The 142,025-nt window shown below is 46.5% G+C and overlaps 3 protein-coding genes across 4 annotated transcripts; 1 reads left to right on the top strand and 2 right to left on the bottom strand.

Annotated features, from left to right (window-relative positions):
* Positions 1 to 31,876: 31,876 nt before the first annotated feature.
* Positions 31,877 to 63,272, top strand: ZDHHC9 (zinc finger DHHC-type containing 9). 2 transcript variants are annotated; one of them, XM_029241396.1, is made up of 11 exons: positions 31,877 to 32,083; positions 32,425 to 32,496; positions 33,689 to 33,990; positions 44,669 to 44,829; positions 50,421 to 50,579; positions 55,403 to 55,540; positions 56,489 to 56,537; positions 57,310 to 57,412; positions 58,842 to 58,945; positions 59,350 to 59,446; positions 61,727 to 63,272. In XM_029241396.1, the coding sequence occupies exons 3-11, from the start codon at positions 33,824 to 33,826 to the stop codon at positions 61,841 to 61,843; spliced, it is 1,095 nt and encodes a 364-aa protein (XP_029097229.1). In that variant the 5' UTR covers positions 31,877 to 32,083; positions 32,425 to 32,496; positions 33,689 to 33,823; the 3' UTR covers positions 61,844 to 63,272. The 2 variants fall into 2 exon arrangements, with proteins under 2 accessions (XP_029097229.1, XP_029097230.1); XM_029241397.1 differs by lacking the exon at positions 32,425 to 32,496 and having other exon boundaries at positions 31,897 to 32,083; positions 61,727 to 62,875.
* An 8,433-nt stretch (positions 63,273 to 71,705) lies between these two features.
* SASH3 (SAM and SH3 domain containing 3) lies at positions 71,706 to 85,876 on the bottom strand. Its single transcript, XM_029240657.1, has 8 exons — positions 85,241 to 85,876; positions 77,774 to 77,869; positions 77,230 to 77,376; positions 75,691 to 75,832; positions 74,317 to 74,465; positions 73,986 to 74,195; positions 73,700 to 73,850; positions 71,706 to 73,168 (listed from the first exon to the last, which is right to left on the bottom strand). Exons 1-8 carry the CDS (start codon positions 85,295 to 85,297, stop codon positions 72,978 to 72,980), a joined length of 1,143 nt encoding a protein of 380 aa, XP_029096490.1. The 5' UTR covers positions 85,298 to 85,876; the 3' UTR covers positions 71,706 to 72,977.
* An 8,649-nt stretch (positions 85,877 to 94,525) lies between these two features.
* XPNPEP2 (X-prolyl aminopeptidase 2) lies at positions 94,526 to 119,808 on the bottom strand. The gene is made up of 21 exons (XM_029240881.1): positions 119,499 to 119,808; positions 117,181 to 117,251; positions 115,895 to 116,005; positions 114,892 to 114,955; positions 113,783 to 113,887; positions 113,453 to 113,539; positions 112,289 to 112,435; positions 108,898 to 108,999; positions 108,142 to 108,223; positions 107,663 to 107,858; positions 106,814 to 106,903; positions 105,565 to 105,674; positions 104,799 to 104,876; positions 103,605 to 103,676; positions 101,561 to 101,621; positions 100,231 to 100,300; positions 99,632 to 99,736; positions 99,153 to 99,212; positions 98,565 to 98,641; positions 95,672 to 95,761; positions 94,526 to 95,383 (listed from the first exon to the last, which is right to left on the bottom strand). Exons 1-21 carry the CDS (start codon positions 119,545 to 119,547, stop codon positions 95,189 to 95,191), a joined length of 2,022 nt encoding a protein of 673 aa, XP_029096714.1. The 5' UTR covers positions 119,548 to 119,808; the 3' UTR covers positions 94,526 to 95,188.
* Between the last annotated feature and the right edge of the window lie 22,217 nt (positions 119,809 to 142,025).

Genomic DNA, 142,025 nt, shown 5'->3' with positions numbered 1-142,025 from the left:
TCAGGGGACCACTTCATTGTTCACAGGGTGGACAGAAACCTGTCTCCAAACATTTTTTGAGCTAGTTTAACTTTCAGCTCTGAGTCTGGTCCCAGTCTTGAAATCACAGAAGGTTAGGGCCTGGAATTTTCTCAGCCATAGGGATGAGGTTCTAGTTCAGACAGGAGGAAAGGGCTTCCTGGAAGGGACCAATAAAGCCTCTGAGGCAGAAACATGAGGAGGCAAGAGCAGAGGGCACTGGGGCTGAACCAGAGGGGCCTGGCATGGGGGGAGGGGGAGGAGCCCACTCCCGATCCAGCATTTCCTTGTGCTCACCCCTGTGTCTCCACTCAGTAGAACAGGGGCTGCCTTAGAGCACCAGCAACTGGTAAATCTGATGGAGGAACTTTCTCCTTGTAGCTTCCAGAACCTGAAGGCAGGACCCAGTAGGAACTTTGACTGGATTCATGAGATCCCAGGATGCCAGGGAGTTACATACCCTTGATTATTGAGATGGCCCTGCCAATGCGCCCAGTTCCTGGAAGGCATGGTCAGGTAGTTTTGAGAAATATTGTATGATATCCCTTATATGCGGAATCTAAAAAGAAATGATACATATGAACTAATTTGCAAAACAGAAACAGACTCACAGACTTAGAGAACGAACTTTCTCTTTCTCTGACTTACTTCACTCAGTATGACAATCTCTAGGTCCATCCATGTTGCTGCAAATGGCATGTTTTCATTCTTTTTTATGGCTGAGTAATATTCCATTGTATATAGGTACCACATCTTCTTTATCCATTCCTCTGTCAATGGACATTTAGGTTGCTTCCATGTCTTGGCTATTGTATAAACAGTGCTGCAATGAACATTGGGGTGCATGTATCTTTTCAAATTATGTTTTTCTCCAGATATATGCCCAGGAGTGGGATTGCAGGGTCATATAGTAGCTCTATCTTTAGTTTTTTAAGGAACCTCCATACTGTTCTCCATAGTTACTGTACCAATTTACATTCCCACCAACAGTGTAGAAGGGTTCCCTTCTCTCCACACCCTCTCCAGCATTTATCGTTTGTGGATTTTTTGATTATGGCCATTCTGACCGGTGTGAGGTGATACCTCATTGTAGTTTTGATTTGCATTTCTCTAATAATTAGCACTGTTGAACATCTTTTCATGTGCCTCTTGGCCATCTGTATGTCTTCTTTGGAGAAATGTCTATTTAGGTCTTCTGCCCGTTCTTTGATTGGGTTGTTTGTTTTGATGATATTAAGCCTCATGAGCTGTTTGTAAGTTTTGGAGACTAACCCCTTGTCAGTCACATCATTTGCAAATATTTTCTCCCAATTTGTGGGTTGTCTTTTTGTTTTATTTATGGTTTCCTTTGCTGTGCAAAAGCTTTTGAGTTTAATTAGGTCCCATTTGTTTAATTTTGTTTTTATTTTCATTATTCTGGGAGACGGATCAAAAAAGATATTGCTGTGATTTATGTCAGAGAGTGCTCTGCCTATGTTTTCCTCTAGGAGTTTTATAGTGTCGGGTCTCACATTTAGGTCTTTAATCTATTTTGATCTTATTTTTGTGTATGGTGTTAAAGAATGATCTTGCCCTTATTTTTTCTTTCTTTTTTCCCTCATTCTCATTTTTAAGCCTAGCTACCTAGAGTTAACCCTTGGGTCATCATAGTTTAGTGGTCAGCCAGTTATTGGTCCAAGATTTTGCTTAAACACTTTAGCCAGTAAGGCTTTCCATCCTTTTTCCTAGGGAATCTATTTATGTGTTGGTACACTCATTCTAAGTTCAGGCAGTTAAAAAATCTCTGATTTTCACTTTCTGCTTATACATGGCCTCAAAGTCAGCCATGAGTGAATAGATAACTGGGGCCATCTCTGGTCTCCCCTGAGCATGTGTGCAGCCCTGTGTGTGTATTGATACATAACCTTCCAGATCCCCTGGAATAAATGAGGGCTTATCAAAGCACCTTATGGTTGGTCTCATTTTCCAGATCTCCTTTTAAAATTTCGGACTGGTCTGTTGCTTGCTCTAACCAGTATCATAGCCTTAGGCAGCTGTGACACTGACCTTCCCTGATTATTTTCCCCTAAGATCATCATTGGGCATGAGGCTTTTCTGTAGAGCTTCAGATTGGGTCAGCCCTTTCAGCTACCATGAGACTGCCAGTTCTCTGGTCCTCAAGGTCACTGCACCTTGGAAGTAGGGACATGGGAGCAGCCCCAAGTCAAAATACTACAGATCCTGCTGTTCTTGCTGCCGTTCAGCAGCTTTTCTTGTACAAACACTTTTCAATGTGTTGTATGCTTTTCGTTCATTTCCAGGGTTCTGAAATGGTTGATTTTGACAATTTGTCCAGTTTTATCATTATTTTGGGGTGAGAGGATTTGGAAAGGTCCTCACTGGGCCATTCTGGAAGTCCCACGATGTCTAGTCATTTTTCTAAACAACTTTTGGAGGTGTAATTCATAAATCATACATTCCACTCATTTAAACTGTACAATTCAATATTTTTAGTATATTCATAAGATTTTTCAATCATCACCACAATCTAATTTTAGAACACACCTAGTAATTTTTGATTGGATACCAAACATTGTGCATTTTACCTTGTTGAGTGCTATATATTTTTGTATTCTTATAAATATTCTTAAATTATGTTTTGGGATACAGTTAAATTACTTGGACACAGGCTGATCCTTTTGGGTCTTGCATTTAGGATTTTTTATGTGGGACCAGAGTAGTGCTTAGTCTGGTGCTAATTATTCCCCACTATGAGGCAAGACCCTTCTGTGTACTCTACCCAATGATCCATGAATCTCAAGCTCTTCAATCTAGCTGGTGAGAATAGGCAACTTTCCTGGTCTTGTTAGAGTGCCAGCCACTGTTACCTCTAATCCTTTTGGATGGTTCTTTCCCCAGCCTTGGGTAGTTTCCTCATACACATGTGCTGGTCCATCTGGTCAGTACTCAGATGGATCCTTGAGGAGGACCCTCTGAAGATTTCTGAAATTCTCTTTCTATGCAGCTTTCTTCTCTCTGGTCCTCTATTCTGACAACTTTAGCCACCATATTGTCTCTAGACTCTCAGCTCCATCTCAACTTTGGGAGTCTGCTGCCATCAACCTGGCTTCCTCCTTCGTGTGCCACAGCCTAGAATCTCTCTCCAGGCAGTAAGATGGAAAAATTGTAAGGCTACCCTCATTTGTTCCCCACCTATCAGAGATCATTGTACTTTGTTATCTGATGTCCAGTGTCTTGACAACCATTTCATATATATTGTCTAGTTTCTTTGGTTGTTTCAGATGGGAGGGTAAATCTGGTATCTGTTAATCTTTCCTGTCTAGAAGCAGAAACAATCATTTGGGGGATTTTCTAGGTATCTTATTACTGATTTCTAATTTAATTACTTTGTTGTTAGAGAATATACACTCTGTAAGATTTTAAGTCTTTTAAATTTATTGACAAATTTTATGGCCCAGCATATAGGCTATCTTGGTTAATGTTCCATGTGTTCTAGAGAAGGGTATGCATTCTGCAGGTGCTGGGTATAGCATTCTAGAAATATAAATCAGTTAGGTCAAATTAGTTGATAATGTTCAAATCTTCCATAGCTTTACTGATTTTTTTGTATACTTGTATCAGTACCCATGGAGGGATATTAAAATCTTTGCCTGTGATTATGGGTTTGTCTATCTTCATAATTCTGTCAATTTTTGCTCATGTATTTTAAAGCTCTGTTAGTAACTTCATTCATATTTTGGATTGTTATGTCTTCTTGATGAATTGACTCTTTTGTCATAATGAAATGACACTCATTATTTCTGATCTCTGGTAATACTCCTTGTCTCGAAGTGCATTGTGCCTTGCCTTATATTAATGGAGGTGTACCATCTTTGTTTTTTTGTTTTTAATAAATTTATTTATTTATTTATTTTTGGCTGCGTTGGGTCTTCGTTGCTGCATTCCGGCTTTCTCTAGTTGTGGTGAGTGAGGGCTACTCTTCGTTGCGGTGCGCAAGCTTCTCATTGCAGTGGCTTCTCTTGTTGCAGAGCATGGGCTCTAGGCGCATGGGCTTCAGTAGTTGTGGCGTGTGGGCTCAGTAGCTGTGGCATGCGGGCTCTAGAGCTCAGGCTCAGTAGATGTGGCGCACGGGCTTAGTTGCCCCACGGCATGTGGAATCTTCCCGGACCAGGACTTGAACCCGTGTCCCCTGCATTGGCAGGCGGATTCTTAACCACTGCACCACCAGGGAAGTCCCCCTTCTTTGTTATACACAGTGTTTGCATGGGGTATTTTTTTCCATCATTTTACTTTCAACCCATCTTCCTTTCTATTTAAAGTATATTTCTTGTAAGTGTCATATAGTTGGGTCATACTTTTTTCAGATACAGTCTGACAATCTTTGCCTTTTAATTGGTATTTATAGTTAATATAATTATTGATATAGTTGACTTTTAGACTAGCATCTTGTTATTTGTTTTCTATTTCTTTTTTCCTCCTTTCTTATCTTCTTTTGGATTGATTAATATATTTTAGTATTCCATTTTACTTGGCTTTAGCTATAACTAGTAATATAATATAATATATATAATATAAATATTTGGCTCTAGCTATAACTCTTTGTATAATTTTTTAGTGGTTCCTGTAGGGATTATAATAGGTATCCTTAATTTATCACAGATTACCTGAATTAAACTTGTACAATTGCACATATTATATAACAATGTTACAACTACATAAGTCTATTTTCACTTCTTCTTGTCCTTTGTGTTACTGTTGTCATATATCTGACTTCTTCCTGTATTATAAACCTCACAATTCATGTTTTTTTTTGCTTTAAACAATTAGTTGGCTTTTAAAGAATTAAGGAAAGAAAAATAGATTTTTTAAGTATTTACTTTACATATTTTCATTTTCAGTAGTCTTTCTTTCTGAATATCTAAATTTCTATCTGGTATTATTTCTTTTCCACTTGAAGAACTCGCTTTAGCATTTCTCACAGTATGGGTCTGTTTCTGATGAATTCTCTCACCTATCTTTAATCTGAAAATGTCTTTAACCTTTCTTTTCCTTCTATTGGACATATCTTGCACCTCTCTTCATATATGTCTGCCCACTTTTTTATTCCAGTTGTTGCTGAGGCATCCAGCTGTGTACAGGTGTAAAATGACAGTAGTTCACCTCATCTGGAGTACTTATTTTTTGCTTTTGGTTCTAGGGTTACTCTGGGGCCACATTTTGGGATGCTTGCTAGAATTCACTTAGCTGTTATGATGCATATGTAATTTGGAAGTGGAAGGGTATTAACTCCCCATAGGACAACTCTCTCCCTTGGAGGTGAGTCTGTGGATAAATTCTTCCCTCTTCTGTTCCTTCCATGGACAATTCTGTTATGTTCCACATGTTTCCTCGCAGGTTCCCTGGTGAGCTCGAACCCCACTTGGCCATGGTGGTGATCAGATTGGTAACCTCATACCCTTGGGTTAGCTTTCCCCTCTTCCCTTTTCCACCCATCCAAGTCCCCCACTCCTATTTCTTGATATCACTTTCCAAAATAAACTATCTGCATTCGAAGTCTTAAGTGAGCTTCTTTCGTGGGGAACTGTGGCTAAAACACTGCTTTTCTAGTATTTGCCTTTCATGTTTTAAATTTCCTCACTGTTTGAAGAGGATCCCATAAATTTTTGTATGACTTACCTTTTCATTATTGTTTATTTCTCCTTTGATCCCTGAGTTATTTGGAAATGTATTATATAATCTTCAAATAAAGATTTTCCTATATTTTTGTTATTGATTCCTAGCTTAATTCTACTGTGGTCAGACAAAATACTCTGTATGATTTCAGTCCTTTGAAATTTAAAAAAAATATTTATTTTCTCTATTATTATTATTTTTTGGCTGCATCGGGTCTTAGTTGTGGCGCGTGGGGTCTTCATCGAGGCGTGTGGGATCTTCTGTTGTGGTGCAGGCTCTTCATTGTGGCACGCAGGCTCTTCGTTTTGGCGCACAGGCTTCTCTCTAGTTGTGGCGTGCGGGTTTTCTCTCTTTAGTTGTGGTGCGCGGGCTCCAGAGCGCGTGGGCTCTGTAGTTTGCTGCATGCGTGCTCTCTCGTTGAGGCGCTCAAGCTTAGTTGCCCCATGGCATGTGGGATCTTAGTTCCCTGACCAGAGATTGAACCGACGTCCTCTAAATTGGAAGGCGAATTCTTTACCACTGGACCACAAGGGAGGTCCCTGAAATTTGTTAAGACTTGCTTTATGGCCCATAGTATGGTCAATTTTGATGAATGTTTCATTTACACTTGAATAGAATACGTATTCTTTAGTTGTTGGGTATAGTGTTTTGTATTTGTCAGGTCAAGTTGGTTGATCATGTTGTTCAACTCTTCTATATGCTTAATGGTTTTTTATCTGCATTTTCTGCCAATTACTGGGGGAGATGTGTGTGAATCTCCCAATTTGATTGTGAATTTTAAAAATTTCTTCTCTTAGTTCTGTCACTTTTTATATATTTTCTGACTGTGTTATTAGGTATATACAAGTTTAAGATTGTTATCATTTCCTGTTGAATCAAATCTTTTGTCATTATGAAAAGACCCTCTGTATTTCTATGATGCCAGTTCCTTTAAAGTCTATTCTGTCTGATAGTCATATAGTTATCCTGATTTACTGCTTGCATGATATGTTGTTTTGCTATTTGTTTATTTTTGACCATTTTGTATCCTGACATTTAAAATGTGTTTCCTGGGACTTCCCTGGTGATCCAGTGTTAGACTCCGTGCTTCCAGGGAGATCAGCTCGGTGCTTTGTGACCACCTAGAGGAGTGGGATAGGGAGGGTGGGAGGGAGATGCAAGAGGGAAGAGATACGGGAACATATGTATACGTATTGCTGATTCACTTTGTTATAAAGCAGAAACTAACACACCATTGTAAAGCAATTATACTCCAGTAAAGATGTTTAAAAAAAAACAACCTGATGCAGCCAAATAAATAAATATTTAAAAAAAAAAGGAAAAAGACTCCGTGCTTCCACTGCAGGGGACATGGATTCGATCCCTTTTAGAGGAACTAATATCCTGCATGCCACGTGGCCAAAAATACATATATAACTAAAAAATAAAAAGTGTAAACTGTGAACATCCAAACATTAAAAAATGTGTTTCTTGCAAATAAAATAAAAATTTTAAAAAATGTGTTTCCTGCAAGCAGCATGTGGTTGATTTTTTCATAGAACTGGACCGTATCTTTAATTGGAATATTAATCCAATTACTATATTTAATGTAATTTTTGACACATTTAAGTTTATGTTTGCCATCCTTCTGTTTGTTTCCTATCTGTCATATCTGTTGTTTCCTTTTTTCCCTTTCTTGTCTACTTTTGGATTTATGAAGTTTGTTTTAAATAAACTTTTAATTTTGGAATAATTTTAGATTTACAGAAAAGTGGCAAAGATAATACAGAAAGTTCCCATATACTCATCACTCAGTTTCAGAGTCCCCTAATGTTATCATTTGTTGAAATAAAAAAATATATATTATTAACTAAACTTCAGATTTTGTTTGAATTTCACTAGTTTTTCTTTTGATGTTCTTCAGGATCCTGCTTCAGGATCCAATCATCACTACCACATTGCATCTAGTTGTCATGTCTTCTTCTTTTTTTTTTTTTTGCTGTACGCGGGCCTCTCACTGTTGTGGCCTCTCCCGTTGTGGAGCACAGGCTCCGGATGCACAGGCTCTGCGGCCATGGCTCACGGGCCCAGCCGCTCTGCGGCATGTGGGATCTTCCCGGACCGGGGCACGAACCCGTGTCCCCTGCATCGGCAGGCGGACTCTCAACCACTGCGCCACTAGGGAAGCCCATGTCATGTCTTCTTATTCTCCTCTGATTTGTGACAGTTTCTCAGTCTTTGTGTTTCATGACCTTAACATTTTTGAGCAGAATTTGTCAGGTATTTAGTAGAATATCCTTCAATTTGGGTTTCTTTGATGTTTTCCTCATGATTAGATTGGGATATTGGGTTTGAGAAAGAATACCACAGAGATAAAGTGCCTTTCTCATCACATCATATCAAAGGGTACATGCTATCAACATGACTTATCACTGGTCATATTAACCTTGACCAAGGTGGTGCCTTCCAGGTTACTCCACAGTAAAGACACTATTTTTTTCCCTTTCCCGTACTCTATTATTTGGAAGTGAGTCACTAAGTATGATGTGTTTTTTATTATTCTATTTTCCATCTTTTAGTTTACTAGTAACACATCCTTTTTCTAACCATTAAATATTTTTCTTCCAGTTTTATTGAGATATAATTGACATATAGCACTGTATAAGTTTAAGGTGTACAGCATAATGGTTTGACTTACATGCATCATGAAAAGATTATCACAATAAATTTAGTGAATATCAATCATCTCATATAGATACAAAATTAAAGAAATAGAAAAAAACCACTTTTTTGTGTGTATGATGAGAACTCTTAGGATTTAATGTCTTAACAACTTTCCTATGTAACATACAGCAGTGCTAATTATATTTACCACATTCTACATCACATCCCTAGTACTTATTTATCTTATAACTGCAAGCTTGTACCTTTTGACTGCCTTCATCCAATTCCTTCTCCCCCCCACTCCTCACCTCTGGTAACAACAAATCTGATCTCTTTTTCTATGAGTTTATGTTTGTTTGTTTTTGAAACATAATTGGCCTACTACACTATGTTAGTTCCTATTATACAACATAGTGATTCGCTATTTCTGTGCATTTCAAAATGATCACCAAGATAACTCCAGTTATGATATGTCACCAAAGATATTACATAGTTATTGACTGTGTTCCCCACACTGTACATTTCATAACCATGACTCACTTATTTTGCAGCTGGAAGATTGTACCTCTTAATTTCCATCACCTATTTCTTTTCTCCTCCCACCCCTCTCCCCTCTGGCAAGTACCTGTTCTCTGTATCTATAACTCTGTTTCTCTTTTGTTATGTTGTTCATGTATTTTGTCTTTTAGATTTAACATATAAGTGAAATCATACAATATTTGTCTGTCTTTCTCTGTCTGACTTATTTCACTTAGCGTAATACCCTTTAGGCCCATCCATATTGTCATAAATGGCAAGATTTCATTCTTTTCTATGGCTGAGTAATATTACATTGTGGGTATATATATACCACATCTTCTTTATCCGTTCATCTATTGATGAACAATTAGCTTGCTTCCATATCTTGGCTATTTTAAATAATCCGCAATGAACATAGGGGTGCATATATCTTTTCTAATTGTTTTTGTTTTCATGTGACAAATACCCAGAAGTGGAATTGCTAGGTTGTATGGTAGTTCTGTTTTTAATTTTTTGAGGAATCTCCAAACTGTCTTCTATAGTGGCTTAACCAATTTACGTTCCCATCAACAGTACAGGAGGGTTCTCTTTTCTCCATGGCCTTGCCAACTTTTGTTATTTGTTGTCTTTGTGATAAAAGCCATTCTGAAAGGTATGAGGTGATAACTCATTGTGGCTTCATTTGCATTTCCCTGATGATTAGTGATGTTGAGCATCTTTTCATATGTCTGCTGGCCATGTGTATGTCTTCTTTGGAAAAATGTCTATTCAGATCCTCTGCCCATTTTTTAATCAGGTTTCTTTTTTTTTTTTTTGATGTTGAGATGTATGAGTTTTTTGTATATTTTGGATATTAACCCCTTTTTGGATATATTGTTTGAAAATATTTTCTCCCATTCAGTAGGTAGCCTTTTCTTCTTGTTGATAGTTTCCTTCACTACGCAAAAGCTTTTTAGTTTGATGTAGTTCCATTTGTTTATTTTTGCTTTTCTTCCCTTGCCTGAGGAGACATATGCAAAAAAATATTGCTAAGACTGATGTCAAAGAGCTTACTGCCTGTTTATTCCTGCAAGTTTTATGGTTTCAGGTCTTACATTTAAGTCTTTAATCCATTTTGAATTTATTTTTTTGTATGATGTGAGAAAGTAGTCCAGTTTGATTCCTTAGCATGTAGTTGCCCAGTTTTCCCAACCAGCTACTGAAGAGGCTGTTTTTTCCCCATTGTATATTCTTCTTCTTTTTTTTTTTTTTTTTTTTTTTGTGGTACGCGGGCCTCTCACTGTTGTGGCCTCTCCCGTTGCGGAGCACAGGCTCCAGACGCGCAGGCTCAGCGGGCCCAGCTGCTCCGCGGCATGTGGGATCCTCCCGGAACGGGGCACGAACCCGTGTCCCCTGCATCGGCAGGCGGACTCTCAACCACTGCGCCACCAGGGGAGCCCCCCCATTGTATATTCTTGCCTCCTATGTTGTAGATTAGTTGCCCATATAAGTGTGGGTTCTTTTCTGGGTGCTCTATTCTGTTCCATTGATCTATGTGTCTGTTTTTGTGCCAGCACCACACTGTTGTTTTTTTTTTCCCTACATGTAGGCCTTTTATTTCTTTTTTTAAAAATTTAATTTAATTTATTTTTTTATACAGCAGGCTCTTATTAGTCATCCATTTTATACACATCAGTGTATACATGTCAATCCCAATCTTCCAATTCATCACACACACCCCACCCACCGCTTTCCCCACTTGGTGTCCATACGTTTTTTCTCTACTTCTGTATCTCTATTTCTGCCCTGCAAACCGGTTCATCTGTACCGTTTTCTAGGTTCCACATATATGCATTAATACACGATATTTGTTTTTCTCTTATTGACTTACTTGACTCTGTATGACAGTCTCTAGATGCATCCACGTCTCTACAAATGACCCAATTTCATTCCTTTTTTATGGCTGAGTAATATTCCATTGTATATATGTACCACATCTTCTTTATCCATTCCTCTGTCGATGGACACTTAGGTTGCTTCCATGTCCTGGCTATTGTAAATAGAGCTGCAATAAACATTGGGGTGCATGTGTCTTTTTGAATTATGGTTTTCTCTGGGTATATGCCCAGGAGTGGGATTGCTGGGTCATATGGTAATTCTATTTTTAGTTTTTTAAGGAACCTCCATACTGTTCTCCATAATGGCTGTATCAATTTACATTCCCACCAACAGTGCAAGAGGGTACCCTTTTCTCCACACTCTTTCTAGCACTTGTTGTTGGTAGATTTTCTGATGATGCCCATTCAAACTGGTGTGAGGTGGTACCTCATTGTAGTCTTGATTTGCATTTCTCTAATAATTAGTGATGTTGAGCAGATTTTCATGTGCTTCTCGGTCATCTGTATTTCTTTGGAGAAATGTCTATTTAGGTCTTCAGCCCATTTTTGGATTGGGTTGTTTGTTTTTTTAATATTGAGCTGCATGAGCTGTTTATATATTTTGAAGATTAATCCTTTGTCCGATGCTTCGTTTGCAAATATTTCTCCCATTCTGAGGGTTGTCTTTTCGTCTTGTTTATGGTTTCCTTTTCTGTGCAAAAGCTTTTAAGTTTCATTAGGTCCCATTTGTTTATTTTTGTTTTTATTTCCATTACTCTAGGAGGTGGATCAAAAAATATCTTGCTGTGATTTATGTCAAAGAGTGTTCTTCCTATGTTTTCCTCTAAGAGTTTTATAGTGCCTGGCCTTACATTTAGGTTTTTAATCCATTTTGAGTTTATTTTTGTGTATGGTGTCCGGGAGTGTTCTAATTTCATTCTTTTACATGTAGCTGTCCAGTTTTCCCAGCACCACTTATAGAAGAGACAGTCTTTTCTCCATTGTATACCCTTGCCTCTTTTGTCATATATTAGTTGACCATAGGTGCGTGGGTTTATCTCTGGGCTTTCTATCCTGTTCCATTGATCTATATTTCTGTTTTTGTGCCAGTACCATATTGTCTTGATTACTGTAGCTTTGTAGTATAGTCTGAAGTCAGGGAGTCTGATTCCTCCAGCTCCGTTTTTTTCCCTCAAGACTGATTTGGCTATTCGGGGTCTTTTGTGTCTCCATACAAATTTTAAGATTTTTTGTTCTAGTTCTGTAAAAAATGCCATTGGTAATTTGATAGGGATTGCATTGAATCTGTAGATTGCTTTGGGTAGTATAGTCATTTTCACAGTATTGATTCTTCCAATCCAAGAACATGGTATATCTCTCCACCTGTTTGTATCATCTTTAATTTCTTTCATCAGTGTCTTATATTTTTCTCCATACAGCTCTTTTGTCTCCCTAGGTAGGTTTATTCCTGGGTATTTTATTCTTTTTGTTGCAGTGGTAAATGGGAGTGTTTCCTTAATTTCTCTTTCAGATTTTTCATCATTAGTGTATAGGAATGCAAGAGATTTCTGTGTATTAATTTTGTATCCTGCAACTTTACCAAATTCATTGATTAGCTTTAGTAGTTTTCTGGAGGCATCTTTAGGATTCTCTATGTATAGTATCATGTCATCTGCAAACAGTGACAGTTTTACTTCTTCTTTTCCAATTTGTATTCCTTTTATTTCTTTTTCTTCTCTGATTCCCATAGCTAGGACTTCCAAAACTATGTTGAATAATAGTGGTGAGAGTGGACATCTTTGTCTTGTTCCTGATCTTAGAGGAAATGCTTTCAGTTTTTCACCATTGAGAATAATGTTTGCTGTGGGTTTGTCATATAAGGCTTTTATTGTGTTGAAGTAGTTTCCCTCTATGCCCTCTATATGACTATTGAGATGATCATATAGTTTTTATCCTTCAGTTGTTAATATGGTGTATCACATTGATTGATTTGTGTATATTGAAGAATCCTTGCATCTCTGGGATAAATCCCACTTGATCATGGTATATGATCCTTTTAGTGTGTTGTTGGATTCTGTTTGCTAGTATTTTGTTGAGGAGTTTTGCATCTATATTCATCAGTGATATTGGTCTGTAATTTTCTTTTTTTGTAGGATCTTTGTCTGGTTTTGGTATCAGGATGATGGTGGCCTCGTAGAATGAGTTTGGGAGTGTTCCTTCCTCTGCAATTTTTTGTAGGAGTTTGAGAAGGATGGGTGTTAGCTCTTCTCTAAATGCTTGATAGAATTCACCTGTGAAGCCATCTGGTCCTGGACTTTTGTTTGTTGGAAGATTTTTAATCACAGTTTCAATTTCGTTGCTTGTGATTGGCCTGTTCATATTTTCTATTTCTTCCTGGATCAGTCTTGGAAGGTGATACCTTTCTAAGAATTTGTCCGTTTCTTCCAGGTTGTCCATTTTATTGGCATAGAGTTGCTTGTAGTAGTCTCTTAGGATGCTTTGTATTTCTGCGGTGTCTGTTGTAACTTCTCCTTTTTCATTTCTAATTTTATTGATTTGAGTCCTCTCCCTCTTTTTCTTGATGAGTCTGGCTAATGGTTTATCAATTTTGTTTATCTTCTCAAAGAACCAGCTTTTAGTTTTGTTGATCTTTGCTATTGTTTTCTTTGTTTCTATTTCATTTATTTCTGCTCTGATCTTGATGATTTCTTTCCTTCTGCTAACTTTGTTCTTCTTTCTCTAGTTCCTTTAGGTGTAACGTTAGATTGCTTATTTGAGATTTTTCTTGTTTCTTGATGTAGGCTTGTATAGCTATAAACTTCCTTCTTAGAACTGCTTTTGCTGCATCCCATAGGTTTTGGATCATTGTGTTTTCATTGTCATTTGTCTCTAGGTATGTTTTGATTTCCTCTGTGATTTCTTCAATGATCTCTTGGTTATTTAGTAACGTGTTGTTAGCCTCCATGTGTTTGTGTTTTTTACGTTTTTTCCCCTTGAAATTGATTTCAAGTCTCATAGCATTGTCATCAGAAAAGATGTTTGATATTATTTTAATTTCCTTAATTTACTGAGGCTTGATTTGTGACCCAAGATATGATCTGTCCTGGAGAATGTTCCGTGCACACTTGAGAAGAAAGTATAATCTGCTGTTTTTGGATGGAATGTCCTATAAATATCAATTAAATCTCTCTGGTCTATTGTGTCATTTAAAGCTTGTGTTTCCTTATTAATTTTCTATTCGGATGATCTGTCCATTGGTGTAAGTGAGGTATTAAAGTCCCCCGCTATTATTGTGTTACTGTCGATTTCCTCTTTTAGAGCTGTTAGCAGTTGTCTTATGTATTGAGGTGCTCCTATCTTGGGTGTATATATATTTATAATTGTTATATCTTCTTCTTGGATTGATCCCTTGATCATTATGTAGTGTCCTTCCTTGTCTCTTGTAACATTTTTTATTTTAAAGTCTATTTTATCTGATATGAGTATTGCTACTCCAGCTTTCTTTTGATTTCCATTTGCATGGGATATCTTTTTCCATCCCCTCACTTGCAGTCTGTATGTGTCCTTAGGTCTGAAGTGGGTCTCTTGTAGACAGCATATATATGGGTCTTGTTTTTGTATCCATCCAGAAAGCCTGTGTCTTTTGGTTGGAGCATTTCATCCATTCACGTTTAAGATAATTATCGATATGTATGTTCCTATTACCATTTTCTTAATTGTTTTGGGTTTGTTTTTGTAGGTCCCTTTCTTCTCTTGTGTTTCCCACATAGAGAAGTTCCTTTAGCATTTGTTGTAGAGCTGGTTTGGTGGTGCTGAATTCTCTTAGCTTTTGCTTGTCTGTAAAGCTTTTGATTTCTCCATTGAATTTGAATGAGATCCTTCTGCATTCTTGACTAAAACCTACCTGCAATTAGTACTTGTATTACTGCTTAATGTAAGGACCTTTCAACACTTTAACTCACTTTATTCCCTTTTGAGTTGTTGTCATGTGCTGTTAACGTCATGAATTTTAATTCATCGTGTTTTTTTTTAACCCACAAGACATTTTTTTAAAAAAAACTTTGAAACAATCTCAAACCTACAGAAAATTTTAAGTACACTACAAAAAAGGTTTTTCCCCGAACCTTTTATGTGTAAGTCACTGACATGATGCTCTATCACTTCAAAATATTTCCATGTGGGGCTTCCCTGGTGGCGCAGTGGTTGAGAGTCCGGCTGCCGATGCAGGGGACACGGGTTCGTGCCCCGGTCCGGGAAGATCCCACATGCTGCGGAGCGGCTGGGCCCGTGAGCCATGGCCGCAGAGCCTGTGCGTCCGGAGCCTGTGCTCCACAACGGGAGAGGCCACAACAGTGAGAGGCCCGCGTACAGAAAGAAAAAAAAAAAAAATTCCATGTGTATTTCCTAGAAAGCAAAGACCATTCTCTTACAAAACTAAATATAACTATCAAATAAGAAAATTAACACTGATACATCACTATTATCCAGTACTCAAATCCCATTCAAGTTTTGCCAATTTTGCCAATAATATCCTTTATAGCCAAAGAATCCAATTCAGAACCAAGCATTGCATTTGGTTGGCATGTCTATTTAGTGTTCTTCAATCTGCAACGGTTCCTCTCTCTTTCCTTGACTTCCATGACCTTGACAGTTGAGGATTATTATTTTGTAAATGTCCCAGTTATTTCATAAAATGTCCCACAACTTGGGTTTATCTCATGTTTCCTCATGATCATATTCAGTTTATAATTTTTTGGCAGGAATATCACTGAAGTGATGCTTTGATCTTTTATTACATCAAGGTGGTATCTTCCAGGCTATATACATATATATCTCCCCAGTTCCTAATCAAACTACTTATTCATTCATTCATTCATTCATTCATTCATATCAGTATGGACTCATGACTTCTTACTTTATTCAATGGGTTTTAATCTAATACTATCATTATTTACTGTGATTTTCAGATTAGCCAGTGGGAGCCCTTTTAGGCTGCCTTCTGTGTCCTTTTGACATTTCCCCATCATTCTCTGAGCACTTCTTTACTTTTAGGGACAAAAATAAGTTTCAAGCTGCTCATTCTTTCTGTGCCCCAGTTATAGAATTAGCTTTTTCTCCAAGAAGCCTGGTTCCTTTTTAACGGAGAATGGTATTTAGAAACCAAGATCTAGGAGCTAGGCCTTTTCATTCTTGTTAGGGTTGCTATGGACTGAATGTGTCCCTACAAAATTCATATGTTAAAGCCCTAATCCCCAATGTGATAGTATTTGGAGATGAGGCCTTTGAGAGATAATTAGGTTTAGATGAGGTCATGAGGATGGGGCCCCCATGGTGAGATCAGTCCCCTTACAAGAAGAGGAAGATACCAGAGCTCTCTCCACCATGTGAGGATACAGTGAGAAGGTGGGAACTAGGAAGAGGTCTGCAAACCAGGAAGAGGCCCATCACTAGAACCCAACCCTGCTGGCCCCCTGATCTCAGATTCATAGCCTTCAGACCTATAAGAAATAAATTTCTGTTGCTTAAGCCACTCAGTCTATGGCATTTTGTTATAGCAACCTGACTAAGATAAGGGTGTTGTTGCTCCCAGGCCCTCTCAGTGGGTTAATAGTGAGAAATATGGTACCTATTTTCTTATTATAATCCTCCTATATGTAATCAATCTTCTGCAGCTATAATTCTCCGTATGTCATTGAATTTCATGAGTATATTAATTATAATTATTTTCAAGCCTGTGTCTGAGAACTCTAATATCTGGATCTTCTGTGGGTCTGTATCTATTGCCTATTTTCTCTTGATTTTTCAGTCTCTTGATTTTTTAACATGCTTCATTATTAGTGATTAAATGTTGGACACAACATAAAAAGTTGAAGAGATAATTTGAGGTGATGGATGGCTGATGCTATCTTACTCCAGAGGGGATTTATTTAGTTTTATTAAAAAAATTTTGTTGTTGGTGAGACTCTATTTTTTAAGGGGACTTTTAGGTTCATAGCGATATTGAGGGGAACATACAGAGATTTCCCATATACTCCTGCTCCCACACATGCACTGCCTCCTGCATTATTAACCTCTCACACCAGAGTGGTCCATTTGTCACAGTTGATGAACCTACATTGACACATCATAATCACTGTTAGTCCATAGTTTACCCTGGGCTTCACTCTTGATGTTGTACACAGGGGATTTATTTTTTCACTCTGGCAAGCAGTCAAGGTAGGGATAGATCATCTTAATCTGATCAGAGATTAACACTGGGCTTCAGTCTTTATGAGTGCTGACCTGTTTCCCATTCCCTTTTACCCTAGGTAATGGCTGTTTGGTGGATTCAGCTGAAATTCTGTGGTGTTTATCAGGGCTCCTCCTCCTTCATGGGCACTCAACTCCATTTTACCACTTTTAGCTCCATGAGACTTCTGAAATCTCTGCTCAGCTTCTCAGACTCCCAGCCACTATTTTCTGCACTGTTTTCTCCTCGGGTTCTTAGCTTCTCAATTCACAGCTTTCAGACTGGCAAATGCCTTAAAAGCAAAAATGCAGCCAGATGTCTGACTCATTTCTCTCTCTCTCTTTCTAGATTCTCTAGAATCTTGGCCTCTCAAGTCCTTGATGCCTTGAGGACCCTTCAATGTGACCAAAATATGTCTTTTCATGTGTTGATCAGCGATTATAGTTGTTCTCAGTGGGATGGTTAGTCTGAAACAAGTTAGTCCACCACTGACAGAAGCAGAAATTGCTTTAGACTCACGAAAGATAACTCTGGCTATTGTGTGGAGAGTTAAGAGGGGGCAAGAATGGAAATAAGGATACCAGGTAGGAGGCTTGATAATATGATGGCTTGGACAAGTGTGAAAATAGAGGCGTATGGAAATGGACATAGGTTGAGAGATAGGGGCGAGAAGTAGAGGGAAATATACGAGACTTATCTCTTCATCTTACAAAGAGGGGGGAAATACCTCTGGTTGGGTTGAACAGGAAACATAAGTTTAAGCATACTATTTAAAGTAAAAAAGATAACCATTAGAGGAAATAATACTAATGTGAAAATTATATTGGAAGGGATGGATGGGAGGTGCGAGTGCTCGAAGTGAGCTTAATCCTCGTCTCTCATCACATTATTTAATAGGTAATGTCAAAGAAGAAAGAGGAGAGGACAAATTTGAAGAATTTTTAGGAGGTAAAATTTTCAGGGCTTGGTGATTGATTTAATTTAGTGAGTAAGGGAGAGGGGGAAGGCAAAGGCAATTTACAGATTTCTAGCTTGAGTGGTTGGATGCATGTGGCATTACAATGGAGATAAAGAAAATAGAGGAGTATCTAGTTCAAGAGAGAAAATGATAAACTCAGTTTTAGTCGTATGTGGTGCATTGTGGTTGAGAATGTATAGTAGGTAAACATACACACGTGGGCAAAAGTTCTTACCACAATAAAATTAAAAAACATAAATTAACAATAAAACCATAGCAAAAAAAATATCTGGCCACTTAGAAATTTTAAATGACTGTCTAAAAACTCTTGGGTTAAAGTGGAAAAGAAACAAATTACAAATTGTTTATAAATACATGATAAAGCAAAAAAAGAGAAGAACCCATGCTACTGTTGTTATAGATAAATATCTTTGCTTTGTAGACCTCTGCTGTAGACTGAATGTTCGTGTCTGCCAAAAATGCATATGTTGAAACCGAACCCCCAAGGTGATGATATTAGGAGATGGGACCTTTGGGAGGTGCTTAGGTCATCAGGGTGGAGCCCTCATGAATAAGATTAGTGCCCTAGGGAATTCCCTGGCGGTCCAGTGGTTAGGACTTGGTGCTTTCGCTGTCATGGCCTGGGTTCCATCCCTGTTTGACTGCTGGTCAGGGAGCTAAGATCCCGCAAGCTGCACGGTGAGACCAAAAAAACCACAAAAGTATTAGTGCCCTTATGAAAGACACCCCAGAAAGCTCCCTTGCCCCTTCCACCATGTGAGAACACAGTGAAAAGACGTCAGCTGTCTAGGAAGCAGTTTCTCACCAGACACCGGATATGCTGCCTCCCTATCTTGGACTTCCCAGCCTCCAGAACTGTGAGAAATAAGTGTTTGTTGTTTATAAGCCCCTCAGTTTATGGTATTTTGTTATAGCAATACCAATGGACCAACAAGACCTCACTGTTAACTACAGTCAGAATTCTGTACACAGAGTGGGCAGATGAGATGAGCCTCATCCCTTCTGTGATGCTAAGTGAGGCCCGTGTTTGCCTGGCAGTGCCATACATTTCATCTTGTCTTGCATTCATTTATAACCCTCAGCAGCAACTCCTCTCCTGATGATAACCTTGATATAAATTAACTTCATACTCTAATAGAGCTTGGGAATGTTGATATGCTCAAACTATGGTATCCCAATGTTTCCATAGTAACTAATGCACACCCGGGGGAAAAGATGGAAAATAAATGAGAGTAGCGTTTTAACAAAATAAGTGAGGGGCAAAGAGGCTTTAGACATGTGATTACTTCTTATTTAGGAATATGAAGATATTCATCTCCTTAATAATGGGGTTATAAAAGTTGTTACAATGAAACATGTCAGCAGCCATTTATATTCCATTTTTATTATAATCATCACCATTGAAAACATTTAAATGGTTTTTTTTGCCCAATAATACTGTAGAAACTGAGTTAAAGGACATAGTTGCTGTTCTCCTGTGAGCCTGCAATCAGGATGGGACAGGTTAGGCCAATGTTCATAGTCCAGCCTGCCAGACAGAGCTTTGCCCCAGTGAATATTGGGAGGAGTAAGGAATCAAAGCAGCTTATTCAATCCTGTGGAATTTGTTTGCTTTGATGCAAGACTTTGCTAGCAACTCAACACTCTCCTGCTTAAAGACTGCCAGTATAGGTTGCTGCTGCTCCTCCTTTCCTATTCCACCAGCTGATTTTTCCCATTCCTCCCTAACATCCTTATTCTTCCTTCCCCAAATGCATTCTATGCACCATCTCTACCAATTTCAAAACAATTTTTTCACTTTGCCTCTTGGCTGGTTCTAATGTTCTCTATGTTTGTATATATGTAGGTAGCTACATACTCCTTATATATATCTCTGATAAACTGATAATTTACTAAAATATAAAACAATCTGTTTTAGTGTTAAACCAGTTGTTAAGGACTGAATTGTGTCCCTCCCCCTCAATTCACATATTGAAGCCTTAACCCCCAACGTGACTGTATTTGGAGATAGAGCTTATAAGGAGGCAATAAAGGTTAAGTGAGGTCATAAGGGTGGGGCCCTAATCTAATAAGACTGGTGTCCTTATAAGAAGAGGAAGAAAGACCAGATCTCTCTCCCTCACCCCCACCTCCATTTCTTTCTCTTTCTGCATGCCAGAGAGGAAAAGGCCACGTAAGGACACAGCAAGAAGACAGCCGTCTGCAAGTCAGGAAGAGAGCTCTCACCAGGAACCTAATCAAGCTGGTACCTTGATCTGGGACTTCTAGCCTCTAGAATTGTGAGAAAATAAATTTCTGTGTTTAAACGACCCAGTCTATGTATTTTGTTTTGGCAGAGCGAGCAGACGACATATCAGAGTTACATGCACAACCAATTAAGCTGTTATCGGATAGGAGCAGACTTTGTAAGAGGGAAGAGATACCTTTTTTATTTTAGAATAACAGAGATCGAATTTCTACAGAGAAATATAATAACTAATGGGATATTATTCAACCCGGAACAGAAACACAGAGAGTAGAAGGGCAAAGGTATACTGAATAGCTCCAGGTAGTTAGATAGCCTGGTTTAGCTGATTCAGCTTAGCCAGCTTCCTTCCGCATTTAGAAGAGAAGTTAAGAAGCACATTCTTTTTTTTTTAACATATTCATATCACCTTTTGAAAATTAGTCTTCAGCTTACCTTCTATGCAAATGAATTCAGAGATTAGAAGCAAGATGTGATGAGAGGTGCCAGTAGGGTGAGGTTCCTTAATGGGAATTAAAGTCAATTTCGTGGAGTTTCCAGGGAAAGATACATCAGACTAGTGACCGTTTACCTTGGATGGCCAGAGATCTGGTAGACATTCTCAAGTTCATATAAAAAAGGAGTATATCTTCATAAGAGAGGCTCAGTTTGGACAAGGGACATTTCTATTTTGTTTTGTTTGTTTTTAACTTGTGACATTCGGTTTTACAGTCACTGGGTAACGTGGAAATTTTCAGGAAATGAAGGTCTCAGTAAAGCATTCTCTCATGCCAAGGGATTTGGTCTCTATCATCATTACATCCAAATTAAAACAAGGCAGAGACTATTTATTCCTGGATAGAATGGTCTTCTTTTGTCACCTATAACACAGAGTGCTAAAAGCTCCTGGTCAATCAATTATATATCATATTAAAATGTAATTAAAATTTTGTCACTGCGTTTTCTCAGACCTCTAAATGTCCTTAAAATTAGTGCTTTAGTGAAGTAGATGGACATTATAGTTTACTATAGACAATTTTCTTCTGTCTATTTCAGCACAATTCAAAGAAAATCACATCAACAAGGAACATATCTTCACAAACATTAATTTCTTTTTAGTTTTTTCTCGGTGTGGGATTCAGTCTAACAGATTGTCTGAATATATATTTAATACTTTAGTTCTGAATATAAGAAATGGGATAATTTTGTATCCATTTGTAGCTGGGTAGAGGTTTGGCTTGAGATCCAAATACTGTAGTTTTGTACAGTACATTGATATAGAAATTAATTAAAATTTCTGTATAGCTAATATATGCACATGGAGCAAAATTCCAAAGCTATAAAAGAGTGTACACTGAAAATTAGCTTTCTCTCCCACCCTTATATCCAAGTTCTCCAGTTTCCACCTCTGAAGGCAAGCACTATTACCAGTCTCTTGTGTTTCCTTCTACAGATCTTCCACAGTGCGTTGATGGTGGAACCAGATCTTTCCCTTCCCTTGCTGGCACTCAGTACCTGGCAGCATGAAAATGCTGCTCTTTGAGGTGAAAACTAATGCTATAAGCAGTAGCAAGGAACAGTGACTGCCCTTGCTCGTTGTCACATCCCTCCTTGGAAACCATATACCCAAAGCAGATCACAAGACATTTGTCTAAACCACTTCTAACTGGACGTAACACTAACACAGATTCATTTATCAGGAATACACAGCAACAGAAACACCTAACAGATCCATACATTAAGTATTTACTTAGTTGTGTATGTGAAAAAGTAGATTCTTTTTCTAGTTGTTGAGCAGGAAGGGGTTCTGTTTTTACGCAGTATGGACTCAGTGAGCAATTGTTCACTCTTTTCCAAGGAGTTGGAGAAGGTTTCATCAGAAAGGTGTTGTGTAAATAACAGAAGGGAGAAACCTTGGCCTCGAAGGTGTGGAAGAGGCATTCCAGCATGTGTTGTGGTCTGGGGGAAATCTTCAATTTGGAGTTTGGGATAAAAGAAAGAAGGGAGTGTTGAATGTTGATTTGTGAAGAGCCGAGGGGATGAATTGGACTGGCAGGAAGAGGCAGTGCAGTGAAAGTGAGGTAATATGGGATGAATGGCCATTTGCGTTTGTGTGTAGTGAAGTTTTGTATAAGGATCTATGGACAGAGGTCAGTCAGCCCCTCTGTGCCTTCCATGTTCCTAGTACTTCCATCAGTCCAGAATTTTTCTCTAACAGAGGCACCAAAGAATGGATTGTAGGATAGTATGGTACTTCTCCTCCATGATGTTCTTCTCAGAGGTTAATTCTATTTACTCAACAGCCATAACTTTCCTTAGTAACTTGTTATGGAGCTATCATCCACACATTTATGTAAAACAGTTTCTCAGTCTGACCACCCTTGACATTCTGGGTCGAATAATTCTTTTGTGAGGCACTGTCTTGTGCATTGTAAGATATTTAGCAACGTCCCAGGCCTCGGCCCACTTGATGTCAGTAGCACTCCACCCCCAGTTGTGACAAACAAAAAACGTCCAGACGTTGCCAATGTCCTCTGGTGCAAAATCGTCCCCAGGTGAACTTACGTAGTTTTTTGTTGTTGTTCTGTAAAAACCCCTTTTAAAAATGAACACTTATAAATGTTTATCAAAGTGATACATTCATGTGGTTAAAAATGAAGTAGTGCCAAAGGGCTTCCTTACAATAAAAAGCAACTATCTCCTGCCCCACTCCTCCCCACCTGTGGTCCCATTCCCTGAGGGTTACCACTTTTAACTATTTCTGGTTTGGGTTTTTCTAATGTTCCTGTAGTATCCATCAACCTGTTTATCCATTCACTCAAACCACATATTTATTGAGCACTGTGTTAGTTTGCTAGGGCTGGCATAACAAAATACCACAGGTTGGGAGGCTTAAACAGCAGAAATTTATTCTCTTACAGTTGTGGAGCCTGGAGGTCCAGGATCAAGGTTCCAGAAAGCTTGGTTTCCTCTGAGGGCCATTTGGGAAGGATCCGTTCCAGGCCTCTCTCCTTGGCTTAAAAATGGCCACCCTCTTGCTGCGTCTTCACGTGATTGTCCCTCTGTGCATGTGCACCCCTGGTGTCTCTTCCTCTTCTTATAAGGATACCAGTCATCCTGGATTATGACCCCTTCCCAACGGCCTCATTTTAATTTAATCACGTCTTTAAAGACCTTATTTCCAAATACCGTTACATTCTGAAGTACTGGAGGTTGAGACTTCAACATCTAAATTTTGGGAGCATGCAATTCAGCCCATAACAAGCACCTACTGTGTGCTAGTCACTGTTCTCAGCACTGGGGATAGAGCAGTGAACAAAACACAAAAATCCGTGCTCTTTTTGAGTTTACATTCCAGTGGGGGAGAGCAACAATAAGCAAGATAAATAATTAAAATATATAGTATGTTAAAAGACAGTAAGTGCTATGGAGAAAAAGCAGAAAAAGGAGATAGGGAGTTCTTGGGGGTGGGGGCCTGCAATTTCAAATAGTGTAGCCAGGGAAAATCTCTCTGAGAAGGGGAGATTCTGAGTAAGGACCTGAAGGAGGTGATAGAGCAATCCATGCAAATATCTGGGGGAAAGAGCATTCTAGGCAGACAGAACAGCTGGTGCAAAATGGTCCTGTGATAGAACATGTCCAGTTTGCTCAAGGAACAGCAAGGAGGCCACTGGGGCTGACGCAGAGTGAGCAAGGGGGAGTAGCAGGAGATGCAGGGCTTGGGAGATGCTGAGGCAGATGACTGGCTGAGGTCTAGTAAGCCATTGTAATGACTTTGGCTTTTGTTCTGAATGAGATGGTGAATTAGAAACACCTTGTTTTTCCTTCCTGTGTTTCTCCTTTACTCTCACACAACTGCCATACTCACAGCACTTCTGACGCCAGTTGTGTATGTGGGTTTCCCTAAAACAGGCAATACTCGGTGCCACCAGCTGGGAGTCCTACACTTTAACTCAATTCTGACACTTTCTACCTGGAGAGAGCATCAGATTGCACAGGTTAAGGGCTCAGTCCCACAAGACTACTGCCTCCCCCCCAACTTCAGACGCCAATGGTGAGTTCAGGTTGTCACCTCTACTTCCGACTGATGGGCTGTAAATCTGAGGTTCCTATGACCCCCTCCTCGGGTTCAATTAATTTGCAGGAGCAGCTCACAGAACTGAGGGAAACACTTACTTATGTTTACCAGTTTATTATAAAAGGATATGATAAAGGATACAGATGAACAGCCAGATGAAGAGATACATAGGACGAGGTCTGGGAGGGTCCTGAGCACAGGAGCTTCTGCCCCCTTGGAGTTGGGGTGCATCACCCTCCCAGTATATGGATGTGTTCACCAACCTGGAAGCTCTGAACCCAGACTCTTGGGAGCTTTATGGAGGCCTCATCACGTAGGCATGATGGATTATTAACTCCATTTCCAGCCCTTCTCCTTTCTCAGGAGAATGGGGGGTGGGACCGAAAGCTCCAAGCTACTAATCATGGCTCTGTCTTTCTGGTGACCAGCCTTCATCCAGGAGCCAGCCAGGAGCCCACCCAGCACTGCCTCATTAGAACAAAAGACACTCCTATCACCCAGGAAATGACAAGGGTTTTAGGAGCTCTTTGCCAGGAACTGGGGGGCAGAGACCAATAAAATTTTTTTCTATAATTTCACAGATGGGAAGCCATTGGGTGGCAAGGTCTGAGTTAACTTTTAAAAGAATCTCTCTAGTTGCTGTGTTAATAATAGATCAAAAGGGGGCAAGCATGGAAGCAGAGAGACCAGTAAGGGGAGTGTTGTAATAATCCATTTTCTCTAAGTGATACGTCCTTCCTTGGTTGACCAGGTCTAGACATGGTCCATCTAGTGACTTCCCGCTCTAGTAAATGGAGATTCAGCTCACTTACACTGCAGCAACCACTTCGCTCTTCCTCCTAATACATCACTCCTTTTAGTTCCTCTATTTAATTCCCTTCCCAACAGACAACCATTTTAATGTGTATCCTTTTGTTTGCGTGTCTTTTTTGGTTATCTTCGTGCCTTTATATAAGACACATAAATCTCTATTTCTTGTTCCATCATCTATAGATCGAATCTCTTGAGTCTATACTTTCTAAAATTAGAATATTAGTGCCTCTACACATCCTTCCACCTCCCCTAACTTCATCTACCTTTCAATTTCTGTACCCTATGCTCCTTCATTGTTTGTTGACATTTACTTTATACTTTGTAATCATAATTAAGTTTCCGGTGATTGTCTCTAGGTTGGATTCCAAAGGTTAAAAACCAAAAAAGATAGTGTTTGTCTTATTACAGTTGTAGAGTTTTCAGTGTAAAGCCAAGAAATGGGCCTTGATTACATTTTCATGTTACAACTTCCATCAATTATTCTATATCACTCCATGTTCTAGTTGTCTTCATTATTGGAAAGTGGCATTTTTGAACAGTTTTGTATTTTCCTTGAATTTTTTTTTAGCCTAGAACAAAACTTTATTTAAAATTTGACTTCCTATGTAGGTCCTTCCTTAACAATTATGATTCGTGATAAGTAGAATTTAATGAGTAAAATTATGGTTTTTAACATGTCAGACTTCAGATTTTTCAAATTCTGAATAGAACTTCCCAAATAAATAGGAGCTGTTTGTTTTCAGTCCCATCGAAAACTACCTTAATGATGAATTGTGTATGAATGTCTTTTTTGAGCTAAAAATGGAAAATAAAGTACCTCCAAATCATTAGGTAAAAATATAGAAGAAAAATGTTGTTGATTTGGGGTAGGAAAGGCCTTCTTAAATAAAAATTGCAAATGTAAAGTAAGAAATTGCAAATATAAAAAAAAACTTTAGCAAACTTGACTAAAACTAAATTTAAAACTTTTACACAAGGGGCTTCCCTGGTGGCGCAGTGGTTGAGGGTCCGCCTGCTGATGCAGGGCATGCGGGTTCGTGCCCCGGTCCGGGAAGATCCCACGTGCTGCGGAGCGGCTGGGCCCGTGAGCCATGGCCGCTGAGCCTGCGCGTCCAGAGCCTGTGTTCCGCAATGGGAGAGGCCACAACAATGAGAGGCCCGCGTAATGCAAAAAAAACAAAACAAAACAAAACAAAACTTTTACACAAGATATCTTAAAGATAAGTGATAAAATAGGAGAAAAAAATGCAATATGTGTCAAAGAACTGATTCAAAATTTACAGCAAACTCCAATAAATCAGCAAAAATGACACCAAAAGGTAAAAAAAATTTTAAATGAGAAACAGATATATATAAGAAATTTTTAAAACAGGAAATAAAAATGGACGAAAGACACATGAAAAGATGCTCTACCTCACCAATACCTGGAGCAATTAAAACGAGATACAATTTCTTAACCATCAGACTAACAAACAGCAAGTGTAACTGCAGAGAGGAAATGCCTCTTGTGTCCGTTGCTGGCAGGTGAATATGCAGCAGGCTTTGTATTTTCCTGGAGTTTTTGATTGCCTTTTTTTTTTTTTGCTGTGGGTTGATTAAACATATGCTGTCTTTATCATATCTCTGCTATTTCCCAGCTTTCTCATTTTGTCTAGTGCTCAGAATAAATTCTATTTGTCTAGAAGCCCACTTCCTGTGTTAATTCTATCCAATTCTTCACATTTTCACATTTGATCCATGGACTTCTTGTACAGATTTTGTTTTTCTTGACGTTTCTTCATTGCCTCTTTTTGGATTATTTCTTGCATTCTGTGCCTTTATTGTATCCTCAGTTTTCCTAGCTCTTAAGCATACCATCTCTTTTGCCAACTTCCCTTTTTCCTGGATGACTCTTTTTATGTTCTGTATGGTGTTTTTCTGGGCTGGTTGGTTCCAGAATCAGCCTTAGTTTTTGTGTGTTCAGTCAATACCGTTTCCTCCAATTTCTGTCTTCCAGACATTTGTGAAATATACTGTCATCTAATGCCCCTCTTCTCTTCTTTGTTATGAGCTTATGCCTTTTTGATCCCTTTACTATAATTCTAATGGTGTCTTAGGAGAGAGTGGATATAAATGCATGTGGTCATTCTGCCATATTGAAAGAGAGGTATACAGCCTTATAATAATTTTTTAAATCTTTCTAAGTCCTAAAATTAATAATACTCCTTGCAACTAATTCAGACATTAAAGAAGTGTATAAAGTAAAACTTAAAAGTTTGTTCATCACTCTCACTCCTCAGAGGTAACCACTGTTCAGTAAATATCTTTCCAGACTTTTAAAATAAAATATACATACATAAAATCATACACTTACACACACAAAATGGTTTTTTAAATTTTATAAAGTTTGGATTTTATAAAAGTTTAGATACTTGGTTTTTAAACTTAGTATATATTGGGCATACTTACATGTCAGCAGATAGATACTTAATTTTTTAATGTAAAATCTTTATTGAAATATATACACATACATACAGGAAGGTGATAGTCTACTCTTTCCTGTGTATACAGTTAAAGAACTTTTTGTTTGCTAACTTTTGCAATGACAAACAATGTTATAGTGAACATCTTTGTACATATATCTTTGAACATATGTGCTAGTGTTTCTCAATAGAAGTACAATTGTTGGGTCAATGGTTATATAATGTAAAAATATTAAGAGATACTACTGAACAGCCTTACTGAAAGATTTTTCCAATTTCCTCTTCTATCAACAGTATTTGAGAGGGTACACCCTTCTGAGGCAAGCTCTCCTTAAAAGGTTGGAGACTCTGCTGTGCGTGGTTGAGAATTGGACTCAATTGCCCTGTTTCATGTTTATCTTTAATGACTTCACATGAGCTGGTCTTTTTTTGGTTAGAATATTTGAAGTTCCTTAGAGCCTGGGATCATGTCATTTACTTCTTTGGTATTTCCCATAGTGCCTAGTACAGGCTGGGCAAACTGTGGGTGCTTGACACATACTTAACTGACCGATAAACCAGTTTATAGTTTCGGGCTACACAATCCCTTGAGGTCAGCTCCTGGAATGAGAAGGCTGGGAAGAGTGGGAGGCTAGGGCTGTGCTGGGTCAGTAGCAGATGCTCTCACTTAGACATCAAGTTTAGACCATAATCTAGGAGCCTAAGCTGTGAGCACCTAGCACAATCCCTGGCTCAGAGGAGGTCCTTAATAAATGGTCTCTATTGATGTTATTATGACTCCTGTTTAGTGAGAGGGTAGTCTTAGGACTAGTGTTGAGGGGTCTGACACAGCATCTAAAATCATTCCTGGTGGAGTCAGAAATCCACAATCTAGAGATGAAATAAAATTCAGAACCAGTGAGAGCAGACAGGCATCAGAGGCAGAAGCAGAGGCTGGGCTTGAGCAATTTAGTTGCATTGTGATAGCACCTTCCCTGTCACCCCAGGCAGTTTTTATTGGACTTTTTGTATGTTTGGCTTTCACACGGTGGCGTCTTTAAGGTGCTTCTCAGTCTCTGACAGGAGCCAACAATCCCAGCACAGTGATGTGAACACAGAAGTTGTGTAATGAAAGAGATGCCGTTGATCTCTCACCTGTTGAAACAAATAATGTGGAGGCCGTATTGAGGATTCACTTGAGGTGATGGTGCTACGTAACAGCCATTCTACTAGACCAAGATTACAGCCCAAGCTTTTCCCAAGCAGCAGTAGGGTTCCCCGGGGATTGAGAAACTAAGTGGCCAGTCAGATAAGGAATAATTTCAGTGACGGATTTAGAGGGTCTGTAAACATGTGGAACATGGATGACAAGGGTTCGACAGAGTGAAGAATGGGTCTCCTTCTTCTTACCTTTCTCCCCCAAGTCAGCAGTGCAGGTCAAGGAGGGAGGTGGGAAACGGCAGTTACCACAGACGTCATTAGAACATACAACATTGATTGTGTTTCTCCTATATGCCAGACATTTAGCACACACACATTACCTCCAATCCCCTTTATCACTCTATGAAGTGGGCATTAGCTGTATTTTACAGATGAGGAAATTGGCTCAGAAAGGAGAAATTACTTGCTGTAGTTTACATAAGCTACTAAGTAGCAGAGCCAGGATTTGAACCTGGGTCCTTCTGGCTGTAAAGCTTTGAAGCTTTCTACTATGCACACCATCCTGTCTCTTCTGCGTCAGTGATAGCAGCCCAGGCCTCAGGGAAACAGCTGTTGCTTAAGAACACTAGTTGGTCATGTGTGGACAGGGTGTCCGTTGTTCTCTCCTTTGTTCATCAATTCATTCTACAAATATATGTTTATTTATAGCCAGAAAGTAAGGAGAGGAGAGCAGGCCAGGTAGGTGAGGTGGGAAGGGACACTTGTGTGGGTAGGAGAGCAACGGGGCATGGAAGGGTTGAGGCTAAAGTAAACAGAGAGAAAAAAAAGGTAAACAAGAGTTGACCGCAGGATGCGGACTAAGTTTTGGGGTCTGTTCTTGGATACAGTACTGAAGGGGTCTCTGGGTGTTTACAGAAGAGATGTCTGAAGCAACACTAACAGGCAAGCTGCAACCCAGTGGCGGCACTCAGGATCTGAGGTTGTTCAGACAGCACTTTACACCTACACACCATGAACACACACTCACACAGGAACCATCAATATGGAGACAGGTGCTTTTAAACAAGCACACCAGAATATATGTGACCACACAGTGGAAGCCTGGACCTTTATTCCATGCTGTTTCGAGCGCTCACCATGTGACTGTAACTCCCCTTCAAAGAGGCCAAAACCGATTTGGACGTATGAAGTCTAGAGATTTGTGGAAGAGCAAACAGAAAAAAGAAAGAGAAAAGAAAAGAAAAAAACGATCTTAGTTTATAGTCACAGTGTAGTTGAGTGTGTGTATTAAGACTTTGGGGATTATATAAAATGATGTAATGACATAGAAGGAATCGGTATGGAATGTTTGTCCATATACATTTTCCTTATTTTTCTTTTAAAGGTGAGCACAAATAATAATAGATTGTAATAAAGCAAGCCTGACCTACACAGCCACTTAATCCCAGAGGGAATGTGACCCAGAGGAGGGAGGGGCAGAGCTCAGGAATGTGTTGCCGTGACACATTGATTCCAGGACGCCCCGGGCTTCATCTGCACCTGAGATATGGACAAAGTATGTTTGGATGCTGTGGAGGTTTCTTTTTGTCCGCTCCCCAGTTAGAAGGATGGCAGCTGGGGTGACTGTGCCACTCCCAAGGGCACCTGGCGTACACAGGCTTGGGAATCCAGGGGCCTGATGGGGCTGAGGGACGTTCCTCTCCCTTCCATACCAAGTGTGTGCAATACCAGCAGCCTCCAGGATTTAAAGGGGAGAACTGGAGGCAATGATACTGATCATAAGGTTCATAAAGACTAAACCGATGATTATAATCAGCATGAGTGCTGGGGAACAATAGAACCTTTATAAAGACATACTTTCCCCTACAAATTAATTATAACACATCTCTCTCATAAGAGAATTACCTAGTGATTTTTTAATCCTTTAAAATTTTTGATTGAAGGGTGCCATGAAAGTGTCAAATGTAACTATCATTAGGTAGCATTTTGCTTCATATCATGTGGGACCCAAATCCTGTAAAAGGAGAAATAGTTCTTGACCATGCACGTGGTCCTTCAACTAACACAAAAAACTGCTTTGGGAAGAGCGTTGGCAGTCTCTTTTGTATTCATTGCAAATACCTTCACCCTACAGAAACTTTATTCAAGCTCAGGAAAATAGCTGACAATCTGGGCACTCTCCCTAACCGTGTGACAGGTAAGGAAAGGCCACCTTTAGCCCTCTCTCTTATTTCCCTTTATATTTGGAAGCCAAGAACCATCCTAGTGGAAACAGACCTAGTGTCTTTTAAAATCTCCTGTACAATATTGATACCCTGGTTCTCAACTGTTTTCCCCACTCCAAGCTTACTCTAAAGGATGCCACTCGCTCAGATCAGTAGCAGTGGCTCATCATGGTAATAACTGCCCTGCTGAGGAAGGCGACAGAAGGAAAGAATCAATGTGGTTGGTGGGTGGAGATTCTGCCTTGGATTCCCGCTCCCCGCTCTCCCCGCCCCGCCCCCCGCCTCATTTTCACAAGCTCTTCAAATCTAATACGAATTTACAAGCATTTTGGGGCAATCTTTACTTCATTATCTACCTGAAAGAATTTACGTCCTGTAAGTAGAGTTTCTCTAAACTCATCACTGTCAATTTTTTTGTTTACGATACTGCAAAATTATTCTATTCTTGGGGACAGTTATTCCTTTCAAGTTCCTTTTTACGTTTGTTTGTTTTGTTCTGAAAGCCTTAGAGCTGCAGGCCAGGGTGACTGGGACAGAGGTGGGGTCCCTACCTAGTGAATAGGACTTGGGAGGCAGAGGACTTGTTTTTACGCCGGTAAAGAGTAAAATCCCGAGTCGCAGTTGATTTCATGCAAACAGGGCTGGAGAGGCCCAGGGAGGACCTAGTTTGGGGTGAGCATCGGGATCTGTGAGCCAGTGTTGCTTCAGCGTCTCACAGTACGTGTGGGGGGAGGCAGGTCCCCTGTCCCTCCTGGTCCCATTGGCACTACCCATCACCCCAGTCTCTTTGGAACTATATTAATAGAAGGCGACACTTCACATTGGCGCTCAGACCCCAAAGGGAGTCTGGCAATGGCTTGGCAGGTGGGCAAGAAGCCGGGAGATGGGTGGGAGAGTGGGGCGGAGGCATCGTCGAGCGGCGTTTGGCTCAGCCAATGGCAGTTCGGGGCAGGGGTGGCAGAGGCGGAGGCACCGAGGCGGATCAGCCAATGGAGGGCGAGCAACTACTGGAACGACCTGGTGACGTGAGGAGCGTTCCATTCGCCCAGTGGTGGGCGGCTGCCACAGCTGGTTTAGGGCCCCGACCATTGGGGCCCCTTGTCAGGAGGAGGCAGCCTCCGGGCTGGGGAGAAGCCGCTGCCACCTCGGGCGGCTGACGCGGTCCCCTGGGACAGTGCACTTCCTGGCCTCGGTTCCCGGCCGAGTTCTGTCTCCGGGGTTCAGGTAACAAGGGGTGGGGGTGGGGGTCTCCGGGGTTCGGCCGCGTGGTCTACCGCTCCCGCGGCTGCTCCGGGACGCGCGGACCCTGGCTCTCCCCTTCTCGGCTAGGCAACTGCCGAGCCCCTGGCCGGGGGTGACTACACGTGGCGGGGCGTGTGTGAGTGTGTACGAGCGTGCGGAGGTGGCGCACGTCCCAACCTGCCCGGGGCGGTGGTCGGCGGCGTGGCCGAGGCAGGGCGGGCCTCCCGAGGCCGCGCCCGCCGCCCGCCTGGGACTCCGGCCTCAGCCCCGTGCCGTTGGGCCGGTCGCTGGTTCTTGACGGATTTTGATCTTTGTTCTCCCAGGCCCGGCTCCCCTTCCTGGTCTCTCTCTCTTCTCTCGCTGGGCCGGTTTATCAGGAGAAGATTGTTTTCCAGGTTAGTTTTACACAAAGGAAGTGTTCTCTGTACCTCTGGTGCCCCCTCCCCTTTCCCAAGCCTTCCACCTTCTCCTTTCCCTGCTCAGTTCCTCGTCTCTCTTGGGACCCTTACCCTCTCCAGCCCAGGAATGATTTCGTGTTGGTTGTTTCTCATCAGTCAGTTGGGCTGCAGGCTTCCGCCTCGTTCTTGCCAGCGCGGGGCATGTGGTATCAGTAAATAGAGGCCACAGCACCCGACCTGAGAGGAGGAGAAGGGTGGCAGTGGCAGAGAAAGGCTGGGCCTGGGGATTCAGGATGCTAAGTGGAGATGGTACTTCTGAAATGTCCCAGAAAGCACCTTTATGACTTTTCTTGACTGCTGCCATCCCCCCCTCCCGCCCCTCTTCCCCCCAGGCATATCAGAACCTCTCCTGCTTAAGTCAGCCTTTCACCTACAGGTCTGTGATGTGGTTTCATTAAGATTCCCACCAATGTTAGGCTAGACCAGCAAGGTTGGTTCATTTCCCGGACTCAGGAAGTTAGGAGGGTTTGATTAGGGGAAATCTGTTTTGAGTAAATACAACCTGGGTTTGTGTACAGAGTGTCCACAACCTCCTAGCTCTGCCAGAGGATGACTTGTTCCCTGGTGTGATTCACATTTGAGTGGCTAATTGAAGAAAGAAGGCGAAGAACTGGAGGAGGGGTGGGAATGGCTCCTTAAGGACAGAAACTCTACTATTATTTTTAGAGTCCTCTTTGTGATGATTATAGAAAAATATGGTATAGTGGAAAGTTCCCTGGACTGAAAGTCAGCAGACCTGTTTTCTTGGCTTAGCTTCATGGCTTTGTGACCCTGGAGAAGTTATCTCCCCTCTTCGGTCTTCACTTTACTCATTTCCAAAACAAAGTAATTGGGCCTATCAACTACAAAATCCCTTCTAGTTCCAAGGTTCTATGATAATCACATCATCAGTATTATATTGGAAGTAAAGGGGTATATTTAAGAAGATATGCTAGCCCCCTTCTCTTTTTGAGAACCTTTAACCTTTTCTTCTTTTAGGGGACAAAAACAGATTGGAAATAAACTCTCCCATTTCTCCACCCCCATCCCTTCAAGCAGTGCTCATCTTTCTGCCTCTGGGAAAGGAAGATTGAACTGCATTTTCTTGTTCCTGTCTCATTTGTGTGTGTGTGTGTGTGCTTTTTCTTAGGGCTGGAAATTGGACTTCTGATGATGTTTGACCCAGCGGCAGCAATAGCAGGCAACGTGATTTCAAAGCTGGGCTCAGCTTTTGTTTCTTCCCTCTTGTAATCACAAAACCCATTTTGGACCAGGAATTCCAATCATGTCTGTGATGGTGGTGAGAAAGAAGGTGACACGGAAATGGGAGAAACTCCCAGGCAGGAACACCTTCTGTTGTGATGGCCGCGTGATGATGGCCCGGCAAAAGGGCATCTTCTATTTGACCCTCTTCCTCATCCTGGGGACGTGTACACTCTTCTTCGCCTTCGAGTGAGTTTCCATTGAGTACAGCTGCCTGATTATGGTTACCTTGGGTCCAGGGGAAGAACCTTCTTTTTGGGGAGTTTGTGGCTAGTCCTTGGATGGCTGTCATTGTCCTCTTGGGCAATGTCTATAGATCATGCCAACTGAATTCATTGCTTTGAGCTTATAGCAGAGTATGTGCCTCCTAAAAACACCAAGACCCTTGATACCAATTTTATAGCACTGATTTGGGGCCACCCCTGGAACACTTGGGAAATAAAAGAGTTTGTCTTTATTACTCACCTCCCCTTTTCAGTGGTCTCCTTAGGTGCTTAGTGACAGACTGCCTCTTCCCTACCCCTCCTGAGCCTAGGGGCACTCCCCGTGGTCATAACTCCACCCCATAATACTCACTTATTCTGTTATTCTGGGTCCTATTTCCTTAGGGCTCAGCTCTCAGTTAGCTGTTAAATTGAAAAGCCAACTGAATTGGGAACCTGCAGATTGGTTCCAGCCTCAACTGTGCCACAATCTAGCTGTGTGTGTGGCACATATGTGCTTATTAAATGTGAGTTGCTCTTTCTTTCACTCAAAATTGCTCAACATAAACAACTCTCTATTCTGTGTGTGCCTGATACCAGCCTTGGAGTTATTTTTTCTGTGATGTAATAGCTAGTACTGGAGCCACTGTTTGAAGTCCGTGTAGGTCACTGCTCAAGGGAAGTGGCCAGTTGGATTCTAGGGTACTGTGGCATGACTCCTGGGAATGCTGAGAATGCTGTACACTCTAGGGCTGGGAGTAATGCTGATCGGTTTGGGATTACAGTATTATGAGGAAGGCCTTGAGGAGCCAAGAGGTGTGTTTGTGGACTGTGAACCACACCTAATAGGAGCCTGCTACAGTTCCTGTGCCCCGGTGACCTGGAAATGGAGCTCGCATGAGGGGGTGTGGCCATGGGACGGAGGACAGGGCTTCTTGGCCAGACTTCGTGGGTAATTAAAATGAGCTCTGGTCTCTTGGGGCTCATTTTTGTCTTTCTTCTATAAGGGCTTCAGGCTTACCCAGTGCATCAAGAGTGATTTTTTTTCGGGCTGCTTTACCGGACTTTTTTTTTTTTTTTTTGCGGTACGCGGGCCTCTCACTGTTGTGGCCTCTCCTGTTGCGGAGCACAGGCTCCGGACGCGCAGGCTTAGCGGCCATGGCTCACGGGCCCAGCTGCTCCGCGGCATGTGGGATCTTCCCGGACCGGGGCACGAACCCGTGTCCCCTGCATCGGCAGGCGGACTCTCAACCACTGCGTCACCAGGGAAGCCCTTTACCGGACTTTTTGATAGTTGCAGCTGGCTTGAGTAACAGCAGAGGAAGGAGGGGGACGTAGTTTATAACAGGGCTAGGAAAGTAAGGTCAGAGGACCTCTTTGTCAAAGGCACTTCTGTTGCTGCTATTGCTGCTGACTTTGTAAAGTATTTGGCAAAGTCAGACAGTTTGATGTTGGCTTCTTAGCTGCTTTCCAGTCTGAGTTTCATGGCAGAGTGTGTGTGTGTGTGTGTGTGTGTGTGTGTGTGTACTTGTGTGTGTGTGTACCTATGTGTGGTACAAGTGAGTGTGTGCAGGTGGGCAGGCATATGCATAACATTAAAAAAAATGTTTCCCCACTCCTCACCCTTCTCCAAGTTTTCTTTGCTTTATTCCTGCCTTGCTTCTTTTTGGAAGTGCAGAGATGAACTCTGCTTTCTGTCATTCTCACTCCTTCCTCTGCTGAATCACTAGCTCTTTTGCCACCCTCCCTGCCCTGCCCAGGGTTAAATTTTTGTGGTTGGAACCATTCAAAACAGAGATGAGATTTGTTTCTAGACCCTGAGTGAGCTGGTAATTCTGGGCCCAGGAAACCTCTGGTTTGACTGGCCAAGGGAACTTGAAATTTGGAGCTACTGGCATTTGACCCTTTTTGTATCTGGGAGCCAGACAGAGTCTGATACGGATCTGTTCCACTTCGGCCCTGAAGGCCTCTGAAGAAAACTGCCTGTGGGATGAAGCTTGTAATTAGCCAAGTTACTGTTTGACAGAGACAGGTTGGGTTTTCTACCAAGATGACTTTTTCCCCCAAGTTATTTCTTGCGCTTTGCCCTCAGATATGAAGGGCGAGGTTGTTTGTAAACTGCCCTGGGTTCCAGCTGTCTGTGGGGTAAATATTTTTGAGGGTAGGGCTTGGGGGAGGGAGTAAGGAGGCCGGAGGGGAGAAGGAAGTAAACGTGTTAGCTGAGCAGTGGAGTGGGGAAGGCTACATCTGACCAAAGGGGAGAGGACCCTGGCAATGAATGCTTTTTTTACTGAGAATGGTAGAATCTGTGTTTGTGAGCGTGCATGCATCTGTCTGTCATATGCAGACACACAGGCACTCTAAGTGGCAGCTGCCTTGAGCCTAACCAATGACAGGCTGTACAGAGGATACCAGCGTGCCTCTGAGGAATGACATTTCTTTCTGGTTGACCTTTTTCTTTGGGGTCTGTAATTTACTACCCACCACGTGGTGGTGGATAGGGTTTGGGGGCAGAATATGGGCTCCTTCGCTAGTATGAGAACTTAGGGAGACCTCAAGAAATCAGCTGGGGGCTTCCCTAGTGGCGCAGTGGTTGAGAGTCCGCCTGCCGATGCAGGGGACACGGGTTCGTGCCCCGGTCCGGGGAAGATCCCACATGCCGCGGAGCGGCTGGGCGCATGAGCCATGGCTGCTGAGCCTGCGCGTCTGGAGCCTGTGCTCCGCAACGGGAGAGGCCACAACAGTGAGAGGCCCGCGTACCGCGCATAAAAAAAAAAAAAAAAAAATCAGCTGATGTAGCCCCCTGCCTTCAGGCAGTTGAGGGTGTCTGAACCACCAGTGACAAAGGGCTGTCTCTTTTCATCTTTAAACTGTCTAGGAGCGTAGACTATATATCCCCTGGCTGCTGCATTTTGGCCTTGAGGAAGAAAGTTCAGATCTTGAGGCACATCTGGACCTGCATTTTAGTAACAGCGTCCTGCTTGCAGCAGGTGCATAGGAACGAGTGCGAGGTGATTTATAACCACCCGTGGCACAGCCCTGGGTCAGCCAGATGGCTTGAGAAATCTGGTCAGGCGTGTGGGCGCCCCTTGATGAAAAACATGCAGTGTTAGTAGTGCCAGTGGACATCTTTTTATTTTTGGATTTTGCCTTTACACGTTTAGATTTCTCAAAGGAGGGACCTGTAATTTTCAGTGGACAGACAGTAGGTTGAATACGTAAAATGAACAAAGGTGGTCCATCCAGGAGCGAGTTAGCTCTGTATTGTTAGAAGTGTTTCCAAAGAAGCTGGGTAGCCATCTCTCAGGGCTGCTGTCACAGAGTGGATTCCTGCCCAGGATGGGAAATTGGGCTAGATTATCACTAGGCCTCTTGCAACTCTGAGAGTCTGAAATTCTATATAACTCTTGTGTCTGTCTGGAAAATTCAAATACACACACAGAAAAGGAGGGGATAGAAGATTACCAGTAGGTAGCTGTATTTTAAATGTAATTGTATCTGTAGTAAAAATGTCTTTGAATTTTGAAGCAGAGTGTAAATTGTACAGTACTTAAAAAAAAAGAATTTCCTTGCAAGTAGAGATTATCATACTAAGTGAAGTAAGTCAGAAAGAGAAAGATGAATACCATATGATATCACTTATATATGGACTCTAAAATGTGACACAAATGAACCTATCTATGAAACAGAAACAGACTCAGGGACGTAGAGAACAGACTTGTGGTTGCCGGCGGGGGTGGGGTGGGGTGGGGAAGGGATGGAGTGGGAGGTTTGGGTGAGCAGATGTAAGCTTTTATATATAGAATGGATAAACAACAAGGTCCTACTGTACAGCACAGAGAACTATATTCAGTATCTTATGATAAACCATAATGGAAAAGAATATAAAAAAAAGAATGTATATATAACTGAACCAGTTTGCTGTACACCAGAAATTAACACAACATTGTAAATCAACTATACTTCAAAAAATACTTTAGTTAAAAAAAAGAAAAAAGAACTTCCTAATGTATTCTTAGGATGAGGTATTTAGGAAGTGTGAGCTTTGAGCACATGAACCGTTCTCAGTCCTTTTTGCCCAAACCCTGTCCAGCTTGTGTGATGAACACATAGCAAACAGCTTGGCCGGGAATGTTAGGACACTATAGCAGAGTGACACTGACAACCTGTGAGCTGTCCAGCTACTGAAAGGCTATTGTGGTATTTAGTCAAATTCAACTTCCTCATAAAGCTGGGGGAAAGGACCAAGTGCACTGTGTTCTGGAAGTGGCTTCCTAGCTGTCTCTTTTAACGTTGTAACCAGATCACTAGTGGGGTCAAGGTCCTGAGACTTCTCTTGTGGCCAGAATGATTGTGTGACTCTTGACCCCTGAAGTAGAAGTAGTTTGCTGCTATGATCAGTGCTTATGCCTCACTGTGCTATATCTAGAGGAAACCGTATCAAGGCACTATCAAACCCTGTTGGGACTGACCCTCCTGGGTGCTCCTGATGTACAGAGGAGTCGTTGAATTGGATGAACTGAAAGAAGTTTTGTAGCACTGCTTAGTAATTGTCCCACTTCTAGCCTATTCATATTCTACCTCTTTTTCAAGTCCCTTCTTGAGTCTTCCTTCCTTCATGAAATTTTTCTAGTAATTTCTGCATTCTCAGGACTAATTGTACATACCAGTCATTTAATATGTAATTATATGACATTTTTTATATTTCTGAATTCTGTGGTGATTACACTTCAAGCTCTTTCAATGTCAGGGACCATCTTCTGTGTCTATGTGGCCCCCACAGTGCACTCTGCCAGGCCTTTCATAGAGTAGGTGATCAATAAATGTTGCTGAATTGATACATTCTGGATGCACTTAAAATGTAACAGTCTTGACTCACAGAATCATAGAGTGATAGAGCCGGAGGGGGCCTTGGAGACTATCCTTATCCTTTTGCAGGTGACAAAACCAAGTCTACAGAAATGGGGTTATTTCATCAAGATCGATCGGCCAGCCAGTGCCTTTATATGACGCTACTTTTTTTTTTTTTTTTTGCGGTACGTGGGCCTCTCACTGTTGTGGCCCCTCCCATCGCGGAGCACAGGCTCCAGACACGCAGGCTCAGCGGCCATGGCTCACGGGCCCAGCCGCTCCGCAGCATGTGGGATCCTCCCGGACCGGGGCACGAACCTGTGTCCCCTGCATCGGCAGGCAGACTCTCAACCACTGCGCCACCAGGGAAGCCCTATATGACACTACTTTTCATCTCATTGTTACCTTTTGAATACGGAATCGTGAAGACGTGCAGATTACTGAAGATGTGCATAGTGCTGGGTGCTGGACACGCATATTCTGAGGTCTTGCTAGCTAGTGTTTGTGTTACCTCAGTGGACTCCAGGTTATTTTGGCCTCCCTAGCCCATGCTCCTAGAAAACGAAGGCATCTTTGTGGAAAACTCACAGCGTTCCAGCATGGCATTCTGGTAGCCTTGCAGGGACAAGGGAGCCCATGTCTAAGTGTGAACTTAGCAAGTAAGCTTTGTGTGTTACAAGAGGTTATCACTGCTGTCGCTGCCCCTAGTCCCTGCTGCCGGGATGAGGACAGCTCGGAGAAAAATTAAGCAGTGTGTGCTCCCTACCATGTTACTCTGTGGGTGATGGTGATGAAAGGGACACCGTGTCCCCATGGACAGGAGGAAGAGAAGAGGCAATCTGATAACAAACTTAGCAGGTTTGAGGAGACACAGGGCTGGGTAGACCAAAGCCAGACTCTGACATGGCAGAATATCTGTGCCTACAGTGACAAGGTCCAGGTTGCTGAATTCCTTAGGTGAGATTAGGAAGAGGAAAAAGTGACTTTATCATGATCTCTAACCAAGAGAGTATTCTCTGCAGAGCTGCTCTATGGAGATTCAGTCTTGTGCTTATCCCGCCCAAGATTCTGTCTGTGACTTGGTCAACCAAAGACAGTTTTAGAAAGGCATAGTTGCCTCTTTGATATCAATCTGTTAACAGTACTTAGCTAAACTCAACTTCCTGATAAAGCATGTCCCCTGAAGAAGGATTGGGTCATGTCTCCTGAACAGTGTGCTTTCCGTTAACAATTCTTTACGGTTCTGTCATTCAGAATTCATCTGTATATTTTCAGCCTCTACTACCTTTTGTGGTAATGAGTTTCACACTGTCAGTCTCCACTGAATGAGTCTCCCATCTTTTGAGAATGAGTCTTAATTGAGTATAGTGATTGTCTATTTTAGGAAAAGTGAGCACAAAGAACAGGGATGTCCCTAGCATGCCTACATCAGTTGAGATATTTATTGAGGGAGAGGAGTCCTAAATCTTCCTCCTCAGAGATGCCAGAGGTGGTATTGTGTTTAAGAACAAAAAAAGGCATCTTATGCCTCTTGCAATAACAAGAGGCTAGTGAGTGGAGGGTAATGAGGGAGATGTGTCTGGAATGGAGCAAGGAGGAGGCAAGAACCCTATGATAGTGATTAGATAAGGCCAGTTCCAGGAGGGCCTCGGAATACTGGCCTGAGGAGTGGGGGGCTTAATATAATAGGCAGCAGGGAATTGTTCTAAGTTCTTGATCAGGAGGATATTATAATTGAAATTTTTTATATTTGTTATAATTGAAATGTGAAATTTATTATTATAACTGAAATTTGGCAACTACTTAGCAGGTTTGCCTGGATAGAGATTTTGGCCTTCCTCAGTGAGAGGATGGCTCATTGCCTCACAATTGAAAAGGTCCCTGTTTGGTTAATTTTCCCCATTGCTCCTGGAGCAAAACAGGGTTATGCATTTTCCTTTGACCTTCACATAGCAGTAAATCTGGAGGGTGATATTAAATTATGTTTTTAGTGTCCAAGGAAACTTTTTCCCTCGTAGCAGACTCTGAGTGTCATCAGAAGAATGTTGAACCAGTCTTATGGGTGGTCGTGCGTGTTCACTGTGCTCTAGAGGTAGGCCATATGTAAAAGGACAGACAGCCATCCATATCAGGGAGCACTTACAGCAAGGCTTATTTCTATTATCTGGGATCAAGGGCCATTATGGGGCTCTAACCCTTGGGCCATTCCTGCCGTTCCAAGCACAGCTCTTCCTTAAAGCCAACCTTAATGGCTGCTATGGGAGCAGTTTCAAGCAGCCATCAGCTTCCCAAGAGAGCTCTTCTCTGACCACTTACAGTCCTTAGAGTCTGACTCACCATGTGAACACTTGATTATTGGTCTTATCTTATTTAGCTGTTTCATATGTTAGTTATGTTTTCCTCAACAAAATTAACTCCCATTTCTCTTGCTCTTCATTTGTTAGACCCATAAATACTTGTTGGCTGATTGATTGCATTGATAAAAGGACAACAACAAAAAACATAGCAAGAAAGCTATTAGGGAGACTTTGAAGCAGAGTATAGAACACTAGTCCACCCTGCCAGTCTGTGAGGCAGCCCTGCCATGGAATCTGTCTGGTTTCTTACCAGCTCCCCTCATGAATCTCTTTTGAGTTTTTTTGTGTGAATTGAAGTCTGTGTCATTATCATTGTCCCTCCAATGAACGCTAGTGTGCTAGGGATGGGGGATGGGACATGACACACCAGCTCAGCCTGGTACTGCTGGTTACTGCTGGTCAGTACCACCATGTGGGAGTCCTGTCGTCTAGTCCAGCTATGGAACCCTGAGGCCAGTCAAGAGGTTGGTAGAGGATGGCTTAAAATGATGATGTCTCTTCAGGTGGCAGAAATGAAGACTTAGTGGGCACATGGTTGCATTTATAAGATTCACAAGGGAGAAAAGCAACTTCTAACCCCCTGGTACTCTGAAGACAAAGGAGAGTTCTGTGTCAAGAAGTGTATGGATATCATTATTCGTATCGATGTAGATGGAAACTACTACGGGGTTTCAAAAACAGCTTATATATGTGGATGACAGATCCGTGTTTCACTAGGACAAATTAGTGATGTTTGAGGGTACTCCTGACTTTTGAGGTCGATACTGGGAATTACCCCCAAATGTTCACATAGCTTATTCCTATACAAGACAGATCTCTAGCTTACTGCAATTATGGGACTGACCTAGGTGGGTATTAAAGACAGACAGATGGGTTGTAGTTCACAGTGGTCTTGGCCGCTGGCTCTCTTATTTCTTCTTATTCGGGGTAGAAAGGCCTGCTGGTCCCACATCTGCCTTGCCAGCCACACCCACTCACTAGTGACAACTGGCTGCCAGTATCCTTGTCTCTGGAGAACAATACAATGGGCCTGCTGTGTACTTGTTGACATACAGAGTGGATTGTTTTAGCAGGTGCAGATGGTAGTCTGTGTGGAGATTACAGAGACCTTTATCCTTAATGGCATAGTGTAATTGAAATCTAAGTTGTTCTTTGTCCGGTCAACAAGCAGGTGTTGAAATGGGACTTAGTTAAGCTTGGGCCTTCTGTGCATGGGGGCGACATTAGTATGTGTGTGGGGGGTGTGTGTGTGGGTGTGGGGGTGTTCTACCTTCTCTGTATCTTTTCCCTCTAATAAAACAGTTTAAACTCCCTTAGGTGGCCAATCAGATGGCTCTGATTTTTCTAAGGGTTTTCGTTGGAGACTATACACCCAGGGCAGTTTGAATCCTGGAGACGTCACTTCTTTGTTTTCAAGAGTGATTTTAGAGATGGGCAGTGATGAGGAAGATGGCTGTTTTCTGTCAGCGTGGTAATTTCATTTGGCTTGTTTGTGAAACGGAGCCTCGTGATTCTCCTGTGTCCTTTTGGGTCCCTGATAAGTGGAGGTGACTTTTCTGAATTCACTTCTTAATTATCTGTACCAGTGAAGGGGAATAGTGGAAAAGAGGGTAATCCACAAGCGAGTGATATGGAAGGACCTTCATTACCCTGAACTCAGTTAGCCAGATCCTACCCTTGGCTTTTAGGAGAAGGAAAAAAATCTTACAAAAGCAAGCTAAGACCAAGGATTTTATTAAAAAACAAACGAGCAGGCAAGCAAACAAAAAGCCACAGAAATCACTTTGCAAGTTCACTCCGTATGTTCACCTTCGTGGCAAACTGCTCAGTACAGTTGGTGTGAACTCCCCATGCAGTCGTGTGTGTGGCACGGAGGCAGGGGAAGGATCTCATGGGGATTGTTCCAGACCTGCAGCGAAGGTACAACCCAGGGTTAAACGTTTACTCTGAGTGGACAGCAGCTTGCTTAATCCCTGTGCAGATGAGATAAGCCTTTTTCCTTAGCTTACTTTCTTCACTCTGCCTCTGGTCCTTGCTCATCCACTTATAGTCTGCCTCCAAGAGAAGATGTCTATGTTGAAGGAGAAAATATGCCTCAGGAGGAGGAGAGTAAAAATAGGTCAGTGGTAACTCTAATTACGTATTCCCATTTATTTGGTTTGATACTCAGTTCAACTCGACAAGTATTTGTTGATAACCTCTTTGTTCTCATACTTGTATTAGGCTCTGGGAGATAGAGAACCGTGATGATAATGTTAATAACTGATATTTACTTAGCGTTTACTATGTGTCAAGGGCAGTTCTAAGCACTTTATTTCTATTCATGCATTTGAACCACACAACCACCTTATGAAATACTGTCACTATCATCCTCATTTCACAGATAAGGAGACTGAAGTTAACTCAGTTACCCAACTAGGAGCTGGTAGAGCCAGAATTCAAACCCAGGCATTCCCACTCCTAAAAGACAAGGTTCTTGCTCTTATGAAGTTCAGTTGGGGGAGATGAGATCAACATAGTGAAAAACAGTGCAGTTTAGGATAGGCCTTTGGAAGAGCCAAGACCTCGCTAAATCCCAGATTCTTCAGCTATTATAGATGCAGTGTGAGAAGTGGATGCTGTAATGCGCCTAAAGAGCTTAGTGCATATGGTGTGTGCTCAATAAATTGTGGCTGTGATGATGACAGTGACGCATTGATGGCTTTGGATCTGAAAGAAGAGTAGAGCTGGGATATCCAGAGAGAAAGAGGAATGGCCTTCCAGGTGAATTATGGAAAGAGGGGAACAAACATGATGTTGAGAAGGGGTGCTAAGGAGATACAATTTTCTTATTCCCTTGCTTATGGTCACTAGTCACCTATTGGCTCAGCTCTTTGAGGAAGGAAGAGGAGTGAGTGGATGTTGCAGAGTCAGTCAGCAGCCCTGAAGCTTTTCACTGGCCTTCAAGCACGCTGGACATACCGTCTGTCTGACACTGGGACTCTGCTTCATGACTGGTCCTCATCTTTTCTTCCCGCTCCTTGAGCTCAGGCCTAACGCCAGATGAGTGGGTATGAAAAGCTCTAGACATTCCCAGAGTGAGAGCAACCTGTGGTGCTTACAGTCCAGGTTCAGTTGGGTCCCTGACCTGAACAGGTATGAGCCTTTGCTGAGGTACAGAGGAAATGTGACCGCCAGCAGGCTGATGGGAGGGACTGGGCTTGAGGGTAACGGAGGTTCCTTAGGCTATCTTCTGTATGTTATAGGTGGCATCGATCAGTGAAGTATTTGTTGAGCGCCTAGTATGTGCAGAACCAAATGTTAGGACTTTTCAGTAATTCGAGAGAAGTAAAAAATATGGTCCCTGCCCTTGAGGTACTGTAATTTTGTTGTGGAGATCAGATTGACATACTGGTAACAATTCCAGGTCAGTATAGGGTAGGAATAACTAGATGTTCAATTGCTTGCTTTCTTCAGATGCCGCTACCTGGCTGTCCAGCTGTCTCCTGCCATCCCTGTGTTTGCTGCCATGCTCTTCCTTTTCTCCATGGCTACACTGTTGAGGACCAGCTTCAGTGATCCTGGAGTGATCCCTCGGGCCCTACCAGATGAAGCAGCTTTCATAGAAATGGAGATAGGTGAGTTTTCTAACCAGCTGGCAAGATATTGTACAGTGGGTGGCTTTGATAAGTAAGGGAATGGAATCATAATTGTAGTTGCAGACTAATAATCACTTCTAGCCTTTTCCCTCTGAGATCCTGAATCTGAGATCATTACCACCCTGTGAAGAATATGAACTTCATTCTTCCCTGTTCTTGGTTGCATTTTGGGAGGGATATCTTGCCAAGGTCCTGCTGCACTGTTCCCAAGAGGATTTTTTAAAAAACTTTTTGGGGGTCGTCAACTCATTTGATTTTTTTTGTATTTATTTAATTAATTTATTTATTTTGGCTGTGTTGGGTCTTCGTTGCTGCTCTCAGGCTTTTCTCTAGTTGTGGTGAGCGGGGGCTACACTTCGTTGTGGTGCACAGGCTTCTCATTGCGGTGGCTTCTCTTGTTGCGGAGCACAGGCTCTAGGCATGTGGGCTTCAGTAGTGTGGCACGTGGGCTCAGTAGTTGTGGCTCACGGGCTCTAGAGTGCATGCTCAGTAGTTGTGGCACGCAGACTTAGTTGCTCCGCGGCATGTAGGATCTTCCCGGACCAGGGCTTGAACCCGTGTCCCCTGCATTGGCAGGCAGATTCTTAACCACTGTACCACCAGGGAAGCCCAATTCATTTGATTTTTTTCAAATTTATTTATTTATTTATTTATTTATATTTTTGGCTGTGTCAGGTCTTAGTTGCAGCACGCGGGATCTTTCGTTGCAGTGCGTGGGCTTCTTTCTAGTTGTGGCTCGTAGGTTTCTCTCTAGTTGTGGCACGCGGGCTTCTCTCTAGTTGTGGCACGCGGGCTTCTCTCTAGTTGTGGCGTGTGGGCTCCAGAGCGTGTGGGCTCTGTAGTGTGGCACACAGGCTCCAGAGCGCATGGGCTCAGTAGTTGCAGCACGTGGGCTTAGTTGCCCCGCAGATGTGGGATCTTAGTTCCCCGACCAGGGATCAAACTTGCGTCCCCTTCATTGGACGGTGGATTCTTGACCACTGGACCACCAGGGAAGTCCCTCATTTGATTTTCTTGATGAAAACTATAAACCTCTTCATAAAAATATTCTTATATGCATCACATACATACAATTTTGGATATAATTTCAGGGATTCATAGATCTTTTGAAGCACATGAGTGGGTTTCTAACCAAGGATTCCTGCTTTAGGGGAACACACAAGATGAGAGGGGACAGGAACCATTGGGAATTATAGGAATGGTAAAGGAAGTAGTTACAGGCTAATCACAGTACAGTCTGCAGCTCAGGGTAGGGCTCTTTGGGACAGAAATGAAGAGCTACACTAACCAGGAGCCAGGGTGCCTTCATGAATTGAAGCAGAACATCCCAGGACTCGAGGAGGGGAGCTCCTGGGAGACTCCTGGGAGCTCACACTCCTGGGAGACTCCTGGAGCTCACACTGGGAAAGAAGGCTCTGATGCCAGTACTAGGAGGGACTGGAGCCCACCAGATCCAACAGTGGTGCCTACCTAAATTGTTCTCAAATCTGGTACCCAAGTAGCTAGAGTCAGCATCCAAGCCACGTAGAGTAGAAGAAAGGGACCCAGTACTTGTAAGACTAAAAGCTGTACCATTGGTGTACCAATCTGTGGTTAGCCTTTAGTTCTTTCAGCTGCTTTGTTGTTGTTGTTTGTTGGGATTTTAATATTTTATTGAATTAAAAAGACAAACACATTGGGGTTCTAATAGGTATTATATTTATATATTATTTTTGAGAGAATTTACACTTGTATAATTATTATGTATAATTATCCCCAAGAAGATAGTACATCTTTCTGTATTTTTAGACTGAATTTTGTGCCCTTTAATAGAATTTTTATAGTTTTTTTAACATAGTTTCTATACTTCTCATATTGAGTTTATTCCTGTTTATATGCATGCTATTGTCAAGGAAATATTTTCTCCCAGTTCTAGTTGGTTTCTTTTTTTCCCCCACAGTTTTATTGAGATATAATTGGCATATGACATTGTGTAAGTTTAAAGTGTACAACGTTTTGATTTGATACTTTTTTAGGTTGCTTTGAAGGCTTCCAGCTTTTGTATTTCTTTTGTTTATTTAGCTGTGTTTATTTAGCTTCTTAGTGGATTTCTTTTTGAAAAATTTCAGCCTATTTTAGTTGCGGTAAGGGGACATAGATTTGTGCACATCTGAGCTCAAACTACTTAGGGGTGGGGAGAAGGTGGGAATTGTGGGAAGGAAACAGAGGCGAGGTGTGTTGGCGCAGCTGGAGTTGGGGGAGACCTGGACTAGTTAGGAGCAAGATAGGAAGGGACAGTTGTGAGCGTAGTCTTTTCTCTCTCTGGGTTAGTCTTTTGTCCTCCTCTTTCCATCACGTATAGAGAAACTGAAGGTCAAGGCAGTGCCTTGGCTTGATCTTGCCTCTCACAGCAGGCTGTTAGCAAGGTTAGCTCTGTTTTGCCAGATTGCTGGGCCCGGGGCCCAGGCTTAAGCTGTCAGGTTGTTACCTCTGCATTTAGCATGTTTCTCTCAATAGTAGAGTGCGTTCTTGAGTTCATACGTATGTTTATGTTAGCAAGTTTTTGTCAACTTACATTCAGCCCTGTACTGGGTATGCTGTGGGTAGGGTCTGGGTGGGGGAGAGAAGAAGACATGTGGTTGGTTCCCTTGCATCATAGCTCACCTCACGGGGTGGGAGAGCCTTGAACTCTCTCCCAGGTGCCCTCATGTAAAGTATATGCAGAGGAATGTTAGGGTGGCATGCTGGTATTTATATCATCCTCTAATGAATAGCTATCCCCATTCTTTAAGACTTGTGTCACACTGTTATTGTTTGATTTCACAGCATCCACCCCACTCCGCTAAAAAAGGAAAAAAGTTCCATATGGCAGATATTTTTAAAATCAAAGTGAATTGAAAAAATATTCTGTTTTTAGAATTATCCTGCACAGCAAGGGTGCAATGAGACAGGCACTCTCATATGCTGCAGATGGGCGGGCATGCAAATTGATGCAATCTGTCTGGGAAGCAGTTTCCCGATAAGTGATATGGGCTTTAAGGGTTCATACCCTTTGAGCCAGTAATTTCACTTCTCTCAGGATTAGCTAAAGGAAATAATCAGAGATTTACACAAATACTTGTAGAAGGATTTTTAATGCATTATTTTTTCTTTTTCCTAGCTATTTTAATGCCAGCAACTTCATATATTACTGCTCAGGCTTCAACATGCTTTTCTTTTTTTCTTTATGTTTTAGAAATTAATTTTAACACATGAACATATTCTTGAGGAAGGGAGGAGGGGGTTGGGATTAGGGTGGAGATCAGAGGGGACTTAAGCTTTGTCTGTAATGTTTTAAGTTTTTGCATGCAGCATCATTTAGATAGCAAAATACCACAGGCAACTTAAATGCCCAATAACATGAATTGGTTAAATAATTACAGTACATGCATATGATAGAAAATTGTATTGCCAATAATGATGTTTTCAGAAAAAAATTAACAACCATGGAAAAATGCTCACTGTATAACGTTAAGTGAAAAATACAGGGTATAAAATTGTATCTAAAATATAATCTCAAATTTAAAAAATCATGAATGTTTATTTATTTGTTAAGAGTAGAAGGAAAGGGACTTCCCTGGTGGCACAGTGGTTAAGAATCCGCCTGCCAATGCAGGGGACACGGGTTCGAGCCCTGGTCCGGGAAGATCCCGCATGCCGTGGAGCAACAAAGCCCGTGCGCCACAACTACTGAAGCCCACGCGACTAGAGCCTGTGCTCTGCAACAAGAGAAGCCACTGCAATGAGAAGCCCACACGCTGCAACGAAGAGTAGCCCCTGCTCGCCGCAACTAGAGAAAGCCTGCGTGTAGCAGCGAAGACCCAATGCAGCCATAAATAAATAAATAAATAAGTTAAAATTTATTTAAAATAAAAAAGAGTAGAAGGAAATATACCAAAATGCATAAATATCCCTGAGTTGAGAGGCCATCAGTGATTTTTTTGTCTTCTATTCGTATTTTCTGTTTTTTCCAAATTTTTTACAATAAGCATGTATTACTCTTATTTTTAAATAATTGTTTTTCTGATTCTAAATATTACCAGTCTTTTTTCATGCATATATTTTACTTTTGCAAGGTAAAATGCTTCTTTTTAGCATACAGTTTCATTTTTCAGTATGTTGTGAATATTTAAAATGTGTACATCGTTTGAAATGGCTGCATAATATTCCATCCCATGCACGTATCATAATGTACTTAACCAACCTCCTATTATGATATTGAGGTTATTTTCAGTCTTTCACTATTAAAAGGGACTTCTGTGACAAATATCCTGTGTTACCATCTTTTGTACATCTCTTTGTAATTTTGATAAGTTCCTAGAAGTAGAATGGCTGGGTCAAAAGTATACACATTTAGGAGCTTCCCTGGTGGTGCAGTGGCTAAGGATCTGCCTGCCAATGCAGGGGACACGGGTTCGAGCCCTGGTCTGGGAAGATCCCACATGCTGCGGAGCAACTAAGCCCATGCGCCACAACCACTGAGCCTGTGCTCTAGAACCCGCGAGCCACAACTGCTGAGCCCATGTGCCACAACTACTGAAACCTGCGCACCTAGCCCATGCTCCGCAACAAGAGAGGCCATCGCAATGAGAAGCCCACACACTGCAATGAAGAGTGGCCTCCACTTGCCGCCACTAGAGAAAGCCCGTGCGCAGCAACGAAGACCCAATTCAGCCAAAAATAGATAAATTAATTATTTTTTTTTAAAAAGTAAGCACATTTAAAATTTTGGTAGTCACTGCCATATTGCTTACTGGTAATGTATAAAAATACCTTCTCCCTATCCTTGCCAACACTGGGTATTTTTATTCTTTTTTTTTAACATCTTTATTGGAGTATAATTGCTTTACAATGATGTTAGTTTCACTAGCACATCTGCTTTATAACAAAGTGAATCAGCTATACATATACATCTATCCCCATATCTCCTCCCTCTTGCGTCTCCCTCCCTCCCACCCTCCCTATCCCACCCCTCTAGGTGGTCACAAAGCACCGAGCTGATCTCCCCGTGTTATGCGGCTGCTTCCCACTAGCTATCTATTTTACATTTGGTAGTGTATATATGTCCATGCCACTGTCTCACTTCGTCCCAGCTTACCCTTCCCCCTCCCTATGTCCTCAAGTCCATTCTCTATGTCTGCATCTTTATTCCTGTCCTGCCCCTAGGTTCTTCTTTTTAATACTTGTTAATATAGAAGGCGGAAATGGTATCTTTATGTTAATTTCTTTGATTATCAGTAAAGTTGTATGTTTTCATTTCATATGTTTTTTAGCCATTTTTATTTCTTCTTTTATGAATGTTTTTCTTTATAATCAGCCAAAAAGCTTGAAGAAACACTTTTTTACATGTACACAAAATAATTGCATGGCACTCAGTGGAATTTGGGGAGGATACTCTGTGATGTTGAGAGTCTAGTCTGGAAATGCCAGCCTGGGGGGGACAGTGGGCCTAGGGAACGTTTGATTACTCCCATTGCTCTTGGAGAGGTGGTAAGGCTTTTGGTCTCAAATAATGGCTAGCAGTGGTGTTAACTGTCTTTACTGATCTACAGAAGCTACCAATGGTGCAGTACCCCAAGGCCAGCGACCACCCCCTCGTATCAAGAATTTCCAGATAAACAACCAGATTGTGAAGCTGAAATACTGTTATACATGCAAGATCTTCCGGCCTCCCCGGGCCTCTCATTGCAGCATCTGTGACAACTGTGTGGGTGAGTAAAACCAAAGAGATGTTGCCTGGGGAAAGGCTGAGTTCAAGAAGAGGGTCAGGGTGATTTTTCTCAGGAAAAATCAGTGGGGGTGGGAAGATAGATTTAGATAGGAAACAAGCTAGATTTTTAGTTAAGAAACTTTAGATGGGAAACAAGCTTCCGAACAATTGCAAATCAACTGTACTTCTGTAGATCAAATCATAATTTAAATATCCTCTAGTTTAAAAAAAACAACCTCTTTGGTAAATAAAGAAATAAACTTTACCTGTTTTTCAAATCTAGATTTTCTTCTACTGGATCTGTTTCAAGTGGAACCCACCTTACGTAGGGGGAGGAGAATCCTAGTCCACTGGAGGGCAGCATCGGGGAAGGAAGGGCTAAATAAGAAGTGGTGTTCCCAGGAGGAAAAAAATTGCTAGCATTTATTGAATTCCTAATATATACTAGGCACTTGCTAAGTGCTTTCCCTTTCTCTCATTTAAGACTCATAAGAACCCCATAAGATAGGTATTATCCTCATTTTACAGATGAAGAAATAGATGAAGCACCTTTGTGTAGGTTCATATAATTAAATTAGTATGAGATGAAGCTGGACAGCTCTGATTCCAAAACCCTCATTTGTTCTTTCTCTGCTTCTGCTGCAAGGGTGGGGGGTGTATGTGTGCATAATACAGAGATCTGTGCTTCTAGCTGCATATATGTGACTTAGTTGTAATCACTGCCTAGTGTATGCTGAGCCCTGGGAAAGATCAAAAACAGGCAGTAAATATGTCTGTTGATAGGCAGATATGTGCAATTCCTTATATTATCAATAGGCATACTTCCAGCATTTTTTATATATGCCATGGAGCATGCCTGAGTACATTGCTTTCCTCTCATTAGCCAATTCTTTTTAGATTAAGGTTGGGAAGATATATCTTACTTTATATGGTAAAAGCTATATGTAGATAGGATTTTTATAAATTGAAACTCATTTTAAATGAGCCAGGAAACTTGATATTTCAAGGAAGTGTGATGCGAAGGTTTTCAAAAAGTATTCCCTCTCCTTATTAATATTCTTAAACATAAAGAACTCATGCAAATTGATTTTTTAAAAAAGAAGCAATAACATTTCAGTAGAAATATGGACAGCAGATAAAACAGGAAATGCAATTACTTAGTTCTCATGAAAAAAAGGTTCATCTCTACTAAAAAGCAAAGAAATAAAAATTAAAACAAGATCTTAAACCTAGAAATTTAGCAAGGAAAACCTGATAACGCTTAGCCCTACACTGGTAGGAGTGTAAATTGGAACAAACTTTTTGGAAGGCAACCTAATAAAATTCATGAAAACCTTAAAACATGTATACCCTTTGGTGCCAGTGACTTGCCTTCTAGGGATCTAACCCAAGAAAATAATTAGAGATGTGGTAAAGATTTAGGTATGGACATATTTACCTCCAGATTATTATAGTAATGAAAAATTGAAAAGAAACTAATTGTCCATCAGTAGATAAATGGTCAAATAAATTGTGGGACATAACATACAGTGGACTTCTATGGGTAAAGCTCATACCAGAAAGCTAAATGAAATAAAATTGAAGATAGGCTACATTTATAGTGTGATCTCAGTTACACATTTAAAAAAATATAAGTATGTATAAAGAATCATGCAAGGAAGTACTCTAGAACGCTTATTGTCTATTATCTATAGGTTGTGGGGTAATAAGGGATTTTGTTTCCTTCATTAGAAAAAAATTATTTTCAAGTTTTCTACAATGAGCATGTATTACTTGTATCAATATTATCAGAAAAAAGTGTGATTTATAATATATTGATGGTAAAAATATTGAATATATCTGTATAAATCTGCATTCTTCAGTGTTTTTTATGTGGCAGGTTTGCTTAAAGTAAGGCTATATCTTCCTTCCCTTTTCTGAAAAGATATAGCCCTTTAACTAGGAGATGCACCTGTTTTTACAGCCTTATTTTTTGACTGGTACACAGCTCACTGCGCTTTAAAAATGATATATTTTATTCTTTGTGCTTTTTTCATTCATTAAAATAATACATGTTGGGCTTCCCTGGTCGCGCAGTGGTTGGGAGTCAGCCTGCCGATGCAGGGGGCACGGGTTCGTGCCCCGGTGCGGGAGGATCCCACATGCCGTGGAGCGGCTGGGCCCGTGAGCCATGGCCGCTGGGCCTGCGCGTCCGGAGCCTGTGCTCCGCAACGGGAGAGGCCACAGCAGTGAGAGGCCCGCGTACCGCAAAAAAAAAAATTAATAATAATAATACATATTCATTGTAGAAAATATGGGAAGTACAGGTATTAATAAAACTTAATCCCAAACTCACTCTCCATTTTGCTGTATTTCCTTCTAGTCTTTCTCTTGTTTGTGAAATTGGATCATACTAGAGTTTTTAGTCCTGCCTTTGTCACTTACCATTATATCCTGAGCCTTTTTCTACATCTTTAATAAATGTTTTTTGAATATATTATTGTAATGACTGCATAATCCATCATATGGCTGTATTCTAGTTTATTTAGGTGGTCTTCTATCAGTAGATATTATTCACGATCCTGTTTTATTCATTGTTATAAAACTGCAATCAAAATTATTAAATTTTTAAAAATTATTAAATTTAAGGATGTGGCGAAATTGGAACCTTCATACATTGCTGGTGGGAATGTAAAATGGTGCAGCTGCTGTGGAGAACATTTTGGCAGTTCTTCAGAAAGTTAACATAGAATTATATGACCCAGCAGTTCCACTCTTGGGTATATACCTGTATTACCCAGTGAGCTCGGGCTGCCAACAAAATACCACAGACTGAGTAGCTTAAATAACAGAAATTTAATTTCTCATAGTGCTGGAGGTTAGAAGTCCAAAATCACAGTGCTGACTGGGTTGATTTCTGGTGAGGCTTGCAGGTGGCCACCTTCTTCCCATGTCCTCACATGGCCTTTTCTCTGTGCTCGCGCACTTCTGGTATCTCTTCCTTTCCTTCTTATAAGGATACCAGTTGTATTGGATTAGGGCCCCACCCTTATGACCTTATTTAACTTTAGTTACCTCCTTAGAGGCCCTGTCTACAAATGCAGTCACACTGGGGTTAGGGCTTCAATGTGTGAATTTTAGGGGGACACAGTTCTGTCCATAACAATACCAAAAAAGAACTGAAAACAGGAACTCAAACGTACTTGTACATCAGTGTTCACATCAGCACTGTTCATGAAAGCCAAAAGATGGAGACAATCTAAGCGGTGGTTTGGGGGTGATGAAAATTTTGGGAAATAGGTAGTTGTGATGGTTGTACAACATTGTGAATAATTAATGCCAGTGAATTTTACACTTAAAATTGGTTAAAATGGCAAATTGTATGTTTTATATATTTTACCACAATAAAAAAATTAATAAAAAAGTATTGAACTTAAATTTCTGTGCACATCTCTATTTCCTTATGAGAAATTATTAAAAATGGATTTATTCTGCCGAAGGGGTGTGAGCATTATTAAGGCTCTTGATACATACGGGCAAATTGCTTTCCAGAAAGGTTCTCTCAATTTGTACTTCCACAAACAGTATATTAGAGTGTACGTTTTACCGTGTTCTCACTAGCACTGAATATTATTTTTTATATTCTTATTTTGATAGGCAGAAAAGTATCTTATTGTTGTATTAGTATTGCGATGAGTTAGTGAATCTGAAAACGTTTAAATATATGTTTATATGGTATTTATTAACTGTTTTGCTTTTTGACTATTTTTGAAGGAGTATTTGTATTTTGTTATTGATTTGTAAGGACTTTTCATAGACTAAGTTACAAAATTCACATACTTTCTCGGGTTTTTTTTTCCTCTTTAATTTTCTTTATAGTATTTTTAACATCTATGAAATATTTTTTAAAGTGTATGGAGTCAAATCTATTTTTCTTTGTCATCTGTGGTTTTTTCCCATTACTTTTATGCTTAGAAAGTCCTTCTCCATACAGGAGACAAATGTTCACCTATTCTTTATGGTTATTTTAAGGTTTCACTTTGTTTTTACATTTAACTCTTTAATTCATCTGAATTAATTTTGGTAAATAGTGTGAGGGAAAAAGATCTAACCTTATTTTCAACCAAGTAACCAATTGTCTCTGAGTTGTTGATGGAATGATACTTCCTTTCTCTACTGGTTTTGAAGCACTACCATTCTCAGACAGTAAATTTTTATATATTCTGTTTCTGAGTGATTTCCATTCCATTGAGCTATGCCACACCATTTCAGGTATGTAGGTTTATAATTTTTTACTAACTGGAGTTTAAGAAAAACCACGCTACTCATTTTTCAAAAGTCCCTTGGCTATTTACACCTATTTATTCTTCCTGTGCTTAGTAGACACACTTACTAAGACTTTTCTTTGGAAAAGCAAGGTCTCTGCTGTTAACTGACAGTGAGACAGATCACTTAACCCCTCAGTGTCTCAGTTTTCTCATCTGTAAAATGGAGAAAAGAATATCTTCTTTTGCCCAACTTCCAGGACGATTGTGGGGATCAAATGAGATGGCTGTGAAAACATTGTGAAAAAGTGAAAAATAAAAGCCAGTGTTTTTTTTTTAAATTTATTTTGGAAGGAAATGGGTTTTTTTGGTTTTATTTATTTATTTGAATTTTATTTTTTTTATACAGCAGGTTCTTATTAGTCATCCATTTTATACACATCAGTGTATACAAACCCAGTGTTTTTTACAGTTGAAATAGGCAGCGATCCTAGGGGTCTTGGACTTAGGTATTAAGTGGATGGCAGGGTTGTGCTTAGTTTTGGAGGTTTTGGCACTGGACTCTCTCTTTCTCCCACAGAGCGCTTCGACCATCACTGCCCCTGGGTGGGGAATTGTGTTGGAAAGAGGAACTACCGCTACTTCTACCTCTTCATCCTTTCTCTGTCCCTCCTCACGATCTATGTCTTTGCCTTCAACATCGTCTACGTGGCCCTCAGTGAGTATACAGGGCAGTGTATGTTGCTGGAGGGGTGGGTGGTGGGAGAAGACTTGAGGACAGCTTAGGGGAGTGGTTCCGTATCCTGGTGGGACTTTACCATTGCGAAGGCACCTTAGGACCAGTTAGAAGTGTGCACTACTATCTGAGCTCCAGACCTCAGCTCACATCAGTTAGGATTTACCGAGTGTGCTGGTCTTCTCAGTGGCCCTCTGCTGGAGACCAGCATCATAATTACTGGTCTGTACCTAGAGTACTGGGCATTTCTGAGGTGATCCCAAAGGTTGGGGATGTATTTTTGCCTGTATGTGTCACCTCTTTTGCCTCATAAGACCTGCCCTTGTGTCAGGTGGTAGAAGGGGTTACACCAGAGAAATGTCTTTTAGTGGCTCATGGTCTACTTTGGGAGATAGAAAATATACACCTGTGTGTGTGTGTGTGTGTGTGTGTGTGTGTGCGTGTGCACATGCACACATACACACACATAAAACAGCCCAAGGACAGATGGGATGCGGAGTTAAAGGAGTGGTCTTAATCAAGGCAGCTTCCTGGGGAGAGATGAGTCCTGAGCTGGGTTTTGAACAGTGAAGAGATATGGATTGATGAAGAGAGAGGATTTTTCTTGGATATTTCTGATTTCTTTCATCTATGAATGAATATCCCGCTCCATGGCCATAGCTGGCGGCTAGGGAAAAGGGAGGGGAGCCAGATGCTTGGCTTGTGGCCGACTCTCTAGTCCAGTGTTGGGTCCTGTATTGAGAAGGTGGACCCTTTAGTCAAGAGAGTACCAGCTTGGAGGTGTGAGTCCCTTGCCTGAATGAGGGCTTATCTCTTGCCGGCTTGTAACAACGGATAGGGAGGGAAGAAAGTGAGTAGGCACTAGGGTATGTGTGTATTTTTTACTAAAGTTACTAATCTTTCTCTCTACTCCTCCTCCCAATTTCACAGAATCCTTGAAAATTGGCTTCCTGGAGACATTGAAAGAAACTCCTGGAACATATCCTCCCCTGGCAGGATGTCCCCGTGAAGCCCTCTTAAACTACTTTTCAGCATGCTTTCTGTCTGCAGTTCTCCACCATCTCATTTTTCAGACATCAGAGAGTGCCAACGTCTAAAATTTTTAAATGTAGCCTTAGTGGTAGCAAGTAGAATGGAGGATGGCCAGGGCTTAAAGGGAGGTCTTTTCTTCAACTTTGTCTCCACTGCCTCCCTCCCAAGTCCTTCTGATCCCAGGCTCAGCCCTGCATTCTCTAGTGGGCTATACTTTGCTCTCAATAGACCTCTTGCATCACTTACTAGAAGTCCCACCTTCCTGTTATAGCTAAGCTGATTTTGTACAGAAGTTACATTTCTGAAAAGGAGATTCAGATGGGATTTCTAGAAATCACATTCTGGTTTCTTTCCCACCAGTTTTTTCATCTATAAAGTTTATTTTTTGATGTGTTTTCCATTGGCAGTGATGGCCAACATTGTTTAGCTTTGGACCCCTCCTAAATGTCCCCTTCGAAGAGCCAATGATGAATAAACAGACAAACACCTAAATAGATTAGATCTGTTAGAGAGCTACTTGTAGTGGATAAACAGGCATCCTTTACCTTTCATGAGGGATATAGCCAGCAAGTTTAGAATTCACCCGTTGTTATGTATGGATATATATTTGTGGTATATGTTCCAAGGGGTAAAGATGGTGTGACTGGTGTCATGAGTATGGGCTGCGGCATCAAGTCCCCTGGTGTGGCTTCTTCAGTATTCCTTAACCAACACCTCACTGTTCTAGAAGTACTCATTTGCTTCTTCACACTCTGGTCCGTCGTGGGACTGACTGGATTCCACACTTTCCTTGTGGCTCTCAACCAGACAACCAATGAAGATGTGAGTCAACTTTTCCTCTCCTCATTACATATTCTTCTACCAAAAGCCTATTCTCTAATTACCTGCTGGAGAACTGAGTCTCCAGGGCCTGGGAGGTTGAGGCAGGCAGAAGCCAGGTGTGGGAGATTGTTAAACCAGGTGTGTAGAAGAAAAAGCAGACTGCTTTGTTTGGAGCTGAATGCCTGTAGGGAATTAGGAAGAAGAGATTGAATATGGTTGGGTGAGCACAAGGTCTTTAGCTGTTCATAGGTCCTTAAAAGCTAACTGGTGCCTCTGGGTTTGGAACGGAGAGGGACAGTTGCATTGAATAAGTCCTTGCTTTTAAAAAGTTACCGATTGGGACTTCCCTGGTGGCGCAGTGGTTAAGAACCCGCCTGCCAATGCAGGGGACACCGGTTCGAGCCCTGGTCTGGGAAGATCCCACATGCTGCGGAGCAACGAAGCCCGTGCGCCACAACAACTGAGCCTGTGCTCTAGAGCCCGTGAGCCACAACTACTGAACCTGCGTGCCTCAGCTACTGAAGCCTGCACGCCTAGAGCCCATGCTCCGCAACAAGAGAAGCCACTGCAATGAGAAGCCCGCGCACCGCAACAGAGTGGCCCCCGCTCGCCGCAACTAGAGAAAGCCCGCGTGCAGCAACGAAGACCCAACGTAGCCTAAAATAAATAAATTAATGAACTAAAAACAAAAAGTTACCGATTAATCCATATTCATTGTAGAAAATCAGGAAGTACAGATGAGCAAAAAATAGCAAATAAGTCCCTGTAATTTTACCTCCTAGGCATCACCATTGTTAATGGTATGATCTATAGTCTTCTAGACTTGTCTAGACTTGTTCTCATGTTTGTTTATGTATTTTTAAATGGAAATAATACATAACGCTCAGGTATCTGCTTTTTTACTCTATTGTGAATAGTTTTCCGTGGCTATGCATGTATTTCTCTTTTTTTTTCTGTTGTGGTAAAAGACACAAAATGCACCATCTTTTTTTTTTTTTTTGGCTGCGCTGAGTCTTCGTTGCTGCACACAGGCTTTCTCTAGTTGCAGTGAACAGGGGCTGCTCTTCGTTGCAGTGCGTGGGCTTCTCATTGCGGTGGCTTCTCTTATTGCGGAGCACGGGCACTAGGCGTGCGGGCTCAGTAGCTGTGGCACAGGGGCTTAGTTGCTTCGTGGCATGTGGGATCTTCCTGGACCAGGGATCGAACCCGTGTCCCCTGCAGTGGCAGGTGGATTCTTAACCACTGGACCACCAGGGAAGTCCTTAAAATGTACCATCTTAAACCATTTTTTAAGTGTACAATTCAGTGGTATTAGTACATTCACATTGCTGTGTAACCATCACCACCATCCATCTCCAGAACTTTTTCATCTCCTGTGCTGCATGTATTTCTTCAACATAATGTTTAAGCCTTGGCTTTTATCTTGCAGATCAAAGGCTCATGGACAGGGAAGAATCGTGTCCAGAATCCCTATAGCCATGGCAATATTGTGAAGAACTGCTGTGAAGTGCTGTGTGGCCCCTTGCCCCCCAGGTACTCAGAGGACTAGAAGATCCTGGAACTCTTGGGACAAGCAGTTTGACCTGATCCTGTCACCTGGTGTGATGCGTTCTTCTGAACATGGCCTCTTCGTGTCAAAAGAGGTCTTCCCAGGGATTGTCCCTTGGTGCCATATCTACATGGACCATAGGCCATGGGCTGGTTGTTTTGAAGGGATGACCTTTCATTCTTATTTTATCTGTTTGTTCCCTCGTTAATGTGGTATTCCCTGGTTTGTGGAAGAAAAAGTGAATGGAAGGTAGGAGATGTGTGCTAGGATCGGGCTAGACTGCCAAAGGGCAGGTTTATATTTTCCAGCACACACAGGAAGATTCAGTGGGGTGGGTGGGTGGAGAGGTGGATGCAAAGTGCTTTGTTAACTCTCCTGTCTCCTTCAGTGTGCTGGATCGAAGGGGTATTTTGCCACTGGAGGAAAGTGGAAGTCGACCTCCCAGTACTCAAGAGGCCAGTACCAGCCTCTTGCCTCAGAGCCCAGTAAGTGTTCCTGACTTTTTAAGGCTTTTAGACTTTAAGACTGAGTTGGGGATAGAGGGTGTAGACTAAATTTACACCTTAGAGATATAATTAGGCAATTTTGTGTCCAATCACTCCAGCTTCCCTGTCTCTGCTTCTGCCCTGACATTGCCTTAAGATCTTTATGCCCTTGACATAGATTGAGATCTAGTCATTTCTTCAACATTCTGTGCCAGCCAATGCGCTAGGTGCTAGGGATACACCAGTGAACAAGTCACATAATGCGTCTGCTCTTATGGAGCTCATTGTCTAGTGGGGACGAGAGAAAACAGGTTATTAGTCCGTGTAGTGAAAAGTGCCTTGATGAGGGAAGCATAAAATGCTATAGGAGCAATGACAGGGGTCGGGGGGTGGGTTGGAGTTAGTGGTGTGGTTACCTTGGTAGAAGGAGGCTTCCTCACTGGAATATGCAGATGTGGAAACTCTCCCAGCTATACTGATCACATATGCTTTAATAAAGTATGTTCCTAAAATTATTAGTTGAACTTTCTTTTTTTTGTAATAGCTCTGTTGAGATATAATTCAGATACCATAGAATACCTGTTTAAAATGTAGGATTCACTGGTTTGTAATATGTTCACAGAACTGTGCTATCATCACAACAATCCATTTTAAAACATTTTCATTGCCCCCCCAAAAAAACCCCTGTACCCATTAGCAGTCACTCTCCCTTTCCCCCCAGTTCCCTCAGCCCCATCCCTAGGGAACTATTAATCTACTTTCTTTTGCTGTAGGCTTCTTCTGTACATTTCATAAAAATAGAATCATATTATATGTGGTCTTTTGTGACTGGCTTCTTTGATTTAGCCTTGTATTTTCAAGGTTCATCTATGTTGTAGCATGTAGCAGTACTTCTTTCCTTTATACGGCTGAATAATATTCTGTTATATAGATAGACTACATTTTATTTATCCATTCATCAATTGATAGACATTTAGGTTGTTTCCACCTTTTGGTTATTATGAATAATGCTGTAATGAACATGTGTATGCAAGTTTTTTTTTTGACACAACTCAATTCAGATTTTTTTTAGCAGATATTCATTTTTAATTATTTATTTATTTTTGGCTGTGTTGGGTCTTCGTTTCTGTGCGAGGGCTTTCTCCAGTTGCGGCAAGCGGGGGCCGCTCTTCATCGCGGTGCACGGGCCTCTCACTATTGTGGCCACTCTTGTTGCGGAGCACAGGCTCCAGATGCGCAGGCTCAGCGGCCATGGCTCACAGGCCCAGCCGCTCCGCGGCATGTGGGATCTTCCCAGACCGGGGCACGAACCCGTGTCCCCTGCATCGGCAGGCAGACTCTCAACCATTGCGCCACCAGGGAAGCCCAACTGGTTTTTTTGTATATTGATTCTGTATCCTGAAACCTTGCTAAACTTATTAGCTCTAATAGATTTTTAGTAGACTTGAACTTTCTTTTAAAATCAAATTCTCCTGGAATTCCCTGGCAGTCCAGTGGTGAGGACTTAGCACTTTCACTGCCATGGGCCGGGGTTCAATCCCTGGTTGGGGGACTAAGATCCCACAAGCCACGCAGCGCGGCCAAAAAAAAGAAATCGAATCCTACTCTTAGAGGAATGCTATTTGTAAGTTAGATAATTGTTCTCTACTTTGCCTTTCTTAAATTTTTAATTTTCTTTTTTGAAGTATAGCAAACTCATGTTTATATATCATTATCATCATTTTGAATATTGTTTTTCTGATGAGTCTGATCTTAAATCATTACAGTATAGGTTAGTGATTCTCAGTTGAATGTGGGGAAGGGTGGTATTTTAGAATCACTCAGGAGGCATTTTCAAACCAGATATACCATCTGAAGATTTTACCACCCCACCCTCTTTGGTTTAGAATCACTGTTCTAGGGAGGTATGTGTTAGGGCCGAAAGAAGATTGAGAACCACCGTGTCAGGCCTTGTTAGACAAGTATGTTATAACATTGTGTTGTGAAGGAGGGAAGGTGGTCTGTGTAATTATTTGTGGTCCCTTTTATTATTATCATGCATAATAATAGAAACATCTGTCCACAACAGACAGTTAAGAATAGAACTCAAATATACTTCAATTGCCTTCTGCTGAGAAGACGACAGTCTAGTCTTGGTTCTGAGTTTGGTGTTGGTGGCGGCGTATCTGTAGCGTCAGTGTGGTTGATGGGTTCAGAGGAAGAGTTCAGTGTCTATGGATTATCTCCATTTGTATTTTGAGGGAGAGCTTTGTATTGAATTTGATATCTTTTCCTTCTCAGGCTCCAACAGACCATCTAAGCTCCGATGAGATGCCGGAGGACACCAGCACTCCTGAAGAGATGCCACCCCCAGAGCCCCCAGAGCCCTCACAGGAGGCCACTGAAGCTGAGAAGTAGCCTATCTATGGAAGAGACTTTTGTTGTGTCTGATTAGGGCTGTGAGAGATTTAATGGGAGAAGATAACCTGAGACAGAGAGCAAGTAAGCTGTTCCTATTACTGTTTTTCTTTGGTCTTTATTCACCCAGTTGTAAACTGGCATTTTCTTGCTGCAAGCTTTTTTAAATTTCTGGACTCCAAGCAGTTGCAGAAGATGTCAGTCACCTCTGGTAACTGGACAAATGGGTCCCTTGGGCCCTGGCACTGGTTTTCCATGGCCTCAGCCACAGAGGCTCCTTGGACTCCCCTCTCTTCCCAGATCCCAGCTCTCCTGCTTGGGGTCACTGGCCCAATTCTGGGGTAAAGGTTCCTGAGACTGACTCAGAGCCTCTCAAGCTGCTGCGCATCACGAGTCCAGGGGCAGTCACAGAGAACTCTGGCCAGGGAATTCTAACTGGATTCTTGAGGCCTTCAGAATGGAGGGGGATGGAGAGTGGGCTTGGAAGATTCTCCTGGCTACAAAGTGCCAACACTGCCAGCAAATCCTTTCAGGAATGGGGTAGGCAGTTTCCACTTGTTGTACTTATTCGTGCAGCTTCTCCTTTGTCCCCTGTCCACTCTCTAACTCCCAAGCCCCACGCTTTTCCAGTGAGATATATGTAAGTAATTGCAGTATAGATAACAATTCACATTTCTCGTAGACTACCCAGAAACTTTTTAATACCTGTGCCGTTCTCAATAAGAACTTATGAGATGCCAACGGCACGGCCCCTCGCACTCTCTGTCTCATCTCTCTTCCTCTCTCATTAGCCCCTTTTAATTTGTTTTCCTTTTGACTCTTGTTCCCGTTGGGAGCAGGAACGGCAGTAATAAAAGTCTGCACTTTGGTGGTTCCTTTTCCTCAGAGGAAGCCCGAGTGCTCACTTAAACACTACCCCCTCAGACTCCCTGTGTGAGGCCTGCAGAGGCTCTGTATGCACAAATGGGGAAACTAAGGCACAGAGAGGCTCTCCTCTCCTCTCCCCCATGTCCCCTCAAAAAAGAAAAAAAAAAAAAGGATAACCAGTACTTCCATTAGGCCTCGGCTGAGTGAGGAGGGAAAGCCCTGCACTGCTGCCCTCCTGGGGGACCCACTCCAAGGCCTTGGCCCACCGCGGGCTTGGTAACCACACCGGGGGCTTCCTCCAGGCCCCGCTCTTCCAGCACTTCCACCGGCAGGGTCCCAGAGCCGCTTCACCCTGGGGGTGGGCTGTGGCCCCCAGTCAGCTCTACTCAGGACCTGCTCTATTTCAGGGAAGAAGATTTATGTATTATATGTGGCTATATTTCCTAGAGCACCTGTGTTTTTCTAAGCCAGGGTCCTGTCTGGATGACTTCCGGGGAGGGGGGGGAGTGTAAACCAGAACTTTTAATCTATTTGAAGGCGATTAAACTGTGTCTAATGCAAACTGCCTGCCTCCTCCTTCCCCCTTCCATTTCAAGAACCACCATGGGGGTGTGAATATCTTTGGGGGGGGGGGTGGGGGGGGGGGTTGAAGGGGGTGCTTGTTACTACACATACTTCCATTTTCCAGGGGGCCCTTGGGTTGGAGAGGTAGCTCCCAAACTCTCCATTGACCTATACTACATTCTGGGTTGAAGTTTACCTTATTCTTGACTATGAAAAGAGGCCTTTCAAGGCCATGAACAGTATTAGAAAGATTGGGAGGGTCAGGGGTTATATTAAATTAAGAGAACAAGTTCTTTAATAGGATATTGTTTTTATGCAGATGGATGCTGTTAATTGCAAATGAGTCTTGGTTATTAAAGCAGGCTCCTCAGGGCCTCCCCTTGGAAATATTTTGTTAGTGATCTTTTACAAGTGATGGTATATATTTCTTTTTAAATGGTCTGTAATCAAGATTCCTTACCAGTTCTTGTCTCGCTCTTCCCAGTTAATCAGAAGTAATGAAATTCGGCCGCTCCTAGCTTTTTCTCTATGTCTTCCTATTTTCTTGTAGCAGGATTTGAGTTTAGCAATCCTTAGAGAGACAGAGAGACAGACTGGGACTCTGACTGACTCAGATTCCGGTCCTATCTGCCTCTACTTTCTCATTCTTTTTCTGGCTCTCTCAGTTTTGTCCTTGTAGTTAGATTTTAGTTAGTTATAAGGCCAAGCCTGGAGAGTTGGGAAGATATTAGGTTTTTCCAGTTAACCTGCCACTCAGATGAACCCATTTTTAGTCAGTTCTCAACCTATCCTGTCTTAGCCCATCTCCTCTCTCCCCCCTCAACTTACCTCAGCCACTCTTCTGTTGACCCTTGTGTGAGTTAGAGAAGCTTTCTTTTTCTGAGGTCAAGGGTCGGAATGGAAACCCCTTATCATTAGTGTGAAATGATCTTTTTTTTAAAAGCTTCTGCTTTTCCCTACTCCCTACCCTTGTTCTTTTCCTATATAAATCTTCTGCATTTAAGACCTTGGCCTGAAGATCTGTCCCGTTCATCCCATGCACCGGCTGGGACTGTTCCTAGTCTGAGTTCTGATCAGAGGGGAGATTGAAGAATTGGTCCCTCCCAGGGGAATAGGCTTTAAATTGTTTGCTCTTTTCAATGGCTGACATTCTTTCCACCTCTCCCCTTCCTCCCCATTCCTTAAGTTTCCTATGCACCCCACTTCCCCAGACCAGGATGGTTGGCACGGATCCAAAACCTCTGGGGGTTGGTGGAATTTGGCTCTTTGAGGCCTCTTTTTTTTCTTTCATGTCCCTTTGGCCCTGGGGCCCTGCTTGCCACAGTGGAGAACACCATCTCCCCCTTTGCTTTTTTCACCAGTGGCAGCAGTGGGTTCTAATTCTACAGCAGCTAAACTCCATTCTTCCTGCCCTGCCCTTCCTGCGTTTACCCTTAAGGCCCCTTTTCCTACTGACCAAATCTCTCTACCTTGTTGGGGGAAAAAGAAGTATTTTGTTTTTAAATCTATTTTCTAACTTAAATGCAATTTAATATGTAAATCTCTGCACTTTTGTGTGAGCCTACAAATGTGTATGTGTGCTGGGTTTTTCACTCTGGTGTTTCGTAATAAAGAAATCCTTCTTTTCGGGGGGAAGCCAATTAATGAAGGAGACTTGAATGGTTTTAGAAATACAGGGATGTCTGTTTCTTTGTGCTTCTGCCTCATTTCTTTACTTGTGCCTAGTGTGCGTGACCGGACCCCTCCCCCACCTTTTGACCCCCTTCTTTTGAGAGGGCCTTCAGCCTAGTGGGGCAGAGAGAGGGACCTGAACTGTGTGTCTGGTACCCCTCTGAGACCACTTGGATTGGCTCAAGTGGTAACCTAGCAACCTAGCCCTCCTCCCTCTCCCCATAGCCTAGCCCTGTTAGTCCTTTTCTTCTAGCTCAGTTCATTTTGTACCCCTTGAGGCTTGGGGCCAGGCTAGGGAAAATCACCAAGGGATCACAGTAAATTTTTTTTTAATGATAATTTGCTCTTGTGCCTTGGTGATACTAAAGAAGACCAGTACTTCCAATAATTCAAAGAGCACTTGTGTCAGTTTTGAGAATACATTCTAGGAATTGCTTGCTGTTCTTGAGCAGTGCGTTTTAGAAACAGTATCAAAGGCTAGAACTGCAAATATCGTTAGTTTTAAAGGATGCAAGCCCAACTCACAAAAAAGGGAGTCATTGTGGATTTCATGTTTTGGATAAATATGAAAGGGGAATGGGAACTAACATATTTTTATAGTTTTAATATCATACACTGAATTTCCAGTAATGCAACAGTTGTGTAAATTGAGTGAAGATGGTACTTTATTTTATTCAGAAGTTTACCAAGAGTTGTGATCTTTGAAAATCATGTCGCCAGTAGCACTGCCATTCATGGATTTTTAAGTTGCCAATACTTAGTCTTCCTCTGTAGCAGCTGCATTCGCAGTGAATCTACATATATAAGTGGAAGCATCTGACTTAATCTTCTAGTATAGTCTTGTGCAGGCATTTGTGTACTGAAATATCTATTATCTGATGATAAATGACGTTCCTTTTATTTCTCCTTTATACTATAGTTAGTGTATTATATTGCTATTCTGGAAATTACGTGTATAAGCAGTTTATATTAACTATGAGATTCATTTCAGGGTGGCAAAGGGTACGCTGCAAAATATTGTATATACCAACGGAGGGCTGGGGCTGATGGGGTTGAGAACTGTTGGACTAGAGTATCTCAAAGGTCCCTTTCTACCTCTAAATATTTGGAAAATTTAGAAAATCAACAAACACCGCCCCATCCCCTTATACCTTTAACGTGCTTTTTAAATTTTAAAAGTAACACATGTTCATCAAATTTAAAAGTAGCACATGTTGAAAATTTTGAAAGTACAGGAAAGTAAGAAGATTGAAAAATCACTCATAAACACATCACCAAATATAATAATCACTGTTAATGTTTTGGTGTATTTCTTTCTGGTCTTTTTTCTGTACATATATATTTTTGAACATAACTGGAATTCAACTATAAATATAGTTTTGTAATCTTGCTTTTTTTACTTAGCGTTTTCCATATCATTAGAAATTATTTGAAAATACTTCTTAATGACTCCATAATACGTGCATAACCTTTTCCCTATTGTCAGACATTTAGGTGTCTCCAATTTTTCATTATTATGAATATTGCTGTGATGAACTTCCTGATATATGGGCATATCTTATTTCCTTAGGATAGATTCCTAGAGGTGGAATTACTGAGTCAAAGGGAGCACTCTTTTAAAGGCTCTTGATAAATATGGCCAAATTGCTTTACAGAAAGGCTGTCCCAGTTTGTCCTACCAGCTTTGTATCAGGCAGCCTCCTTCAACACACCTCATTTAAACATTTGGTAATTTAGTAGCTAGCTGTAAACTGGTATCTTGACACCTTCATTTCTTAATTTCTATTTCTTCCGTTAATAATGAGGTTAAACATTTTCCACACCTCCCCTCTGCTTTATGTTTCTTGCTTTTTGTATTCTGCGAATTGGCCTTCCAAGTCCTTTATCTTTCTTCTGGTATTAGGGGGTTTTCTACTCAATTAATAAATGAAAGCTTAGAGCTCACCCTCCACCATGGGCCAGGAAGTGAAGGGGCCTTGATTTAGAAGTGGTTTTACAACTCTGGAGCATGGCATAGAATTACCTCCCTAAAGTTCCATGTCCCTTCGCTCTCTTCAAGCCCCCCTCCCACTGCCTTTTCTGCCAGCCACTGCCCATCTTCAGCTTCTGACTGTTCCAACTTGGCCAAGTGGGTGATAGTTTTGTGCCCCAAATTAGAGACATGATTGTCATAAAACCTGGCCTCTGTCCATGACATCCCTGAAAGGAAAACACTGATCATGTAGAGTCCACGTTGCTTGTGCTCACTCTTGTTCCCTCTCTCTCTCATCAGAAAATTAAGTACTGTGACTTATCTAAGGTCACATGGACAGTTACTGGTAAAGCAGAGACCAGAATCCAGATGTCCTCACTCCCAGTCCAGAGAGTTTTCTGGCATAACCCCCTGCCCCTCAGTCGAGCAGGTGTAGACAGAGAAAGCAGTTTGAATAATTCCAAGTGTCACTTGAATGAAATGAGCCTTTCCTTCATTTAACATTCAATAAATACTTGTTGAAAACTGACCATGTGCTAGGGTTAACTTTAGGAGAAATGGCATTGCTGACCCCATTCTCTTGTGAGTTGAGAAACAGCAATAATTTTAGGATTTTTTTGCCATTTTGGATGAATTTTACCAATGATCTCTCCCTTTTGGGCATGCAGAGGGCTGACTATATATAGTCAGACTGATATGGGGGTAGTTGTTGGGTTTTTGTTTTAGACTTAAATCTCTTAAATCTCTCTGCAGACCCCTGCACTTAGGTTGAACTGGTGGTGGGGTTTCTTTAGCACAGAAAGTCAGGAAGTTGCCTTGCCGAGTTCCCACAGTCAAATCGCCTGTCCCTTTGTGAGGGCCATTGCCTTGGGCTCTCTCTGACGCTATCCCTGGCAGGTCCCAGAGGCAATGGTATACAAATGCTGTATTGGTAACTGTGAAGTTCTAGGAAAAGGTGAAGCCTACATATCAAGTGCTATAGAATTCCGTTTATTTAGGACCTTCCTGGAGGAGGAATGTTGGCTGGGTCTAGAGGAGAGGCAGTTCCTTCCCACTTGATTGTGTTGTTGGCTGAATAATATAGAATGTGGCCGACGTTGTATGAGAAGCCAAGGTAGCCTCTATTGTGAAGGAGAGGTGGGAGAGCCACTTCTTTTCCCCAGCTGGGAAACCTCATACCTCATCCTGAATTTCCTGACTTGGGAGGGGGGAAGGTGTTGAACCTCACTGAGACTACCGTGATCAGTGCCCATTTTCCCCTTACAAACCTCTTGTAGCTTTTGTTTTAATGCCCTTGGTCTCTAGTGGCCCCACTGAGGCCTCCACTTCTGTGAAAAGCCTGGGCGGGGTTTCTATGAGTGAGAGGCAGACCATGCTGCTTGAGAGTTTGGGCCGGAGCAGGAGAGGGAATTTGTGGAGGCAATAGCCATTTTTGTTGGGGGGAGGGGGGAGCTGATCAGGACCTACCTGGGGAAATAAAGGCAAGGAGTGACAGGCAGGGGCGATGGTTTAGCTAGAATGTGCTGATACCCCCAGCTGCTTCCCCTGATGGGCTGGGGAGGTATCTCTAATCCTGAACTGGAGAGGAGCTGACTGGACTCTATCTACACTTTTTCTTTTTGAATCTGGCCTTTATCCTCTTCTTTCTAGCAGCCCATGGATGTCCAGCGGAATTGCCTAAAATAAGTCTGATACCCAGGGCTGATCATCGTACTGTAGGCTGGGCAGAGCTAGGGCTGTCCCAGGCTCTCAGGTGGGCTTTCTCCCCATCACCGGCCTCTCGGGACACCAGAGCTGGCACCCTCTACCCTGAATCCTAGCACCCTCTGGGAGCTTTGATATAGCATGTCTCTGAGCTACAGCAGTTGGTCTGCAGACAAGCACATGTCAGAGTGGCCTTTGTGCCCATTCTTGAGCTCAGTACCTTGGAGGTTACAAAAAAGTTCAAAAATCCCCAGCATTTATTGTCACTATGTGCCAGAAACTTTATACGCTATCTCATTTATTTCTCTGATAACCCCAAGAGGTAGGTATTATTAGCTCATTATTCTTTTTTGTTTAATTTAATTTTTATTTATTTTAAATTATTTTTAAATTGAGATATAATTAACATATAACATTGTGTAAGTTTAAGGTGTGCAATGTGTTCACTTGTATATTTATATATCACAATATAGATCATTGTTCTTATTTTACAGAAAAGAAATACATGTGTATGTAATTACCTCAAATTCTGTAACTAGCTAGTAAGCGGTGGAGCCAGGATTTGAAGACACTTTAGAATGCCAAAGCCTTTGCTCTGGGTCACTACACTAGCTAGGGGTCCAAGATGAGACTAGCCTTGAAGGGAATGAAATGGAGGTTGCAGGGTGGTGACTTGTTATCATTCACTGAGCGTGAATTTTGTGCTTGACACTGTGCTAAGTATTCTACATGCACTAGTTCATTCAATCTGTGTAACAACCCCATGAGGCTAGTACTATTATCCCCACTGTACTGATGTGGGAAAGTGAGGCTCAGGGAGGTTAAGCGGCTTGTCCAAAGTGACCCAGCTAGTGAGTGACAGGGCCAAGACTTGAACTCAGGTTGGCCAGAGATCCTAACTGCTAGTCTTCACCTTCCTGCTCTAGAGGAGCCTCCACTTACTGGAAAGGCCCAAGGGCACAGGAAGAGCCCCATTGCCCTCTTGGACCAGCCCTCCCCCCACCTTCCAAGGGGAGCTAGAGGCTACGGCTCCCTGGGCCTCTGACATCCGAGGCTGGGGTGGGGGTATAGGGTATCCAGCTGTGAAGACTCAGCCTCATGGACACCAGCCCTTGGTTTGCTGGGCTCAGGGTGCCACTTGGCATTTTCTAGATGTCCGTGGGGCTGGATAGGAGCTTCCAGCAGCCCTGCCTGGATAAGGGGCTGCAGGCTTTGCACTGCAGACCTACAGAGGCACTGCTTTCCTCGCCCTCAGGCCCTGGCCTGTAGTCTACATTTCCTCATTGCCCCTCTTCACTGGCCCCTCCCTAAGTCTGGTGATCATTGGAGCCCTTGCACAACTACCTACTTTCAGCCTGTATTCAGCCTACAGACCAAACTGAAGCCCCGTAGCTCTGAGACACCCCCCCACACACACACCCAGGGCAGGGGAGGATTTTAAAACATCATTTTCTCAGTCATTCCTCTTTTTCTGAAATTTTCCTTTCCCCAGCTTGGAGCTAATAGATAGGTATTACCCAGGGGGTTTAAAAGGTTTAGGAATCTCCTCTGATAGGCTCCCCTTGGTGTATGTGGATTTTAAGCACTTTGGGTCTTATTCACCCCCACTCCCCATCTTTCCAAAAGCCTCCATCAAAAGGCAGCAGGATCATTACTTTGCTGCTACCGTAAATTGGAGGCTTAGGCCTATTTATTTATTTAGTTTCATTGTTTTCAAATTTTAAAATATTTTTCCTTTTTATAGATATAAAAATAATACTTTTGAAATTCAAATAAGACAAGAATGTATTAAGTGAACACTTCTCTTCCTCGCTCCCCTAATCCCACCCACCCCCTCACAAGATCACTGGTAACCGGTTGGTGCAGATTTTTCTGGTCTTTATTCTTGTGTATGTTTCCTTTTCTTAAATAAAAATGGAATCACCCTATAAATAAAGTTTATTACTCACTTTTCCCCCATGATATTGCACAGACTTCTTTTACAAGAACGTTTGTACGTTATTTGTATAATTTTAAAATTTCAATTTAAACAATAAAAAAATCACAAAGATTTTCCCCGTGTCGTTAAATATTTTTCTACAACGTCATGTTTAATGGTACTGTATGAATGAACCATAAGGTATCTAACTAATTCCCCATTTGCGTTGTTTCCAATTTCTTACACAAAGCTGTCGTGAATATCTTTGCCCATATATTTGTGGCCACTCGTGTGGCTCTTTGTAGGGATGGAATCCTGGGAAGGGAATGGCTGGGTCAGAGGGTGTCAGAGGCACATCACAGGAGTGATAGTTTGCCCTCGGGAAGGCTGGCGGGGCTCTGAAAGCTCGTTGGGCTTCCCACTCAACATCTTCAACCTGTCTGAGCTTCAGTTTCCTCCTCTGTAAATTGGGAAGATGATGGTACTACCTCAGTGGGAGGGGGATAGCATGAGGATCACAGGAGAGATACATGCAAAGCGCGTGGAGCCCAGCACACATCGCTGCTTACGAAATGACAGCAACTATTCAGTACCACTAGGGCGGTGAGGCCATTTGGGCTGCCCGAAGCCACTAAGGGTAGTGGGACGAGTGCAGCTGAGAACAAAGCTCACACTCCAGTTTGCCCTCCCTAGTGCAGTTAATGCCGGAGAGCCAAAGGAAGCCAGGAATCTCCAGCCCACCTCCCAGGAGATGGTGTAGCTTCAGTGGGCACACGGTGGGACCCAGGAAGAGATGACCTCAGAGGGAAGGTCCTGCTCACTGCAGATCTCCCTCTCTTGGACAACCCTTGGAGCAGGCCCTTTGTCGCGGGGTGCGGGGGGCAGGGTGGGCAATGAATAGTTCTAGGAAGAGGGGAATAGCTACCCCCCACCCTCAGACCCCAGCAAGCTGGTGGCCACGGGAGCCAGTGCTCTGAGGAGGGCTGGTTAGTGGTCAGCAGGGTCAAGGGCACTGAGCATCTTTGGGGAAGGGACAGACGGCCCTGACAGTGGAGAACATTTTGCTGAGTCCAGCTTTGAAGGAGACTGGTCTGTTCCACCCGCCCGCCCGCCCGCCCAACGCTCTCTCCATAGGAAAGATAACCGGAGACGGTAATTTAGTTCTACCTGTTTATTGCTACCAACCCATCTCCCTTCACCCCCCCTCATATTTACACCCAAACCGCTCCCCCAAGATGGCTTCTACCAGAGTTCCTGGGACTAGGTCCAAAAGTGTCCACTAAACAGGCAGTCCAAGACATGGCGGGCACAGTTGGGCCCCGGGAAAGGGTTACTCTGGGAATTCTGGGCATAGACTTGGTACTGGGGTCAAGTACCAGGATACTTGACTCTCCCTCCCCTTCTGGAGCTCAAGGTCCATCAAAACCTTTAGCAGAGTAAAGGTGGGATAGTGGACTCCCCAGTATCAAGCTTTGTGCTTTCTTTGCTTGTAAGGACCCACATGAGAGGCCAAGTCTTGCTTCTGAGGGGCCGGTCTGCCCTTGGAAGTCAGGTCGGGCCATCTGCCATTGGCCTTGGGGGAAGTGTCATTTAAGGGGGCTGGGAGTGGAAGGGGAGGGCGCTTGTTGTCTGAGGTGTGGGCATTGTTTTAAGCTGGGGGAGTTGCAGCTTGGCTTGAGTTACGTGGGGAAGTATGGAATGGATGAGCAGGAGATGTTTCATTTGGGAGCCCAAGGCCCCTCCAGCCCCCTTAGTAAGCCCCACTGGTGTCCTGGGCCACAGGTAACGGGACAGCAGACGTTTAATATCACAGAGTGTCAGAGTTGGCCCTCAGCAACTATCCGTTCTTATCCTGACCCGCCCTAGACCCAGATTGAGGAAGGCACTCAGTTCAAGTGGCACAGTGATTTAGTGGCTAAACCTGTAAGAGAATTAAGGTGAAGGAAAGTAGGAAAGATACATGTACATGTGGCTTCAAACCTTATTTAGAGAATCTGGATTCACTTGTGATCAATTAGAGTCCTTTTCGATGACCAGGTTCCCTAGGGTATTGAGATTGACCTGAACCACCGACTCGGCCCCCTTTTCAGGAGCAGCACGACAGGGGAAGGTGGTGTGGAGGCAAGGAGGGTTTGGAGGCCTTGGTGGTGAGGGGCATGGGCCCGGTGCCCCCTCAGTGCCCCCCGTGCTCTGGCCGCAGCTGGAAGGGCTGTGCTGTCAAGTAGCTGGTGGAGGGAGGCGGCCCGGCTTCGGCGGCTCGGCTTGTCGTGCACTCCAGCCGCGCCTGTAGGGCTCGGCCGACCTCTGCTGACCTAGGCACCCCTGGGGGAGCGGGGCCAGGCTCGGTGCCAGTCCTCCGGCCCGGGGCCACCGCGGAAGGCTGGGTCCAGCCCCGCGGCCTGGGCTGCTCAGGCCCAGCCTCGGCCCACACTGCCGCCTCAAGGTGCCCCGGCCAGGGAGAGGCCGTGTAGCTGCTCCTCGGCACCCGCCAGCTCTGCTTCGTCGCGCCCGCTCTCTGAGCCCTCGAAGCAGCCCGAGTCACGTGGGATGTCCACCTTGGGCTCCGCCACCGTGTGCGCCACTGGCTCCTGGCCGCTCTCTGCGCCCTCTTCCGCCTCCTCGCTGCCGGCTGCCAGGGGCCAGGGAGGGAGAGGAATGTGGGGGGCTTGGCCCTTAGCTGGGAGGGGCTTCAGAAACCCTGGGGGCCCCATGTGGGTGGAGGGACCCTGGGAAGCCCGCTGGAGGCCGTCTCTTCTTCTGGTCACCCACCACCAAGCACCCCTGCCCTTTCTCGGCCCTTCTGGTGGGAGTGGTTTCCAGGCCAGCTCTCCCGCCCAGGAGCTCAAACTTCTTCAGCACTGAGCTAGTAGCCAGGACACCTGCTCTTGAATCGTGGCTCTGTCATTACCCAACGTGAAGGCCTCGAGTCCATGCCGTATCTTCTCCGGCCCTAAGTCTCCCGTTTGATCCCAAAGGGAGTTGAGCCCGATCATTCCTAAAACCCCTTCTCATCACAAGCTCTGCCCGAGACTGGAATTCAAGTGTGGAAAGTGCCTGCGCACTGCAGAGGGCTGCTGGGGCAGGACCCGGGCAGGCCTCCCCGCCTAACACGCCCAACTCCAGCGCCCACGCCCCCTCTCCCGCTCCTAAGGCCACTCACTGTCGTAGTCCAGCAGCAGCTCAGCAGCCGTGAGCAGCTTGGCCCGATGCTGTGGGTCCATGATATTCAGCTCGTTGAGGTGTGTTTCCCGCAGCTCTTTGAAGTCCTCCAGCGTCTGGTAGCCATTGAGCAGCAGGGTGGACGTGTGCTCCTGTGGGCAGAAGCAGGCCACCAGCGCGGCCGCTTACAAGCCGCCCCCACCTACGACCTGTCTCTCCCCGCAGAGCTGACCTGCCCTGGCCCCCATCCCTTGCTCCTAGACACTAGACTAGGTCCCAGCTCAAACCTCAAGGCCGATGCGCTCCAGCAGCTCATGCAGAGTCTTGGGCTTGGGCCTCTTGCCCTTGCTCTGTCGGCGGCTGGGGCGGGCAGGTCCCACAGCCTCCTCGGGCAGCACATCCACGTAGATGAACTTGAAAGAGCCCAGCCTGCCATTGAGCAGGCCCAGCCACGTGCCCACAGGCGGCTTTTCGATGATCTGGATCACATCTCCCTTCTGTGGGAGGAGAGCAGAGCAGAACAGAGCGGGGGCGAGGTGGCCCCTTGGCCCCCTGTACCCTCTACCTGTATGGGGTACAGCCTGCCAGGCTCAGCAGGGGCCTGGTTGCCAACCTTACCTGCAGTTTCAGTGAGTCGTGGTCATACGGGCTGGGAGTGAAGTCGGTGTGGACTCGTGCCCGGCCACAGAAGGGCCCTGTGTACTGGGGGGCAGGTGGTTCCTCCCCGAAGCTGCCAGAGCCTGGGCTGGGGCTGCAGAGCTCACTGCCTGCAGGAAATGGGGCAGGGAGGAAGGTCACCTTTGTCCCCGGACAGCTGCGGCAGTGCCCAGCAGGTACCTTCCACAGGGTCTGGCTAGAAATCCCAAGGATACATGCTGGGGAAGAAAACTGAGCTCTAGTAAGTCTCACACTGCAGAAGGGATTCTGACCCAACCCCTCTGCCACCCCGAAGGAGCATAGCTTCCCTCCTGGCGTCCCAGGCATGAAAACAGTTGACCATAGAAGGAGGAATGGCTCACAGATCAAAGACTGGGCAAATTGGGAGGGTCTCTAGAGAACAACTGGGCCAACACCCCAATGAACAGATGAGGAAAACTGAGGCCAGACAGGCCAAGTGACCTGCCCAAGGCCTCTCACCTTATAATTGGCAGCACTGGGTCTGTTAAGACTCCAGGCTTCCTGACTCCCACTCCAGTGCTCCTGGAAGCCACCTTCCACCCAGGAAGCCACATCGTGCATCAATATTTTACTTTCTCTACTTAATAAGACTCTGTGTCGAGTTACAACATCACACGGAAGCTCAAGGCTTTCTCTCTGGGAAGGGCAGGATGAGGGCCTAAGTGGCTTTCAATGGGGATAGGGAGGTGTCTTTGGAGCCAGAGAAAGATCAGAGAACTTGGAACTAATCCGAAGGGAGAGAACGACAGTGCCTCTGTAAGTCTGCAGCGCAAAGCCTGCAGCCCCTTGTCCAGGCAGGGCTGCTGGAAGCTCCTGTCCAGTCCCACGGACATCTAGAAGATGCCAAGTGGCACCCTGAGCCCAGAAAACCAAGGGCTGGTGTCCATGAGGCTGAGTCTTCACAACTGGAGACCCTATACCCCCACCCCAGCCTCGGACGTCAGAGGCCCAGGGAGCCGTAGCCTCTAGCTCCCCTTGGAAGGTGGGGGGAGGGCTGGTCCAAGAGGGCAATGGGGTTCTTCCTGTGCCCTTGGGGCCCTCCAGCAAGTAGAGGCTCCTCTAGGGCAGAACTAAGTTCAAGCCTGGGTCACCTTGGGCAAGTCACTTAACCTCCCTGAGCCTCAGTTTTCACATCAATAAAGTGGGGATAATAATAGTACCGGCCCCATGAGATTGTTGTGAAGATTTAACGTGAAGAGGGCTGGGAAAGGTCCCAGCAGGCTGACAGTAAAGGTTCATTTCTCTTTACCATCCCCTCCCAGACCCCGCCCTTTCCTCCAGACTCAGCAGGTGTGCCCCTCCTCCCCTCCTCACCTGTGGATGCCTGGCGGCTGAGTGCTGGGAGCTGCCTCTCCTCTTGCTCAGAAAAGGCCAGCGCCATCTTCTCAGGGCCGGGGCTGTCCAGGCTGCAGTCCGGAGACGTCGGGGAGGCTGAGCCCTCCTCCAGAGTATCTCCCTGGAGGGGAGGAGAGGCAGCAAGCCCTGAGCAGCCCCGGGTGCAGAGGAAATGAGCCTGGGCTCCAGGGAGAACTGGGGCCTGGCTGGAGCCCCAGCTCTGCCTCTTGCGGGCTGCATGGCGCCCTCTGGGCCCTAGTTTCCTCTTCCGTGAAGTGGGACTGACAGTCCTTGCCCTGCCCACGTCATGGAATGAGGCTCAACGGGGGTGCCCGTGTGAATGCACTTTGTCAGCTCGAAGTGCCAACTTACACACAGAAAAGGCCTCAGTGCCAGAACTGAAACTCAGAGCTGTTACTAGGGCGTAGCCAGGCAGACCACGGCGCTGGAGAGTCACTACTTTTGACTGTGCTCCTATGTGCCAGACAGAGGATTTCATTTAATCCTCACTTGAGGATATGTGCTCCATCGTCCCAAGTTTACAGATGAGCAGTAATGGAGGAACGTTCCCGAGGCCACGAAGGAGCCCACAGACAAGTCGGTCTGACACTAGGGCTCCTGGGCCTCCCCACACCTCAGTGCGGTGGTAGCTTTCACAGATGACTCAATGGCAATAAAAGCCCTGAGCTGTAGAAGTGGCCAACTCCTGTATTGTAAATATTCCCCACCGTGGCCGACGGAGAGCTACCACTCTGGTGTCACTGAATGAGTAACATCATCAGCTGTCTCCACCCCCCAAAGGCTGTAGATGCCAGTAACCTCAAGGGCACGGAGGACACTGGAAGGCAGTACAAGAATTAGGAAGTGAGTTTTGAAGACTGACTTTAGTCTTTTTACTTTTAAAATACAGATTTAATTCTAAGTTGGTAGAAGTTAATTTTCAGTAATGGTTGTATCTCACACCTGGCTCACAAAATTCCCGAAAATTTGACCAACTGCTATCCAGAGCTGGCATGAGCCAGTTAGCACACTGCTGCCAGGGCACCTCCTCCAAGAACCAGGAGCAAACCGGACTCGCTGTGTCACTTTAGCAACTTGGACGTGCCTGCCCCACAGCTGTGTGTTCTGCCCTCCCTCCCTGGGCCAAAGCCAGCCTTCTCGATTTTCTTTCATAGGGCCTCTTTGAATCAAGCCTTCCCAATCACAGGGGCTGGTTCCAAGCAAAAGTTTGCGGTGGATGAATTTGCGCTATGTGATCTCATCTCCACAGACCTGCCTGCCCAGGAAGCTTCTGTTACCCAGAACTTCATCCCTCCTCAGACCCCACTACTGCTCCCTCAGGACCATACCTTCCTGCCATGTCCATGGCTGAGGGAGCTCCCTTCCCAAGGTGACCTTCCTGCTTGTATGGGGCCAGGCATCGTTACCTGAGCGTGGCTGTCACAGTGGCCGTGCTCAAACCCTACCAGAGCGGTGCCTGTCCTCCCTGTCCCCCCTCCCGTGGGTCCCAGGCCTCACCATCTCCTCCGACAGGGCCTTCACCATCATCTTGCCCATCTTCCTGTTCATGGTTCGGGAAATCACGGCCCTCCACTTCTTCCCCAGCTTTTTGCTGCTCTTTCCAGCATCCTCTGGGGGCGGAACACCTGAGTCATCTTCTGGAATCTGTGACAATAAATGTGCAGGTCCAGGAACCCTGGTGACCATGTCTGGGTCCACGACTTGGGAGCAGAAGGCGGCTTTTGGGTCCTGGCAGATGCTGGAGGGGTGGGAAGGAGAGCTCCCCATCCCTTCCCTTTTAGCCCCAGACCTGTCCTAGGCCCTATTCGTTTGTATTTAAATTGGCCCTATCCATTTGTATTTAAATTGACAATTAATTTGCAATCGAAAAGAATGCAGGTGAGGTTTTAGGGCCCAGAATTTTGCTGGGTGAGAGATGTGGGCCCATTGTATCTAAAAAGACTTTGCCTCAACAATCCTAAAAGGGTCTTCCCCCCACCTCCCCACCATTACCCCACCCGGGGCCGGCAACCAGATCCCCCAAGGAGGCTCTGAAACTCACATTATCATCCAGATTAAATTCCTTCTCGCTCACCACTGGGGAGCTGGGTTTGGATTTGGCAAAATCTTTGAAGCTGCTGGAGCGCTGAAGCGAGAGCTGGAAGAAGCAGAGGTGTTGCCATCAGTGGCACTAAAAATGGTGGCCGAGTAAGGAGCAAAAAGCTGTCCCCGCTCCCAACACACCGCATGCACCCCAGGGCTGGACAGGGCCACGGGGCTAAGGAGGTGAAGCTACAAGACGTCCTGCTGGCTACCGGGCTTCATCCTGTCCTTTAGCTGTGAGCGGCCCCTAAAGCAGGCCGCAGAGCAAGTTCCTCGCCTCAGGAGCCTCCACCCCGGTCAGGCCTCAGACTAAGCCCGGCTTTCCACCAGTACCTGAAGTCTGGTCCCCAGAACCCTGTGGTGAAAGACTAAATGAGTCTGAGTAAACGCGTATCTCCTACTGGAGACATATCTCAGCACGAACCGCAGCATCACCTTTATTTATATAACAGGGCAAACCCTCCCAAACCCGGCAGCCTGGCCTCCAGACTCTGTCTTCCCCAAGCATGGTTTCCTGTGACGGTGATCGGGCCAACACACTGGGGCCTCCAGGCTGATGCATCTGTGTCCCAAGAAGAGGAAGACAATCCCCCCAGGGGCCAGTAAGACCTGGCATTACGCGTTCTGGAAAGCCACAGGACAGACTGATTCAGAGAAGGTTTCCCCGCAGATCTGAGACACAAATGATTGGGTTGAATATAGTAAAAGAAAGCTGCCATTTTCTCTGTCTTCATCTCTGCTTTTAACTTAACTTAGCCGCTAATGCGACGAGCCGGCTACACTAGACGTGTGCCAGTGTTCACAGACTTGTAGGCCCGACCTATTGTTTGTGCTGTGAATGAAAAATGCTGCCGGCCATATCAGCAAACAAAGGATGCTGCGGCCAGCAAGCCATCGACCACTACCGCTGCCCTGATGGTGAGCCCCGAGGGAACTCAGGATGGAGACAAACGGGCTGCCCTCTGTGAAGCCCCCAGTGGTGCACCCTGAGGAGACACAGGGTGGGAAAGATACTAGCCCTTATCTTTGCATAGCAAAGGAATGATTTCAATAAGCCCCGACTCTTGCATCTTCCCATACACAGAAAAGCGCTAAATTCAACTACTTGGGATATCTGGTTTCCTTGAACTAACAGTAATCTTTTGATGTTCCCACTACCTGGTCTTTGCTGCAAACCCCCTGTATATCCTGGCTTCTCCCTTACCGCTAGGGAGCAGTCCCCCAGAGCTCTGAGAGGCTGCCTCCGGGGCTTGAAGTCCTCAGAAAGTCTGCCGAATAAAGCATAATTCTCACCTTTTAGGTTATGCATTTTTTTTCAGTCGACAGTGCTGACAAGCCTGTTTTCAGGAAATGAGCTTTTCTTAACTGTACGTGCCACGCACATGGCAGAATAGCAGGAGAAACCCGGGCCAGGTGAGGAGGGCCGACTTTAGACACAAGAGGTAGAGGCTGAGCCCAAATCAAGATCAACAGTCAAGACCAGAGATACACACAGGAACCAGAGTTCACAGATGGCCAGACAGATAGAGCGGGTCGGCGGCAGACACCAGAGATAAGGGCTTGAGGAACCGAAGCCCCAAACCCGCTCAAAGCTGAAAGTTTCACATCCTCTTTCCTACAAAAGGGGGGTCCAGTGACAATCCCCCAGGGCAGGGGCAGTGTCACCTGCCCCCTCAGCATACACACAACTGGCCCCAGCTCCTGGGGACTGCAACGGAACACTTCAGTTCTCTTGGTGGGTCTTGACCAAAAGCAGTCAGGGACAGCGGCCACACCTTCCTAGAGGTCACAGCAAGCTAGATGACCAGAAACTAGGTCAGTGGTCAGGCCAGGCAGACACCACCACCATGAAGGCCTCCTGGGTGAGGCACTTGCAGCCTCAGGGAGAAAGCCTCTTCCGCAGGATGCTGGGGAGCTGGGAAAGGGGACTGAGGGGTTACAGGGAGGGGAAAGCACGGCGGTGGGGTGACCGCTCATGTTCCCTGCATCTCCTCCATCCTCCTTCTCTGGTTTTCCCTGCCCGCTATTCTTTCCTCTTTTTCTTCCTTGCTTTCCCCTTCTCTCCTCCACCTTCCATTCATTTCCTCCTCTTGTATGGCTAAGATGCAGCTGCCTGGATAACTTCCTCCTTTTATTGCCTGGAAAAGAGGGAACAGAGAGAGGATGGGCACCAGGCTGGCCTGGGCCCAAGGAGGGCAGGCTGGGGTGCTATTTTTAGGCCGATGGGGCCTATTGTGGCCTCCCCTCCACCCGTCCCAATCCCAGGAGTCGCCCCTGAAGCCCCAGGGACCAGTGATCCTGGAAAGCCAGCAGGAGGGCAGGCGTGGGGCTGGAAGTGGGCTTTGTTGAGGAAGAGTAGACTCACCGCCAGGCTGCCCTCTAATTGCAGTTCTTGCCTTTTTCTGTCATTAAGCTCAGTCGGGGTTGGGGGGTGGCTGGGAAAGTGACTTTTGGCTCCTGAGACCTTGTGTCGGGGCCCCTCTGTCCCAGCTTTAGCTCAAAATGGGAGAAAACCACCTAAAAGGGCCATGTGGGTGGCGCTGGGAAGTGGGCCTGGCAGGCCACTCCTCAGCCCAGGGACGGGGAAAGAACTAGACAAGTTCTTTGGGTGACTAAGGGTGAGGGCCGTTTGCCCTGGGGGGCCTCTTGCCCCGCCCACCTCTAAACTCAGGGGCGGCCTCAAATATCCTGAATGCCTTTCGGTGAACCTGAAGTGACCCCCCCCCCAGCCAGGTGTGAGTGGACATCCTTGGGCCCTTTTGGATTTTCTGCCTGGCCTCCCTTTAGGGTGAGACCTTCCTGGGGGTCCTGGGTGGGAGGTAGTACCGTACACGTCGGCCACTTTTTCATGTCTAAGGGGAGTATAGGGGCCTCTTGGAAAGAACTACTTTTTTGGCGTCACACATTGCTGAGTTCAACTCTGGGATGTGTGGCCTTCGGTGAGTTATTTGACCTCCCCGAACATCAGTCTCTTTACCTGGTGTCGGCTAGTGAGAGTTCACATCTTGCTTCTGCCATTGACCAGCTGTGTAAAGCTGGGTCAATTCCTCAACTTCTCTGGGCTTCCGTTTCCTCATGGGTGAAATGAAGACCGGAGCACACACCTCACTGGGTTGTTGTGCGGATGACAGGGGTGAGCATGGGACGCAGCAGCCCCGCGAGGCACGTTCAGGGAGGCTTACTTAGCCTTTCCAACAGCCCACCTCCAGGCTCTTAGCCCTTGCGTTCCCCACCTGGAACACTCTGCCCTTCTCTGTGTCAACCATAGTTTTTCCCATCCTTCAGAATCCAGTTTAACTGGAAACAACTCAAATGCTCATCAGCTGTAGAGTGGATTTGTGAATTGTGGCCGAGTCCCATGAGGGAAGAGCACATGGCAATGAGCTTCGTGCAACTCTCCCCAACAATACGGTGACTCTCACGGCTACACCGTTGGGCAGAAGGGACCCACCACCAGAGTATATTATATGGTTCCCCGTACAGAAAGTTCAAAACCCAACAAAACTAATCCATGGAAGTCAGAAGAGTGGTGGCCTTTGGGCAGGGGCATGAGGGAAGCTTCTAGAGTGTTGGAAGTGTTCTGTTTGATCTGGGTGCTGCCTACATGGGGATGTTCACTTAATGGAACTCCACTGAGTGCTACATTTATGATTTATGCACTTTTTCTACGGATATTATACTTCAATAAAAAAGGTTTTTCAAATCCTGTTTTAAAGGCACTGCCCCCTGCAGGAAGCCTTCCCTGATCACCCCCTCAGAGCCTCACCCTGCCCCCACTGGCATCTTCTTCCCCTGCTTCCTAAGACCGAGCGCCCTCTGGGCTCTGGGCACAGGCCTGTGCATGTGTGGGAATCCAGTAACGAGGGGTCAAACACCGCCCCTGTGCCCGGTGCCCTGCCAAGCACTTTGTGTGTGTCCGCTCACTTCAGCTTCACTGCAGCCCTGTCTTTACATCGCACTTCCCATCTGGGCACACAGAATCGGAGAAATGAAGCATCCTAGGTGGAGTGGCACAGCTGACAGTGGGAGGAACAGGGCTTTGAACCCATGTTTGTGACTCTGGAAGCCCGTGCTTGTTCCTGTGCTCAGAGCTCAAGAAGTTGCCCCCTAGTATAGAAGTGGATTAAGGGCAATGGCGACTGCAAGCGTTGTTTGGAGGAAGCTACCAGGAGAGCAGGTGGGGGCATGGAGGAAGAAGGGCTCCAGAGGGCTTCGTGGAGAAGGAGGCACATTTGAGCTGGGCTGTAGTAGGGGAGCCAGGATTTCTCCAGGTGGAGTTGAGAAGGGTTTGTCAAGAGTGGGAGTTAGGGATGTTCCAAGCGTGGCGATGGAATGGTGGGTACGCCAGTGCTTGGGGTGGGCAGCAGAGCATAAAAGGTCACAGAAGGCCCTTGCCAGCCATGGCATCAGCCTGTGGGCAATGAGGAGCCACTGGAAATATGAGTTGCATGCTGGTGTGGAGGGGGATGCCAGATGTGTGCTGTAGGAAGGGAGCCTGGGGGAAGTAGTGTGCTGGGATTGGGGAACAGAGGAGCAGGGAGAGACTGGAAGGACGGGACAGCTGCACACTCGAATGGGAGCCTTGATTCCTCTCCATTTCTCCTGGCGAGAGGTCTGGGATGTAGCGAAAAGTAGGGGTGTGATGGGGTAGGACCATCCTTAGGGGAGGTAGGTCCCAGGACAAACCCCTGTCGACTACCTACACTCCAACAGACCAAAGAGAGTGCAGAGAGACACTTGATGGAGGCAAAAGTCTCCAAAAGGCAGCCAAGGGGTATTGCTCCCCCCATCCCGGGCGTCTCCCCAATCCTTCATGATGCATAGCAGGTGACACATCCTGACCCCACCATCCTAGAGGGCCTGTTCCCGACTCTGCTCTGCTGCTTTGAAGGTCACTCATCCCATGGCCATCTGGGCCTGACCTGCAGAGCTCTCCTGCTGATAGGCTGAGTCTTTTATGCTCATCAGACTCTTCCAGTGCTTTTGAGATCAGTAGGGAGACAAGAGAGTAGAGGGAGAAGGGGTCAAGACCCTGGACACCGACAAATCTTGGCTTAGATCCCTGCTCTGCAGTTTACTAGCTGTGTGACCTCGGGTAAGTCACTTCGCCTCCCTGAGCCTCAGGCATAAAATGAAGACAATGCCTGCCCCTACTTCACAAGGTTGTCGTGAAGAGCCAACGGGCTAAGGGATGGGTGGGGTGCACAGCACAGCACCTGGCACCTGCTGAGCCGTTAGGTGTTGTTTTCTCCACTTCAGGGCTGGGACCGAAGCTCGGTCCTTGCAGCGGGTTCCCCACCCCCACCCACGCCTGTAGCGTACACCCTCTCGTGGACACATGTACACATGTGACACAGTGCACTCACACGTATTGTTCCAGGCAATCCACACACCCTCCTGAGGTGGGCAGATCAGGAACTATCTCCCTTTTCCGAGGTGACGAAACTTAGGCCCAAGAAAGGTCAGTGAACTGTCCAGGGTCCTACAGCTGGAACCTGGTAGATTCCAACTCTGCTTTCTTGTCCCCTGCCCAGCACATTCTCCACTTGGTAGGCCCGAAAGGAGGAGAGGGACAGGAAAGGGAGGCCTCTCTTGCCTTTGTGCTTTCCCTCCACCACGTCACCTTGGCCTCTGAGGGAAAGGGACTTGCCCAAGTCACAGTGCTGGAGCCACGCCGCTGCCTCCGGGCCTGGGGAAGATGCTGTCTCCACCTTCTGGAAAGTTGGCTTTTCTAAGGGCACTTCCATGGGATGGGCCTTGGAGAGTGGCTCTGGAGGCTGGCCCAGGCTTTGCAGGGGCGAGGTAGGCTTTGCCTGGATGATGCTGCCCTAGAGGACATGGTCCTCAGAGTGCCCCAATGGCCTTGACTCTCCGGGGAGAGGCCTGTGGGAAATCCCAGAGGCCCAGTCACCAAATACAGAATCTGGATAATGGAAGTGGGGAAAGAAGACGGGACTTCTGGGTGCCAGCACTGCAGTGTTAGCTCTTTCTCAGACTCTTTCCTCCAGCTCAGCTCCCCTGTGGTTTGGGGCCCAGCAGTGTGTAGGGCGGTCTCTGCTTCCCACCCCCATCAGCCGGACAGCAAGGGGAAGTGGACCCACTTGCTGAGGAGTGACAGCCAGTGGTAAGTCTGCCGGGGGCTGGCGCTGTGTGGGGCTTGGACAGGGGTGACAGAGCCTGTGTGAAGAATCATGAATCTCTTTCCCACCCACCCACCTCCACTGCAACCTCAGAGAAGCAGTTGGAGTGGGGAGAGAACAGCTGGAAGTGGCAGCCACCCCAGGACCTGAGATGGGGCAGGATGTACACCCCAGTGCCCTGATGCTCGGCTTCTCAGCTGGTTCAGTCTCCGTCTGGAAGCTACTCCCCTGACAAAGGGGCTCCCCCACGGAGCACCTGAGCTGGGCTCCAGGGGAAACCAGTGGGGCGCAGTGAGGGCCTGGAGGCCCTGGACCTTGGCCCGTGGCTACGCCTGGCCTCTTGGACCTGGTTCAGGCCTGCTTTGGGATGGTCCTAGGCTCCTGCTGGATGTGCGGGGATGTACTTGCTGATTGCCCGGGAGGATCTGACGATCGAGTCAAAAAATTAAGTCTAGAAATCCTCAGATCCAACTAGAGAAACCTAAATGTGGCAGAGCCTTCAAGGAATCTTCTAGTCTGGCCTCAAGACTCCAGGAAGATGAGCACCTCAGCTTCCTGGCCTTTAAAATGCCCCCCGACAGAATTTTTTCCTCCTCAGCCCTCCCTCCTACTCATCGTCTCAGCACCTTCATTTCTCATTCTTCACAAATAATTTCTCTCCACCTGGGAAGAACCTGTATGCCCCCAGCATCCCACTGCAGGTTTGGAGGCCCTTTCCTTAAATCTGGAAATCACGCTGGGCCCCATCTTCAGGTGGGCCCCCTCTCCTTTGGGCCCCGGGATCTACAACAGAGCTGAACCAAGTGAGCAGAGCCTGGGCTCTGGCCAAAGGGCGGGGGCCCTGGGAGCATCATGGCTCCTGGCTGGGCGGCCCAGCAGAGCCCTTTGAGTGAGATGGCTCCCAGTGGCGGGACCGGTGTAGGGAACAGAGAATTAAGTACGGTCTTAGGGTTCAACTTGAGAATTGTATTTTATAATTCTCGAATTCTAGTCTAGGATTCTAGTCCCCAATTTTAAGTCTCTATCTTATCATCGTAGGGTTGAATCCTACAACTTTTAGACTTCTAAGAATGCATTCTGTAACTCCATTTCTCTAGAATTTGGGAAGTCTCTTCTGTACTTCTGTTACTCTAGTTACCTTTGGGCCCACGTCCCATGCCCTTGGGAGTATGGCCCTCACCTACAGACTCAACAGAAGGCCTTCGGCTCTTCCCACTTCCGTGAGTCCCGGAGAGGCTGGGTTGAGAGAGGGAAGGAAGCAGTGAGCGCCCAAAGATGCTCCTCACCTTTTTCTTCTGAGTGGGCTCCTTCTCGCTGGCGTTGGAGGGCTTACGGCGCAACATGGTCCTCTACCCTGGTGATGCTCCGCCCCGGCGCTCGTAGGTATCGAGATGCGGAGGCCTCTTGCTCAGCCTCGCCGGCACCGTCCAGGGGGCACGGCATGGACTGAGCCTCCGGCTGCCACTCTGACTGCTGCACTGGCAGCTTGGGGGTGCAGGCCATGGACACCCGGCGGCAGCAGCATACAGGAAGCCCCGTCACGTGACCAGCTCTTACAGCAATCGCAGCCCCTGCCGGCCCCTAGGGAGGAAGGAAGTCCCAGCTTCAGTCTCCAGAGATTCTGATGCAGACGGCTCTTGGGTTGAACAAGCAGAGAAAAGTCCCTACCCTGCCATCTCATGGCAACCATTGCCAGTCCTTCAGCCAGTCAACCTGACATACGGCCTACTCAAGCCCTTTATCTCACTGACCAGAGTCCCGAAACCGGAAGTGGGACCATCTCTCTGCCTGTGGGGCCAATGCTCCCAGTCACCTTGCATCGCCAAGGTCATCACTGCTATCAGTCCCTCTCCTATCACCCCATAGCCATCACTCCTATCTATAGCCATCAGCCCTGAAGTCATCTCCACTGCTACTGGCACACCTACAGCCACTAGTGCTAGAAAAACCATCCCTACAGCCATCACCCCTATAGTTGTCATCACTGCTGCTATCACTGTCACAACCATCATCCTCTCGGCTGTTATCCTTACGGACATTACAGCCAGTCACTCCCATGACACTCTTACCCCACGACCATCATCCCTACAGCCATCACCCCTACAACCATCACCACACCCCTGCAGCCAACACCTTTCAGCTATCATCCCTGCAGTCATTCCCACTGCCATTAGCACCACTACAGCCATCACTGCTAAAACAACCACCCCTGTAGTCAACACCCTTCGGCCATCTGTCTCTATCTGCCTCACCACTGCCACTATCACCAGTACGGTGATCATCCTCATAGCTATCACCGCTACAGACACTATCACTATAGCCAGTCATGCCCACTGATGCCCTCACCCCTACAACCATAACTCCTAGAGCCATCTCTCCTCCGCCATCACCCTGCAGCAGTCATCTCCACTGTCACCGGCACACCTGCAGCCATTCTCACCAGAGCAGTCACACCTAGAGTCAACATCCCTTGGCCATCACCACTTATATTTATCACCACCACAGCCATCAACGTGAATAAAAAAGCAATTGCAAGCAACTCCACGCCACCAGCAAATGTCCCTTTCAGCAGGCATTTCTCGAATGTCTACATGCTAAGTTTAGAATGTTCGCTTTGTGGGTTATCTGTGGCAGATATTTTAATAACCTTAATTACTTTTTCTTATTACAAAAGCAATTCATGTGCATCATATACAATTTAGAAAACAAGGATAAACAAAAAGAAAATTCAAAAATTCTCCGAAATTATCTTCCATACTATTTGCATGAATATTTTTCTGTTTTTGAGCATTTAACCTCTTTCTCTCTCCGTGTGCGTGTGTGTGTGTGTGTGTGTGTGTGTCTCTCTCTCTCTCTCTCTCTCTGTCTCTGTCTCTCTCTCTGCAGCATGATTTGCACAGAGAGCAGATCAGTGGTTTGGGGGGATGGGGAGGGGAGGGAGAGATCAGGAGGGGCACAAGGACCCTTTTGGGGGTGATGGATAGTTCACAATCTTGGTTGTGGTGACGGTTTCATCGGTGTATACATATGTAAAAACTCAAATCATATACTTTTAAAATGTGCATCTTATTGTAGTTAAATTATACCTAAATAAAGCTGTTTTTAAATTTTTAAAAATTGAAGTCCCATTTCACACACTGCATCTGCTTGTCAAACTGAGCACAGGCTCAAGATTTTCTCCTGCCATGAAATGTTCTTCTACGACGTGATTTGTAATGGCCGCCGAGCAGCCCATTGTACGAATGCATCACGATTATTTCACCAGGCCCCTACAGATGAACTTACGTTGCCTTGATATTTTTACTCTTAATTGTACATCCTTAAAGTAAATATTCGTGTATAGCCACGAATTTTTTCTTAGGATAGATTTCCAGAAGGGGAATCCTTGGGTTAAAAGAAAGGTGTGCATCTTTTTAAGGCTTTCCATTCTGGGACGCTTGTGAAATTTGAGGCTGTTCCCAAGATGTTCTGGCGACTTCCTCGCCCCTACTCTCCAGCCTGCTCTACGCCCTCCCAGCAGCCATCCGTGGGGATGAGCTCAGGAAAGACGAGGTCCTTCTCCCCCAGGCTGAAACCATACTTCTTTGGCTGCGTCCTACTCAGCCTGCCGGGTAGACTCGCGAAAAGACCACGCTCTCCCGTCCCCTCCCCCCACGCCGGGCCTGCGCTTTCCAGACTGAAAGTCCCTCCCCTGCCGCCCCAGGCGCGGGCGCGGGAACGGCTGAGGCTGCGCGGCGTGGTGTCGGGGACCCGGCGGGCCTTGGGTGGCGGGCGCGATCGGGGGCGCCGGGTGGGGGACGCGGCTGCAGGGCTCGGGGCTCCTGGGGGTCCGGCGGCCGGTGCGGCCGGCGAGGGAGACTTCAGGCAGAACCTTCCCGGCCTGCGCCGCGACGGCGCGTCCCGGCCCCGCGCAGGATGTGCCGGCTTCCTGTTTGCTCAGTCCCGGCAGCGAGCCGAGCTCACACACTAACCGCAGAGCCTTCAAAGGCAGCCAGCCACCTAACCCCAGCGCTGGGCGGCCCCGACCGCCTCGCCGAGGCCTGGGAAAAGGCGGCGGGGTGGGGGCGGGGTGAGGGGCACCTCGAGAGAAGTACAGAGAGGCGACCAGCCCCCGGGACAGAAGGGAGCGGGTGTTTTCAGCCTTTCCCTTCTGGCTTCTTTTCAGATCTGTCGCTTCTGGTAAGAAGTCTCCACTCCGGGGGTCCTGGGCTCCCTCATCCGGACTTGCCTTCCCGGAATTTTCTCTCCCAGCAGATTGCCTTGGCCCCAGTTCCGTTAGGTCAGGCCCCAGCTGGCTAATGGGCCCTAAACACTTTTTTAATAGGTTTCCCTTCCAGGCAACACATTTGCATTTTATAGGTTCTGATCCAGGTACATAAAGCCCTCAACTAAAGAAGCGATCCGGGTCAGTAGTTCAGTGAACAAGGCCACCTCAAACTTGATAATGGGCTGGCAAACAGGACATAGGAGCTAGCTCTGGGTCCTTGTGTCAGGTACTCAGAGGAGATGCAAGATAAATAGCTGTCAAGGTCCCTTGCACCCGGGAGCTTACATCCTAGGTGCGGCGGCAAGCTTACATTGCCCAGCACTTGTTCTTTGACAAGCACTGCATCAGGCACTCCTAAAACGTTATTTAATCCCGGCACAGGCTCCCCACCCCACCCAGGTAAGTAGTTTAAATTGGGATTATTATGGCAAAGATGTGTCCAGTATAAACGTGGGGCAGGAGAGCCTTGACTTAACGGCAATATTGCGTGTGTGTGTGTGTGTGTGTGTGTGTGTGTGTGTGTGTGTGTGGTGGGGTAGGGAGGTGTTCCACCAATAGTGAGACTCGTCTGAACCTTCAGAGGGTGGATACCGGGCTTCCAGAGATACAAAGGTCATTGTAGGCATTCACATAGAGCAGCCCCCGACCTGCACCTCCCTGCAAGAGATTCTAATTTGGTAGACGATCATGAGTGGAATATTTGGGCAGATGGGACCCAGACATGTATGAAAGCATCCCTCACTCTGCGAATGGGTACAATCCTGCGTTGAGAGAGTAAGAGTTCGGATAAGCGATATCTACGTTTGGAAAACTTCCTGAATAATTCTTATTCTCACCTCCCCCTGCCACCCACACATATCCAGTCGAAAGTAAGAGCACTAAGTGGCAGGCGGTGGGCTTTACAACAACCCATGGAGCAGGCACTGCTGTCATCCTCATTTTCCAGGGAGGAAGCCGAGAATCAGAGGGGTTCAGCAAACTGTGTGAGACCACACAGCTAGGAAGTGACGGGAGCTGAGTTTTGAGTACAGGCTTGGTCTAGGTTCAGGGCCCGTGCTATTAACCACTAGGCTCAAGTGCCTCTGATGCAGAGTTCCTGAACAAGGACGTGAGAGAATCGACACCCTACGCTGATTGGGGTGCCACAGGGCTACCTTGAAGCAGAGGGGAGTGAAGAGGATGGGGAGAGCATCTGGAAGCAGCATCATATACACAACAGATGGAGAGTTAGGGTTGATCAAGTGGGGGCGATCTGTAGGGGAGCCCTTGTCAGCCTGGGGAGTGCTCAACATCTGTACTATCTGGCTTAGAGGGTTGGCGTTGGGAAGCAAGTTGACTTCAAACAGCTGTCGTGTAGAGGAGGGGGATGTATTCTGGGTGGCCAGGAATGACGGGGAAGAGGTAAATGGAGTTTGGGTTCATTTCAAGGAAGACATTTTTGATATTCAGATGGTACTAGCTCAGCCCTGGTAAATAGTGATCTCTCCGTCTCTAGAAATGTTCAAACAGAGACCACATAGTCCCTTGGAAATACCTGGGCATTTCCAAGGTGAAGTCCATCGTGGTAGCCTGAGCCCTTATCAGACTTCATGGTGGTCATTTTAGGCAGGGAGGGCAAGGAGAGCAGAAGTGCAGGTGGGAGGAGGGCAGAGGAGAGCAAGGGGCCTGGGCAGGAGGCAGCCATTCCCACGCACACAGAGAGTACACACGAGCTGGCAGCTCTGGGAACGCTAGGGAGTCCCCGGCAGCAGGGGCTCATGGGAGGGAAAGACAGTCATCTCTGAATCTCTGAATTCATGATAAGGTCTTGGTTTAAAAACAAATAAAAACAAACAACTGCAGGCAGCTGTGGCAATTAGCATCAGAAGAGGAGGCTGGGCTTTGGTGCTTGATTAAAAACACACTCGGGACTCACCGGAGGGCCTTTCTATGGGAGACTGGGAGGGACTGGAGACAGCTGTCTAGGGCTGTAGGAGAGGAGGAGCAGGATAACATCTCCAATAAATGGAGTCAGGTAGAACTGGATTCAAATTCATCGCCATGCATCACCTACTGACTGCATGACCTTGGGCAAGTGACTTTGGGCAATGAGCTCTAGATAATGACAATGATAATGTGGGCCTTGCTTGGGGGGGGAGGGGGAGGAGTGGTGTGTGTGTGTGTGTGTGTGTGTGTGTGTGTAAGTGTAACCAGCATTACCCAGATGGCACGTATGGAGAGAGTGCTCTTGGCCCGGTGCCCAGTGCATGGAAAGTTTGGTCCCCGGTGGGGGACTCCACTGATGTTCACTCCAGCCTCCAGTCCTGCCTTGGCACCTGCTTCTACATCTCATCTGGGCCCCAGCTGAATCTCTGCTCCGTGACCTGGTGGCCCATATCCTGTGTGTCTCCACCTTATCAGGGGCAGGGTCCCTCAGCCCAAGCTATTCTAGAACACAGGAGGTGTGACAAGCAAGACGGCCTAGGACTACGCAGGACCACTGGGAGGGAAATTAGCATTTCAGCTTCAGGGCCTTGCCGTGGACCACTGGGGCTTTCTCACCCTCCCAGCCTACCTCACTTGAGCTGCTTGCTCAGTTCCTGTTTCACAAAGAAACTAGGAAGTGAGGAGATGGGCCAGCCTTAGGGCAAGGGTTGGCTGGGCAGGGCTGGCGCTGGGGAGTGCCTCCCACTCCCAGCTGAGAGAACCCTGGAGGACAGAGATGGACAGAGAGGAAACAGTTGCTCTTGACTCTTTCATATTCCTATTTTTTGGCACCAAGAGTGCCCACCCACTGAGGAAGTGCCCAGTGAGTTGGTAAAATTCACTGCTGACGTGGTTTAGCTGGTGAAGAGTAGCGAGCCCCGCCCCTTCTGTGGTCCTAGCCCGTGAACAGCTGGAGCAGCTGGTGGGCAAATGAGAGAGAACTGACAGTTATCATTTTTTTTTTTTTGCGGTACGCGGGCCTCTCACTGTTGTGGCCTCTCCCGTTGCGGAGCACAGGCTCCGGATGCGCAGGCTCAGCGGCCATGGCTCATGGGCCCAGCCACTCCGCGGCATGTAGGATCCTCCCGGACCGGGGCACGAACCCGTGTCCCCTGCATCAGCAGGCGGACTCTCAACCACTGCGCCACCAGGGAAGCCCTGAGAGTTATCATTTTGAAAGTGAACCATTTAGACTCTTTGTGTACGTATGCAGGTATGTATGTATGTGTCATCTTACCCACGCTCTTTCCTATTCCAAAAAGGATTAAAAGGGTCAAAAGTGTAGCTCAATCCCATCATCACCACTGCTGTCACAGCTGTGTGACATCAAACTGGTCTCCATGGGCCTCACTTTGCTTATCAGCGCCAGTAAGGGAGTGACAGAGGCGCACGCTGAGAGGCACAGGGGAGCCAGCACAGAGCTGAGTCAGGAATGCTGGGGACTTCATCCCAGCTCCTGGGCAAAGGGCAGTGTCACCTTGGGCAAGTCCCTTCCTTTCTCTGGGCTGCTGTTGCAGTTTCCCCGTCTGGACACTGAAGGGACCAAACCTGGTTTTTGTTTGTTTATTTGGTCCTGGAGCTCCTAGTCAGGACGGCCTATGGCATTTGTGGGGCCCGGTGCAAAATGAAAGTGTGGGAGCCCTTGTTAAAAAAATTCTTAAAGATTTCAAGATGGTGACAGCAGAGCATCACATCAAGAGTGGGGCCTTTCTAAGTACAAGGCCTTGCGCGACTGCACAGGTCAGTCACCCAGGAGGTGGCCCTGCAATTGCTTCCAGTACAACTTTATGGGAAGCCCATCCAGCTGCTTATTTTTTTTAATTGAAGTATAGTTGATTGAAAACATTGCGTCATTTTCAGGTGTACTGGGGCTCTGCTTTGCCTTGTGGCATTTCTGAGGAGCCTTGAGCTCTGGGAAGCATAGCTGGGAAAACAGATTAATTACTTGCTCAAAAGCCTGTCTGGTTTTGACAATTTGTATGTAAAATTTTGGTCCCAAACGTTTTCCTTACCTCCCTCCAAAGGTGGGCAGGTAATAGCATTTTCATCTCTTGTCTGTGCGGCTTCCTGGCTTACAGAGCGCTATCACATCTGGATCTTACGGGCTTCTCACCTCATGAGGAAGGCGGTCCAGGTAGTTTACAGAAGGGATAACTGAACACCAGAGAGGTGCAGTGACTTGAGCAAGGCCACACAGCTGGTACAAGGACCCTAGAATCCTAACGCCTAGGAAAAGGGAGTTTTCCACGTGGCCTGCTCCACAGCGGGAATCAGCAGGCGAGGAGGGGTTTGGTAAGCCCTATTCTCCAGCAGAAAAAGCAAGGACCAGAGCCCAAGGGGACATTTATTTATCTTCGGTTGCTAATGATGTCTCAAGTGCCCTGCACGTGTTAGGAGCCCCGCTGTGTGTGCCCTGAACGTTTCCCTGTCTGATCTGGAGGAAAGCCCTTGAAGCAGGATGCTCCGTGTGCCGGGCATCTGAGGCCCTGGAGGGGAGGCGCTCGGGTGGCTGTGGCCCCCTCTGCAGCCAGGCTTCTGAATCCAAAAATGGTGGATTAGAAGAGGCAGTTAAACTGTGGGGAGGAGATGAGGCGCAGCCCCGGGTCTTGCACTAAAGGGAGGAAAGGGGCATGTGAGCTGCCCTGGGCTGAATGGCCTGCGAGTGGGTCTTGGCCAGGCACCCAGGCCCTCCTGCTGCCCAGGAACCCCAGGATCAAGTGTCAGGGGTCAAAGGTAAAGGCCTGGGTGGGAAGGCTCTGGGGAAGCAGGATCGTGTGGAGAACATGAGCTAAGTCCTACTCACCAGCCATGTGATCCTGGTTGAGTCTGTTTTCTCATCTGTAACATAGTGAAATGCAGATCCCTTGCCCTTTTTTGAGAGAATGGGTCCTGGAGTCATTTGCCTGGTTTGATTCCTGCTTTTTTCATATCCTTGACGAGTGACCTTGAGTGACTTGGTTAATCTCTATGAGCCTCGCTCTGTTCTCTCACTTGTAAAATGGGAACAATAAAAGTACTTTCTCAGAGGTTGTGGGGATGAAATGGGAAAATGCGATAACGTATGGTATGCTTAAAAATTTCAGAGGGTAGATCTCATGTTTAATGTTCTTACCACAATAAAAATAAAAAAATGTAAAGCACAGTGCCTGGAACATAGTAAACACTCAGTGGGTGGTACCTCTGATGATGGTGGTGGTGGCGACGATGGCCACTAATTTTATTATGAGCAGCTGTCTTTGTGGGGTGAGCCTGTGGGGGAACAAATGACTCAGCAAACAGAGGCCCGCTGTTGGGTGTTACAGGCTCTCAGTGAGGATGGCTCAGAGCTGCGGCCTTTGGGTGCAAGTATCGGTGGTGATAACTGTCACAGGTCACCCTCACGCTCGGCAAGCTAGGCCTGGTGGTCCCGTCTGGGGGACTCCTTGGCCTGGTGCCTTCGCCCAGCACTCTGCCCCCAGAGACTTGCTTCTCTCCTCCCCTGACTCTGCTCCACTTCTGCTGGCCCCAACTTTCCGTGACCACCTTTGCCAAGTCCTCCAGCATGGGGCTCCCCTCATCCGGTCCACGAGGCTACCCGTCCTTTAGCACAGGAGGTGGTTGGCTGGGCGTGGCATTCATGCGAATCCACGTACGCGCACGCATGCTCACTTGCACATTCTCAAACACATGTGCTCCCCAACTGAGCTTCTGGGAGCCTCACATCCCCGCCGCCACCGCAACTCCTCCCCTTCCTCTCCCACCACAAAAGCCACAGGTAACAGCAGTCCCCGGCTGCAGAGCAGACAATGCAAAACCCAGAGGCAGGCTTCCTTGCCAGGCTGTTTTAAGCATTCAGCAGGATGTGAGCCCAGGTGGCTAACGGCTGGGCTGGCCAAAGACAGCTCTCCCCCACCCTCCCCCTGCCCCAGCTTGGCGAACTTGGAAGGGGCTGGGAGGTAGGCTAAGGGATTCTGCACGGTGCCAAAGAGCAAAAGAGCTGGACTGCTGACCCACTCTGGCCCCGCCACGTTCCCACCAAACACGGTGTGTCCCTGGGCAGGTCCCACCCCATCTGGAGTTCAGTTCTCTTATCTGTAAAATGGGGAAACCAGATTCTGCCCACACAGGTTAAAGGTCATCCAAGAGTGTGGAGGATTTAACAGCCTTGTCCCAGTGGCTGCACTTTGGAAAGCTCAAAGGGTGACACACGTGCCGGGAAGTCTGGGAGAGTGATTGGGCACTGTGCCTCAGGTCGTTCCCCGCGTCCTCTCCTACCCCATGGCCAGATTGCTACGGCTTAACTCCCTATGCTGTCAACTGGCATGGAGTCTGCCTAGGGTTTAGGAGTGATGGGCTCGCACATGGGTGGGTGGGGCGCTGGTGTATGTGCCCCTCGCCTGGCTGGTATCCCTGACCCTGGGGTGGTGGTAGCACAGCCAGAGGACTCAGCCACCATCCCCTCTTCTCCCTCTCCAGGCACAGTAGGGAGCCTGGGGGCAGCAACTGTCCCTTCAGCCTGTAGGCTGCAGCCAGGAGGCCACTGCAGGGCCAGGGACAGTGCGGGTGACCAGAGGTGGCCTCAAGGATGCAGGAAGACCAACAAGTCAGGAGCCGGTGTGGGTCTGGCTCTCTCCAGCAGGTGCTGGCAAGGTGGGGCTCTCCCAGGGCCACGGAGCCCCTGCGGGCTAGGGCAGTGTCCTATATTGGTCTTTTGGGGGTGGAGCCAACAACAGCCTCTGCCAGGTTACAGCCTAGGCCTACCGGGCTCATGGGAGGAAAGGGACTAGCTGGCTCCTGTATCCTGGGGCTGGGGGTTTGGGGGTGGGGAGCTGAGGGTGAAATGTCAAAGCCCAGGTGTGGGGGGGGGCTGGGGGCGGGGAAGGTGTGACCCAGAAGCCCTGCACCCCTAGGGCTTGGCCCTGCAGAAGGAGGCTAAGGGCAATGGGTCAGCAGGGGCTCTTGGGGCACGGGTGGGGGGGTGAGGGGAGCTGAGTGAGAGGGTCAGGAGGGGAGTCTCGAGCTGCTAGACACTCCAGCTGAGGATGGTGAGAGCAGAGACTGTCATCAGAGGGGCCAAGGAGGCAGTGGGCGCTGCCCTGGAGGCCAGGGGCTCCGTGTGCCGCTGTAGCCAGGAGAGCTCCTTCAGCAGCTGGCGCCGCTGGAGCTCGGGGCCCACCTTCTCGCGGATGGTCTGGTAGTAGCGGTTCAGGTACTGGAGCTGCAAAAGGTAGGAGGGGTAAGGGCCTCCCCAGGCCAAGCTGTCAAGGTGTGGGAGCTTGGTGCCATCCAGGTCACCACAGGTCCCCAGCCATCATCAGGTGAGCAGGGGAGGGATGCCCCAGTGTGTGCCTGTAGGTGCCATCAGTGTGGACCCTCCCAAGGGAGGGGAAGGGGCAGAGGGTCTTGGCTTAGGGGAAGCAGAGGTGAGAGAGGCCCAGGGCTGGGGAGAAGGCACTCAGTGGCTCGAGGGCTGAAGGGTAAATAGCGCCGAGGGGCGCTCGCTCACCTGCTCAGGGGACAGCAGGCTGACGTCGATGAGGTTCCGGTCATAGGGCACCAACGACACCACTTCAAATGTCAGGTAGGTCCCTGGGTACTGGGGCGGGGGCACAGGTAAGGTAGGAAGGCAGGAAGTGAGCGAGGGGGAGGAGCTAGGCTGAAGGGATGGAGGGAACACTCCACCCAGAAGCCCTGGGCACGGGGAACTGACCTTGTCAAGCCTGAACCCTCCACAGTGCCCTTGGCCACCCCCGTGTCTACCACTTAGGCACCCGCCTTTGGTGCTTCCCTCATGATTCCTGAAGTTTAGACTTAGGCCTGTGTTTTTCAAAGTGTGTGCCTCCAGAGTGCCAAGGGAGCCTGTTAAACATGTAGATAGATTCTGGGGTTTACACCCCAGATCACTGGAGTGAGAATCTCTAGAGCAGAGCTGGGAACCTACATTTAAATAATTTTAAGGTAAGTATTAGTTTTTTATATCTTTCTATCTGATTTCTATCTACAGCTCTCTTTCTATCCATATCTCTGTTTCTATCCATTGAGGTATCTATGGAGATAAATATAAAGAAGAAGAAATAGCCCATAATTCCCATCTCCCAGAGAGCTCTTGCATATATGTGCTTAGAAAATTCAAACTGCAAAAAGATACTCAATAAAAATGGAAAGTCTCCTCCCTGCCTGGTTTCCTTCCTGAAAACATTTTTGGCACATATAGTATATATATGTGTATATTCTAAAAATTCACGCAAAATGGATCCTACTATACACTTTTCTGCACCTCCCCGCCCCCCTGCCATAGTAAACCTAGGAGAGTGCTCCATATTGGCACAGGGAGGTCTACCTCACTCTTTTTATTTTTTTTGCGGTACGCGGGCCTCTCACTGTTGTGGCCTCTCCCGTTGCGGAGCACAGGCTCCGGACGCGCAGGCTCAGCGGCCATGGCTCACGGGCCCAGCCGCTCCGCGGCACGTGGGATCTTCCCGGACCGGGGCACGAACCCGCGTCCCCTGCATCGGCGGGCGGCCTCTCAACCACTGCGCCACCAGGGAAGCCCTGCCTCACTCATTTTAAGGGTCCATAGTGTGCAGATGATAATTTATTTAACCAGTGAAGGATATTTATCTGCTTCCATTTTTTTAAACTATTACCATCACTGCTACAATCAACATCATCGTACAAACATCTTTATACGAAGTGACGTTTTGGGACTATATCCAGAAGGGATACATCTGGCAGTGGGAGTGCTGAGACAAAAGGTATAGGCATTTTCAATATGTATTTTGATAGATATTATCAAACTGCCCTCCCAAAAGGTTGTACCAATTTGTACTTCCCCCAGCAATGTATGAGAGTGTTCTTTCCCCCACAAACTCACAAGCACTGGGTGTCATCAAAGTCTTTCGCTTTTGTCAATCAAATGGTATTCTACTGTCACTTTGATTTGTATTTCTTTAAGAATAAAGTTGAGCATCTTTTCACATTTATGGACCATTTGTGTTGATCTTAGTGAATTGTCTCTTTATGTCTTTTGCCCATTTTTTCCCGTTTTCCTTATTTCTGTCTTACTCGATTTTTAAAAGCTTGTGGTAAAAGAAGGACATTCCCCCTTTCTCTGACACACGTGCTATACTCGTCATACATCTTTTGAGTTTGTATATGGTATTGTTCCTATATAGATGTTTTTTATTTAATTGAGTCAGAGTTATCAATCTTTTTCTTCATGACTTCTGAGTCTTACATCAAAAGGCCCCTTTCCTCCCTGGGATTATAAATGAATTCAGATAGGTTTCCTTCTAGATCTTTTATGGTTTCACCTTTAAACCTTGATCCATTTGGAATTTTATTTTAGTGTAACAGTGAGGTTCTTCAGTTTAATTCCCCCCATTTATTAAACAATCTTCCTCTTCTTTACTGTTTTGAAGCACCAGCTTTATAGTAAACTAAATTCCCATCTTGTTTATGGAAATTAGGGGGTCCATTTCTGGACTGTTCTGTTCCACTGTTCCGTCTTTCCCATCTCTGGTGCCTTACTGTTTTAGTGATGGCTGCTTCGTAGTGTGGGCTAATATCTGCAAAGGCTAGTTTCCCTTATTGTTCTTTTCCAGAATCCTCCTAGCTATCTAGCTATCTTTGCATGTTTATTTTTACAAATAAACTCTACTATCATTTTGTGAAGTGTTGAAATTGAGGTTGCCTTGAATTTATAGATTAACTTAGGGAGAAATGACATCTTCATAATATTGAGGCTTATTTCCAGAGACCGCCATTTACTTAAATCTTTTTTATGTCCCTCAGTAGAGATTTTCTCCGTGTAAGTCTTTTAAAGTTTATATCTAGGTATTTTATCTTGTTGGTTGTTATTATACAGAATCTTTATACCTAACAGGCTCCCCTGGTGATTATTATGTGCATTGAGAACCAATGATTTAGGGCAAGGATACTGATTCATTTGGTTTGGAGTGGGACCTGGGCATTAGCATTAAAAAAAATCTCCACGGGCTTCCCTGGTGGCGCAGTGGTTGGGAGTCCCAGTGGTTGGGGACACGGGTTCATGCCCTGGTCCAGGAGGATCCCACATGCCGTGGAGCGGCTGGGCCCGTGGGCCATGGCTGCTGGGCCTGCACGTCCGGAGCCTGTGCTCCGCAACGGGAGAGGCCACAGCAGTGAGAGGCCCGCGTACAGCAAAAAAAAAAAAAAAAAAAATCTCCAGATGATTCTAATATTCTAATGTGCAAACAGGTTTGAGAAACTGATTTATGGAGTTATTCTGACACTAAGGAAGACTCCAAATAAATTCATGACCCTACATTAAATTCTCCTTTGACCATCCTTACCCCCCATGCAGCCCAGAGTCACTGCCACGCTGTCCACACCTCCAGCCCACCTCAGTGGCACTTTACCTTGGTCTTTGCTTCTACCACAAGGGCCACATCTTCAAGACGGATCCCAAATTCTCCATCCTGATAGTAACCAGGTTCTGGGAGGCACAAGAGATGCTGGTGACATTAAGTAGGGGAGGGGACCCAAGCCCAGGTTTCCTACGCTGACTGAGGAGTGGCTGGAGGGCTCGGCTGCCCCCCGCTGTTGGCTTGGGCAGACCCAGCACCTGTTAGATGCTCTGTGGCTACTCGGAGGCCACTGCCAGACTTCAGATTCCCCACCCTCCCTTGTAACCCAGCGGGGAAGACTTAAGAGCCCACTTGGGTCCTGGAGGTGCTCCCCTCTCCCTGTGTGCCACTGTCCTGTTACCCCGGCGCTTGAATGGAGACTCTGGAGTTTGGATGTACAGCTGCAAACCAACTCCCATGGGCAAAGTGAGGGTACGGGCTGAAGGGGCTTGGGGTTAGAGTGGGACAACCCATTCGGGGCTGGGAGTGGAGAGGTGAGGGAGTGCAGCGGTGGAGCCGGGGCGGGCCTGTGTGGGGCTGTGCTCCTTGAAGGCTGGCGTTCCCTAGACTGCGGTCCTGGAGGAGCCCCGAGAGCCGTACCGATGGAAGTGAACATGCCCTTGGCCATGGCAATGTTGCCAGACTGGAATCCCACTGGCCCTGGAAAGGGAGAGTCAGGGACAGTGTCAGCCCTCCTGCAGTCACCAGCTTGGAAACTAGCAGGTTCCGGGGAAGAGCAGGTAACTGGGATCCCTAGCAGCGTGTGTCCACCGCATCACTGTCTACCTGCGACTGGTCCAGACCAGACTGGCTCTGGCTTTTATTTCTCTGGGGTCTATGCCAGTCAGCCACTGGGCCTTGACCTGCCTCTCCTCTCTCTGAGGCCGTCCTAAATGCCAGCGGAGCGGCCAGCTGCCAGCATTTCTCACTTACCCTGTGGAGCACCAACTCCCCACCAGCTGGGTAACCTTGCATGGGTCACTGCACCTCTGTGGGTCATGGTCATTTCCACACCTCTGAAACGCTCCACCTCTTTCATAAGAGGGGGGACTCCAGGGGAGTGCTGAGGAGATACGTACATTCGTGCACACACAGGAAGTTGCCAATGCCGTGGCCTGTCCCATGACCATAATTGAGGCCAACATCCCACAGGGCTCTGCGGGCAAAGGCCTCCACCATCCGCCCTGGAAGAGAGATGACCTCTGGTCAGCTGGCTGGACCCCAGACTATTGGCTTTGCCCCTTCCTGCTCTCTTTTTCCAGACCAACCACCAGGATGGTGCCTGAGGAGAGGGCCCCCTGAGAGGCAGGTAACCATGCCCTATCTCCAGTATACTGTACGTTGTACCCACTACCTGGACCTCCCCATCTGTGAAGACACCCGCTTCCTCCAGGAATCCTCCCATGACCGCTGCAGCCCACACTGACCGCCCCCACCTCTGAGCTCCGGCTCCAGCTCCTGAGTTGGACTAGGAGACAGGAGGCCTGGGCTCAAGGCCTGGCTCTCCCACTAACCCTCTGTGTGACCTTGGGCAAGTCACTTTCTCCCTCTGGTCTGGATTTTATCTATACAGTGGATGGGATGATGATATAATCCCTGCCCCACTAGCCTCCCAGGGTCTGAGTGCAGTGAAATCAGGGCCTGAGGTTCTGGGTCCAGCCTGGTTTGCAAAACCCACCTGATGTAGCAGCTGGGAAGACGAGTCTGGAGAGATCAATGTTTCCTATCAACACGCGGGTGTACGCCTCCTGATGGGGAGAGGGCGAGGGAATGCGGTGTGTGGGCCCAGGCCTGGGTTGGGGGATGTTTGGGGGAAGTGCATGCTCATGCGTGGTCACCCAGGTTCTGGAGGATGGCCGGAGGAGACCGAGGGGGACCTGCTCAAAGCTGGGGCTTGGTCCATGCGGTTCCCTTTGGCTGGTCCACAGGGATGCTTGTAGGTGGGGGTGAGCTGAGGCCGCAACAGTAGGGATTGGGGAGGCAAACTCCTTGGGCTGGAATCCTGACGTGGCCACTCACAAATTTGACCTTGGGCAAGTGATTTTAACCGCTCTGTGCCTCAGTTTCCTGGTCTGTAATGGGACGGTCATAGTACCAGCTCATAAGGTTGCTGGGAGGACTAGGTAGACTCGTGCATGTCGGGTGCTCGCAACAGACTAGATGCTCAAACAGAGGTCAGCACCCTTCATTGCCATGATCATGATCACCCTTTAGTTTTCGTAAGGCCTTATGGTTGGGTTGAGGCCTGATAATTGGCAGGTCGGCCTTGCTCTGTCGGGGCTGTTACCTTGTGGTAAGAGGGAGGGAGGTGGGCTGACAGTGGCCTCTTCTCCTGGTCACTCCCTGTGGCAACCTGGTGAGTCCCCTTCACCGCCCCCCCCACAGGCTTGTCATCTTGAGCATGATAGCCTGGGGCATTGGATCTAACAGCTAAACTGAGCTCCTTGAGGCCTGACCAGTGTTTGTTTTCTCTCTCTCTCTGTCTCTGGCACAATGTCTGAGCCACAGTCCCCTTGCTGAATGCACAAATGTGGCCCCCTGCTCTCCAGCCCCCCGGAGGCCCCCAGAGGCACACAGACCATGTCCCTGCCTCGACCCCAAGTGGACCAGCCCTCGCTGCTTCCTGAAAACCTCCAGCTCCTTTCCTCCTCTGAGACTTTGCTGGTGCCTTTCTCTCCCCCTGGAATGGAATGCCTGTCTTCCTCTCTTCTGTTCAGCACAGTGCTAGGCTCACAGACAGCACTAAGAAAATATTTGTTCATTGAGTTACTGAAATGGGATGATGATAAGCTTGGGCTGAGGCCCTGTTGGGGGCCTGAAATATCTCTGGGGAAGTAGTTGGGGGCACTGGGTTTTCTGGTACTAATTTGCTGTGTGACCTTGGGCAAACTACTTAACCTCCCTGGGCTTCAGTTTCAGCCTCTGTACAATCAAATGGCTCTTGGCAGAGTGGTTGCTTGGGTGTCCGTTGGGTGAGTGTGGGTAGGGAAATGTGGTCCAATGCCTACCTTTTGGAAAGCAGAGGGGGTGCCCCAGTGGACTGTTCTGGTGATGTCTGTTGTCCCGTCCCTGTGGAGAAGGACAATCAACATGTCCAACTCTTCTGAACACCTTGGGGTAGGGATCGTGGCCACGTGCTTCCCGAGTGCTTTCCACTGGGGTTTGAGTGGCAGGGCTGGGATGGGGGTGGGGAGGGAGGTGAAAGGAAGAGGATGGCTGCCATCATGCAATTCCCAAACTCAGCATCTATGCATGAAGGGGCTCTACAAAGCTATCACATTCAAAATCACTATGTTTTCTGAGAGTCCCAATTCCCCACATACATCTTCTACCCCCATACCAGCCATTTTGGTTGTTTTGTAAATCTGGGTTTCCTTGGGCCAGGCTGGCTCTAAAAGCAAGGCTTCCTCCAGGCTTCCTAGGAGGTAGGAAGGGATGGTCCCATTCTTACAGATGGGGAAACTGAGGTCCAGAGAGATCATAGCACTCTCACACATTCATATACTTATTTGCCATTTATAGAAGGGAGGGAGGCAGAGCAGACGTCATTATCTCCATTTTCACAGGTGAGGCAATTGAGGCCATGAGGCTATCTCCCTCCCTGAGCCTCAGTGAGGCCAGGTCTGGCGCAAGCACTGACTCCACACAGTTCTCTCCATTGTAAACATGGATCTGCCCCAGGGATTTGCTCAGAGTCCCAGTGAACCAAAGCTGCCAGAAGCCAAATAGTCTGACTCCCAACCGCCAGCTGCAGCCGTTCCCTCAGGATGCCTGCTGTGGCCACCCCCCCGGGGGTGGGGGCAGTGAGGAATGATCCCAGGGCCCTAGGGACTCCTCCATGGGAGCAGGTCACAGGGCGTGGCCGACTTCTTCAGAAGGAGAGAAGAGGAAGTGAGATGGCCATTTACCCGGCCTCACCCTGCTGAAGCATGCCCCAATCCAGCAACGCCCCAAGAATTCACTTCCCCTTCGCACACTGGCCATCTCAAGTATACACAGCGCCACACCGGTGACTGCGAAGGCTGCTAGGCTGAGCGCCTGCCAGGCTGGCTCCCAGAGCCCCGTTAAGGCTAAGTGTAGGGCTTTTATCATTAGCACATTCACCGCAGGATAGAGGATGGGAAACTATTCCTTGCTCCTCCATCAGTTCAGCGTGCCCCTTTCTATCCCCCACTCTAAGTTTCCCACAGTCCACCTGCTTCCTAGATGAGAAGGGAAAATCTTCCAGCCCACCTCAGCTCAGCTCCCATGTGAATGAATGGGCCTAGTCTATTCTGCATGGTTGTCATGTCCAGGTGTTCAGGTTGTGCACTGCACAAAGGTACCACATCTAAAGAAATGCCATTCACTGAATGGGTATATACTAATTTCAATGAGAGCACACAAGTGGACACACAGGTTGTGGGGTCCTGGAGCACGGGACAGTGCCCCCCCACCGCATAACCCTATCTGTGGTTGTGCACACACTCAGAAGAACACGCACGTGTCTACTCGCAGACACATCCGCATGCTGATGGGTGTGCCCTTTCCCAACTGTGCTGCAGGTGTCCCCTGAGGTTGCTTCACTCACCTGCCTACTGCTCTTGAAGGCCTGATCCTGCCCCCACTCCCCATGACATGGTCACCTCACCGTACAATGAGGGAAGAGGTGGTGAGGACAATGCATCATGCTGGTGGCGTGCGGGACATGTCCAGGGTGTGCATGAGTCGGTGAGAATATGGGCGCTGTGTTTGTGCAGCCAGGCGGGGTTGCTGAGTGTAGCTGTTCGGACTGTGTAATAATGTTCGAGCTTAAAAAACATTTAACTTTCACAAGGGGAGTCTTCCTGATTCTCACAGGGCAGCACCTGTGGGCATCCCCACTGTTTTGGCCTCTGTCTGTTGCCCACCGGGCAGGGACCCCCACGTGTGAAAATGGGAAGGATACTCAGGCACATTCAGTCCAGGCCTCTCCTTTCTCAGATGAAGGATCCATGCCCAGGAAGGGAAAGCTTTGGCTGGCTCTTGGCAGAGCTGAGACAGCCGGGCCAGGGCTGGGTGGGGAGTACATACCAGTATTGTCCCCCGGAATCCAGCAGGTACATCTCATCTGAGGACAGCTTGCGGTGCAGCTCCTTGGTGGGGCTGGGAAGGGGAGAGACGCTGAGAAAGGAGCAGCCTAACCCTGAGCTGGGTGAGGTGGGGGTCCTGAGTTAAAGCAGAGGAACCTCCTCCCCCCTGGGGGCCGGCCTTCTAGCTAACTCCTTTGGGGAAGCCATCATCCCCCAAAGGGCCCTGGGAGACTACTGAGCTTCTGCTGCTAATGTCCTCAGCGCACATCTGTTCATCCTGCACATCTGTTCATCCTGCACCTCCCCGAGCAAGGCCCTGGTCCCCAGGGAGGGGAGAAAGGAAAGAGCCCCAAGTGTGGGAGACGGGAGAACTTTAATGAGCACCCAGCTGAGCTATCTCTTTTTACATCAGGAGAAACAGGTTTGCAGAGCAAGGGCTTACAGAAGGCCCCGAGGGAAAGCTGTGAGGGAGCTGGGCCTGAACCCAGATGCTGAGTCTAGGGCTTTCTCTAACTTCTTGCCACCTCTGGGAGCAGAGGGCCCCAAGAAGCCAGGGCACAGGAAGGGAGGGTACCCGAGGGTGGAGCTGGAGAGCAGGAGTTGGTAGGGCTGAGGAGTTCCTACCCTGTTACTCTCTAGTAGGGAGAAGGGGCTGGGCTAAGGCAGCTGAAGGCTTGGGGACACTGGAGGAGGGAATTCTAGGATGGGTCAGTCCAGCCACTGGAGGGTGTCTGCCCTCTCCCTGCTTTGTCCTTGCCAGGCTGAGGCCTCTGGTTGGCTCGACTCCCCACCCCCAAATTGCATCAGGCAGGCCTGCAGGTGTTTGTTTTGTACAGAGCCAAACATCTGGCCAGGCTACATCTTGGGCCCACCTTGGTTGGTTCAGGCAGAGTGAATGGGCCCTTCTCCCCATGTGCTTGTGAGCTTTAAGAATTAAATAACTCACAGGAAGCCAAGGAAACACATCCAGCAGCAGCCCCACCATCTCCCTTCCAGATCCTTCTGCCCAGAGTGCTCACAAAGTCCCAGCCTCTCGAGCAGGGAGATTATCAAGTCTTTTAATTCAAAGGAGGCTCTCAACGCCTGACTGGGCTCCATTCCGCACCTCTAGCCTCCACAATGCTAAAGGCCTCAGAGCTTAAATGTGGACTCAGGTCCTCCACAGAGCCCCAGAAAATTCTTTCTTCTCAAGTACCTGTAGTGGGCCAGGGCAGCATTCAGGCCACTAGCAGAGATGGTTTCAAAACTGGATCCGGAGAAGAACTCTTCTTCTCTGGAAAGGACAAGGCAGGAATGATCAATGAATGGGCTCAGGGACTAGGCTGGGCCCAGGATGTCCAACAAGGGCAAGTGAAGGTGACGGCTGCCTCTACCTCAGCCAGGCTCCATTTGGCCTTCCCAGTCCCACCTCCTGTCACTTCCCAAGCCCTGACCTGTCACTCATAGACCACTCAAGGTCAGAGAAGCAGAGATTGTAGAGGCCAATTTTTCCTCCTCTACCTCCATTTTATAGATGGGGAAACCAAGGCCTGTGTCCCAAAGTGAGTTCCTAGTAAAGCAAGAGCGAAGAAACCTAGCTCCCTGTATCTGAAAACTCCCTCAACTCCGGAGCAGCATCCTGGGCTAAGTGTGCCCTCAGGGAACCTCCCTCCCCAACCTTGATATTCTCAAGTGGTCCAAGGTCCTACCTGGCCTGAGCTGGCCTGAAGCAGACACTAGGGGGCGCTGTTGGGTTGTGGCCCTTCAAGTTGTCCCACTTTCTGTAGAGCTGGGGAATGTCATCCAACACCTCTGCCCCGCTTCCCGACCACGACCACCCAAGAACCTGTCACTCCTTGTTCCAGTGGGGCCCTCAGATACTAGGAGGGTCTTCCTTCCCCCATAAGGAGACCAATCCCCCCTCCCTGCCCCCACCCCCACGTTAAGACAGTCAGCCGAAAAGGATAGCTGTGGTCCTTCACCCTCGGAACTTCTCCAGCAGCTCTGCCCCTGAGAACTCATCCACGGTGCCTTTGGGCACGTTCTCCTCCAGCCAGACCAAGTATCGGATCACAGCCACGGCGTCCCGCACCTGGAGCAGGGCAGGCAGAGAGGCGGGCCGAGGAATGGTCTCAGCCGGGGCTCAGGGATGAAGGAGATGGGGGGACTGCTCTGGGAGCTGAGCTCTAAAAACACGAGGGTCTTCCTCGCTATTCGATGATATTAAGGGATTCTTATTAATGTTTATATATATGATCAGAGTGTGGTCATGTTTTGAAAAGAGTTCTTGTCAGAGATACTGAAATGTTGATAGAAGAAACGATATGATAGATGGGATTTGCTTTAAAATCGTCCAGCAGCCGAGGACACGGGGGAGTGGAGATAATGAATGTAGGGTTGTAGAGGAAATGAGATTGGCCTTGAGTTGATGATTATTGAAGCTGGGTGATGGTGATGGGGATCATTATGCTACTTCCTCTACTTTTGTATATGCTTAAAATTTTCCGCAAGAAAAGTTTTCAAAAATGAGGCAATGTATCCTAATTTTAACAGGAATATCCAAAGGGGCAAGCCATCCTCTCCCTGGGGTGAAGGAATTATTATAAGTAACACTTATTTAAGACTTGGAATGTGCCAGGCAGTGCTCAAAGCAATATATTAAAAACATATAATTATATAATTATACTTATACATATAGAACTATATAATCATTATATAAGTATCATATATTTATGTAATTATTATATATTTATATGTACATATTAGATATATAAATGCACATATGTACACTATATATATTTATATTATGTATTACAATGAATATATTTAAAATGCATTATTTATTATATATTATTTATACTATACAATGTAGATATATATCTTTAATCCTCACAACTCTCTGCTATGGGTTACAGTTATGATCCTCATTTTACAGAGGAGGTAACTGAGGCCCAGAGAGGTGAAGTGACTTACCTAAGGTCACCCAGCTAGGAGGTGGGTAGAGGAACTAGGATTTGAACTCAGATACCATAGCTCCGGGGCCCAGGCTCTAAACCACTGAACCACCCTGGGAACAACAGGGTGGAGCACAAGTGGGTGCCCAGGAGTTTGGCGTCCACGTCTCTGATTCACTGAGGGCCTTCTTCAGGCTCCTCCAGCAGGGTCTCCTTTCTAACCCATCAGACCGGGAGCTCCCCAGAGGCTCGTGTGTCTGCCTGCCCATGGACTTACATGGCTGGCCCTGAGGAGGGTCTGCTCCTTGCTGTTTTTCACCGCCTTGGTTACCATCACTGGGGAGTAGGTGTCTGCTATGAGTTTCTCCTGTGAGGGGCAGAGAGGAAGCGGTCTGGGAGCCCTCTCTAGGGCACGGTGGTGTTTGAAAAGGATTGGCAGGAAATTCCAGCTCAGATGAGACTTGCCGTCTCCTGGAGTGGCAATGCCCTTCCTGCGTGTGCTTTCTGACTACGCAGGGCTTTCCTAGTCTTCCCTTCCAGCCTAACCTTCCCTCTCTCCCTCCCTCCCTCCCTCCCTTCCTCCTCCCTCCCTGGTCCTGGATCCCAGCAGCACTCTGGGATGGATCCGAGCCTGGCCCCTGCCAGCCACGGGCTGTTCTGACACTGTGTTTCCTGCACATCTCATATCATGACAGCTACCACTTATTGAGCGCCTGCCATGCGTTAGGCACCGGGCTTTACATGCACTGTCTCCTTTAAATCTCCTCAGAGTGACTCTTTTGAGGTTGTGACTCTTAGTGCCATTTTACAGGTGAGGAAACGGAGGCCGGATTGACTAAGTCACTTGTCCAGGGTCACAGCACAGCCAGTTCTCAGTCTCAGGTTTGGTGACCTCAGAGCCTCTGCTCTACCAGCCTGTACTCCCCCAGCCCCCTTGACAATCTCTGAGCTCTCTGTGGACAGATGTTCTGTCTCTTCCCGGGAAACCCTAGAAAGGGGACTCAGTGCACCACTGCTGACTGACCAACTTCCAGAATGGCCCAGGGGCTGTCCCCCCCACCCCCCGTTAGGTTGAGACTTATCAGGGCTGTTGGGGGGTGGGGAGGACGGTGCATGGCAAACCCACCTTGGGTATCACTTCATAGAGCCCATACGACGTGTAGCTGGTCCCGATCCAGATCTTCACGGCTCCTGAGGTGTAAGCCTGGACGCTGTCACGGACTTGGCCGTAATCTTCGAGTTGCACACACATGGAATCCGTGCAGCCAGAGTTCAGGTACTGCAGGGTCTCGGAGCTAAAGCGACTCTTGTTTGCAAATAACCTAGGTGGAGAGGGAACACCAGGAGGGTCCAGACAGAATCTAAGGACAGTGCAAAAGACCAGAGGCCCTTTGTTCCTGGAGGTCAGAGGGCGCCTGCGCCAGGCAGCTGAGCAGACCAGATTTGGAGTACGTGGGAACAGAGGTCAAGGGGGTCAGGAAAAGCTGATCGGAGGCTTCCTCGAGGGTCCTGCTGGGGCAGGCACCCCGCTTCTGGGAAGGCTGCATGTTGGGGCAGTGAGGAGTTAGAGGAAGTCCGTTACCGCAAGCCAAGGACAAGCCCTACCTGATGGAGGAGTCAGTGAGCAGCGTGTAGGAATAGAAGAAGGGGTTATAAGGGATGTCACTGCTGCGAAGGTTGAAGAGCCCTGGGAAAGAGAATTGATGGGGACTATTTGAGGCTGACCTGCTCGACGCAAGTACACATGACACCTTTGCTCTGCTGTTGGCTTTGGCCTCCAAGGATCCCCAGCCGCACGCCGGCATCCTCTGCCCCTGAATGTTTCTCAGTCTTTCCGGAGTTGGGGAGGGTCTCTGAAGCACTAATGAGCGCTAGGGGCACTTTCTCCCAGAGAAAGGCAGATACCCAGCCAGTAGTCTGCACACGGTGTCGGTGGGCTCCCAGAATACCTGAAGCCCAGAGCTGGGGTCAGGTGAGAAGCGCTGAGCCACGATGGGATAGAACAGGGCTGCACGGGGTGCTAAAGCCGGGAAGCTGAGTGCCCTGGGCTCGTGGCCAGGAGGTTGGGAGGTGTTTGCTGGGCCTCCTCCCCTTCATGAGACAGAAGCCTTTGCTGCTGTGGTTTCCTGGTCCTCTGATGGCCCGGGGGCTGGCCCCAGATTGTACGGGGCTTCCTGGTTTCCTTAGTGAGCAGACGTGAGCTCCTGCCCTCACCTTAGTTCCCGCAGGCCATGACCACGGAGCTCTCAGAACCCATGGGTCAGTGGTCGTTGGGGGAGGAGTCCTGTGCTGTAGAGCCCAGGAGGCTTGGGGGTTGGGGGGAACGCAGGCACCCCCCTGCATCCACAAATCTCTACTCACAGGCCGTCTCATCAAGTGCGGACAGAAGCACGGCAGTTGGAGCCTCACGATGCTTCTGCATCTGGCTTCGGATGCCAGATACTTTCTCCTGCCAGCTGCTTCCTAGAAGCAAAAGAGCCAGAAGAAAGCAGAAGTGATCTACCTTCTCTTTGGCACTCCGTTCCTGAGAGGGCTCCCTTAGGGCAATGGTTTTCCATTCCTTTAGAAGCAGTAGAACCCTTTCTTTAACCAAACTCTTACTTGTGTAATCATTAAGGACATGGGCTCTTGACCCAGACTGTCTGGGTTTAAATCCTACCTCTGTCATTACTTGCTGGCTGACCTCGTGAAAATTAGACCCTCTGTGTCCTATCTTGCACATCTGTAAAATGGGGATGGATTATAATAATAGTGTCTACCTCAATAGAGTTGTTATGAGGTCCGAATTAACTAATATTTGTAATGTATGTAGAATTGTGTCTTGGTGTATAGAAAATCTGGTATAACTTTCTGATTAACAAATAAGCATGCAAAACAGAGATCAGGAGAGCAGCCCTAGTTGAAGGGCAAAGGGATAGGGCTGGGCCATGTTTAATCCTCTTCCTCGAAGTAACCCCAGCACTTACTAAAGCCACTTGGGTCTGGGCTAAGCACTTTGTGTACATTATTTTAATCCTTACTTGACCCATTTTACAGATAAGGAAATTGAGCCTTCGGAGAGGTAAAGTGACTTATCTATGGCTTTCGTAGCTGGCAAGGGGCGGAACTGAGACTTGAACACAGGTCTGTTTGACTACATGGCTCACATTCTTAATCGGTATAGACATTGGACTATCTTGCTAACCTTGTCCTTAAACTCTGTGTCACAGAGCTGTCCTTTCTGGGATGTTTGTATCCTGGTTCTAGGACTTTGGTTTTCATCTTTTTTTTCCGGCTCCCTGTAATCCCTCTAAAGAGTCTGCCCCTAGGCAGGGCTAGGAATTTGCTGGCAGAAGATCATAAGCATTAAGGGTCCTAGTTGGGCTGAGAGATTAGCATAAACAACATAATTCAATTTAAAAAATCTTTATGCAAACAGGTGAAACTGTTCATCAAGAACCAAAGCTTTGGGTGCGATACTTCTTCTAGGTTTATTTTATTTTATTGTGGTAAAATACACATACTATAAAGTGTTATCATTTTAACCATTTTAAAGTGCACAATTCAGTGCCTTTAAGAACATTCACAGGGCTTCCCTGGTGGCACAGTGGTTAAAGAATCCGCCCGCCAATGCAGGAGACACGGGTTCGAGCCCTGGTCTGGGAAGACCCCACATGCCGCGGAGCAACTAAGCCCGTGCGCCACAACTACTGAGCCTGTGCTCTAGAGCCCGCGAGCCTCAACTACTGAGCCTGTGTGCCACAACTACTGAAGCCCGTGCGGCTAGAGCCCGTGCTCTGCAACAAGAGAAGCCACCGCAATGAGAAGCCTGTGCACCACAATGAAAAGTAGCCCCTGGGCTTCCCTGGTGGCCCAGTGGTTGGGAGTCTGCCTGCCGATGCGGGGGACGCGGGTTCGTGACCCGGTTCGGGAAGATCCCACATGCTGCGGAGCGGCTGGGCCCATGAGCCATGGCCGCTGGGCCTGCGCGTCTGGAGCCTGTGCTCCGTGGCGGGAGGGGCCGCGGCAGTGAGAGGCCCGCGTACCGCAGAAAAAAAAAAAAAAAAAAGAGTAGCCCCTGCTCGCCGCATCCAGAGGAAAAGCTCGCGTGCAGCAACGAAGACACAACACAGCCAAAAATAAAATAAATTAAATAAAATAAATAAATTTATAAAAAAAAAAGAGCATTCACAAAATTGTGCAACTACCACCACTATCTAATTCCAGAAACATTTCCATCATGCCAAAAGGAAACCCTGTAGCAATTAGGCAGTCTCTCCCCATTTGCCTCTCTCCCCAGCCCCCCGCCCCCGGGCACCACTAATCCTCTTTCTGTCTCCATGGATTTGCCTACGCTGGATGTTTCACACAAATGGAATTCTACAATATGGGGCCTTCACTGACTTCTTTCACTTAGAATTATGTTTTCAAGGTTCATGGATGTGATACATTTTTGAGACAACAAACGAAAGCCAATTTAAATTGTCTGATACACACAGGTGTCTTTGAACTTTTCACGTTCTTCCCTTTGCTCTTTGCCCCCTTTAAAACCTGTGCGTGGCTGGAGAGAAAGTCTCTCTTGTCTCTGTGAGCTTAGAGACTCTGTTCTTGGGCTTCCAGGCCCAGTTCTGGCTCTGGATGGCTTTTCCTTGAAGACTAGCAGCCTGTGTTGGCTTGGCTTCCTCTCACTTGTGGGAAGTGATAAAACCCATGTGAATTCTCTCCCAGTCCCTGGAAGGTTTTCCCCTTTATCCACTCCTCTTCCTGACATAACTGCACCCTTCTTTAACTGAACGGAATGAGTTTTATTTATGATGGAAATGTCTTGGATAGCAAGTTTCTTTAAAAACTGCGTCAAGATGCAGAAAGTTTCTGCAAGTTACATCAGAATGGATAAAGAAAATTGGACACAATTTTGACTTGTTTCATCAGACTCGCTATTTTGAAATTTCTCTCCTGTTTTTGGGATTCCTTTCCAAACAAGAAGTGTGCATAGACCTGTGTGTGGAAAGGGACCTCTCAGATTGCCCAATATTTCTAGGAATCCAAGTCTATGGGCTTGTTCAGAATTCCTAGGGAGGTAGAAGCTGGTGGTGGCCAAGACATTGATTCATACTCAGTAGCCTGGGTCCAGTCAGTTTAGCTACCACTTACAAGAATTATAGAGCACACTGTTCTTTTATGACATATTTAGATGGTGTCAACGGGGTCAAGATTATCGATGTTAGAATTTTGAGGGTCAGTTAATTTTCCTTTGTGGTCCGGCCAACACTTGAACCCTAATCTGTGCCACAGACTGAGCTTGACTTAGTTTTTGCTTCCTTTGTCCATGCCAGCCCATCTGACCCCAGCCATCTTACATCTAAATTCCTCATCACTGCAGGACCCGAAGTCAAGGTCTGAATGATTCAATACAAACCAGTCTTCACTACCAGACAAGCAGCCCATATCATGTTTTTTTCTCTCTTCAAAGGGGTAGGCTTTTTTCATCTTTTTCTGACTCCCTTGTTTCCCGCCTTCCTGTTCCCTCTTGCTTCAAATCCTGACACTCTTTATTCCAGCATTTTCTAAATATGCTTCGAGGAACTTCCGATTCAGACTCTCTGAGGGGATGGGGCCTAGAAACCTGTGTTTTAAGAAAACATCCCAATCTATTCAGGTGCACGTGGAACCATTGCTTTGGGACCTCTTAGGATGAATTTTTCAGCCAAAGGAGCAGCAGCGGGGGCCTGTGTTGCTCCAAGGTGGGAAAGAGAACGGGCGTAGGAATCACCTGTGAATGCCTCCTGCAGGGCATAGATGGGCTCACTTGGCACCGGAGGCCTCTCTGACCCCCACAGCAGGTCCACAAGGTTGACAGTGATGGACGCCAGCTCTCTGTCAGAGTCTCGGAGGGCCACGTTATAATTCTCCCAGGAATCTGCAGAGGCAGGAAGGAGTCACTTGTCCCTGGCCTGTGTATGCCTCCGGGAAAATTGTGACGCAGGCAAAGCTCGTTCTTGTCCCCTCTGCCTCCGGTTCCGCTCAAGCAGCCTGGGCTGTGCACTCTCACTTTCCTCCTTCAGCTTGCCCTGAGCCCGCCCCAGTACTGCCCACGGTCAATTAGCTAAGCTCGCCCTTTTAAGCGCCAAGGGCTGCGGGGCCCTCTTTTCGGTCCTGTCTGTTCGACTGAACTTCAATGCCACAGCCCAAAGGAATGGTGAGGTTCAGGCCACTGGAAAGGCTGGCAAAGAAGCCAGATCTGAAGTGGGAGCCTTTCAGTGCATATTCACGAGGACGGCACCCTTGGGGGCAGGCTGGCCAGCTGGGGGGGGGCACTGGGAGCTCAGGGAGCTGTGTTCCTGGATGGGAGGGGAGGGGACTGTGCTGCTTTTTGTAAAAAAATTGTTTGGCCACGCCATGTGTGCCATGAGGGATCTTAGTTCCCTGACCAGGGATCAAACCCACGCCCCCTGCAGTGGGAGCGCAGAGTCTCAACCACTGGACCACCAGGGAAGTCCCAGGGACTGTGCTTATTTACTCAGAAACCCTCTCGACTCCTTTGACCCTTCCAAGCTGCCTTCCAGAAGAGGGCTACCAAGTGATTCTACTGCCCTGATCGTTAAGAGTTCCAGGGCACAAAGGATGGTTCTAGGTTTAAGAACATCCCGGCCTACCCACTGGCTAGGTCTTAACGATTCCCTGAGTCTTCTAGGTTGGGTCTCTGCACTCCTGACTTAAAAAAAAAAAAATCTATGTTTATTCTTTTAAATGTATTTTCATTACACAATCCAGGAATACACCCTTGTTGCAAAATATTTTGCAACTACAAGTTCAAACCCTCTATCTTTAGAGTCACCCTGCACCTCCTTCTACCAAGATGTGCTTCTTTACATCCTGAGGGCCTGAATCTCCCTCGTTGGTGTGGATAAACGCAGGGACTGAGGGAAGAACATACTGATGGAGAAGAGGAAGGGGTCGAAGCCCACACGCCCTCCAACAGGAATCTCGGTGAGGAGCCAGGTGACAACAGGAGTGGTGCCAACTGCGAGAAAGACAAGAAGGGACACCGAGGTTAGCCCAGGCCCTCCAGCCGGGCTTCTGTCTGTGACAGTCCTTCCACCTCTGGCCTCCTTGATATCCGCCTCAAAGATTAGGGATGGCTCCAAATTTCTTGAGCTTCCCACAGGGGCCCAGCATGGCCTTCCATGCACCCCCCTCACCTGTACCTTCCCAAACCCAGTCTGGGTTCCAGGGCTTGGGGAACAAATCCGTGCCGTCCTCTTACCTTCCTTATGGAGCTCCCAGTTGCAGTCCATCTGCCGCTCAGCCTGGGTCCAGTAGCGGCTGTCGGTCCAGAGAGCGGCTTTCCCCATGGTCACCACGGCGATTCCTGGGGCAGAACAGAGAAACTTGGAGGGGAGGGTGAAGGTGTAGAGCGTGGCTTTAGTTAGCGCTTTAGCAATGCGGTGCTGGCTCTGACGTTGTCACAAGGGGTCTCTGGAAAGAGTTGCTCTCCTCCCTTGGAAGGGAGTGAGGCAGGAGATGTTAAAGAGAGTGTTGGGGGGAAGGTAGCTGGAAGTGTGTCCTGAGTTGGGCATCTCTGCTTTGCCTTGAGGCCCTTTCCTAAGGGGGCATTGAGCAGGACAAGTGGGGTCTGCTTTTGGCCATCCCGAAAAGTCGATGCTACATGTAGGTGCTCTCAGCAAAGATGGTGTGGCAGTCAGTATGAAGATGCGGTGGCTGATGGGAACACTAAGCCAGGGGCTTAGCTGAGGACAGGCAGAGAGGCCAAACCCAGCGACTTCTGCAAAGAGAAGAAGGGCCCGTGATGGGCAAGCCAGGCAGCTTGAAGCCCAGGGGAGGGATGTTTAAGGATCAGCAAGGGAAGCTTAGGTTTCATTCAAGGCGCCAGGATCAAGGTGGGAGGCCGATTCTAAAACTGGGACCCCATAAATTGTCTCTACGTTTGTGTCTCATTTGGCCACGTGAGGTGATGTTATCCATAAAAGGACCAGCAAAGTAAAACTTTGTCCCCAAACGAGCGATTGTGTGAAGGGAATCAGCGGGCTCCTAGTGGCTAGATATAGAGGTAGCAACTGTCCCAGAAATGGAGCCAAGGGAGCGCCGTCTGGGCCTGGCTGTGGCCAAGGCAGCGAGCACAGGAAAGATGTCAGGAGGGCCATCTGCCTCATGCAGAAGCGTGGCTGCTGGGCCATGAGATGTGTGCCCTGGTGACCCCTTTCGGAGTGGTGAAGGGGGAGGCAGAGAGAGGAGCAGGGGCCTCTGGACACTCGCTCCTGGGCTCCTGGCTGCTGAGAACTAGCCACACCAGGGCCTCTCTGACCACTCTGGGTCTCCCACCAGAAACAATGAGGGCTGGGTAATGGCTGTCACCTGCAGACCCTGTAAAGCCTGTAATCCACGCACGCCTCTTGTCATAGTCGCCGATGTACTCGCTCTAGGAAATCAACAACACCGTCATTAGCCTTCTTCATGGAGTCACACCCCACATGGAAGGCCCCCAACCACATCCCGGTTCTTTCTGTCTAGTCAGTTTCAACCAGTCCTACAAGCCCAATGGGTACATCATAAATAACTTGTGCAGAGAGCTTTACACATTATTGGGTTTGGGTTCTCATAATCCTTGGAGACAGATCTCATTATTCCCATTTCGCAGTAGAGGAAACTGAGGCTCAGAGAAGTTCAGACACTTACCTACCCAAGCTTCTTAGCCCTTTTCGGCAGGTGGGAAAATGAATTCAAGTAATCGTATTGACACTGAAAATGCCTTCTCTTCCAACTGGGCTGTTGCTGGGAAGGTGGATGGGGTGGAGGTGGAGCCAGGGTGGGAAAGGGTGGGATGGGTGGGCAGGGGTGCTGCTTTGGGAAAAGCAGTTCTGGCTCAGACCATCTTCTTTCCTGTCTGTTCCCCTCTCCCAGCCTACACCCCAAACTTGTGGAATCTTGGATGCTGGATCGTTTCAGCGCTCCATCCATCAGCTGATGGGAAGGGCTGAGCCAGAAGGGAGCTCAGGGTTCTTCTAATTCAGTTCCCATCCCACATTCTAACCTCCTAGGGCAGGGGTATCCTAAACATTCATTCTGGATCCACCATCTAGGAATTGATCAAAATCGTTCTGAAGTTGTTTATAGTTTCACTGCCTGAGGTCAAGGAGATTTGGCAATGTCTTCTCTCCTATGTAAAGGAATACATTCTTTCAGTTGCCCTAAAACGCCCGTGTCCAAGCTCCCCACTTCCTTCCCTTTGCCTGTCAAATCCTTTTTCTGTTTTCCATCTTCCGATTCTTAACAGCGTCCTGTTTGTGGCCTGTTCTTTTAGGCCAGACCCAGCTCGGGGCGGGGAGGGGGGGGGTTGGTGGGAGGAGCCATCCCTCACCATGTGAGCATCCGTGTCGGGGACGATGTAGGCAGAGACATTCTGGGTGTGCATCTGCTGGCGGAGGGCTGTGAGCTGCGCTGTGGTATTGACCACAGTAACTGGAAGGTACTGACAGGTGACAGGAAGACACCAAGACACACACACACACACACACACAGACACACATTGCTTAGAGAAAATGTCGCCGGGGCCCCCATCCTCTCCTTAGGCAGGGATTGGGGTTGGGTAGGCTGGGCCAGCCTGGAGAGGGATGGTGAAGAAGCTGATGTTATGGATTAGTCTAGATTAAGGTGCCTGGCCTGAGTGGAGATGGAGGTGTTTAAGAGCTTGGAGAGAGACTTTTTGTGACAGTAATGGGACCTGAGTCTGGGATGGGGTAGGGGGTGGGTAAGAACTGCAGGGTTCTGAGCCCTGCCACTGGGCCAGGCCAGGGGATGGCCCCTCTTTGGATACCTTGGGGTAGAGTTGCCAGTTTAGCAAATCAAAATACAGGATACATCCATGTTTATTTTAACATAAAAATAATGTGGTTTGCCCACCTACCTGCCTGCCCCAGTGGTCTCATAAAGTGGACGAGGCAAGCGGATGTATCCCATTTGTCCTGAGACTTTAGTGACCTGCTGGCAGGCCCATGAGCCCTCACCTTCCCATGAGCCCTCACCTTCCCATGAGCCTTCATCTTCCCATGAGCCCTCACCTTCTGGCCTGCTCCTGTCTGGAGAAGCTCTTTCACACTCTCATCCAGTTGTGTAAAGAACCCCTCTGGTCTCCATAGGGAGCTGATGACCTTCCAGCTCCAATATGCTGGGCCTTCTCACAGTCTTCACACCCGAGGCCTCCCCCTCTTGACCTTGCGCTGGCTCTTCTAGCCCTCTGTCTTCCGCCCTCCTCCCCGTTCCTCTAGAATCGTTGTTTTCTTTCCTCCCATCCTCTTCCTGGCCTCTGCCTAGCTATCCTCAACGAAGGGCTGGCTAGGGGCCTCCTCCCTCCTTGCTGCCCCTCCTCCCTCCGGCTCGCAGGGGCTGCCTGGGCTCAGGCCTGGAGGGAAGGAGATGACCTGCCGTGGGAATGGCTGGAGGGAGGGATGGGGGCGGATGTCAGACACCTGAGAATGCGCCGCCCGCCCTGAGGGAGGTTAATCAGAAACAGTGGCCCCAGAGTCCGGAAATCAGGAGGAAGGCTGGTAGAGGGTGAGGCTAGCAGCTGGGCCCATGGGGGATGGGGAGGAAGGTGGGAGCTGTGGGTCCGGGCGGGGCGGGGGCGGGGCGGAGGCAGGGCCTCACCGGAGGGCTGATTGAACAGTTTCTCACATCCTCTCTCAGGTCCAGTGACTTTGGGCGGCCCCAGGCACAAGCTAGAAACCGGAGAAAAGTCCAGGGTCACTTGGAGACTGGATAGGTCCTAGAGAGCACGGGAACATGTTCCCCCAACCCCCCTCCTGGTCCCCGCAGGGCCTCCATCCTTTGAAGCAGGAGATGCTGTCCAACTCTACTTGAGGATAAAAATAATTACATTTCATAGGAAATCAGGCTGAATCGGATGGCACCCTGGGTCACAATCAAAGAAACCTGTTTCATCGACAAGTGATTGCCACTTTTGGATGGGTTTTAGTGCTCATTAAATCAATTTTTTTCCTTCCAATCTAATTGGGTCTTTTCAGGATCTACCGAACTGGAAAAGTTGTGTGTAAATTAAATTTTTGTAATCAGATTTTCTCTTAAATGCTCTAGAGGATCTCGCTAAATAATAACCCCACCTTCGTTTTACCCTTCTATAAATCTAATTATATATATACTGGGTTTACTTAAATTCAAGGCCCACTTCTACCATTTCTTACAGTCCAAATATCTGTCTCTCATTCCAGGCTACAGAAGCCAGCAATCCCAGGCTGACATCGTCCCCTGGTGGGGAAAGGTGGGTTAGCATCTAAAGAGCTCCTACTATGTGCTAGACACCGAACTCAGCAATTTACCTATAGTATCTCTTTTGATACTTGCAACAACCCTGGGAGGTGGGGATTATTGTCTGCTTTCTACAGAAGAGGAAGCTGAGGCCCAGGTACGTTTAGTTACTCGCCCAAGTTTTACCACAGTGAGTCCGTGGCAGAGCAGGAATTTGAACCCAGGCCATCTGAGTACAAAAAAGCCAACCATGGAAGGGTGGTGCCCCAGAAGGGACAGAATGTATAGAGACAGTTTCCAGTTGGGGCTCTGCCCCAAATTTGGTGTGTCCCAAGAAGAGTCGCCCAGTATTCATTGAGCAAACATTTCCTAAGCCCCCTGCTCTGCGCCACGCACTGGGTCTTCACACCCTGAAAGTCCAGGGGTCTCTGATAGGCCTTCCTTCCAGCACCCCACCTTTTGGGGGGGAATCTCCCCAGAGGTAATGGGGGTCTGAGTTTGGGGAGACACTCTACTTTTCCTTTCTGAGTGGGTTGAGCTACAGATGGAAGGAGTACCGCTAGGTTCTAACACCATGAATGCCCTGCCTCACTGTCTCTCCCGGTCACATAAACTCAAGGGAGAGATGAGACCCACCCTGTTGATTTAAGAAAATGAACGCTCATTTCTGTAGGAACAGATCTCTGGCAAAATGGTGGCGCTAAAACACCAACATAAGAAGCAAGATACAGCCAACCCATGTCCCTCTAGACACCCCAATTACTGTTTTCTGAGGTCAGGGCTGTGGCTCCCAAGGGCAGGCTCTGCAGCCGAACCACTCTGTGGTCCCTGGCACGGGACCTGACACTGGGGAGGTGTCAGGAACTGGGTACTAAATGAATGAGTAGGGTCCTGCTGCCAGAGAGCAAAGGGAAGGAGGCCTCCCTAGGGCCAGGGTGGAGTGGATGTGGAAGATGCTGAGCTGGGCACTTAGCTGTGACTAAAGAGTACAAACAGGACACCATAGGGTGACAAAGACCAAACTTTAGCTAGACTCCACCAAGCCCTCTTCTCCATTAGGCCTTGACTTCCAAGTCCATCCTGTCCTTACTGGGCCTGCATCGCCCAGTCTTAGCAAGAATCCTGCTAAGTCAGTTTAGAGAGGATTCCCCACCCTTAGTATCTCATCAACCTTGATATCTGATCAAATTCCTCATCTCCCATCCTTGATATTTGATCACCCTGCCTTCAGCAAGGATCCTATTAAGTCAGTTTAGCAAGAATCTCCTCACCCTTGATGTCTCCTCTTGGCAATTTTCCATCCACTGACCCCCTCACTCTGCTCATGGACAAGAAGTCCTCAGCCATCTTTGCTGTATTCGGAGTTGAGCCTGATCGTTCTCCCCTACTGCAGCGCCCCTATTGCAATAGTCTTGAATAAAATCTTCCTTCCTCTTTTAACAAGAGCCAGAATCATTTTTTCTTTAACAGGTGGGAATGGAAACAGGCCAAATCAGACTTGAGGTGAGTCTTGAGGGTCCCCAGGACTGGCCCTGGGGTTCCTCTTCCTCAAGACAGAGAGAGGGACCAAGAAAAAAAGAGACAACCTAGGCCCAGACTTCACTCCAACCCTTTCTGAGCCCACAGGGGAGAGGCCAGAACTGCTCTCCAGCTGGACCTGCCCTCCCAGCGTGGGAGGGAGAGACGGGGGATGCACATACCACAGAGGAGGACAAGCCAGGGGTAGCAGCCCCAGGGAGCCCGGGCCATGGGGTCTTCAGATGCCGGTGCTGGGTGGATGGAGGGTCAAGGGAGAGTGGGCAGGGCTGTTTCCTTGGCCTCTTCCTCCAGGCCTTTCCGGGGCAGGAGCAGCCAGGGGGTGGGGGCTGGCAATGGGGAGGAGGTGTCCAGCTGGTGGATGGAGAGTCCTCTGGTCTTTGGTTTCTGAGGGTTCCAGGAGTCAGGCTGGGTGGAGAAGGCTCGACTGCCCCAGGCAACATCTGCTGGCTCCCTGTCACCCAGAATAGGGTGTGAGCCTGCCCCGGGCAGAGTCCAAAGATCTCTGAGACAGAGGAGGAGCAGCTGGTCTCAATCAGCCTGCTTCTCCCAGCCCCCTCTCCAGCAGCCAGCCTCGGCCATTCCCGAATTCTGTCCCCCTCCCTCCAGCAAGCTGTTTCCTATTAGCTGCCTCACCCCAGGCTCTGGCTACAGCCTCACTTTTGCTTTGAGATGGATGTTTATCCTTCCGCCTCTTCTGAGCTGGCCTGACTCAGAAAAAGCCAGTGTCCTCTCTGCCCAGTGCCTGTGAAGCCCCACTGCACCCCTCGGAGAAGTTAATTACAGCCGGAGACTGACTTTCCTGAACTGCGGGCTGGGTCCCCTCAGGAGAGTCCCTTCTGTAAAAGTGGCAGCAGTCACTGGCAGAGGGGAAGACTGCCCTTCTCTTGGGATGGTGGGGATGGTGGGGTCCGTGCAGCTGTTAGTGCCATACACACCTGAGGGAATGAAAGCCCAAAGGCCCATCTGGAGGGATCGGGGGATGACATTGAAGAGGGAAGAAGACCCAGAAAGGAGGTTTGGGGGCTCCCAGAAGACAAATTTGGTTAACTGGACATGCCCTTTCTACCATAGTTTCTAGAAGAGGTCTTTGTTCCCCTGTGGTGTGGGTCACTCCCAACGGGCATGACTCCCTCTGGGGGAAGTGGGCAAACTGAGGCCAGCCCTGTGTCCACCCACTACATCAGAGTGCAGCTCACTGCACCAGCGCCAAAGCAGCCCCCAGTCAGAGCCGTCTACACCCCTAGACCAGAAAGGAATACTTCCCAGAGACAAACAGACCCAATGGACAGGCGCTCCACCTAGCTTGGAGGGCCCCAGAGGCAAACCACCCATTCCTTTTGATCTTATTTTTAACGTATTTACACTCGGGTTACATCCATAGCGAGTTTAAGGCAGCTTTCAAGTAATCCATCCAAGGATCATAAAATAGATCATTTCGAAGAGGGAAGGGGGGCCTTCGTGGGACCCCCTGAAGGAAGGGTGTCTAAATGAGTGAGGAGGTTCCGGGAGCTCCACCTCCAGGAATAAAAGTAGAGGCAGAGCCCAGAGCCTCAGAGGACAGCCCAGGACTGGGGATGAAGTTATGCCCAGAGACCAAAGGACTGGGGAAATGTTCCCTCAAAGGCCTTTCCCTCCCCTGTGCACTGTATTAGCCATCCGCAACCGCAAGCAGGTAGACTTGATGGGGTCACTCAGGGGAGGGACCCGGAAGACAGCCTTCTAGGACAAACAGCCCTGCCTTGACCAGTGACCTGGGAGCCAGACTGCCAGGGCTTCAATCCCAGCTCTGTCACCCACTAAACTCACAGTCTTGGGCACACTGAAACAGGAGGGAAGGGGGCAGGACACAACCTTTAAAAGAATGACATAGCCATAGGACATGACAAAAACTGGTTAGAACCAGCTAGGTTCAAGATGGCGCAGGATTTGATTTCCAGTGGACCTTGAGCCTCATTATAAGCTCATTGTTATACATTAGCATAAGCTAAGTGACACACCCACAGGTGCCCTGACAGTTCCGAGGCTGACCATCAAAGATCAAAAAGTGGGGGATGGCCCAGTTCCTGGAAATCTCTGCCCCTTCCCCAAAATACTTGGAATAATCCTCTCGCTCATTAGTCTATGAAATTACCCAGCCGGTAAAAACTAACCACGCCATATTTCGAGGCCTCTCGCCTTCTGAGAGGGCCCACACTCTTTCTGGGGAGTGTGTTTCTCTCTAAATAAATCCACTTCTTACCTATCATTTTGTCTCTCACTGAATTCTTTCTGCCATGAGACATCAAGAACCTGAGCTTCATTAAGTCCTGAGACCAGGTGTGTGATCTCAATTAAAAGACCATGGGTTCAAGTCCCAATCTGAGTTGCACAGTTTCAAAATGATGTCACTTCTCTGAGCCCACAGTTTCCTCACCTGTGAAATGGGTGATAATTGTAGTAACTTCTCAGGAATGTGATGAGGGTTAAATGCGTTCGTGTTTGTGAAGCTCTCAGAACGTGCTCGCCACAAGGAGTAAAGGCTGCGTGAGTTTGTTAAATCCAATGCATAACTAGAACTCAAACCATTCTCGTCTGTACCTGGTTCTTTCTGCCGGGCATCCAACACTGCTGAAATGACAGTTAATGTTTTAGCAAAGATCAGCTGGGCTGAAGTGCCAACCTTGGAAAAAAATAACCTGAGCAGGCATCCCTCCCCTATCTGCTGGACTCTGCCCTGGGATGGTCTCGGAGGCTGCACACAGGACTCAGCCCTCTGGTTCTGTCCCCAGGGTCCCTGTCTTGGCCCTGGTGGCGATGATGACCTCACCTCCCTTCACCCTCAGCTCCTCTCTTATCTCAAAACCAATGTCTTTACTCATCACTCTGGGGGACTTGAACCCAGGTTGGTAACAGGCCTGATGTGGAAAGGAGTGATTCAGTGCGGGAAGGGTGGATGGCCAAGAGTCCTTGTGTCAACGTTGTTTCGATGAACTGTCGCTCACTGGAGTCTGGCCGTGGTGGTGCAGGCAGCCCATCTCTCCAAGGCCAGCCGAAAGGCCAAATTCTGAAACTGGAGAATTTGTTCTTCAGGGCCACTGCTGTCCCTGCCTCTTTTTTGGCACCCTGATCCCATCTTAGGCTTGCCATCCTGCCTTCTGACCTAGGTCTGCCCACTCTGGGTACCCAGGACTGCCCGACTTCATCAGAATGCACCTACCTAACTTGCATTTTCTCCCACTTGGTGAAAACAGATGTTCTGAGTCACCGTGCCGATCACAATCACAGCCCATCTCGTGTGTATGACAGAAAATGCATGTAAAGCGACCAGCATGCCAGGAGCTCTAGCACCAGGGCCACAGGCAGCCCTGCCGTGGGACCCTCTGGAAGAGTAGAAGCCAAGGACGGCCTGAGAGCGAAGTGGGAGCCAGCAGGCCAGAGCCGCAGAGGGCATCCTGACAGCCTCGGGGAGTAGCATTGGGGCGAACATTGGCAGGAGAGGCACAGAAGTGGCACTGCAGGCAGTGGTCATGGGGTGGGTTGGGGGCAGATTGGTGGCGTTGACATAAACAAAAGCCTGAGAGAGCACGGGCAGGTGGCACCGTGGCCTGGAGCAGTGTGTGGCAGCAGGAAAGTTGGATACCCAAGCGTGCTCCGAGCATTGTGAAATACCCCACTGGGGATGTCCCAAGATACTAAGGATGAAACCTCAAAAGGGAGCCTGTGGTCCTGCTGTTCTGCAGGTGGGAGGGGACTTCGGATCTAGCTGTTGATGTGACCTCAAAGGCTGAGAGACCAGCTCCCCTTTGCCATGTGGGCAGAGCACATGTCTGCTGCTTCCAAAGCCCCTTTCTACCCTTCCATCAGGTTAGTCAACCATCCTGGGAGACAGGCAGTCCTCACCTGCAGAACAGGAGGCAGGCTGGAGAAGAATGGTGGCGTGGCCCAGGTCCAAGCTTATCAGTGGCAGAACTGGGACTCAAACCTGGTTTTGGGGGCTTCAAAGTCCCTGCTCCCTCCATTGGGCCTCACTGTCGCCCCACCTGAAGTTCCTCCATGGCTCCCATTGTCCTCAGGATAGAATTCAATCTCTATAGCTCAGCGGTCAAGGCCTTCCTCCCTGATATGTCCTATCACCCATCTCTTCCTGCCCACATTCTCTCCAACCATCAGAGCCTAGTTCAAAAGTGACCTTGTCCACCAAGCCCTGACCCCCATCTCAAGTTCATCCCTCCACTTTGGAGGCTTCCGTAGCATTTTGTTTGAGCTTCTATATTAAAAGCTTGCCTTGACCCTTTGCTTTCCTGACTCTCCCCTCCTAGGTCACCCATCCCTGAGAGCAGGAGCTTGCTATTATAAATGGCTGTATGCACCACAAAATCCAAGACAGAGCCCAGCAAAGAGTGGGCTCAACACAAGCTTGGTGAATTGACACTAAACCCCAACAATGTGGGGACTAGTCCCCCATCCCTAATCCGGAAGGAATGCCCTTGATGGGGGGGGGGCAATTGTCTAGTCCCCAGACGGCTGCTGTGGTGCTTTTGGGTGCTCCTTCTATCACATCTGCCCCACTTTGACAAAAAGCCAGCCCTGCCTCAGTTGTGTGTGTGTGTGTGCGCATGCATGCATGTGTAGGGTTGGCCACAGGGCTGGAGGTAAGAGTTTGTTTCATAGAAGCTGGTCTTTGGGGCTTCCCTGGTGGTGCAGTGTTTGAGAATCCACCTGCCAGTGCAGGGAACACGGGTTCAATCCTTGGTCCGGGAAGATCCCACATGCCACGGAACAACTAAGCCCGTGCGCCACAACTACTGAGTCTGTGCTCTAAAGCCTGCGAGCCACACCTACTGAGTGTTTATTCCTAGGTATTTTATTCTTTTTGTTGCAATGGTAAATGGGAGCGTTTCCTTAATTTCTCTTTCAGATTTTTCATCATTAGTGTATAGGAATGCAAGAGATTTCTGTGCATTAATTTTGTATCCTGCTACTTTACCAAGTTCATTGATTAGCTCTAGCAGTTTTCTGGTAGCATCCTTAGGATTCTCTATGTATAGTATCGTGTCACTTGCAAACAGTGACAGTCTTACTTCTTTTCAGATTTGGATTCATTTTATTTCTTTTTCTTCTCTGATTGCTGTGGCTAAAACTTCCAAAACTATGTTGAATAATAGTGGTGAGAGCAGCAACCTTGTCTTGTTCCTGACCTTAGTGGAAATGGTTTCAGTTTTTCACCATTGAAAACGATGTTGGGACTTCCCTCGTGGCCCAGTGTTTAAGAATCCACCTGCCAATGCAGGGGACATGGGTTTGAGCCCTGGTCCGGGAAGATCCTACATGCTGTGGAGTAACTAAGCTCATGCGTCACAACTACTGAGCCTGCGCTCTAGAGCCTGCGAGCCACAACTACTGAAGCCCATGCACCTAGAGCCCGCGCTCCGCAACAAGAGAAGCCACCACAATAAGAAGCCCGTGCACCAAAATGAAGAGTAGCCCCCGCTCAACACAACTAGAGAAAGCCTGCGCGCAGCAATGAAGACCCAATGCAGCCATAAATAAATAAATAAATAAAATGATGTTGGCTGTGGGTTTGTCATATATGGCCTTTATTATGTTGAGGTAAGTTCCCTCTATGCCTACTTTCTGGAGGGTTTTTATCATAAATGGGTGTTGAATTTTGTCAAAAGCATTTTCTGCATCTATTGAGATGATCATATGGTTTTCCTCCTTCAATTTGTTAATATGGTGTATCACATTGATTGTTTTGTGTATACTGAAGAATCCTTGCATTCCTGGGATAAACCCCACTTGATCATGGTGTATGATCCTTTTAATGTGCTGTTGGATTCTGTTTGCTAGTATTTTGTTGAGGATTTTTGTGTCTATGTTCATCAGTGATATTGGCCTGTAGTTTTCTTTTTTTGTGACATCTTTGTCTGGTTTTGGTGTCAGGGTGATGGTGGCCTCGTAGAATGAGTTTGGGAGGGTTCCTCCCTCTGCTATATTTTGGAAGAGTTTGAGAAGGATAGGTCTTAGCTCTTCTCTAAATGTTTGATAGAATTCGCCTGTGAATCCATCTAGTCCTGGGCTTTTGTTTGTTGGAAGATGTTTAGTCACAGTTTCAATCTCAGTGCTTGTGATTGGTCTGTTTATATTTTCTATTTCTTCCTGGTTCAGTCTCGGAAGGTTGTGCTTTTCTAAGAATTTGTCCATTTCTTCCAGGTTGTCCATTTTATCGGCATAGAGTTGCTTGTAGTAGTCTCTTAGGATCCTTTGTATTTCTGTAGTGTCAGTTGTTAACTTCTCCTTTTTCATTTCTATTCTATTGATTTGAGTCTTCTCCCTTTTTTTCTTGATGAGTCTGCCTAGTGGTTTATCAATTTTGTTTATCTTCTCAAAGAACCAGCTTTTAGTTTTACTGATCTTTGCTATCATTTCCTTCATTTCTTTTTATTTGTTTCTGATCTGATCTTTATGATTTCTTTCCTTCTGCTAACTTTGGGGTTTTTCGTTCGTCTTTCTCTAATTGCTTTAGGTGTAAAGTTAGGTTGTTTATTTGAGATGTTTCTTGTTTCTTGAAGTAGGATTGTATTGCTATAAACTTCCCTCTTAGTACTGCTTTTGCTCCATCCCATAGGTTTTGGATCGTCGTGTTTTCATTGTCATTTGTCTCTAGGTATTTTTTGATTTCCTCTTTGATTTCTTCAGTGATCTCTTGGTTATTTAGTAGCGTATTGTTTAGCCTCCATGTGTTTGTATTTTTTTACAGACTTTTTCCTGTAATTGATATCTAGTCTCATGGCATTGCGGTTGGAAAAGGTACTTGATACAATTTCAATGTTCTTAAATTTACCAAGGCTTGATTTGTGACCAGAGTGACTTCTTTTAAACATAGCAAGAGATAACCAGAACAGCCTTCTAATGACAAAATTTAAAGGACCATTTTAAGGGTAATGACCTCTTTGTGGTAGTTGATCTAGTAGAACCATTCCCTCCTCTCGAAACTTTCCCTTTCTTTGACATCCTTGACAATTTTTCCTGGTTTTCCATGGTTGCTTCTTAATCCTCTACCTACACTCCTATATTTTCTTTGCCTTAAATTTTGATGCTCTGGCCTCAGCCTTCTTCTTTTTCTCTTGCAGCTCACTCTCACTGGAATATCTCAGCCATCTACCAAGTTGATGCTAGTCCAGACTTCTTTCCTGAGCTTGAGGTTCATAAAACAAATTGCTCACTGACAATCTCCACTTGGATCTCTCATTTCCAAAATGGACCTCTTCATTTCTCCTGTACCCCACATGTTCCTCATCCAGTGATCTCCAAAGTTCCCAACTCCATGATTGGCATCCCTAGCCACCCAGTTGTCCCAGCCACAATACTGACTGTCATTTCAGACCATTCCCTCCTCACTGCCCTCACATTCAATCGGTCACCATATTTTGTCAAACCCACCTCCTAAATACATCTAAAGATCTTTGTGGTTGTCTTCTGCAACATCTCCACTCTCCCCTAATCAAAACCGGTGCTCATACAGTCTTCCGTATTCAGACCTGACATACCCAAGCTACAGCTGCTGTGGTCCATGAGCTTGGAGCTGTTTCCTTCAGTGAGGAAGGTGAGCTGCTAGAGCAGCTCCAAAGTCTGTGTTCTCAACCACTGGCCGTGGTGTGGAGGCTAGTTTGGAGGGAAGAGAGTAGAGGCAGACAAACCAGTTAGGGTCTATGGCAATTTTCACGTCTCTGCCACTCCCTGGCTCTGTGACCTTAGGCAAGACATTCACTTCTCTGAGTCTCAGTTTCTTCATCTATAAAATGGAGACAATAATAATTTTACCTACTTACAAGGTCGTTGCCAGGATTCATTAAGGTAATGCACGTGCAACATTTAGCACAGTGCCCTGCACACAGCAAATGCTCATGCTCAATAAATGATTGTGGAGTGTTCAGGAAGGAGGAGGAGATGGGAACTTGGCTGGCTCTAGCAGCTTGCCTTCTTTGCTGAAGACAACAGCTCCAAACTCATGGACCACACCAGCTGTGCCTTGGGATCATCTTCGGGTCTGCATAGGAAAGACTATGTGTGCATCTGTGTTGATTAGGGTTGAGTGCAAATGTTGCAGAATACATCTGCGTTGTGTTCCTGAAGTCAGGGTGGCAGCTAGGGGCTGGAGAAACTGACTTAACCTGCCCAACTGTAGCCGGCATGTCTGGAGCCAGACAGCAGGGGGCAGCAGAGGTTGATTCTATTGCAGTTCCCTGGATTGGAGTGGGGGTGGGGAAGAGAAACCTAAAGGAAGGACTTGTGATCCTAATTCCAAATTCCGGTGGACTGGGGAAGCTGTTCAGGGAAGAGACATGCTCTTGGGATCACTCTCCCTTAGGGTCTGGGGTGAAGGTGATTAAGGAAGTAAGACAGCTTGCGAGGGGCCAAAAGGGCTAGAATTTAGGGGTGGGATCTGAGTGAGTGAGTTGGGATGTTTACAAAGTATATTAAAGAAATGTATATATCCTAGTCGTGTCTCAATTTGGGCCTTCTAACTTTTCTTGGAGTCCCAGTGGTCCTTCTAAGGGCAGAATTATCAACTGGGGACCCTAGAGGGTGGAGATACCCTTATGTGTGTTCAATGATGAATTCGTAGTACAGGTAAGGACCCCATTCCTAAAGCATGGATGAAAAGAAGCCTCAGGCTCACAAGAGGGAAAACCAAAGCCCAGAGAGGGGAAATGACTTGCCTACCGTCATATAGCTAAGATTCAATGTCAGAGTCAACACTCACTGAGACTCTAGAGGTACTGCTGAACGCACTACACACGTTACCTCACTTCACCCTCACGGTAACCTCATGAGGCAGAATCAGATGTTTTATTATCACATTTTACAGATCAAGAAACTGAAGCTCAGAAAGGCTAAGCCATTTGCCCAAGGTACAGCCGGGACGGAAACCCAGGCAGCCTGATTCTAGGGCCTGTGTTATTAACCACCTCATTCTACTACTTGCCTAGACCAAGGGTTAGGTCTCCAGACTCCCAAATCAGGGCTTTTACCATTATTCGACATTGTCTTGGAGGGAAATCCAATTTTAGTAAGTCAGATCCTGGTCTTAAGTATAATAACAAGGCAGTTTGCTTCTTTAAGTGGATTTTCAGTTAATTCTTTTGTAAGGTAAATACCCCCATTAAAAAAAAAATCTCCTCTCATCTATAATTTACCTGCTCTGTGGTGTTCCTATATTGTGCGAACTGTCTGGGGAATGTGCTATTTGGTATGCTTCCTACGGAGCATTAACACCAATATGTGTTCTGCTTTAAGTGTCTTCTTTCTCAGCCTGCTCTGGCTCTCTCCTGGGATACCTTCCTACATCAGACTGTCAGTGTAGGTCCAGGGACAGTGAAAGCTAGTTAAAGCAATGGAATTTTTTGGATGATCATCTATTTTGTTTTCCTTGTAGTATTGCTTATTGTTGGCCAAGCAAACATTCTTATGCTTATTCAGTATTTGCGTGGAGGCATGCATGAATGCATTCATTCATTCATTCAATACTTGCTGAGCACCTACTATGTGCCAAAAACTATGCTAGATCCTGGGGGTACAGTGATGAGTAAGGTGAGCACGGTCCCCCGCCCTCATGGAATTTTGAGTCTAGATGGGCAGCACGTGCCCCTCACTGGATTTGGGCATCGCCCGTCTTCTCCACCCTCACTGCCTCAGTTTGAGCTCTCGCCATCTGTCTCTTCCTTGGGTCACTGCATCTATCTGGTCTACCATCTCTGCTTCCTCCCAACCCCCCACCCCAGCCTGCACAGAACAGACAGCAGCAGACAGACTCCACCTTGGAAAACATCCCTTTCAACATGTCACATCCTTCCCCTGCTCAACCTGCTCAAAATCTTTCAGTGACTCCCCATTTCCTGTCAAATGGGATCCAAATTCCTTCACCATCTGGCCAGAGTCAAGCAATTCCATGAGCCCATCCTGCCCTATCCCCCACCCCTTATTTTCTACCTGTTCCTCTGTGAGTAGGGAGGGTCTTCTCACCGTCCCTATGCACTGCCATCTCATTCCTCAGCCGTACTGCACTTCCATCTCTGAGAATCCCACCCGTCCTTCAGAGGTACTACTGCCCGCAGGAAGCTTTCCTAAAGCACCCCCCCCATTTTCTGCTTTCCCTTCTCTGTGATTCCTGGGTCCAAGTCCTGGCTGGTGTGAGAATCAGATGAGAGCCATTGTGGGCAAATGCTTTGTATTGCCTAATGTTAGGCAGTCTTCATATTGGTTCTCATAGCTAGCATTTATTGAGCATATGTTCTCTGCCAGATAGTGGGGCTCAGTGGTTTACAGACTTCATCTCACTGAATTCTCTATGAAGTAGATAATATTTATTAAACCCATCATTTAGATGAGGAAACTGAGGCTCAGAGAAGTTAGACATCTGGCCCAAGATCGCACTTAGAGATTGGTCCATCTGGGGATCCTGTGCTCTTTCAGGAGATGGTCCATTGGACTGAGCTGGGTTGAATCTCAACTTTGCTCTTTTTAGCTCCCTTAGTTGAACACCATATGGCCTTGAGGGTTTTTTACACTTGGTTTTTTAAAAATTCTATTGATATTTCCCCTGGTCCTGACTCTCTGTTTCTATTTTATCATTATTTTATTGTTGTAAGTCATCTAAAGTCTTTGGGAAACAAGGCGTAAGTAATTGAATTCGATGCAACTAAAATGCATTTCTCCCGTCTCCACTCCCAGTGTCCAGGAGAGAGGTGGGTGCCGGTGTTGTGGGTGAGCATTGTCTCGCTCTGTGCTCTGTGGGCCCTTGAGGAAAAAGGCAATACAAGTCAGAAGCCAAAGGTCAGTTCCTTCTGTGAAATAAAAGGGCACAGAGTCTGTGCCAGGTCCTCTAGCAAAATGCCAAACTGTGGCATGAACTCTATTTCCTTCCATGGTTTTATTTTTAAGGAGCCATCAGGTGGTGATGGATGATTCATGCTTTACTTACTCTTCTTGTTTATTTCCCTTCCTCGACCTTCAGATTTTTTTCCCCTTAATGTTTGTTCCGGGTTTTGACAAAGCACTGAGGTACTTGACTTGCGTTGGTAACTTTTTTTCCCTAATGTCTTCTCAGGAAAAAAAAAATGAAAGGAAGTGACAGTATTCCAAAACTATCTTTTATTCCATCAGTGGATGGATTGCACCTGCTACTCCTAAGGTCACTCTCCTCTTGTTTCCTTTTACAGTAAAACCTCATTAGAAGACACTCCATGAGTACCAGATGGGGATGGCTTGGGCCCTACCTGACCTTACTTGCCCAGTCTCAGCAGAAAGAGTCATCTGAATAAATGGGCTCCATGCACTGAGTTTCCCTACTTCAAGGCAGCAAACTTTGTCACTCCTTTGGCAGCACTATTTGTGTACAAATGATTGATGCTGGGGAATCTTTTCATTCAGGCAAGCCTCCTAAGACCTCGATTAGGCTACAATTTGTTAGCCTACTTGGAGTTACTGTGAATTATTCAAAGCAATAAAGCTTCGTTTCTTTACAAGTAACCTACAATACAAATGGTTCACTAATTTGAAGGGCTACCTCCAATTAGTGTAAGTGAAGTTGGACTGCATTCAGTAGCAATTTATTGATTTCTCTCATCGTAGAAATCACCCTCTCTAGGCAAGAACACTTTCTAACAGCCCCAGCACTGTGGGAAGTCTGGAAGAGTGGGTTCCCCCTCAGAGACAAAGATGTGCTGGCCACTCACCTGTCCTTGAGTTGGAACCTTAGTAATAGGGATCCCTTTGAACTGATACATCCATATACTTGTAATCTTATACTTTATGGCTAAAAACATGGTCTGAAATTCATGGTCAGTATATGGCTGGGATGGAGAACTGGTTGTGTGTGATACTGGCCAAGTTCCTTTACCTCTTTAGGTTCGAGTTACCTCATTCTGTGACTGTATACTTAGCCTGTGAGTATGATTAAGGACCATCAGTGGCCAAGGTTAGGGCTCAGCCTATGGATGAAGAACTAAGCAAAGGGGCCTTCCTTTCCCAATTCTTACTGCCTGCTCATAGGTAGCCCAATGCTCTACCCCACTGAGCTAAGATACAAGACACTAGACAGCTAGAGTAGACTGGAATTGCAGGACAAAGACATTTAGGAAGGTGGGGAAAGATAGTGGATAATTTATATTCCCTGTAAAGAAGGCAAGAAGAAGAGGGTCACTTCTGCAGTCACTGGTGTAGCAAGGCATTCTCAGATTCCAAATAAGTATTTAAAATGGGTGATTTTGCTTTGAATTTCTCCTGGGAGACTCTGGCCATGGGATGCTGCTGGAGTATGTTTCAGCGAAGCTGTCTTTTCTCTGTCTGTAGTAAGGGTGGGGAGGAAAGGAGATGGGCTGGGCCACCTTGGCCATATTTGAGCTACCAGATGACAATAGAATTCCTGCTCAGAATGCTAGGGAAATGGGTTTCTCTGATCTCCTGGGAGGAATTGTAATCACCAAGTGTTGAAAAGCCTAGGGAATCTGTAACTGAAGGCTGACTTTCATTTGGGACAGGAAGAGACAGACACGGAGGGTGAGACTGATAAGTGCAAGGGCGTGAAGCACCGTTTCCCTGGCAGGATGCTGGGGCTGGCCTGGAGAAGAGGAGGTGGTGGTAGTGATGGGGGAACCTACCCTCTTTGACCTAAATGCTCACAACCACCTTATGAGGTCATTACCATTATTATCCCCACTTTACAGATCAGGAAACTGAGGCACAGAGAGAAACAGAGGTCACACAGCTGGTGAGTTACAGAGCTGTAACTTGAATGGAGGGCTGACTCCAGAGCCTCCAGTTGTGGTTATTGAGAAGAGCAAGTCCTCCTGGGACAACAGGGTGACATGGAGAAGAAAGGATGGAGAGGGTTATGGTAACATGGCACCTCAAAGGCCCTGAGGTGGCCTCCATGCCAAGAGGTAGTATAGTGTAGCGGGGAAGAAGGTACATCAGTGATCCAACAGTCTCTGTCAACAGTCTGGGTTCAAAGCCCAGATCTACTGCTTCCTGGCTTGTGACCTTGGGCAAGTTTACTTGACCTCTCCATACCTCAGCTGCTTCATCTGTGAGATAGGGACGTCAGGGTAATCATAGTACCCGCTTCCTGGGATTGAATGAATCAATACAGGATTGAATGAATCAATGCCTGACACCCTTTGAGGACCACCTAGCTATTTAGCAACTTGTGCAGCAATGAAGTGCACAAGGGCTAGGGCTGTGGTTGGCTGGGAGCCCTTTGAGCCCCAGTTCCTCCATGCAGCCCACTTTAGGGTTCCTGTGAGAGGCAAATGAGGCAGCGCAGAAAGAGAACTGCGCACAGTGATCCCCACAGCTGTTTTGCATGATTACATCAGCCTCTTGCAACTAACGCTAGAGTCCACATTCTCCTGCTGGCCTGGATCTGGGAGTTCACACATTAAATGAGTGGGTCATTGGCAAGGGATGGGGAACAGCTTTTGCTATGCAAAGAATTTCATTTTTTAAAATTAATTTTTATTGGGGTATAGTTGATTTACAGTGTTGTGTGAGTTTCAGGTGTACAGCAAAGTGAATCAGTTATACATATACCCACTCTTTTTTAGATTCTTTTCCCATATAGACCATGACAGAGTATTGAGTAGAGTTCCCTGTGCTATACAGTAGGTCCTTATTATTTATCTATTTTATGTATAGCAGTGTGTATATGTCAGTCCCAATCTCCCAATTTATCCCTCCTCCCCCCTTTACCCCCTGGTAACTATAAGTTTGTTAAGAATTTCGTTTTTAATGCAAGCGACTTTAGGTCCTGCTGACAGACAGTGAAGAAGGAAAGAGGCCATGGCCTCAGGTACCTCTGGGCTCAGATCCAGAGCCCCAAGAATCCAAAACCTGCAAGGCGGTAGAAGAAGAACTCAGCTTCCAGAGCCAGACCCACTCTAGCGCAGACTGAGTGGCCTGGGGCAAGTAACTTCACCTCTCTGCCTCAGTTTCCCCATCTGGAAAATGGAGATAGGATTTATACCTCACAGAGCTGTTGTAAGGGTTTACTGCATGAACACGTGTAGAGAGCTTAGAGCAGTGCCTGGCACGTAGTATAATTATTGTTGATTTATTTCCCGAGAAACCAGGGAGATGAGTGAGAAATGAAGGAAGACGGGCACTCCCCCCCACCCTTTCCCCTTCCCCCCCGCTGGAAGGTGCTCCTGGCCAAGTGCGACATTGACGCCTAAATGGCACAATAAAGGAAAGGAAGCCTCTCAGGGAGCAGATGGGCTCCCACTGCCGCCTCCCAAGGAATGTGCTGACTCTTCAGAACAGGCCTTGGGCTGTCACTTAACACAATCACGGAGCAAAGGGAAATGATCAGGTTTGTCACCAGGGTCAGTGCCAATTTATTTAAGGAAGTGGTGAGCCTGAAAAGGAGGATGTGGGTAACGGGAGGTCCCATACATTCCTGAAGCCAGTTTGCAAAACCTTCGGGGCAGCAATCCCAGGTGAATGGGGAACCACCCCTCCACACATGACATTCCAAAGTTCCCAAGTGAACAACCTTGACCAGAGGCTGGGATTGGAGATTCTGAGCCAAGCCTGAGAGGGGGGTTGGTGGCCTGTGTGAGCTGCGTCCAGCTGAGGCTCTCATGCTTTTTTAATTCTATTCAGCAAACTTGTATCAGGTGTCCAGTCTGTGCCGGGCACTGGACCAGGAGCCACGGGAGATGCTGGGAAGAATGATACAGGTAAGGTCCTTGCCCTGGAAGAACTCACAGAGGGTAGAGCCTATGCTCATTACACCCCGGGAAAGCGTCTGAGAAACACTGAGGGGTCAGGGACCAAATGGCCACCCCTTTTCCAGGGAGTTTACCTGGAAAAAAAAGAATGTCTGGCAAGGATAATGCTTAACACAGAATAACCTCTCTTGGTGGAATGAGCGGGGGAGTTATTTACGGGGGGGGGGGTGAAGGGGCTACAGCAGACTGTAAACTCATTCAAGGAAAGGCTTATGCCTTTGTCACTCCCTTCACCAGTGACTAGCATGGCTTTAAACCTATAGAGACTCATAGGCAGAGCATTTAGAATTCGATGCCACCAGCTTTGAGTGCCTACTATGTGCCAGGCACAAGGCCAGGTGCTCTCCCATGCTTGGATATTTTACAACATCTGAGTTGGATTAATGTAAATACTGAATGACTGGGCATGAATCATAGAAAGGAGCATGGGTATAATATAGCCCAGTGGTTCTCAAAGTGTGGCCCCTGGACCAGTAACATCAGCATCATCTGAGAACTTGTTCGAAAGGCAAATTCTCGGCCCCACCCCATTGGTACTGAATCAGAAACTCAGGTGTCGGGCCCAACAAGCTGTATTTTAACAAACCTCCCAGGGGATGCTGACACATACTCCCGTCTGGAGCCCACTGCTCTAACCCAGTGATCTTTAAAAGGGGATTTTGGCTGCCATGGAGGTTCTGGGGGAAACTCTGGGGAGGGGAGGGGGGCTGGAGCAGCCCTATTTTCTTCTTCTTCTTCTTTTTTGACCGCAGCACACGGCTTGTGGGATCTTAGTTCCCTGACAAGGGATCAAACTCGTGCCACTGCAGTGGAATTGCGGACTCTTAACCACTGGACCGCCAGGGAAGTCCTGGAGTGGCCCTATTTTCATCTGCTTTACATGTTGAGCTGCTACATTAGACTTTGCTTAAAGAAAGTGTTTTAAACTGAAGAAGTTTGAAAGCTGTGACTATCCTGCCTCATCACCTGTACAGATGGAAACACTGAGGCCCAGAAACGGAAGGCTCTGGGAAGCAGGGATGTACCAGCAGCCAGGCCTCCCAACTTTCAGCCCAGGGTGCTTACCAGCATCTCAGGCAACCCCTCATGAGAGAGCAAAGAAGAAGACTAGCTTTTGGGACCATCTATTAGTAAGATCCTGGGGCCTGTCTGCTTCTCTTTCTGGTTATGCCAGGAAAGGCCAGGGGCTTCCGGGGTTCTTGCAGGAAGCCCTCTGGTTTCATCTTTCTTCCTGTGGCCCAGGGTGTGTAGCCCCAGACTCCCTCCCGGCCAGCCTGACTCTCCCGCCCCCCACCCCAACATTCATCTCAAGGCAGAACATCACGGAGGTCTGCCTGAGCTTCCAGCCTCTCCCTCTATTCCCCATCCCACCCTCTTAGGCCCACCTGACATCTGAGACCCTGCCCAAGTCTGCATTTCCCTGCCCTCCATTCCTTGCCCACCCCAATCCAGGCAATGCTCCATCATTGGCATCGTACTATGAACTGGGGTCACTGCGAGCTCCTCCTGGGAGGTCACTGCAGTCTGTACCATGGCTCCTCCCTCCCCAGCCCCCAACACTGCCAGGCCTATGGTCCCAGCAGGCAGCTCACAGGGCTTGGTAAATGGGCAGGGGAGGGCTTCCCTGGTGGCGCAGTGGTTGAGAGTCCACCTGCCGATGCAGGGGACACAGGTTCGTGCCCCGGTCCCGGAAGATCCCACATGCCGTGGAGCGGCTGGGCCTGAACGTCCAGAGCCTGTGCTCCGCAACGGGAGAGGTCACAACGGTGAGAGGCCCGCGTACCGCAAAAAAAAAAAAAAAACGGCAGGGGAGATGCTGGTGGGGTTGGGGTCTGCACCACCAGCTGCTGGCTCCCCCCAGGGCCCAAAGACCCAGCTGGCAGGACCTCCCCACCACTGCCTGTGCCCTTTCAGGGCATCACCTTTGACTTAGGACTTGAGTTTTTGCCAACCTCTATGGCTTTCTTCAGGGCCAGGGCACTGAGTGCAGCCGTGTCCACAGCACAGGGGAGTACGCAGCGGCTCCTCTGGGTGCCAGCTAAGGACAGCGACCAGGCTGGGGCAGGAGTCTCGAGCCACTGAGCCTACGTGGACAAAGTCGAGGCCACTTCAGTGTGGCGTGTGAGTCAGCTGCTTGGCTCTTCCCTTCTGGCTGTGTGGGTATGTGCGGGGGGTGCACTCTGGAGGAGGGAGAGAATGAAGAGAAATTGGAAACATGACCACCGAAAGGCTAACATTCATAGACCAAACCAGCTCATCTCCCCTGCCAAAGGGTGTTTGAAACCCTAGCCAGGCCCGCCCCTGTCTGAACCCTTGCCCTCTGTGGACTGCCTTATAGCAGGAATTTCACAGCTGATGGAAGCTGGGCAGTGGGAGGGAAATAGCCCGGGTTCTGGAGTCAGATGGATGGACATTCAAACCTGGGCTCAGCCCCTCACTAGATGATCAGACATGAGGGACTCCACCTCCTTGAACTTTGGTTTCCTCAGCTCCCAAAAAAGGATGGTAATATTAGGTTGAACCATACGAAAATGCTATTTTGTAGTCTTTCTTATCAATGTACAGAGCAAATCTCTCCTAATTACTTTTTCTCCCAGAACCTTGAGTTATCTGGGCCACTAATGCCATCCCACTTAAAAGAGCATTTTCTTTTTTTTTTTGCAGTACGCGGGCCCCTCACTGTTGTGGCCTCTCCCATTGCGGAGCACAGGCTCCGGACGCGCAGGCTCAGCGGCCGTGGTGCACGGGCCCAGCCGCTCCGCGGCATGTGGGATCTTCCCGGACCGGGGCACGAACCCGTGTCCCTTGCATCGGCAGGCGGACTCTCAACCACTGCGCCACCAGGGAAGCCCAAAAGAGCATTTTCTTAATGACGCTGTGATAAGCTGGTCACTCTTTGTGGTAAAGCCACTGTCCAATGAAGGCTCCCATTTAAGTCACAAAAGGGGAACAGATTCAATCATTGACTCATCAATTCATTCATTCTTTCAACAGTTGGATCAAGAGACTATTGTGTGCCAGGTACTGTGCTGAGTGCTGGGTTGAAGGAGCTATGGTCCCTGCCCTGGAGGAATTTGCAATTTGGACAGGAGAAAACCCCAGGAGAGGTACTGACAGTCCACTGTTGACAAGCATACTAGTCATAAAAATTGTGTCCCAAGACTCGCGGGAGTACTGAGGAGGGATCATCAAACTCTGTCTGGAGGTCTGGGAAGGCTACACAGAAACAAGTGACATGCCAGATGGACCTTGAAAGGTAGGAATTCCTTGGATGGAGAAGGCGCAGCACTAGAAGGACATTTCAAGCAGGGGAAACCTAACATGTAGAGAAACGAAATTACAAAGGGGAGTGATTGGTCTGAAGTTCAGTGATAGGGATTGATTCAAAGTTCAGTGTGTCTGGAGCATGGGGTAGGGAACGGAGTATCAGGGGCCGAGGCTGAAGGGGCAGGTTAGGGCTGAGTGAGGAAATGTATCATATGCCAACCTAAAGGGCTTCGATGTGATTCTGTGGGCAATTGAGAACCAACAGATAAAGGTTTCCCAGAGTGTGCAGACAGAAAACAATCTGATTTTGTCTGGAGTAGGTCCTGGGAATCTGACATAGAAGAGTTTTTTAATTGTTAGTAATTATTCTCAACTTTATTGAGGCATAATTTATATACAATAAAAGGTACCCATTTGTTTAAGTGTACAGTCCAGTGAGTTTTGACAAATATACACCCATGTAACCAGTACCACCTTAGTCCTGGGCAAATGGGGGTCCTGCTCCATGCCCTGCATCTCAAGCGTGGGGAACTGTGTTTTGCAGCACCTTCCTTACAATTTTCAAAGGTCCCCTTTAGTGCCTAGGAATGACCAGGGTCAGCAATATCATCAGGGTGGGCTGCCCATAGTACAGAATAAGTTGCAGGTTGGCGGGAGACCAGATCCATGTTTTTCCCCTTCAAGAGACACTTTGACCCTCTAGACCCTTACCACCCCTTCATGCTTGGGGCCCACCAGATACCCCAAGGAACTTCAGGATTCTTACCTATGGGATCATCTATGGGACTCTCATGCTTGGGACCTGGTTCCAGGAGGGCAGCATGGCAAGTGGATTGATCCACTAGCCAATGCAGTATTTCTTTGACACAACTGCATGAAACTGGGCAATCAGAATGGTACCGACACACTGGTTTTGGATGATTCAAATAGTGTCTATAGACAGGGGCCATGCAAAATGTATTTACCTAGGCTCTGAGCACCCTAGGAGTGGCCACTGTAAAACCACCACTGCAATCAGGATTTACAACATTTTCCTCCTGGTAAAAAAATTTTCTTGAAGACCTTTGCAATGAATCTCACTCCCACTGTCCATCCCTGACTACCACTGTCTTGCTTTCTGTCACTACAGGTTAGTTTTTCCTATTCTAGGATTTCAAATAAATGGAATCATACACTGTTTAGCCTTTTGTGTCTGGCTTCTTTCAGTTAGCATAATACTTTTGAGGTTTTCCATGTTGTAGCACATATCAGTAGTTTGTTCCTTTTTATTGCTGACTATCCATTGTATTAATATACCATTGTATCGATATACCATTGGTCCATTGTATAGATATACCACAATTTATCTATTTATCTGTTGCTGGGCAGCTGGGCTGTTTCTAGTTCAGGTTTTTACTTTTTATTTTTTTGATAAATAAAGCTACTTTGAACAAGGTTTTTTTGTGGGCATATATTTTAATTTCTCTTGGACAAATACCTAGGAATGGAATTACTGGGCCAAAGGATTGGCTTATGTTTAATTTTATGAGAGACTACTGAATTGATTTCCACCATGGTTGTACCATTTTATACTCAATCAGCAATGTAAGAGAGTTCCCATTGCTTCCACTTGCTATTGTTATTTTTAAAAAAATTTCAGCCATTCTAATGCGTGTGTACTAGTATCTCATGGTGGCTTTAATTTGCATGTCACTGATAACTAATGATGTTGAGCATCTTTTCATGTGTTTATTGGTCATTTGTATATCATCCTTTGTGAAGTGTCTGTTCTTTAGGTATAATGCACAGACAATAAAATTCACCCATTAAAAGTGTGCAATTCAATGAGTTTTGACAAATGAATACAACCACGTAACTAGTACTACCTATCTAGAAGTTTATCAATAGTACTGATCTTTTCAAAGCACCAGCTTTTGGTTTCATTGATTTTCTCTGTTTTTTTTTTTTTTTGGCTATTTCATTGATTTCTGCACTTACCTTTATTATTTCCTTCCTTCTACTTACTTTGGGCTTAATTTTCTCTTCGTTTTCTAGCTTCTTAAATTTGAAGCTGAGGTCATTGATATGAGGCTTTTTTCTTTACTAATATAGGTATTGAGTACTATAAACATCCCCCTAAGTACTGCTTTAGCGGCGTCTCACAAATTTTTATATGTCATTTTCTTTCATTTAAAAATACCTTTCAATTCCCTTTTGATTTATACTTTGACCCATGGATTATTTAGAAGTGTGTCATCTAATTGCCAAATAGTTAAGGATTTTCTGACATCTTTTTGTTATTGATTTCTAATTTAATTATGTTGAGGTCAGAGAACATATTCTCTTTGATTTCAATCCTTTAAAATTTACTGAGACTCATTTCATGGCCCAGCATGTGGTCTAGTCTAGATAATGTTCCATGTGTGCTTGGAGAGGAATGTGGGTGAAGAAGGCAGATGTTGGGTGTAGTCTTCCATTCATGTCTATTAGGTCAATTTGATTGATCAATAGTGTTGTTCAAGTCTTTTACATCGTCATTGGTTTTCTGTTTACTTGTTTTATCAGTTACTGAGAGAGAACTGTTGGACTCTCCAACTATAATTATGATTTTATATATTGTTTCAGTTCTTCGGTTTTGGATTCATGTATTTTGAAACTTGTTATTAGGTACTTACACATTTAAGATTGTTGTATTGTCCTGATGAGGTGACCCTTTTATCGTTATAAATGTCTTTATTCTTGGTAACATTCTGTGTCTTGAAGCTTACTTTGAAATTAATATAGCCATCATTGATATATCTTTATTCATCATTTTAGTTTTTTTTTAATAAATTTATTTATTTATTTATTTATGGCTCCATTGGGTCTTCATTGTTGGGTCTTCGTTGCTGTGTGTGGGCTTTCTCTAGTTGTGGTGAGTGGGGCTACTCTTCCTTGTGGTGCCCGAGCTTCTCATTGCGGTGGCTTCTCTTGTTGCAGAGCTTGGGCTCTAGGCGTGTGGGCTTCAGTAGTTGTGGCACACGGGCTCAGTAGTTGTGGCTCACGGGCTCTAGAGTGCAGGCTCAATAGTTGTGGTGCACGGGCTTAGTTGCTCTGTGTGCATGTGGGATCTTCCTGGACCAGGGCTCAAACCCGTGTCCCCTGCATCGGCAGGTAGATTCTCAACCACTGTGCCACCAGGGAAGTCTCCATCATTTTAGTTTTAACCTGTGTCTTTATACTTAAAAGATGTTTCTTATAGACAGCAAGAAAAAGGCCAATTTTATTTTTAATACAGTAGGATGATCTCTGACTTTTAATTGTCTTGCTTAGAGTACATTTACATTTAATGTAGTTGTTGATATCGCTGGGTTTAGGTCATCCATTTCTCTAATTGTTTTCTATTCTTCCCAACAACTTCATCAACTTTTCCCTTTTTTTCTGCCCTGTTTTGGATTGAGTATTTTCTTTATTTTCAAGTAACTTTAGATTTACAGAAGAGTTGCAAAGATAGTACAGAGTGTTCCTGAATACTTTTTATCCAACCTTCTTTACTGTTAACATCTTGCATGAACATGGTAGTGTATTTATCAAAACTAAGAAATTCACATTGGTACAGTATGATAAACTAGACTACAGACTTTATTTGGATTTTTCCATTAATGCTTTTTCTGTTCCAGGATCCCATCCAGATACCACATTTCAGTTAGTCATCATGTCTCCTTAGGTTCCTCCTGGCTGTGGCAGTTTCTTAGACTTTTCTGGGGTTTGATGACCTGGACAATTTTTAAGAGTACTGGTCAGGTATTTTGTAGACTGTCCCTCAATTTGGGTTTGTCTGATGTTTTCTCTTGATTAGTCTGTGGTTATGGATCTTGGGGAAGAGTACCATTGAGGTGGTGTGCCCTTGTTATCCCATTATATCAGGGGGTATGTGACATCAACATGACTTACTGGTGGTGTTAACTTTGATTACTTGGTTTAGGTGGTATTTGTCAGATTTCTCAACTATAAAGCTACTGTTTTTCCCTTTTCAAATTTTATTCATTATATGCAAGTCACTAATTTCAGCCTACACTCAAAGGGAAGGGAGTTAAGCTCCACCTCCTGAAGGGACAAGTATCTAGGAATAATTGAAACCTTTTATATTCTGTGTTATCTACACCATGGGCTGCTTAGCTATAGCTGTATTTTTTGCTTTGTTTTTGTTTTGTTTTGTTTGCAGTTGCTCTAGAGTTTAAAACAAACATTTTTATCTGAAAAAAACCCCAAAATAATAATTCAAAAAGACACATGCACCCCAATGTTCATAGCAGCATTACTTACAATTGCTAAGATATGGAAGCAACCTAAGTGTCCATCAAGAAATGAATGGATAAAGAAGATGTGGTGTATATATATACAATGGAATACTACTCAGCCATAAAAAATGAAATTTTGCCATTTGCAGCAACATGGGTGGACTTGGAGGGCATCATGCTAAGTGAAATGAGTCAAAGACAAATACTGTATGGTATCACATATGTGGAATCTAAAAAATACAACTAACTAGTGAATATAACAAAAAAGAAGCAGACTCACAGATATAGAAAACAAACTAGTGGTTACCAGTGGGGAGAGAGAAGGAGGCAGGGGCAATACAGGGGTAGGGGAGTAAGAGGTGCAAATTATTAAGTGTAGAATAAGCTACAA

The sequence above is a fragment of the Monodon monoceros genome, unplaced genomic scaffold (genome assembly GCF_005190385.1).
Source record: "Monodon monoceros isolate NGI ecotype Baffin Bay Population unplaced genomic scaffold, NGI_Narwhal_1 Super_Scaffold_22, whole genome shotgun sequence".
Classification (NCBI taxonomy): Eukaryota; Metazoa; Chordata; class Mammalia; order Artiodactyla; family Monodontidae; genus Monodon; species Monodon monoceros.
Note: the sequence above shows the minus strand (reverse complement) of the source record. Positions and strands in the feature narration are given on the sequence as shown.

What these genes read in the sequence shown, in the direction of transcription:
- ZDHHC9 (XM_029241396.1), top strand. Translation starts at nt 33,824, where the DNA reads ATGTCTGTGATGGTGGTGAGAAAGAAGGTGACACGGAAATGGGAGAAA. An exon ending in TTTCATAGAAATGGAGATAG is followed by an intron (nt 44,830 to 50,420) that starts GTGAGTTTTCTA and finishes ACTGATCTACAG; the next exon opens with AAGCTACCAATGGTGCAGTA. An exon ending in ACCAGACAACCAATGAAGAT is followed by an intron (nt 57,413 to 58,841) that starts GTGAGTCAACTT and finishes TTTATCTTGCAG; the next exon opens with ATCAAAGGCTCATGGACAGG.
- SASH3 (XM_029240657.1), bottom strand. Translation starts at nt 85,297, where the DNA reads ATGTTGCGCCGTAAGCCCTCCAACGCCAGCGAGAAGGAGCCCACTCAG. An exon ending in TGGAGCGCATCGGCCTTGAG is followed by an intron (nt 73,851 to 73,985) that starts GTTTGAGCTGGG and finishes TTCTGCCCACAG; the next exon opens with GAGCACACGTCCACCCTGCT. An exon ending in GCTGCTGCTGGACTACGACA is followed by an intron (nt 73,169 to 73,699) that starts GTGAGTGGCCTT and finishes GGCCCCTGGCAG; the next exon opens with CCGGCAGCGAGGAGGCGGAA.
- XPNPEP2 (XM_029240881.1), bottom strand. Translation starts at nt 119,547, where the DNA reads ATGGCCCGGGCTCCCTGGGGCTGCTACCCCTGGCTTGTCCTCCTCTGT. An exon ending in CCGACACGGATGCTCACATG is followed by an intron (nt 114,956 to 115,894) that starts GTGAGGGATGGC and finishes TTGATTTCCTAG; the next exon opens with AGCGAGTACATCGGCGACTA. An exon ending in CCCTCCTCAGGGCCAGCCAT is followed by an intron (nt 105,675 to 106,813) that starts GTAAGTCCATGG and finishes GCCCTGCTCCAG; the next exon opens with GTGCGGGACGCCGTGGCTGT.